At 45.8% G+C, this 142152-nt stretch overlaps 5 protein-coding genes across 9 annotated transcripts in view; 3 read left to right on the top strand and 2 right to left on the bottom strand.

Moving 5' to 3' along the window:
* Window positions 1-47493, top strand: part of PKD2L1 (polycystin 2 like 1, transient receptor potential cation channel) — a 47943-nt gene extending 450 nt beyond the window's left edge. Inside the window, exons 1-16 of one of the 2 annotated variants that reach the window (XR_014564036.1) lie at window positions 1-125; window positions 14797-14910; window positions 18877-19004; window positions 21022-21275; window positions 24470-24694; window positions 25858-26086; window positions 29102-29272; window positions 33128-33309; window positions 35681-35801; window positions 36172-36270; window positions 39106-39227; window positions 40661-40778; window positions 40898-41034; window positions 42523-42664; window positions 45025-45349; window positions 45472-47493. The exon at window positions 1-125 is cut by the window's left edge and continues 450 nt beyond it. Coding sequence is in view for 1 of the 2 variants with exons in the window: in XM_083738313.1 (XP_083594439.1) it covers window positions 1-125; window positions 14797-14910; window positions 18877-19004; window positions 21022-21275; window positions 24470-24694; window positions 25858-26086; window positions 29102-29272; window positions 33128-33309; window positions 35681-35801; window positions 36172-36270; window positions 39106-39227; window positions 40661-40778; window positions 40898-41034; window positions 42523-42664; window positions 45025-45222 (2365 nt within the window). In the remaining variant the exon portion in view is untranslated. Of the gene's footprint in view, window positions 126-14796; window positions 14911-18876; window positions 19005-21021; window positions 21276-24469; window positions 24695-25857; window positions 26087-29101; window positions 29273-33127; window positions 33310-35680; window positions 35802-36171; window positions 36271-39105; window positions 39228-40660; window positions 40779-40897; window positions 41035-42522; window positions 42665-45024 lie in introns of both variants that reach the window. The other variant, XM_083738313.1, reaches the window with a different exon arrangement.
* Window positions 47494-67471: 19978 nt separating this feature from the next.
* Window positions 67472-99972, top strand: LOC310844300 (broad substrate specificity ATP-binding cassette transporter ABCG2-like). 2 transcript variants are annotated; one of them, XM_083738345.1, is made up of 16 exons: window positions 67472-67771; window positions 70538-70837; window positions 73959-74018; window positions 75643-75757; window positions 77089-77241; window positions 78295-78452; window positions 79740-79891; window positions 85883-86011; window positions 86734-86999; window positions 88920-89002; window positions 89816-89905; window positions 94469-94593; window positions 95397-95551; window positions 96098-96187; window positions 97977-98080; window positions 99283-99972. In XM_083738345.1, the coding sequence occupies exons 2-16, from the start codon at window positions 70548-70550 to the stop codon at window positions 99428-99430; spliced, it is 2118 nt and encodes a 705-aa protein (XP_083594471.1). In that variant the 5' UTR covers window positions 67472-67771; window positions 70538-70547; the 3' UTR covers window positions 99431-99972. The 2 variants fall into 2 exon arrangements, 1 of the variants encoding a protein (XP_083594471.1); XR_014564038.1 differs by having other exon boundaries at window positions 67533-67771; window positions 96098-97641; window positions 97686-98080.
* A 9811-nt stretch (window positions 99973-109783) lies between these two features.
* BLOC1S2 (biogenesis of lysosomal organelles complex 1 subunit 2) lies at window positions 109784-117427 on the top strand. 2 transcript variants are annotated; one of them, XM_083738560.1, is made up of 5 exons: window positions 109784-109913; window positions 110903-111019; window positions 112727-112846; window positions 115766-115870; window positions 116939-117427. In XM_083738560.1, the coding sequence occupies exons 1-5, from the start codon at window positions 109844-109846 to the stop codon at window positions 116968-116970; spliced, it is 444 nt and encodes a 147-aa protein (XP_083594686.1). In that variant the 5' UTR covers window positions 109784-109843; the 3' UTR covers window positions 116971-117427. The 2 variants fall into 2 exon arrangements, with proteins under 2 accessions (XP_083594686.1, XP_083594685.1); XM_083738559.1 differs by lacking the exon at window positions 109784-109913 and adding an exon at window positions 109991-110075.
* Window positions 117428-120658: 3231 nt separating this feature from the next.
* LOC310844377 (uncharacterized protein) lies at window positions 120659-134628 on the bottom strand. 2 transcript variants are annotated; one of them, XM_083738564.1, is made up of 6 exons: window positions 133341-134625; window positions 130928-131070; window positions 130484-130510; window positions 128264-128382; window positions 123296-123402; window positions 120659-122850 (listed from the first exon to the last, which is right to left on the bottom strand). In XM_083738564.1, the coding sequence occupies exons 1-5, from the start codon at window positions 133399-133401 to the stop codon at window positions 123306-123308; spliced, it is 447 nt and encodes a 148-aa protein (XP_083594690.1). In that variant the 5' UTR covers window positions 133402-134625; the 3' UTR covers window positions 120659-122850; window positions 123296-123305. The 2 variants fall into 2 exon arrangements, with proteins under 2 accessions (XP_083594690.1, XP_083594691.1); XM_083738565.1 differs by lacking the exon at window positions 130484-130510 and having other exon boundaries at window positions 133341-134628.
* A 3914-nt stretch (window positions 134629-138542) lies between these two features.
* The window catches only part of LOC310844342 (uncharacterized protein), a 12263-nt gene continuing 8653 nt past the window's right edge, over window positions 138543-142152 (bottom strand). The window contains exon 3 of the mRNA XM_083738498.1: window positions 138543-138752. Coding sequence (XP_083594624.1) covers window positions 138558-138752 — 195 coding nt within the window. The 3' untranslated portion in view covers window positions 138543-138557. The remainder of the gene's footprint in view (window positions 138753-142152) is intronic.

Raw genomic sequence — 142152 nt, 5'->3', positions numbered from 1 at the left:
TGAGAATATTGAGAAGCTGACCGACTCCCTGCCCTACCAGAAGGAGAGAGAGAAAGATGAGATGAGAGTGGGCAGGAAGAAACCATTCTCTGCGTGCTGCTTCTATATCTGCAAAGGCATCCGAGGTAACAGGGTGGTTGGTGGAAGCGATGGTGAGGCTTGGTTTCTAGGCTCAGGAGAGGGCCAGCGATTCACGGCAACTCCACCTCCATGCAGGAGGGAAGCAGGAACAGTAACTTTTGCACAGCGATTGCTGCGGAAGTGGTTTGCAGCAAAACAGCTGCGCCTCTGTGCTGCATCGGCCGTGTTGTTTGATTAACAGGATGAAAAGCAGGGATAGAGAGACAGGAAAGGAGAAGAGGGGTTATCGGAAAGCCTTTTCCAGCTGGAGAGCTTGAACCTCAGAGTTCGCAACTGCTGAACTCGTAGAGGGGATGCAGTGCCAGTGCAATTTCCCTGAGCTCCAAACATATTATTATTACTACTAGTAATTAAATTTAATTAATTAAATTTTTATAACGCCCTTTATCCGAGGATCACAGGGCAGTTAGACTGAACATCGCGTGTAGAAAAATAGGATAATATCGAAGATGCTTACATGATCATGGATACAGCTTGGAGCTGGAGTGACCTTTATACATTTTTGCAATGACTTGAGAATGAATTATGTATTTATTGCTGCTGCTGCTTCTTTTTAATAGGTTGCTTGTGTTCTGTCCTGAATGTTGATAGAGGATTGTTACAATAACAGGAGAAGTTGGTTAAAAACTGGAAGGCAGGGGGGAACTTTTTGAAAGTTCAATGGAAGTGTTTCTTTGAAACTAAGAGGGATACCTATATCTCCCCCTCCTCCATAAACACAGCCATCACTCTGATCCCACGATCTGCTACATATGAGGTGGTCACAATGTTGTATTTGCTTTCTCTTTATAAAGTGTAGCTTGACTCACTTGTCTGAGCTTATACTCTCTTGGCACTTTTTTTTGGTGGGGAGGCCCTTTGTACGCACCGTACCTTTAAAGCATATTTGAAGCACATTACTTCCCCTCAAAGAATTCTGGGCACTGTGAGTGGTTAAGAGTTGCTGTGGATTTGAACTCGGTGAGAGGTAAATAGCAGTGCCCTAAATTCTTGGAGCGCAAGAATGTGTTTTGAAAGGGATTTAAAGCTGTGTACACAGCTTTTGGTGGGGCTGGGGTAATCCAGCCAGATGGGTGGGGTATAAATAATAACATTATTATTATTATTATTATAGGGCGGCTACTCTATGTTTGCTGCTCTGCCAAGTCTTGAACTAGCATTGTGGAATCCCTGGTTCATATCCCATGCAGCTATGAAGCTCTTTGGGTAAGCTAATCCTGGGGTCCCCACAGTGGCAGTCGTGGGCATTTGTGGTATGCCCAACAAGATTCCCTGATCCTCCCCATTTCTTTTATTATTTTTCGATCCATCTTGGGTTGCTTGGGTTTGGGGAGATCTCTGTTTCCCCTTTCTTCATGGGGTGGTTCGCAACACCACCAGTTTTTCGTCTGTTAAATGAGCATTGTGTGGTGACTTGGAGTTCCTTACATTTACATACATGCCCCTGTCTCTCCCCCCACCCCCAAGGTTAAATAGTGCTGTTTCTCAGCCTTTGCTATCTCACAGAAAGGTAACAGGGGAAGAGAGGTGTACAGTGGTACCTCGGGTTACATACACTTCAGGTTACATACGCTTCAGGTTACAGACTCCACTAACCCAGAAATAGTACCTCGGGTTAAGAACTTTGCTTCAGGATGAGAACAGAAAACGTGCTCCGGCGGCGTGGCAGCAGGAGGCCCCATTAGCTAAAGTGGTGCTTCAGGTTAAGAACGGACCTCCGGAACGAATTAAGTACTTAACCCGAGGTACCACTGTATATGCTGCCTTGCACTCCTGGAAGGATATAAATGTAATAAAATACATGATCTCTGGAGGGCTCTGCTGGTTTCCCACACTGCTAGGGAAATTGCTCGCTGTGTTGCAAGACTGAGGGGCCTGGGCGATAACACCCTTTGCAGTTACTAGGCAATTTAAAGGCACTCAGAAGCCAGTTTCAGATTTGCCATGGAACGTAGCAAAACAGGGCTGTCTCGTGAACCTAGCTAGCATGGGCGTAGTGATAAGTATCCTTGCCTGTCAGACAGGAGACCAGAGTTCGATTCCCCGATGGGGAGCCATGTGGTCTAAACCATTGAACCTTTTGGACTTGCCAATCAGAAGGTTGGCAGTTCGAATCTGCAGGACGGAGTGAGCTTCTGTTGCTCTGTCCTAGCTCCTCCCAACCTAGCATTTGAAAGCACACCAGTGCAAGTAGATAAATAGGTACCACTGTGCCACGAAGGTAAACGACGTTTCTGTGCACTCTGGTTTCCGTCATGGTGTCCCATTGCGCCAGAAACGGTTTAGTCCTGCTGGCCACATGACCCAGAATGCTGTCTGTGGACAAACACCGGCTCCCTCAACCTGAAAGCGAGATGTGCGCCGCAACCCCAGAATCGCCTTTGACTGGACTTAACCATCCAGGGGTCCTTTACCTTTACCTTTACCTAGAAGAGTTGGTCATGGAACCAGCAAGGGGTGGTGACGCTGAAGTTAGTTTTAAGCGCCACCCAAGACTAACTGGGAACCACAGTGCTGTCAAATTCAGAGGTACAGCATGGGGAGTACCGGGGGGCCGTGCCCCAGGCACACAATTTTTGAGGGGGTCCAAAGCAGGCACCCCCATGCAGGTGATCCCAGGCCTGGTGCTCCTCTCTGTCCGTCAAGGGCCATGTTGGGCACCTGGGCTCCTTCCTGCAAGAGCAGGCAGGGGGCTCAGCATGGCCCCACTTTGCTCCAGTGGAGTTGGGGCCACTCTGGTGGCAAAGGTTGGGCTGAGAGCCCCCATGCCAGGTGCACATGCATGCTCACCCCGAGCGCCAAAAATTGATGCTACGCCACTGATTAGATTCAATATATACAGTGGTACCTCTGGTTACGTACTTAATTCGTTCCGGAGGTCTGTTCTTAACCTGAAACTGTTCTTAACCTGAAGCACCACTTTAGCTAATGGGCAGCCTCCTGCTGCCGCCGCGCAATTTCTGTTCTCATCCTGAAGCAAAGTTCTTAACCCGAGGTACTATTTCTGGGTTAGCGGAGTCGGTAACCTGAGGCGTATATAACCCGAAGTACCACTGTATATAAAATGGACCCAACAGTCAAATTTGTCTTCAAAGATGAAACATCCCAAAAGTGGGGCGGGGGTGCACTGGCGGAGGAACCGGAGTGTGGAGGGAGCGGACCACAGCTGTCAACCTTCCTGTTTTTTGCGGGAAATTCCCTTACTCCAGCGCTGTTTCCCACTGCTTCCCGCTGCTATCCCGGATTGTTAGATATCCTGTAGATTGTCCCCGGGACAGGTGAGGCTGCTGAGCCCTTATTTTCAAGGCTGCTGATCCCTTATTTTCAAATCTGAAAGTTGACAGCTATGGAGCGGACCGCCCCTGGCACCACTATTCCAGTAGAGTGCCATTGTGGTGCCCCCCCAACACGCACTGCGTACCCCTCCCCCAGGCGTGCCAAGTGCCACGCCCCCACAGGCAGCGTGTCACACCCCCAGAATGCATACCATGCCCCTGGGATAAGCGCCATGCCCCCGGGGCATGCGTCATGCCCTTGGGGGCACCGGCCACGCCCCTGCCTGCTCTCCACCCCTGGTAGCAGAGCATGCAGCTTCGCCACTGGTGGGGGGGGGGTTAAAAAAAAAGGAAGCAGAAATGCAAAGGGAAGAGGGTCAAGTCTCCCTAAAGTGCTCAGGAGATTTTTTTTAAACCACAGTATCAAAAGCTTGAATGTACGCCAAAGATGAAGGAAGCTACCCGCAAGGCCAAGAGGCTACTAAAAATGAACTGGAGGAGCATGTTGCTCAAGACACAAATATCAGCATCATCAACAAACATTTAATATACTCATAGCAGGAGACTAGCAGGGCTCCCCCCCCCCCCAGTTCCAGCACCTCTCAGGTGGACGGCATTGCCATTATAAGAGAACAAGGGAGATGTTCATGGTGAGTTCCGGCACCTCTTTTTCTTGAAACTGGCTAGGAGGCAATTGGTCCTTTGAAGATGAGGGAGTCAAAGGTGTGCTCAAGGTGGATAAAGAGATTGCAGAGTGGCTGAGATGAGAAGCACAAGTTCAGGCTCTGCCCTGGGTCCATTGGCTCACCTGCGCAGCATCCAGTGAGATCAGCAAAAGGGCACGCAGTCTTGTCAAATGCACCTTGCGATATGATGCAGGCTCCCTTCTAGACCCAAAGCCCATTACCAATTCTGTGTCATCGCTATGTCAAATTCTGGTTAAATGGCAAATGTGCCGCTAAGGACTGTTTGGGCAGATTTTGTGTTTGCTTCCGATACAACAACTCTTACACGCCTGGTCCTGCCCAGAGATTTCAGCTGTTAAGCTGCTGGCTGGTTGGGTTGCGATGTGTCTTATCAGTGTAGCCAAATCCCCCTGCTCTGAATAGACATAGCTTAGATAAGAGAGATCACCTTGCCAACAAAGGTCCGTATACTAAAAGCTATGGTTTTCCCAGTAGTGATGTATGGAAGTGAGAGCTGGACCATAAAGAAGGCTGATCGCCGAAGAATTGATGCTTTTGAATTATGGTGCTGGAGGAGACTCTTGAGAGTCCCATGGACTGCAAGAAGATCAAACCTATCCATTCTGAAGGAAATCAGCCCTGAGTGCTCACTGGAAGGACAGATCGTGAAGCTGAAGCTCCAATACTTTGGCTACCTCATGAGAAGAGAAGACTCCCTGGAAAAGACCCTGATGTTGGGAAAGATGGTTGGCACAAGGAGAAGAGGACGACAGTGGACGAGATGGTTGGACAGTGTTCTCGAAGCTACGAACATGAGTTTGACCAAACTGCGGGAGGCAGTGGAAGACAGGAGTGCCTGGCATGCTCTGGTCCAGGGGGTCATGAAGAGTCAGACACGACTAAATGACTAAACAACAAAGATAAGAGAGGGCCAATGGTAGACCCTTGAGTTTAAATGCAGGAATCCAAATCATCATCATCATCATCAACAACAACATATTATTATTATTATTATTATTATTATTATTATTATTATTATTATTATTGTTGTTGTTGTTGTTGTTGTTGTTGTTGTTATTTATACCCCACCCATCTGGCTGGTTTTCCCCAGGCACTCTGGGCAGCTTCCAACAAAATATTAAAAATACAACAAAACACCAAACATTTAAAAATATCCCTAAACAGGGCTGCCTTCAGATGTCTTCTCAAAGTCAGATAGTTGCTTATTTCCTTGACATTTGACGGGAGGGCTTTCCACAGGCAGGCGCCGACGCTACTGAGAAGGCCCTCTGCCTGGTTCCCTGTAACTTCACTTCAAATGAAGCCATTAGAGGCCTGGGATTAACTAATTTGTGGATAAACTGAAGAGCCAGAAGAAAATATCCCCCAGCCCACACTGAACAGCTATTAAAAAAACACACCATTCTGTAACATTTCAAATTTAATTTCTGAGTGGAAAAGTTTGAGTTTTGAACATGGTTTTTGAATGTTACATCAACTATGCTGTAAAACTGGAGTGCTTTGTGTTTGTTGACTTAACAGTGCTGTTGTACTGTAAAAGAAAGAAAAGAGAAAAGAAACCAGTTAAAGTCCTTCCCATGGTGGTGGTTGTTTAGTAGTTTTGTCCTACTCTTCATGACCCCCTGGACCAGAGCATGCCAGGCACTCCCGTCTTCCACTGCCTCCCGCAGTTTGGTCAAACTCATGCTGGTAGCTTCGAGAGCACTGTCCAACCATCTCGTCCTCTGTCGTCCTCTTCTCCTTGTGCCCTCCATCTTTCCCAACATCAGGGTCTTTTCCAGGGAGCCTTCTCTTCTCATGAGGTGACCAAAGTACAGTGGTACCTCTGGTTAAGAAATTAATTTGTTCTGAAGGTCCGTTCTTAACCTGAAACTCTTCTTAACTTGAGGTATCACTTTAGCTAATGGGGACTCCCGCTGCTGCCACGAGATTTTTGTTCTCATCCTGAAGCAAAGTTCTTAACCTGAGGTACTATTTCTGGGTTAGTGGACTCTGTAACCTGATGTGTCTGTAACCTGAAGCATCTGTAACTTGGGGTACCACTGTACTACTATACTTGGTACTACACTTGATCTTAGCCAAAAGGCCAAGAAGCGATGTACCGCTGTATTGGAGCCTCAGCTTCAGGATCTGTCCTTCCAGTGAGTACTCAGGGCTGATTTCCTTCAGAATGGAGAGGTTTGATCTTCTTGCAGTCCATGGGACTCTCAAGAGTCTCCTCCAGCACCATAATTCAATCCTTCATGGATCACTGCCTTGCCATGGCAAAGAGGCTTGAATAACTCAGAGAACCTATGAGCTATGCTGTGCAGGGCCACCCAAGATGGTCAGGTCATAGTGGAGAGTTTTCACTAAACGTGATCCACCTGGAGAAGGAACCGGCCATCCACTCCCATATCCCTGCCAAGAAAACTCCTTTCCATGGAGAACAGCACAATTCCACAAGTTATTTACCAGTCATGAATAAGAAGTTCCTACTCAGACGCAAAGTCATCTGAAAAGTTTTCATAGCCTTTTGGCAGCCTGTACAGCTATTCCACTAACATATTTAGATGTAGTTTATTAATGCTTGGGCCAGAAGCCATTCACATATCAGATAAATAAATACAGTACAAATCCCAAGAGTATAGATACTGCATAAAACCACCTTGCCGCCTAGTAAAGGTAAAGGGACCCCTGACCATTAGGTCCAGTCGTGGCCAACTCTGGGGTTGCGGTGCTCATCTCGCTTTATTGGCCGAGGGAGCCGGCGTACAGCTTCCGGGGTCAATGTGGCCAGCATGACTAAGCCCTTCTGGCGAACCAGAGCAGCGCACGGAAGCGGTACCTATTGATCTACTTGCACTTTGACGTGCTTTTGAACTGCTAGATTGGCAGGAGCAGGGACCGAGCAACGGGAGCTCACCCCCTCGCGGGGATTCGAACCGCTTACCTTCTGATTGGCAAGTTCTAGGCTCTGTGGTTTAACCCACAACGCCACCTGCGTCCCTTACCTTGCCGCCTTGATTCATACATAAAACCTACATCTTTGTAATACTACACAAGTCACATGTAAGATCTATAAAATGTACAGATTGAAAGGGTAAAATTTAATACAGATAAAAAAGATTAATTATGAACAGATATTGAGGTTAAATAGGAGCTCCCCCAAAGCAGCTGACTGCAAACTCCTCGATAACTCTTGCCCAGATTTTTATTGCTGCTAGGGCAAAAAGAGAAACCTTGTGGGTTACCCTGCAATCGGTGTCTGACAGGAGGTAGGAAATCATTTCTGGAATGGTCTTGGAATATAGATGAGGTAGAACAGATCCCAGAAATTTGGTTCTTGGTTCAGAGTAAAGTGAACCAAAGAACAAATAGTGAGGCAGATCCTGAGAATATCTGCCATCGATCCTAGCTGTGGACATCATTTGGAAACAAAGGGCTGCAAATGCTTTGGAAATGTATGGCGGGGGTGGGGGTGGGCATCGTGCCTGGAAAAAGATGGGAGGACAATGCAGAAAAAGCCGAAAAAGTCAGCTAGATTCTCTGTAACCTTGAGAGAACAAGGGGTGACAATGGAAGCTACTGTAGCAGATGCTGTCAGCTCTATATTGTGACATGGCGCCACTATCACTGAGCAGTGTAAGATTTCAGGGTCCAGGGTTCGTGCTTCCTTTGGAAATAAGGCACAGCAGATACGATGGTGTCTTTACGATATGGGGTTTATTTCTACATATATACAACCTGGGCTTATGATGGAAGGGCTTCCAGCATTACACTCCAAGAAGGTCCTGTTTCTCCCGTAGCTGCCTTCAATTCAAACTATCAGCCCAAATGGTGTTCTGATCACCACCGCCTTCAGCTTGACGTGTTTAACAGGCTGAAACGATTTTCCCTCCTGCTCACAGCAAGCAAAAACTGCCAAACTGAAACACTGCTACTGGCCTTTGTTATTCTAGCTAGCCCAGAGCTCTGGGTCCAAGGGAGAGTCTTTTCCTTGTGGGTGACTTCCTTGATTTCCTTCTCAATTTTGCTAGGCTCTAAAATGCAACAAGCGAACCAAGCTACTTTACATGGTAAAGCATAGTAAGCATCAGAGAAAGCTGGCAATGTCCCCTGTCTTGGCCAGGAAGGGCAGGATTAAGACAGGCCCAATAAACAACCTTCAAGACATCTTGGAACAAATTGCTCAGTACTGAGCCAGGCACTAAGAAACAGGTCACAAGGCAGACTGTAAACTGCATGCCTCCGTTTCACAGAGCTAAGAAACTTCCAAAGCTTGACACAGGCTATGTCCTAGTCTTCATTAAGATGATAAATGAGCCGTTGCTAAAACCTTAGCCTAGCGCTGGTTGGAGCTGGAGTCCGATGGGACCAGGAGAGCACCTAGTGTAGTGTAGTGTAGTGTAGTGGTTAGAGTGCTTGCCTAGGACCTGGGAAGAGCAGGGTTCAAATCCCCGCTCAGCCATGAAATTCACTGGGTGGCCTTGGGCCAGTCACAGTCTCTGAGCCTAACCTGCCTCACACAGATCTTATGAGGATAAAATGGGAAGGAAGAAACTATGTATGCTATGTATGAGATGGATGTGATAGACAGATAATAATTGTATTGTTTCTATGGAACCCATCTGACTGGGTTGCCTCAACTACTCTGGGCGGCTCCCATTAGTCCTTGTGGCTTGAACGATACGATATCTTTATTGTCATTGTCCCTTGCGGAACAATGAAATTGAGGTTAGATGTGACTGATTATCAGTACAGATTATATTAGACTCAGAGCCATCTTTCCCATAGGGCTTAGTGGTGCGTCACACCAGGGTGCCAGCCTCTCAGGGGCGCCCCAGCGAGTTGGGTTCAAAGACATCCACCCTCCCTGGTCGTATTCAATATAAGGATGGAGACTCTCAGCTTGAATAGAACCATCGGTCTTTGGATTTCTCTTGGTCATCCCCAAAAGCAGAACTGAACTTGGTTTTCTAGGAAGGTGTCTGAGCCATTCCATTCCACTGCCCAGAAATGTTTTTCTTTCAAAGTAGGCTTCACCTGTAAATTACAAAGCAATTTCAGGGCATGACTCCAGCTCCCTTGGCTCGAGGAATGACCTCTGGCTGACACTTGTGCTCTTACTGAAACAGTGGTTGTGGATTCCCTGAAACACAGAGAGATGGCACGGAAAAAGTTGCTCCAACGTTCATCCTCTGGTTACTGGAGCGTTGTCCAACCTGGGGAAAAGTGGCAATTTGGGTGCCGCAGGGTTCTGTCCTGGGCCCATTGTTGTTCAGTGTCTTTGTAAAAAAACACTTCGAGGAAGGAACTCAGGGAATGCTCATCAAATTTCATCCGAATTATAGTCCTCCAATAGATCCAAAGTCTTCGGAACATTGCAAGTGTTATTCAAAGGCTGCCAAAGTGTTTACAGTATTCTTTTAAACACAATCTATATTTGTCTCATTCTCGATTGAAGTTTCGATTCTCTTGATTTCTGATTCTTCCAGTCAATCTGGCCATCTCTGTGTAGTCCAATAATTTCATCTGCCAGTCTGCCATTGTCGGCCTCTTGTCCTCTTTCCATCACTGAGCAAACAGCATCCTTGCAGCTGTAGCCGCATACATGAACAGTCTTCTCAAATCCTTCGATATCTACACCTGAAATTCCTAAAAGAAAGGCTTCTGGTCTTTTGGCAAAGGTTATTTTAAACTTTTTAAAAATTCATTGTATATCATTTCCGAGAATCCCTTTATCTTTTTACAGTTCCACCACATATGATAAAAGGTGCTCTTAAAGAGGACAATTTTCATTGGGTTGTGATGAACCCCTCACCCAGTTGCTGTTAGCATCACATTTTACTAATAAACACACACACACACACACACACACTGTTACCACAGTTTTTTCAGCATACCTCTGGCCACAGGGAAGACAAAAACTTTGAAACAAAATTAGGTCAGGGACTAAGGTAGAGGTAAAGCGACCCCTGATCATTAGGTCCAGTCGTGATCAACTCTGGGGTTGCGGTGCTCATCTTGCTTTACTGGCCAAGGGAGGTGGCGTACAGCTTCCGGGTCATGTGGCCAGCATGACTAAACCGCTTCTGGCGAACCAGAGCAATGCACAGAAACACTGTTTACCTTCCTGCCAGAGCCGTACCTATTTATCTACTTGCACTTTGACGTGCTTTCGAACTGCTAGGCTGGCAGGAGCAGGGACTGAGCAACAGGAGCTGACCCCGTCGCGGGGACCTTCTGATCGGCAAGTCCTAGGCTCTGTGGTTTAACCCACAGCTCCACCCACGTCCCTTTAAGGTCAGGGACTGTTCGGCTGCAAACCCCATCTATACATACACACTTTATTGGAAGTGAATGCTACTCTGCACAGCGAAACTTAACGTCTGACTAAACATGCACAAGGTCGGCCTGCATGCTATACTAATATCTCCTCCTTCATTTTGTAAAACCGAACAAGTTTAGTAACAACAAGCTAGTAGACTTGTTGTTTAGCTTTCGGAAACTGGAGCTCACTTTGCCTCAGACAGGTGATGTAATCTGGAATGTTTCCTAGAAATACAACCCTGGGCATAGGTGTGTAGAAAACGAAACTGTAACGTATTATTAACCTTTGTAGACCATTCCATGCATCTTGCTTTTATTTATAAGCCGCCCTGAGTCTCTGTCAAGGGAAATTAATATTATAGGTAAATGAATAAATAATACAGAATTGTCGAATTGTAGAGTTGGAGGGGACAACAAGGGTCATTCAGTCCTACCCCCTGCAATGCAGGAATCGTTTGCCTACGTGGAACTTGAACCCATGATCTTGATATTGTCTCTCTTTTTTAAAAATAATTTTTATTGGAATTTTATTTACAACATAACATAAAAACCGCACACCCCCCCAATACACAATCCACCCTCATTAAACGGGAACATAACATACAGTGAGCATAACAAACACAGTACAAACAATGAAATAAAAGACTTCCTTTATCCTGTATCTGGCCTCCTTATTTACTTCTTGTAAACTGTTTCCTTTATGAATAATTATTAAGATTTTTCGAATTGTAACTTAAATGCAGTGGTACCTTCAGGTTACAGACTCCGCTAACCCAGAAATAGTACCTCGGGTTAAGAACTTTGCTTCAGATGAGAACAGAAATCGTGTGGCGGCAGTGGAGGCCCCATTAGCTAAAGTGGTGCTTCAGGTTAAGAACAGTTTCAGGTTGAGAACGGACCTCCGGAACGAATTAAGTACTTAACCCGAGGTACCACTGTATCCACAAAGTCTCCTGCAGACATTAATCAAAACAAGTCCAGAGCACTGTTTTGTGAAGTGTTCTCTGCATTTTCCCCATGCTTTTTGAAACTCTTGTCTAGTGTGATCTCTAGTTGCCTCTGTTAATCTAGCCAGTTCAATATACTCTAACAGTTTGTCTCGCCATGCCTTTTTTGTTGGCACGGTTTCTTTTTTCCAGTTTTTAGCAATTAGGATCCTTACCGCTCCTGTGGCATAGAGGAATATTTTCTGATCTTCTCTTGCTATACCTTTGTCCGTTATCCCTGATATTAACAGTCTCATGCTCTACCAACAGAGACCACACATAATGGTCTCTTGCAGAGTGTATCTGCAAGGAAACTATTTTCAGGGTGGCTTATAATTACAGTCGTACCTTGGAAGTCAAACAGAATCAGTTCGACTTCCAAAATGTTCAGAAACCAAAGCACAGCTTCTGATTGGATGCAGGAAGCTCCTACAGCCAATCGGAAGCTGCAGAAGCCGTGTCGGATGTTCGGGTTCCAAAGAACATTCGCAAACCGGAACACTCCCGGGTTTGCGGCGTTTGGGAGCCAAAATATTTGGGACTCGCAAGGCGTTTCGGATCCAAGGTATGACTGTAAAGCGATAAAATGCAACCCAACTTTCTGATCAAATAGCACATGTGAAATCAAAAGGCAACAGATAAAAGAAAGTTGCATGGAAGTTGGTCTGATAAAACGGAGAGATGAAAGACCTGGAGAAATGAGAAGGGATATTTGTCTGGTGCCACCGTAGTCTCAGGCAGCAATCCTCACGAGAAGCGTGACCCTTCTTTCTTTCTTTCTTTCTTTCTTTCTTTCTTTCTTTCTTTCTTGGCACAATTGTTCAGGTGCAGTTTAAGACAGAAAGGAAAACAACAAGAACATAACCCCCCCATAAATTCTGCAAATAATAGACAACTGATACACTAACAAGGATGATCGTGAGAAATCATTATGTATTGAAAATAGACAGAAAAGTCAAGGTTAGGGGAAAATCCCACCACCACTTTTAAATACAATATCCCTAAGCCAGAAACCCATGAGCCCAACTAGTAGCCTTGCGGATACTAGTAGAGTTTTTAACACTGCACGATACGCAACACATTTTTTTATCGTACCAGACTGAATCCAGATGGGAATGTACATTCAGAAACATGTTTATTTGTTCATGTGGATCCACATAGCTGATGGAGGGTTATTACCTGCGAGTGAACCCAATGTCTTTCATATCTCACAGATACCAATAGATTGAATTAATGAATTAAAGACTCACTACCCTGTCCTTCCAGACAATGGACTAAAATCAGAAACCCTGCCTTAATTCTGATGGTGGCAGTGAGGAGAGGACTCCAGAGGCCATCTCAACACAGAGACAAACTTGTGTCGTGATAAGGAAGCTTTTGCAGCGCGAGTAGGAAGGAGGAAAAAGCTTCACTCGCACAATATATTTTGTTGTTGTTGTTTAGTCGTTTAGTCACGTCCAACTCTTCGTGACCCCATGGAACCAGAGCATGCCAGTCACTTCTGTCTTCGCACGATATATTAGCATTCCCTATTACAGCACACTTTGTTCTGTTCTTGTACTTAGTGCTTTTGAGTAGGGGTGTGGAGCAATATCCATCGCAGATCGCTGATAGCAGGTGTCCTTAGAGCTGAACCACTTGAGACTATATTAAAGGAATGGAAACCCTTAAGCTATTGATGTCGGTACACCTACTGGGCTTTTAAGTGGGGAATCACATGCGCACCAGATTAAAGTTTAAGTAGGAAGAAGAAGAAGAAGAAGGAGGAGGAGGAGGAGGCAACGAAGAAGCCATTAATGGTCTGAACTATCTCATCAGCTTGTTAGCTGATGAAACAGCGACTTGATGAAAGAAAACAATGTTCAAACAGATCCCAGCCCATGTTCTTAGGCTCAGGTTTGGCACCACTGGGAGCACGAAAGAGCATTTGATTTGAATCTGGAATGGCAGCCAAGTGCATGAGCTCCATCAGGCTGCCTCAGTGGAAGGGGTGGGGAGCAGAATGCGTCCCGTCAGCTCGGCCGAAATGACACTCACCTGGGCCCTGGTTAGTTGCATCACTGTGGCTTACCAGGATGTAGAACGGGAGGGATAATGTTAGACCAGCATGGTGCTAACACAGCAGCAGAGCCAATCGCTCCCGCTAGTGTCCTCGCATTGCACTGACCTCACCGTCAGGAGGAGTGGGGATGCTCTGCCATACTGACTGCTACTGGTTTCCACTCCAACTGGTCATTATAAGAACCGCTATTTAATTTATAAGAGCTAGTTCCTGTAGACTCTCACACACTGGTCAGCTTCCATTTTGACTTGAAATGTTCGTTTTGGGCTTCTCAGAAGTACGTAAAGGCAAGAAGCAGGCGGGGGGAGCACCACCCTTCAATGGCATTCTGCTTAGAGGTGCCGGAACTGTGCTCCGGCCCGCTCCGGCTGAAAAAAGCCTTGCTTCTGACTACAACACACCAAAGCCAAGTCATTGTGCTTTATTCTGTAAAGACAGCACCCTTGAAGAGTGAATGAGATACAAGGAAGGTGCTTAAACAAACCACTCCAGTATCCTCCTCTATTCAGCATTAGAATAGCAGTAACAAGAAGTTTCTCTTGGGAGGTTGCTGCTCTGGTAGGGGGCCCCTTTTCAAATCCCAGCATTCCTTCTTTGGATTGTTTGGCAACAGTGTTGAAGTGATTATGTGTCCTTAGCAAAGGTGCTGCCTGCTAAGTGCTGAAGCCTTAGAGTTGCCTCTGCATTTTGTTTTATAACTTTCTTTTGTTGTTGTTTAGTCGTCTTAGTCTGGTTCGACTCTCCGTGACCCCATGAACCAGAGCATGCCTTGGAAATGCTCACTTTCTTCTCAAAGCTTCTCCTTTTTTATGTCCACGGGGTTTTCTTGGCAAAATACTGGAGTGGTTTGCCAGTTCCCTCTCCAGGTGGATCACATTTAGTCTAAACTCTCGGCTATGACCTGTCCGTCTTGGGTGGCCCTGCACGGCATCAGAGCTCATAGCTTCTCTGAGTTATTCAAGCCCCTTCGCCACAACAAGGCAGTGATCCATGAAGGGGCTAACTTTCTTTAGAAGTGACTAATTAACTTACAAGAAAGAAAGAAAGAAAGAAAGAAAGAAAGAAAGAAAGAAAGAAAGAAAGAAAGAAAGAAAGCTAAGAATCTGGGGTCCTTGCTGGGCTGGGGCCTGTCATATATACACCCCAAGTATCTCCTGTGAGCAGCCCTGAAAGCTTTCACTCAGTTTTTCTGGGGTTGTACTGCTCACATCAGATGAAGCCCTCTGGGGCAATTGTGCTGTGGATTAGCACCTAAAATAGGTGAATACAGAAGCACGTTTAATCACTTATTTCCCTTTTCTCTCTCTTTGCAGGACTTTGGGGCACCACACTAACGGAAAACACCGCTGAGAACCGAGAGCTTTACGTAAAGACCACACTGCGCGAACTGTTGGTCTACATTGTATTCTTGGTGGATATCTGTTTATGTAAGTTTGCCTGGGCTGCTTTTCCTTTTTAGTATTGGTTCCAGCCCAATGAGGGGCAAATATTCTTTTAGATGGCTTGTGTTGGTTCATTACACTTGCACCCTGCATTTCAACATGGTGGCTTTTGAAAAGATGAGTTCTCCATGCAGCAGCAAACTGGGCCCCAGGGATAGGGAGGCAGAGATACTGTAGTCTACTGGGACCCTAGTTCCCTTGTTGTTGTTGTTTAGTCATTTTGTCATGTCCGACTCTTTGTGACCCCATGGACCAGAGCACGCCAGGCACTCCTGTCTTCCACTGCCTCCCACAGTTTGGTCAAACTCATGCTGGTAGCTTCGAGAACACTGTCCAACCATCTCATCCTCTGTCGTCCCCTTCTCCTTGTGCCCACCATCTTTCCCAACATCAGGGTCTTTTCCAGGGAGTCTTCTCTTCTCATGAGGTGGCCAAAGTATTGGAGCCTCAGCTTCACGATTTGTCCTTCCAGTGAGCATTCAGGGCTGATTTCCTTCAGAATGGAGAAGTTTGATCTTCTTGCAGTCCATGGGACTCTCAAGAGTCTCCTCCAGCACCATAATTCAAAAGCATTAATTCTTCGGCGATCAGCCTTCTTTATGGTCCAGCTCTCCCTTACCAGGTGTTTAAGTGTTCAGTTTCTAGTGCTTGTTTCTGAGGCTGGGTGTTTGGGACAGAACAGGAATCCGATTGGCATACTGTCCCCTTCATTGCCCCAAAGCAGTGAGACTTCCCACTGGGACACCCTTGTTGAGAGTAGCTCAGAACTTCATGACCTCCATGGTAACCATGGGGCTGTCTCAAATGATGCCAAACCCACAAGCTTTGAACTTGGCTTCCTGGATTGGATTGTGGTAAGAGAAAGCAATGGTGCCTTCTTGGTATCCCCTCCTTCCTCTCCTGCTCACAAATTCATTGGTTCTTCTAGGGTAAGGTTACCAGATGACCCCATTTCCTGGGGACAGTCCCTGGATTTACAAATCAGTCCCCATACAAAATCCTATCATTCCTACTGAAGTTGAAAAGTGTCCCCAGATTCATTGAAAAAAAATCTGGTAACCTTATGCTAGGACAGTGTTCCCCAAACTTGGGTCTCCAGCTGTTTTTGGACTACAATTCCCATCATTCCTAGCTAGCAGACCAGTGGTCAGGGATGATGGGAATTGTAGTCCAAAACCAGCTGGAGACCCAAGTTTGGGGGGCACTGTTGTAGTGGAAGGAACGACCCTTTCTCATTTCATAGGAACATCCATATTTTCTTGCATCAACTCAGAATTTGACATGCGTGGTTAGAACTTCCACAACACCCTGATGTTTCCCCCCTTTCCATCGCAAAGAACTATGCAGGAAGGATGGTCTGAACGATAACATAGATGGCCGTTCCTATTGTGCTCTCTGGGTAGATTGAATGCAGCTGTGTGCCAAATACTAAACCACTTTGTGTGGGCACAACAATGGCTGTTTGTTTTGGGAAGATTTATTGTTATCTCAAAGGTGCACCTGTGATGTCTCATAGGGCAACAGATTATATTTCATGCACTCCACGGCGGAACAGGTATGGCAATAATAGTTATCACTTGCAAACAGGGGGACAAAGCTCAAATCACTCTTCTCATACAGTAATGATGTTCTGACCTGGGCAAAAGAGGAGCTTTGAAAATGTGTTGTTTTTGTAGGATGCCTATCGAGTTTTCTCCCCACTGAGAATCCTGCCATTGACGTTACAGCTTAGGCAGCGCTTACGTGTCTCTGAGTGCATGCATGCATGTGATAAGTTTGATCCCTGTCTTAGTGGAGCAAGCACAACCTGACCCTTTGCTGAATGGATGAGGCATTTGTCCTAGCGCTAGGACTGGTTAAAATGGCCATGACAATCCCAAACGATGTTTATGGCCATAATTCCGGATGATTTCTTGTCACACAAGCCCTTATATCACTTCACGTGTGAAAGAAAAACTTTCACTGCTGCTATATGTTTGAGGGGACGTGGGTGGCGCTGTGGGTTAAACCACAGAGTCTAGGACTTGCCGATCAGAAGGTCGGTGGTTCGAATCCCCACGACAGGGTGAGCTCCCATTGCTCGGTCCCTGCTCCTGCCCACCTAGCAGTTCGAAAGCACGTCAAACTGCAAGTAGATAAATAGGTACCGCTCCTGCAGGAAGGTAAACAGCGTTTCCGTGCGCTGGTCTGGTTCGCCAGAAGCAGCTTAGTCATGCTGGCCACATGACCCGGAAGCTGTACGCCGGCTCCCTCAGCCAATAAAGCGAGATGAGCGCCAGAGTTGGTCACGACTGGACCTGATGGTCAGGGGTACCTTTACCTTTACTTATATGTTTAAGGGTGAAGCTTCTTACCTCCCGTTTTGGTGTAGATCAGAGCTTTCCAAACTGTGTGTTGTGGCACGTTAGTGTGTTGGCTGCAGTGTGTAGGGCATGGGTAGGCAAACTAAGGCCTGGCAGCCAGATCCGGCCCAATCGCCTTCTAAATCCGGCCCGCAGACGGTCCGGGAATCAGCGTGTTTTTACATGAGTAGAATGTGTCTTTTTATTTAAAATGCATCTCTGGGTTATTTGTGGGTCATAGAAATTCAATCATTCCCCCCCCCCCCAAAAAAAAAATATATAGCACCAACACTTTGAATTGTGCTCAGAAACATACTGGGAGCCAATGTAGGTCTTTCAGGACTGGTGTTATATGGTCTCGGTGTCCACTCCCAGTCACCATATGCTGATATGCCAAAGGATCTGTCCTAAATGCATCATTGCCCGTTAAATGGTCCCTTTAGGATCTATTGTATGTTGGAAACTGTAAAATGTGTTAAGGATATTTTATTTTATTTTTTGCAGAAAGGGAGGGCGCCAACCCTTGACTGCTGCAGTGCTGGCTAATCTGTAGATCAGGTGCTTTCGATAGCCTGCGATTTTAGCCTGAGCCACAGAGCTTACTAATGCTGTTTACTTCCTCTTGATATAAAAGTCGAAATCTTTCATATTTTTATTGATATAGGCGCCATCAAGATTTTGCCTTTGTTGTAAATTCTGTATCATCGATGCTACCTGAGAAAGATTTTCCTGTCACTCAAACCCCTTCCCCTTCCTGCCTCGAAATACTCTAATAAAAAATGCCAATTTAAAAAAATATTAATATTTTATTGAAAGAATTTCATTTTTTAAGAAATAAAATGATACAGAGGAAAAAAGTGGGGCGTGAGGAAAATGTGTGTGTATATCAGGTAAAAAGGTAAAGGTAAAGGACCCCTGGACGGTTAAGTCCAGTCAAAAGTGACTATGGGGTTGTGGCAGTCATCTTGCTTTCAGGCCGAGGGAGCCGGCGTTTGTCCGCAGACAGCTTTCTGTGTCATGTGGCCAGCATGACTAAACCACTTCTGGCGCAATGGAACACTGTGGCGGAAATCAGAGCGCATGGAAACGCCATTTACCTTCCCGCCACAATGGTACCTATTTATCTACTTGCGCTGGCATGCTTTTGAACTCCAAGATTGGCAGGAGCTGGGACAGAGCAATGGGAGCTCACCCCGTCGAGTGGATTCGAACCACCGACCTTCCGATCGGCAAGCCCAAGAGGCTCAGTGATTTAGACCACAGCCCCACCAGCAATATAATATACTCCCATGCATTCTTATATAGTGTTATTATCCTAATATGTATGTAGATATTAATTGCATACTTCGCCCTGTACGAACTCTTTCCAAATGTTGTAATATTTATCCGAACAAAATCTAAATCTTTAAGCAGTCTGTTCATACTTTATGAGTGTTGTCATACTGTCAATCCATTGATCAATGGGGAAGAATCTGCATTCTTCCAACTTATTGGTATAATAAAACTTACCTTCCAGCTCTAATATTGTGTACTTAAGCCAGTCAGGTGGAATGAATGTCTAAATCCTATTGAATTGTGTGCTGTTTTCCCCAACCTGATTTATCTCTAGTGACTTATGGGATGACAAGTTCAAATGCCTATTACTACACCAAAGTGATGTCCGAACTCTTCTTGGAAACTTCTACGGACAGTGGTATCTCTTTCCAGGAGATTGGAAGCATGGCTGACTTTTGGCGAGTGAGTACCCAACAAGCTCTGTGTTTCCTGTGTCAGATTTTTCCTAGCAAACTGAAAGTGGCTCTCGTAAATTGGCCTATCATAACTAACTGGCTTGAACTGGCCGTTACAAATCGGCACAGGTTCAGCTGAAAGCTGTTCATCCAACAGCTCAAAATGGATTAGCAGGAACAGGGGAGAATTTTCATTCGGTCCACATTTGAAAGCAAATTTGTGCCTCCAGGACACGTGGATCAAAATGCAACCATTCTTTGGACTTTGCACCTCTCCGAACTTTGCAAAACAGTTCTTAGCTCCAAAAATGTTTAAAAAAGAAGAAATGTGTGCATTTTAGGTTTAAATGTGCACTTTAAAATATTGCTATAAAATACATGTTTAAATATGTATTTTTGTGATAAAATGTGTATTTAAAAACAATCTTTGAAGAATCTTGTTTAAACATTCAAATGAAGGGAGAAAATGAATGGTATGGACTTACGAATGATAGAGACCCAGGCCGGAAATAGAACAACGTATTCATCCCAGCTGCTCAGGGTTCCTTTTCAATTTGTATTTTTTTTTAATGATATTTATTGAAGTTTTTTTTAAAAAAAACACATATAGACACAAAAAACAGTAAAAACATAAACAAACAAACAAAAAAATCAAAAACAGGTATAAGTTCAAACCATAATTTCTAATCCTAATTTCACCGACCTCCTCACACCTCCCCCTTCTGTATTCTAATCTCATTTATCTTATCAGCAAATCCATTCCCACATTTCCCATAATTTTTATTAATTCTGTTCTTTTTCCTTAAATCAATTCCCCTGTAAACCACTAATTTTTAAACCCATATCTTTTTAGCCTTCATTAATTTTATGGTATTTATTAAGATAGTCTTTAAACTTCTTCCAATCTTCTTCCACTGTCTCTTTGTCCTGATCTCGGATTCTGCCCGTCATCTCTGCCAGTCCCATATATTCCGTCATCTTCATCTGCCATTCTTCCAGAGTGGGTAGATCTGGTGTCTTCCAATACTTTGAGATAAGGATCCTTGCTGCTGTAGTGGCATACATAAAAAAAGTTCTGTCCTTCTTTGACACCACGTGGCTTACCATACCCAGGAGAAAGGCTTCTGGTTTCTTCAGGAAAGTATATTTAAATACCTTTTTCATTTCATTATATATCATTTCCCAGAAAGCCTTAATCCTTGGGCATGTCCACCAGAGGTGAAAGAATGTGCCTTCATTTTCTTTATATTTCCAACATTTGTTATCTGGTAAGTGGTAAATTTTTGCAAGCTTGACTGGGGTCATGTACCACCTATAGATCATTTTCATAATATTCTCTCTCAAGGCGTTACACGCCGTGAATTTCATGCCGGTGGTCCACAACCTTTCCCAGTCAGCAAACAAAATATTATGACCAATATCTTGAGCCCACTTAATCATAACTGATTTCACTGTTTCATCCTGCGTATTCCACTTCAACAGCAAGTTATACATTTTTGACAAATTCTTAGTATTGGGTTCTAGCAACTCTGTTTCCAGTTTTGATTTTTCCACCTGAAAGCCCATTTTCCTGTCCAGTTTATAGACCTCCATCCTTTTCAATTTGTATAGACATTAAGCCTGCCTGGACTTGGGAGTCAGTTGTGTTGGTGACTGCACAATGAGCTATGTGAGAAAATGTACACACAGCCCATGCCATCATGCGTTAGCAATTTGTGCACATATCAGCTAGTAGCCCGTTGGCAAAGATACTTCCCCCAGGACACAGAAAGGGACCCTCCCACCCTTGGGTGCTCAGAGTCATAACTCTTATCTGCTTGATTTCTTTTTTATAAAATGCTTTAAAAATCCAAGAAAAGCCCAAAAACTTGATGGGGGGGATGTTCCCCCCAAAAAGTTCCAACAACTTTGTGTGGATTTGGGGAATATGGCAACCCTAGTTTCCAGTCTCCGGCCATTCTGTGTGTTGTTGCTGTCTTAGATCTCATGTCCTTCTTCTTGCCCCTTTCTGCATATCTCCACAGTATACTCAAGGCCCTTTATTGGACAGCTTGTATTGGACCAAATGGTACAACAACGAATCTCTAGGCCACAACACTCAGTCGTACATCTATTACGAGAACTTGCTGCTGGGGGTCCCACGAATGCGTCAACTGAAGGTGCAGAACAACTCGTGTGTGGTGCATGAAGACTTCAAGGAAGACATTTTTGGCTGTTATGATGTCTACAGCGAGGAGAAGGAGGACAGGTCCCCCTTTGGGCTCCTCAATGGAACAGCGTGAGTAGATCATAACTTCTGCCTTTCTTGAGTTTCACAAACTAAGAGCTTGGTTATCCTCTCCACTGTTGGAAACAGGGACGGATTTAAGTTTGATGAGGCCCTAAGCTACTGAAGGTAATGGGGGCCTTTATATGTCCCGCTGCCCTTTGTCAACAACAAATTGGCGCTGTTTTTCGCGTTGAATATATGCTATATGGTAATTTATGGACATAATAGGTATCTAAAGCCATTTGCACATGTTGCCATGCAACCAGTCCATGCAGAATGTAGGCACCCTATATATAGAAATGAGCAAACCAGTGATATTTTAGGGAGCAGGCTAGCAGGCCAAGACTTACATCACAGGAGCCTACACAACACAAAACACTGTTACTGTATGTTGGTCTTATTTTATTTGTTTTTTATCTTATATTTTGGAAATGTACAGTGGTACCTCGGGTTACATACGCTTCAGGTTACATACGCTTCAGGTTACAGACTCCACTAACCCAGAAATAGTACCTCGGGTTAAGAACTTTGCTTCAGGATGAGAACAGAAATTGTGCTCCGGCGGCGCGGCGGCAGCAGGAGGCCCCATTAGCTAAAGTGGTGCTTCAGGTTAAGAACAGTTTCAGGTTAAGAACAGACCTCCGGAACGAATTTACTACTTAACCTGAGGTACCACTGTACATCCAGTTTTCCCCCCTTTATTTTTTGGGGTGGCTATAGCTTGTTTGGGACGCAGGTGGCGCTGTGGGTTAAAGCCTCAGCGCCTAGGACTTGCCGATTGAAAGGTTGGCGGTTCGAATCCCTGCAGCGGGGTGCGCTCCCGCTGCTCGGTCCCAGCGCCTGCCAACCTAGCAGTTCGAAAGCACCTCCGGGTGCAAGTAGATAAATAGGGACCGCTTACCAGCGGGAAGGTAAACGGCGTTTCCGTGTGCGGCTCTGGCTCGCCAGATGCAGCTTTGTCACGCTGGCCACGTGACCCGGAAGTGTCTCCGGACAGCGCTGGCCCCTGGCCTCTTAAGTGAGATGGGCGCACAACCCCAGAGTCTGTCAAGACTGGCCCATACGGGCAGGGGCACCTTTACCTTTACCTTTATAGCTTGTTTAGCTTGTAAATCAGGCACTGGTTGGAAAGCAAAAGTAATGTCTACACCTTCATATCCTCCAACCTTTTACTGATGAAAATAGGCATGTCCCACTCTATTTTTATTATATTTATTATTTTATTCTGTTTATACCCCACCTATCTGACTGTTGCCCCAGCTACTCTGGGCAGGTTTCAAAATACATGAAAACATAATAATACATTAACCCTTTTTTAAAACTTCCCTATACAGGGCTGCCTTGGTTGTATAGTTACTTATCTCCTTGGCTCGGAGGTCACATAACTCCATACCTTCCGACATTTCTCCAATGAAAATAAGGACGCCCTAGGGAAAAGCGGGACATTCCAGGATCAAATCAGAAACCAGGATGGCTTCTGTAAATCCAAGACTGCCCCTAGAAAATAGGCACTTTTGGAGGGTCTGCGGTTGGCATGGGAGGGGGAACCTCCGGTTTGGTAGCCGGTGGGATGTCAGGAAGGTTATTCTGAGACACGATCAGTGCAAGCAGGGACAGGTGATTCCCAGCCTGGTGGTGTTTCTTAGCCACCAGGAGCAGGTAACAGTGAAACCAAGGCCAGCTCAAGACATTTTGCAACTTGAGGCAAAACAGAAAATGGTACGCATGCGATTGCTATACACTCATGCTGCCTCTGCTGCCGCCTGAGGCGACTGGAGGTGGCCTGGGTTGGCCTTGACACGCTGAAGGTGGCAGGGAGAGAAAAGGAGGCCAGTAAAGAGCAGGCAGCAGCCCTGCTCTTCTGAAATGGCAGCTGTGTGTGACAAAGCCACTTCCGTACTAGAGAGGAGGTGGGGTTGCGGGCTTCACGCCCCTCCCCGCGATACTAGGGGAATCCTCGGTCGCGTCATCTCCTTGGCCAGCCAATTGGCTGGTCCAGGAGGCGTGGCCCGTCCTATTTAGGGCTGGCGCGGCCAAGGATTTCCCTCTTTCCTCGCTCCAGCTGCTTAGGTTTTCCCACCCTCCCACCCGTTAGGTTCAGATCTCTGACATTGCTATGGACTTCGGTTGGTCGCCATCAAGGGGCCTGGTAGGATTTTTTCCACTTGGCAAATTGGCACCAGCCATTTGGTTTTTCGCCTACCTCGTAGCAAATCGTCACAACCTCCTCGGCATTGGCGGTTAGGCATTGGTAGGGGTATTGTTATCAGATGAAAGGGTGGGAAGGGAGCACCATCACCTTCCCCCAAATTGAAGGGTAGTCCAATAAAGGATTCTGGGGGGCGTTGCTCTGTCCGAAGCCTATGGAGGTGTGGGCCTAAGGCACGCCCCCGACCGGTGACCCCGGGGGACTACCTAGTTGATGTACATCAGCAGGACTCCCCCTACTGGTGGTTAACCCTTGCCGGTCTTCAAGCTAGCAGGCTGAAGCTGGTTAGTTGATAGGACCAATGCCTAAGCCAATACCGCTCAATTCCTGTAATCAATAAAGTTGTGGCCTATTTTGCCCATTAACCTTAAACTCCAGTGTCTTGTGTCTTTATTTCTGAGGGGGGAGGCGGAAACTCACCACGCAAGTGCAGGAGGCTGCGAGTGGCATGACCCTCAGGCCCCCGGATCTGCCACCTCTCCCAGCTTTCCCCAGCCTGACTCCTGAGGCAACTGCCTCAAGGAGACTAATAGATGGGCCGGCCCACAGTAGAACCATTGAGTAATGAGCTGTTCCAAAGTTAATTTCAAGGTGATAGTTCTTAGCTTTAGAAAAACCATGAACCTGGGGTTCGGATAACATGCTAAGCCTAACCATGGAGCCAAACAGGAGGAACAGGACCTGTGGGGGGGCAAAGAGTCCACCCATAATCTCCGTTCTGAAAGCCTGCGCATTCGCTCCATGCCTTGTTTCGGCGCAGACTGAGCCAACGTCGCGTAAAGGGTTCCGAAAATATTTGATGTAAAGAATATTGGCCAGAGTCCCAAGAACTGTGTTCTGGTTGTGTGCACCTCTGGGGCATTAAGTTAAATCTTTTTTTGAGGTGGGGGGAATTCATGTGCAATATGCACATGGCATCCCGGGTCTGGAAGAGATAACATTTCGGCTTTGTCCGTCAGCCCCCTCTTTCTCTTGTTGCATCTTCTGTGTGCAGGTGGCAGTACCACACAGAGGAAGAGCTGGATGGTTCCTCTCACTGGGGCCGGCTGACAAGTTACAGCGGAGGAGGTTATTACATGGATCTCAAAATGACCCGTCGGGAAAGCGCTAGAGCTCTCCGAGTCCTGAAAGAAAACTTGTGGCTCAATCGGGGAACTCGCGTGGTTTTCATTGACTTTTCTGTGTACAATGCCAATATCAACCTTTTCTGCGTCCTGAGGTGAGTGACCATCTATTACCCATTTCATATGTCATTTAATGTGTCCATACAAAGGGAAGTTGCTAATATTGCAGTTGTTGTATAAGGAATTGTTATCTCGACTGGAGTGCGATTGAAATTAATAAGATTTTGGAACGCAGAAATAAAGAAAATCGTTAAACCATCAATTCTAGCACGCGGGGGGGGGGGTGTGTCATAGCTGTCAACGTTTCCCTTTTCTTGCGAGGAATCCTATTCGGAATAAGGGAATTTCCCTTAAAAAAAGGAAAACATTGACAGCTGGGGGGTCACCTAAATTACAGTGGTACCTCGGGTTACATATGCTTCAGGTTACAGACTCCACTAACCCAGAAATAGTACCTTGGGTTAAGAACTTTGCTAAAGGATGAGAACAGAAATCGTGCAGCGGCAGCAGGAGGCCCCATTAGCTAAAGTGGTGCTTCAGGTTAAGTACAGTTTCAGGTTAAGAACGGACCTACAAAACAAATTAACTTCTTAACCCGAGGTACCACTGTAGTTAGCTTCAACCAGAGCCAGGGCCTTTTCAACACTGGCTCCGGCCTGGTGGAACGCTCTGCCTCATGAGACCAGGGCTCTGCAGGATCTGATTTCTTTCTGCAGGGCCTGTAAGACAGAGTTGTTCCATCTGGCCTTTGGCTTGGAGCCAATTTGATTCCCTCCCCCTCTTTCTTTTTTCTTTTTCCTTTCTCCTGTGATGAGGCTGCATTTTAATATTTTAATACTTCAATATTTTAATGTTGTATTTTAATCTTGTTTTTAAGTTGTATTCGTTCATCTTGTTTTTATTATTGCTTGTTAGCTGCCCTGAGCCCGGCCTTGGCTGGGGAGGGCAGGGTATGAATAAAAATTATTATTATTATTATTTAATTTGGTATCAGGATGTATTAGTAATTGTATTAGTAATTGTATTATAATTTGGCATTGTTATAATGAGGCTATTGTTGGAATGAAATTGAAAACTAATAAGAATTATTACCAAAGACTGCAAAATAGTTACAAAACCAATATGCAGAGTGGGTGAGTTCATCTTTCAATCACGTTTTGTATATACGCCTATTGATCTGCCATTCTTCTTTGAGGCACGTCAATGGAAAATGCAGCATTGGTTTTTGCCCATACACATTCTCTTCCCTCCATATTAGGTTAGTGATTGAATTCCCAGCCACCGGTGGAGCCATCCCTTCGTGGCAGATCCGAACAGTAAAGCTCCTCCGCTACGTCAGCACCTGGGACTTCTTCATTGTCGCTTGCGAGATCGTCTTCTGCGTCTTCATCTTCTACTACGTGGTGGAAGAGATCTTGGAGCTGCGCATTCACAGGCTCAAGTACTTCACCAGCATCTGGAACATCTTGGACATCGTTGTCATATTGGTGAGATTACTTTCCATTCATATTGAACGAACCATTGAATGATTACACAGGAAAGACACATAGGTTGGGTCAAGAAGGCCACAACTTTTATTGATGACAGATGAAGGGCTTGACAAGTTATTGGAAAACTAATTTGACCATCAGCCTGCCTGCTGAGCTATACAGTGGTACCTCAGGTTAAGTACTTAATTTGTTCCGGAGGTCCGTTCTTAACCTGAAACTGTTCTTAACCTGAAGCACCACTTTAGCTAATGGGGCCTCCAGCTGCCACCGCACCGCCGGAGCACGATTTCTGTTCTCATCCTGAAGCAAAGTTCTTAACCCGAGGTACTATTTTTGGGTTAGCGGAGTCTGTAACCTGAAGAGTATGTAACCCGCGGTACCACTGTATACTGTTTGGGGTCAGCCCGAGGAGAAGAGGACCTAATGACACACATCAAGGAGGTCTCCCCTGTGAGATTGACACCTTGAAGCGTGGTATGGCCCCCGCCCCTCTCTGGGTGTCAGGAATGAGTCAGCTCCAAGCGAAAGGTTGCAGCTAAATGCAGAAACAGCCAGGAACAGAAAGGCTGCTTTGATGTTAGTCAGACAGAGGAAAACCAGCAGCTGCATACTCCGGCTCCTCCCGACCTTGATATGCAAGCTGATAAGACAGGAACGGAGAGCAGGCTAGAACACTGTCAAAGCTCACCGGAAGCACAAACAGGCAAGGAAGAGTGAAGAGACAGCCTCTCAGAGAATGGGGAAGAGGCGGGAGCTGACCCACTCAGTCCGAGATCTCGACGAATGAGAGTGCTGCAGGATAGGAAGCAAAACAAAAGACGTCAGAAGCGAAAGTTCAGTTGCTTCTGGTCACTCAGTCTTCAGAAGGGTCGTCTTGAATAATGGTGCCGCAGGCTTTGTTCAAGCCGCCCGGAGCTATCTGGTTTTTTTTTTTTTTTGCAATAAAGCCTCCTTTTTAATTAGCTCCGCTTACTATGTTATCAAGGGACGCGGGTGGCGCTGTGGGTAAAACCACAGTGCGTAGGACTTGCCAATCGTATGGTCGGCAGTTCAAATCCCCTCGGCGGGCTGAGCTCCCGTCTTCGGTCCCAGCTCCTGCCCACCTAGCAGTTCGAAAGCACCCTTAAAAAGTACAAGTAGATAAATAGGTACCGCGTTATAGCAGGAAGGTAAACGGCGTTCCGTGTGCTGTGCTGGTGCAGGCTCGCCAGAGCAGCGATGTCACACTGGCCACGTGACCCGGAAGTGTCTGCGGATGGCGCCAGCTCCCGGCCTCTAGAGTGAGATGAGCGCACAACCCTAGAGTCTGTCAAGACTGGCCCGTACGGGCAGGGGTACCTTTACCTTTACCTTTACTGTGTTATCAAGCTGAGAACCTGGACTCCTGACACTGGGTTTCCAGACAAAAGCAGCTCCTCCTGGATCCCTGGATCCCTCCTGGATACCTCTGCACTTTTAGAGGGGCAGGCAGAGGCTGCAACCGCCCCTCCACCAAAGACTAAGGTTGTCCGGGAGCTGACAAGGAGAGCAGTGCAGATCAGAGAAAGACAGGGAAACAACATACCCTCCGACATTCATCTGATGAAAATAGGGATGTCCTAAGGAAAAGCGGGACATTCTGGAGTAAAATCAGAAACCGGGACAGCTTCTGTAAATCTGGGACCGTCCCTGGAAAACAGGGACACTTGGATGGTATGCAGGGCCGGATTTAGGTTTCATGAGGCCCTAGGCTACTGAAGGTAATGGGGCCCTTTATATGTCCAGCTGTCCTTTGTCAACAACAGATTGTCACTGTTCTTTGTGTTGAATATATGCTATAGGATAATTGATGGACCTCATAGGTATCTAAAGCCATTTGCACATAACAAAATATGTATTTTAATATTAGGTAACAGGTACAACCTAAGGGACGCGACTGGCGCTGTGGGTTAAACCACAGAGCCTAGGGCTTGCCAATCAGAAGGTTAGCAGTTCGAATCCCCGCAATGGGGTGAGCTCCCATTGCTCAGTCCCTGCTCCTGCCAACCTAGCAGTTCGAAAGCATGTCAAAGTGCAAGTAGATAAACAGGTACCGCTCCGGCAGGAAGGTAAACGGCGTTTCTGTGCACTGCTCTGGTTCGCCAGAAGCAGCTTAGTCATGCTGGCCACATGCCGGCTCCCTCGGCCAATAAAGCGAGATGAGTGCCACAACCCCAGAGTCGGCCACGACTGGACCTAATGGTTAGGGGTCCCTTTACCTTTACCTTACAACAGCTTGGCCTACATTCAACTGTGCTGCCCTGCAGTCTGCAGCTGCATGCTACATGTTGCCCTGCAACCATTCCCTGCAGAATGTAGATACCCTATATATAGAAATCAGCAAACCAGTGATATTTTAGGGAGCAGGTTAGCAGGCGGGGCCCATGACTTACATCATAGGAGCCAACACAACACCAATACCTGCTGCATGTAGGTTTTATTTGTTTTTTATCTTATATTTTAGAAATGTACATCCAGGGTTTTTTTCTTTAATTTTTTGGGGGGCCCCAAGAGAGTGGTGCCCTAAGCTATAGCTTGTTTAGCTTATATGTAAATCCGGCACTGATGGTATGCAATATGCGAAGCAGCTGACTATGTTAAGAATGAGTGCAACCTCACCTTTGCAGAAATTACATTTGTTTCTCGACTAATTAGCAGGCGACAAGAGAAACTGCCTTGCCCCAATAGTCTTCATTCGAAAATGCACTTTCACCTAATGAACCTTCATTGGGAGGGTGTGATAGGGCGTGGTATCTTTCCTAGGCACCAAGCACAAGGCTGGCAAAACAATTTGTTCAGCAGTTCTAAAGCACCCGACACCCAGCAGTGCTGTCAAAGTCCTTTTGGGCCAAACCAACCTTTCTCACACCTGACGTCATATGTGACGTTCCCCACCCTGGTGTAGTCGAGCAATATGGCTACAGAAAGTCCGAAAGAATGATGAGGCTCCACTCTCTGTAGAATTTCCTTTACATCCCAGGGTTTTCCCCTCAGCTTTCTATTGTAGCCATCGGATTCCACATCTTTCGCACCATTGAGGTCAACAGGTTGATGGGACAGCTTCTGAGAAACCCCAGCATCTATGCGGACTTTGAATTCCTGGCTTTTTGGCAGACTCAGTACAACAACATGAACGCTGTGAACTTGTTCTTTGCCTGGATCAAGGTATCTGTCTGTCTGTCTGTCTGTCTGTCTATCATCTATTATCTATCTAACATCTATCTAACATCTATCATCTATCTATCTATCATCTATCTATCTATCTATCTATCTATCTATCTATCTATCATCTATCTATTTATCTATTTATCTATCTATCATCTATCTATCATCTGTCATCTATCATCTATCTATCATCTATCTATCATCTATCTATCTATCATCTATCTATCTATCTATCTATCTATCTATCTATCTATCATCTATCTATCTATCTATCTATCTATCTATCATCTATCTATCTATCTATCTATCTATCTATCTATCTATCTATCATCTATCATCTATCATCTATCATCTATCTATCTGTCATCTATCTATCATCTATCTATCTATCTATCTATCTATCTATCTATCTATCTATATCTATCATCTATCTATCATCTGTCATCTATCATCTATCATCTATCTATCATCTATCTATCATCTATCTATCATCTATCTATCATCTATCTATCTATCTATCTATCTATCTATCTATATCTATCTATATCTATCTATCATCTATCTATCTATCTATCTATCTATCTATCTATCTATCTATCTATCATCTATCTATCTGTCATCTATCTAGCTATCATCTATCTATCTATCATCTATCTATCTATCATCTATCTATCATCTATCTATCTATATCTATCTATATCTATCTATATCTATCTATCATCTATCTATCTATCTATCTATCTATCTATCTATCTATCTATCTATCATCTATCTATCATCTAACACCTATATATTTATCTATCTGATTATCTATCTGCCCTTCATCTGAGGATCACAGGGCGATTTACAAGATAAAAACTTGGCTTCCTGACTATGAATCCGTCTGTTGTCAGCCAAAGATTCCAGCACTCCTAGGATGGAGCATCTATATTATGCATAGAATCGTAGATTTGTAGAGTTGGAAGGGACCCCAAACGCCATCTGACCCAAGCCCTGCAGAAATCTCAACTGATGCATCTATGCTACCCAGCCTCTGCTTCTAAACCTCCAAGGAAGGAGAGTTCACAACCTCCCAAGGGAGACCGTTCCACTGTTGAACAACTCTTACTGTCAGGAAGTTCTTCCTGATGTTTAGTTGTGATCTCCTTTCTTGTAACTTGAAGCCATGGGTTCTGGTCCCACTCTCCGGGGCAGAAAAAAACCAGCTTGTTCCCTCCTCCATGTGACAGCCCTTCAGATACTTGAAGATGTCTATCATATCTCCGCTCAGTCTCCTTCACCCTCATCTTCTCCCCTGCCCTCCAAGGCTGCCATCTCTAGGGGGCCCTGGGTGCTCGAGCACCCACCTAAATTTTTGGGTGGGTGCCCAGCACCCACACCACATGGTCCCCAACTCAACTTCTGGTGCCTCGTGAAACACCAGAAGTCACATCCGAGGCACACAGCAGAGCAGAAGTACAGGGCAAACGACATGCTGCATTGAATGAATACAGAGTGTAGTATTTTATATTGAAATGCAGGATGATCCTGTATTATACAGGATGGGTGGCAACCGTACCACAGCAACTGGAAACCATAGCTGTCAAGCGTCCCTTATTTGGAGGGACAGTCCCTTATCCCAGCACTGCTGTCCCTTATTGATGGATGTCCCTTAAATTTCCCAGGTTTCAAAGCAAGCAGCTCCTCTCCCTCCCTCCCTCCCTGCCGGCCAGGGAGGAGGGAGGCTCGAACTGTGTTGCTTGGCTGCCTGGCCCGGCCCCTTCCAGCCTCTTCTCACCAGCCTGGGTCCCCAGGAACCCCTCCCCGCCGGGACTGGTGGGAGCCTCGGGCCCTTCTGCCACCATCCTCCTCGCGGCTGCCAAACTGAGTGTCTCTGCCTGGGGCCTCCCCTCTGCCTACTGCCACCGCTCCCGCTAGGCCGTACTGCGGCTGTGCTGCCGAAGGACCCGAATCAGATGGGCAGCCTAGCATGGTCTATGAATTTATGAGGAGCCTTGAGAGCAGAGCAAGGGCAACCATAGAGAAAGCAGTTCAGAAAGAGGAGGAAGAGGAGGAGGAGGAGGCGCGGGCAGGTGTTCCAAGGGCTACAAGGGAAGAACAGCAAGCGCTTCTCCCATAGATTTGTAGTGGTAGACTAGCATAGATGGTCTGATCTGCGGGTTTACTTTGGGCGCTATTCCCCCCCCCTTCCTCCCGCCCCACCTGATGGAATTGAGAGCTGCAGATGGAGCATGAGAGAAAAGATACAGAACTGCAGCAGCATCTTCATAACTTGAACTTCGTTTTGCACAAAAAGTGGTTGCTGCTTCTAGTTATTTAATTGCACTGTTTCATCGGCTGGTGTCTTGAGCAGCAACCTCTGGAAACGAAGGGCTAAAAACCGGCGCTGCTCTCCAAAATTATCTGGTCCCTTTTAACTCATTGACTAAAATCCCTTATTTTGGCTGCTGGTCCTTTATTTACAAATCTGTAAGTTGACAGCTATGCTGGAAACGTGCTGAAAATGGACCCCTCGACAATTTTAACTGCGGGTCTTTGCAAGGCATATCATTCTCCCCCTCTGGTTTTTGGCAAAAACTATTTATGTGCTGTACTCAAGCTGGCTGAGGACGGCATGCTTTCATTGGCTGGGTGAAGTCCTGAGTAGTTCAAAAGTCATTCAGGTTCCGCTGCTCCACTTAAGCCTAAGGCAACAGCTGCTGGCCAGACAATATGGGGTGCATGCGTTTTAAATGTTGAAATGAGAAATTTCCAGGGCGACAAAATTTGCAGAGGGAGCCACCTACCGGATGTTGTGTGCAATGTCTGCCCCTTTTGTCATGAATAAAACAGACCTGTTTGAAAAACTGAAGAACTGTCGCACAACCACAGTACAACCCCTTACAACCTGATACACATACAGACAACCCCATATTGGAGGGGACATTTCTGTTTTCAACAGAGGTATGTTGGAGAGTATGGAACAGACACACCCTGCTCCCTCAAACCATCAGCCACAGAAGACCTGCTTCTGAGGTACAGAGGTACCTCAGGTTAAGTACTTAATTCGTTCCATAGGTCCGTACTTAACCTGAAACTGTTCTTAACCTGAAGCACCACTTTAGCTAATGGGGCCTCCTGCTGCTGCCGCGCTGCTGGAGCACGATTTCTGTTCTCATCCTGAAGCAAAGTTCTTAACCTGAAGCACTATTTCTGGGTTAGCGGAGTCTGTAACCTGAAGCGTATGTAACCTGAAGCATATGTAACCTGAGGTACCACTGTATACCATTAGCGCCCTGTCAATCTTTGTCACTTGAGAGGAAGTCCATAAATTCCCCCAGGCTTTCTCCTCATCCCATCTCACTTTAACCTGTCCTTAAGCTGTCCTTCTCGGCAGATGAAGGTGATAGACCAAATGGGTTTGGCAGAGATGACGAGCAGAATCTGAAACCAGGGAAGAGAAACGGCGGAAGAAGATTGGAAAAAATTTAAGGACTATCTAAAGAAATATTGCAAAATTAATGAATGCTAAAATGACGTTGGATTAGAAAATATTTGGTTATTAGCGATAATGGTTAAGTTAAAGAAAAGGAGTAACATTAAAATTAAGCTAAAAGTAAGGGAAGGATTTGCTGAAAAAGTAATCAGAAATTGGAATACAGAAAGGGGAGGTACGAGGAAGTCGGGAAAGTAAGTTATAAGAAATTAAGGGTTGAACTTATATGTGTTTTTCTTTTTTATATTGTTTTTGTTCATTATTGTTCGTTATTGTTTTTGCTTTGTTTTGTTGTGATAAAAATTTGTTGAAACTTTAATAAAATTTTTATTAAAAAATAATAATAATAACCTGTCCTTCTCTTTTCCTTCCCGATCCAGATATTCAAATACATTAGCTTTAACAAAACGATGACACAGCTCTCCTCCACCTTAGCTCGCTGTGCGAAAGACATCCTAGGCTTTGCCATCATGTTCTTCATCGTCTTCTTTGCCTACGCCCAGCTAGGATACCTTCTCTTCGGGACCCAAGTGGAAAACTTCAGCACCTTTGTCAAATGCATGTGAGTGGGCCTCCCTTTCCTCCTCCTCCTCACCCTCCTTTAAGGTTTTTGGTCGCATGCCACCACATAGGTTGGTAAGCACTGAATTGTACCGCATCACACACCTTTTCTACGTTTTATAGGGTGTGCCTGATTGTGTAGACTAGCGTGTACGGGGTTTGTTTGTTCTCCTGTTTGCTTGTTTGTTCAGGACAAAAGTATAGACCGCTTAATCAGAAAACTCTCCAAGGTTGTTGGTAAGCGAATAACCTTTCTCTCAGGACTGGAGCTCAGCTTCCAGAGCATCTCGGAGCTGGGCAATATATCAATATATCATCCAAAACTGGTTTGAAGTCCATACAGTGGTACCTTGGTTCTCAAACTTAATCCGTTCCGGAAGTCCGTTCCAAAACCAAAGCGTTCCAAAACCAAGGCATGCTTTCCCATAAAAATGCAAAATGGATTAATCTGTTCCAGACTTTTAAAAACAACCCCTACAACAGCAATTTAACATGAATTTTACTATCTAACAAGACCATTGATCCTTAAAATGAAAGCAATAAACAGCGTACTGTTGTCAATCAATCAATCAAAACAAAATAAAAAAAATTCTTCCAGTAGCACCTTAGAGACCAACTTTTGTGTGCACGAAAGCTCATACCAGGAACAAACTTAGTTGGTCTCTAAGGTGCTACTGGAAGAATTTTTTTTATTTTGTTTCGACTACAGCAGACCTGTTGGGATTTTGACTACATGCAATTCTGTGCAGCTTCACACGGAATCAATTAAGAGCTGGCAGACAGCCAAGGATGACTGAGGAGTTATCTGCCTGGAAATATGGGACCCTGGAAACAGCTTTACCATTGGTTAAGGTCTCACACAGGCATGATGATTTATGACCTTACTGACTGGAATGTGTTGGTTGGCCAGTGTGGTATTCTGAGAGTCGTTTGGAGTTTGTTAAGAGAGAGCTAGTTAAGATCTGTGTATCTGTTCTGTTCTTGTATATAGTAACTTGAAGTCTGCTGCAAATAATAAACACCTCTAAGTAATCAAGTTACTGGTAGCAGCGTTTTGTTCCTGCTTCGTCCATCCTGCCTGCAACTGATTGCTTTTGAGAACTCTGCATATGCTCTGCTAAGGTCTGGCCAAGGTCCTGCAACAGGTCAAAGTTGCAAAACACCAATAAGACCAACACGGCTACCTACCTGTAATCAATCAAACAGTAGCTGAACTGGGTTCAGCTTCTTGGATAATGGCATTGTCCCAAGTGACTCTCCACCTCCTATCTCTCCCACCTCCTCATTCATCAATATCATCATCACCTCATCTACAGGTGTTGCTAAGTGCCCTCTGTCTTTGAGCTCTTTACTCTCCTACTTTTAAGGCTCGCCAGGTTCTGGGAGATGGAATGCTTTCTAATGACAACATGTCAGCTGGGTGTTGTTCCCGCTCTCCCATGTTTTCCCAGCTTTCCCCCTCGTCTGCCTCTGAGCTGCTACCTCCCTCAACTCCCTGCTGTAAATCTATACTGTCTTCCTCTTCCTTCTCCCTGGAAGGGTCAGGATGGGGAGGCGGTCTCCACCATTCCCCCTCTGCCCAGTCCCTGACACCTTCTGACCCTAATCTCTCTCATTAAAGATATTATAAGCTATTATGGAAGGGACGTGGGTGGCGCTGTGGGTTAAACCACAGAGCCTAGGGCTTGCCGATCAGAAGGTCGGCGCTTCGAATCCCCGCGATGGGGTGAGCTCCCATTGCTCAGTCCCTGCTCCTGCCAACCTAGCAGTTCGAAAGCACATCAAAGTGCAAGTAGATAAATAGGTACCGCTCCAGGCAGGAAGGTAAACGACATTTCCGTGCACTGCTCTGGTTCGCCAGAAGCGGCTTAGTCCTGCTGGCTACATGACCCAGAAGCTGTATGCTGGCTCCCTCGGCCAATAAAACGAGATGAGCGCCACAACCCCAGAGTCGGCCACGACTGGACCTAATGGTCAGGGGTCCCTTTACCTTTAAGCTATTATGGATGCAAGCAGCCCCCCGCTTTCCGCTTGAATTTGGCCCCACAGCTTGACCTGCCCTGCACCTGATGCCCAGTGATTTCAGGAAATGGACAGGTGGCTCTTGTTTGGTCCAAACTACTTCATGGACCAAATGGGGAGTCCTGGCGGGACGAAGAGGTTCCCCACTGAGGTTCTGTCATGGGAAGTAGGTGTCCTACAAGCCCAGCACAACACTACAAAGCTCTGATTCTAGACTGCTGAAGCCCTGAGCTCTTCCATTCAAGGTCTAGGGATAGACGGTGACATATTTACCGCTAGAACTTATTTTCTACACCCAGCGAGGCATTCTGCCATACATTGCTGACCCTCACCCTCTTCCTACCTTCCAGCTTCACCCAGTTTCGAATAATCCTCGGCGACTTTGACTACAACGCCATTGACAACGCTAACCGGGTCTTGGGGCCGATATATTTTGTCACCTACGTCTTCTTTGTCTTCTTTGTGCTGTTGGTAAGTTGTGCGTTATTGCTTTCTATTGCTCCTGCCAACCTAGCAGTTCGAAAGCACGCCAAAGTGCAAGTAGATAAATAGGTACCGCTCCGGCGGGAAGGTAATACAATGACTGTGCCCACCCCCCTCAGCACTGAACTAGGTGGCTTGTGGGATATTTTCTTCTTTTTGGCACTGCGCCTAAGTAGGTGGAGTGGGAAAGACTACGGTACATTATTTGTGACAGCAGTTGATCATATATATATATATATATTAAGATTCTTGAAGTGTTAAAGTTGGGAGGTATTTCATTTGCTCCATGGACCAAAGAGGGTGCTTTATGTGTCTAGTCCACATGGAGGAACCAACCCTTCTGTTTCTCTTCCCACAGAACATGTTCCTGGCTATTATCAACGACACGTATTCTGAAGTCAAAGAGGAGCTTTCAAACCAGAAGAATGAACTGCAGCTCACGGATATTCTGAAACAGGTTCCTTCATTAACTGAAATCCACATTTCCTCTCCTGTGAAATTTGGATTATGTTTCGGAGGGTTTGCGCATTGAGAAAACGCTCACCATTATAAGGCTTTTCTGGGAAACGATAGGTGATGGGGAGAGGGGAATTTGGGGTGTTTGTTTGAATCCCGTCAATGAATGGAGGGGGGGATAAACCTGATAGAGGATTAAGGTCGACTCTAGGCAAGATCCCCCACACCAGATTCAAAATCAGTTCACCTGCTACAGAAACACACACACCCCTTTTCATTTGAACCCCCACATCCTGAGACAACAAAGGCTCTGCTTCAGAAGCCATAAGGAGGGAAAAGAATGGCGGTCTCTTCCTCCTCCTGATTTCTGCAGCTTCTGATGCTACATGGCAGCACCCTGGCATGCAGAACCCCAGCAACCCTTGGGATGAATAATTTCCTCAAGGTCCGCAAAACTTTGAGTCCTTCTGCCCCACTGTTTTGCATCACGCTGGGTGCCAGGAAGAGAGAAGAGGGAGGAACAGCTTATCTCCCCCTTGGACTACTGCAATGCACTCTACATGGAGCTACCTGTTATGTACTGAAGTTCTTACCCTGGGCCAGCAGGGGGATACTGTAGATAGTTTTCACTCAGGTCCACATATGCAAATAAGGGATTGAAGGTGACGTTCAGTGATTGGATAGTTACAGAAAGTGGTTACTGTTGCGTTCTAGTGGAGCTCTATATGAGCAGGCTGGCTGAACCCTTCAGTTCAGTTCAGTTCTGGTCTGTGAATAAAGAAGAGCTGTTTGAAGAATCGCTGTGTCATCTGATATGTTCACCCACAACTTAACATTACCTTTGAAGGGGACTCAGAAAATACAACTAATCCAGAATGCGGCAGTTAGACTGGTGACTGGGAGCGGCTGCCAGGACCATGTAACACTGATCCTAAAGGATCTTCACTAGCTCCCAGTACATTTCCGAGCACAATTCACAGTGTTGGTGTTGACCTTTAAAGCCCTAAACGGCCTCAGCCCAGTATACCTGAAGGAGTGTCTCCACCCCCATCCATCAGCCTAAGGTAAAACTCCAAGGGCCTTCTTTCCTCACTGCAAGAAGCAAAGTTACAGGGAACCAGGCAGATGACCTTTTCAGTAGTGGTGCCCACCCTGTGGAACGCCCTCCCATCAGATGTCAAGGAGATAAAGAATTATATAACTTTTAGAAGAAGAAGAGTTTGGATTTGATATCCCGCTTTATCACTACCCGAAGGAGTCTCAAAGCGTCTAACAATCTCCTTTCCCTTCCTCCCCCACAACAAACTCTCTGTGAGGTGAGTGGGGCTGAGAGACTTCAAAGAAGTGTGACTGGCCCAAGGTCACCCAGCAGCTGCAGGTGGAGGAGCGGAGATGTGAACCCGGTTCCCCAGATTACAGTGGTGCCTCGCAAGACGAAATTAATTCGTTCCGCAAGTCTTTTCATCTTGCGAATTTTTCGTCTTGCGAAGCACGGTTTCCCATAGGAATGCATTGAAAATCAATCAATGCGTTCCTATGGAAACCGCCTTCAGACCAGGTCTGGGGACAGTCTGTCCCCTGACCTCTTCTGAAGGCCGACGGGGGGGCGAAAGTCTTTGCTTTCCCCCCCGCCTGCCTTCCCGGGACAGCGGAGAATTCCTCCGCTGTCCCGGGGCGATTTTAAAATGCTGGCGGGCGACTTCTCCGCTGTCCCGGGGTGATTTAAAAGCCCCCGGGAATGCAGGTAGGGTGGACAAAGACCTTTGCCCCCCTGCCCGCCTTCAGAAGAGTCTTTGCTCCCCCCCCCCCGCCTGCCTTCAAAAGCCGTCCGGGACAGCGGAGAAATGCTTCCCTGCTATCCCGGACTGCTTTTAAAATGCTGGCGGTGGGGAGCAAAGCCTTTCGGCCCCCGCCGGCCTTCCTGGACCTCTTCTGAAGGCCGGAGGGGGGGAAGGCTTTGCTCCCCACCGCCAGCATTTAAAAGAGGTCCCCGGAAGCGCCTCCAAAACGGAAAACCCTTTCGTCTAGCGGGTTTTTCGTCTTGCGAGGCGTTCGTCTTGCGGGGCACCACTGTACGAGACTACCGCTCTTAACCACTACACCACACTGGTTCCTTTAGAAGACATCTAAAGGCCGCCTTGTATCAGGAGGTTTTAATGCTTCATGGTTTTATTATGTTTTTAGATATGCTGTAAGATGCCCAATGGGTGAGGTATAAATAATAATAAATATATTTTTCAAAAAATAATTTTTATTCATTTTCCAAACAAATTTTATACAATCAACAAATTATTTTGCACTCATTCTTCAATTTTTGACTTCCCTCAGTTTCTCTGCCAATCTTTCGTAAAATTTCTATTTATTGACGCATTTCTAAACATGATATTACCTTTCCCAACTCCTTTTCCTCTTACTCTCTTTTTTTGCAATATTTCTTACTATCTCACAGAGTCTCTTCAAAACCAACAAGCGTTGTCTGTAGATCACATATATTTTTCAGATATTCTGTAAATTTCCCCCAGTCCTTGATAAACTTTTGGTCTTTCTGATATCGAATCTTCCCAGTCAATTTGTCCAATTCTGCATATTCAGTCAATTTCCTTCTCTATTAGTATTATTATTAAACTCTTCAGACACACTGCAGAGAGAACTGGAAGGTGTGCAGGGTGGGTGGGTGGGGGGACATGTGAACTCACTTTGATGTCTTGTGAAGAATTGTTCTGATTTCATTGTGACCGTATTCCAGACTGTTCATGTTGCTGCCATACCTCTTTCCTCTGCCTGCAGCTGGGTGAGGTGGCAAGGCTGAATTTTTCCATGCATCTTTTAACTCCAGGGCTATAATAGGACCCTAATGAAGCTGAAGCTGAAAAAAGACCGGATCTCTGATGTGCAAAAAGCTTTGCAGAAAGGGACCAAGGAGCTGGAATTTGAAGACTTTAAGAACAGCTTGAGAGAGTAAGTAGCTTCAGAGTTTGCAGAGAACCTTCTTGGAAGTCCCTCATACCACAGACTGGCATCGGCCAACAAACAATGTTTGATGCTAGACTTCCTCACATATCTTAGTCTCACTGTGGGAATGTTCAGGGAGGCAGGAGAGGATATATTGTTTATTAATATCCTTCCTAACTTGCGCTAGCAAGTTCCATAACTTAGCAGAGTTTTACATTCCCCTTTTAAACGCACAGCAGATAGCTGGTTGCAGGCTCCTTTAAGCCTCTCACAATAAAGTTCCTGGTAAGTCCCCTTATTATCCCTCTTAAAAGAATGAACACGCCACAATATTGTTTAAAGTACACAAGTTTACTCACATCATCAGTTCACAGTTGGATCCCTGAAGGCAGACTTAGTTACAAAGTATATACATTTGGACCTATCCCGTATGGGGGAATAATCCCAGTGGCTGCAGGCTAGCAGTCCTGCAGTTCACATGACGAAAGGAAGATGGAGAAGAGTCAAAAAGAAGAAAGTGTGTTGCGTTCCTTGCCCTTTTTGTTACCTGGGCAGGTAAGGTCACACCCACCTCTAGTCACATGCAAGAGGAAGGATGCTCCAGGCCAGGAGGAAACAGGAAGTTTTCGACTGGCTGGACCAAACATTCCTGTGCTGGTCCCATGGGTTTCCATGAGGTGTGGTCCGAGTTCAGTCCGAGGTCGAGGGTGCAGTATTGAGGCCGTCCGTCAAAGTTGAAACTGGGTCCAAAGCAGGGAGTCAGGCAAGGTCAAGAGATCCAGCAGGACAGGGTGCAGGCAGGAACAGGCTACCAACAATGTTGCTCCCGCAACTTGGGACTGGGCTGGCTGGCTTTTATCTGCCCCGAGACATAGGGCGGCCCCGGCCCACAGGTGACTCACTTCTCCTGGCCTGGAGGCGAGCACTCCTCCTGCGGGAACTTAGTTCCCTCCGCCCTGAGCCTCTGCAGCTCAGGAGAGGCTGGAGGGTTACCGGACCCAGAGGCAACCTCAGCTTCCCCTGATGGGGCTGAGAGTGGATCACCTGCAGTCAATGGGTCCTCCATCACCTCAGGAGCCAGAGCAGACTTAGCTGGTGCCTGCACCCGAGGATCCAGCACAGGTAAGGACCCTTCAGGCTCAATCCCCAGCCCCGGCTCAGCCGGTCCTGGAGGCGGGGACTCCTGTGCAGGCTGGGATTCCTCAGGTTCAGCCTCCAAGTCCGAATCCCAGGCCATCACAATTCCCCCGGATGTCTTCTCTAGGAAAAGAAGGAATGTTGTACTTGACTGCTCCTCGTGAATCACATCCCACACTCACAGCATATGCTGAAGGGGTGGCCAAAGTGTTTTGCCAAATTTTGGTCGATAATAAGAATGTTAGGTGTTCAGGCCCTGTGTTTCAGCTCCAGTCTCTCTCCTGCTGTCCTTCCTTCCTTAGGCTTGGCCATGCTGAGCACGAGATCACGGCAGCCTTTGCAAAGTTTGATAAAGATGGGAACCAGATTCTGGATGAGGAGGAGCAGAAGAGAATGCGGAACGACTTGGAGGAGAAGAGAGTAAGGATACATTCTCCCTCTGTGTCACAGGAGTGCCTTTGATTGTGGTCCTGAGTTTTAAAAGCACGATGGTCAAACCTGAACACGATAAAAATGACTGGCTGCTTCTTCTATCCTAGGTTGCGTTGAATGCAGAAATTGAGAATTTGGGGAAATCCTTCAGAGACAACAATTTGGACGGCCCATTTGCCATTGCAGATGCAAAGAACAATCAAGAAAACAAATCTAGCCTGGTGTCTGAGGAGGAGTTCCAAACGTCTGTATTATCATTTAACTTTATTAGTACCTGTCAAATACACTCATCAGAATATACAGACCCAAAAAGAGATCACTAAATTATATATTATGCGAAACATAGGTATGGCGCCTATACGCCATACCTTCCAATATTTCTCTGATGAAAATAGGGAAGTCCTATTCCATAATAATAATAATAATATTTATACCCCGCCCGCCTGACTGGGTTGCCCCAGCCACTCTTGGCAGCTTCCAATATATACTGTATAAAAACCATAATAAAACAGTACACATTAAAAAAACTTCCCTGTACAGGGTTGCCTTAGATGTCTTCTAATGGTTGTATACAGTGCTTCTTTTCTTTAAAAAATGTTCAGGGGTACTCTCATTTTGACTCAATAAAATCACCATTTTATAGTTCAAATCAGGGAAAATAAATACAGTAAATGGACAAAAGTACAAAGAACATGCATTACTCATTTTGAAATACTGCCCCTCAATGAGGCCAAACTTTTATCAGTAAAACACCACATGTCCACATTCCACACTGCTTCACACATTAAACACTCGCTTCTGTCTGAGATTCAGGAAACACCAGGAAAGGAAATGAGGCAGCCATTGGAGGTGGGGCGTTGGGGCGCGGGTGGCACTGTGGGTTAAACCACAGAGCCTAGGACTTGCCGATCAGAAGATCGGCGGTTCAAATCCCCGCGACAGGGTGAGCTCCCGTTGCTCGGTCCCTGCTCCTGCCAACCTAGCAGTTCGAAAGCACGTCAAAGTGCAAGTAGATATATAGGTACCGCTCCGGCGGGAAGGTAAACGGCATTTCCGTGCGATGCTCTGGTTCGCCAGAAGCGGCTTAGTCATGCTGGCCACATGACCCGGAAGCTGTACGCCGGCTCCCTCGGCCAATAAAGCGAGATGAGCGCCGCAACCCCAGAGTCGGTCACGACTGGACCTAATGGTCAGGGGTCCCTTTGCTTTACCTTACTTCACATGTTAAACACTCGCTTCTGTCTGAGACTGAGGAAAATACACTGTGACAGGAAATGAGGCCGCCATCGGGGGTAGCAATGGAACTGATGGTTCACCATGCTAGAAAAAAACCTTTAAAATTTAACATTTTTAGTTTCTTCTCCCGTTAGATTCACAAAATGTTTAGGGGTATGCATACCCCTGTGTACCCCCAGGAAAAAACACTGGTTGTATGGCTACTTATTCCTTGGCTCAGGGGTTACCTAACTCCATACTATCCAACATTTCTCCAATGAAAATAGGAGAAAAGCAGGGCATTTGGGGATGAAATCAGAAACCGGGATGGCTTCTGTAAATCCGGGACTGTCCCTGGAAAATAGGGACACTCAGAGGGTCTGATATTCCCCTCCTTATATCAAACAAATTGGGAAGAGTTGGGCTCAAAACTAGAAGCAGAGATTGGGAATAATCTCTCCTTTGCTGATTGATGCACAAAGGTCAGCACAGAAACAAACCGCACTTTCTTCCGCAGACTCCTGAGGCGGGTTCTGCAGCTGGAGCATTCCATTGGGGGTGTCATATCCAAGACAGAAGCCTTGGTGGTTAAGCTGGAGGGTCTGGAGAGAAGCAAATTCAAGGACTCCGCGAGCAAGCTTCTCAACAACATTAGCAAAGTAGGTATCTGTAGGTTCCAATTGCGCGTCGAGGTCCCCAAGACACCCCAAATAAAAACACAATAGCACTTAATTTTTGTTTAAGGTTTTTGGCATAATTTTGGCCACAACTTTATTAAAATTACAGCAATGTCAGTGGTTGCTTAGGCATTGGTAGCGACTAACTGACCCCGCACGGGGACAGCTCTGACATTCGCACACACACCCGAAGTCAGAAAGGGTAAGTCACCCGGGGAGAGAGAGGACTGGGAACCATGCCTCACCTCTCCCCAAATGCTCCCAGGGGCTTGTGTGGCCCTAGCCCCTTGCCAGGGGGTGTCAGACAAAAGCATGGGGGAGCCCCTGGGTTCCTTTAACGGAAAACCCTTGGAGCAGCAGCATTTTGGAGGGGCAGGCACAGCCAAATCCATACCCCTCCACCAACCAATTCCCAAACCAATGCTTAACTGCAACCTTACAAGTTGTGACGATTTGCTACGCAGTAGGCAAAAACCAAATGGCACCAGCCAATCAGCCAAATGGACTCCATTCCTACCAGGCCCCTGCCCCAAAGCAGATGACCCCATGACAGGCATAGCAAGGTCAAGCAAACAGCCTAAAATTAGGGAAGGGAGGGTGGGTGATCTAAAGTAAGCAGCGAAAAGAGGAAGTTCGTCGCTGTGTGGAACGTATTTAACCAATAGGGCTGTCAATCACTAAATGGCAACATATAACTTTCCCCAGTAACAGCCCATCCCTGCTTGATGGCCAAACCTTTTGCCTAGCAACAGTGAGGTGTCTTGTCAGCCCCCACCGCAACACCTGCTCCCCATGAGGGAGAACACACTTTGCAACATCCTATCTACTCAGGGTGCAGAATCCACACTGGGCAATCCTCCCCCCCCCAAAAAAAAATCTCAACAACTTTTCTGAATTTTTAGTCCCTCCCAAATAAGAGATTCCCAGGTGCAACAAAAGTTTATTTATGTATGCCACTACTGCGGCCCGTATTTTGTTAGCCCCAAAATGGAAAACAAGCAAGCTCCCAGCTAAAGAAGAATGGCAACTTAAGTTGATGGAATATGCACAGCATGCAGACCTAAAATATAGAATAAGAGAACAAGAAGAACATACCTTTCGAGAAGACTGGAAAACATTTTTTGAGTACCTGGGGGAAATTGTGTACATTTGAAAACACTGGCAGCATTAAGATGAATTCAACAGTGTAAATAGGTTGATGGATGGAATACTGAAAGGTTTAGTTTTTGTAAAATATGCAGGGATTTGTGATATGCAAAATGAACCATGGAAAGAGAAGAAGTGAAGTCACTGATATCTCAAGGATGTTTAAATTAGTACAGTGGTACCTCGGGTTACATACGCTTCAGGTTACATATGCTTCAGGTTACAGACTCCGCTAACCCAGAAACAGTGCTTCAGGTTAAGAACGTTGCTTCAGGATGAGAACAGAAATCGTGCTCTGGCACTGCGGCAGCTGGAGGCCCCATTAGCTAAAGTGGTGCTTCAGGTTAAGAACAGTTTCAGGTTAAGAACGGACCTCTGGAATGAATTAAGTACTTAACCCAAGGTACCACTGTATTTTAAATTGTAAAACTGAAAGTGTGTGTGTGTGTGGTGTGTGTGTGTTTTTCCAGAGCACTCCTCCCCTGCTGGTTTCTGGTTTCTTGCATCATCTGAACCCACCTTTACATCTCCCTGTGGACTGGTGGTTTAAAGTGAAAAGATTCCCATTGGAGTCTCCTCTCCACCTCAGTAACGCTTGATAATCTGCATAGTCAAACTTTGGAACTCCCTGCCACAGGAGGCAGTGATGCTTCTGAATACCAGCTTCAGGAACCCATGGAGTGGGGAGAGTGCTGCTGGTAATCCTATTGTTGCAGCAAGTCCTTCCCCATTTCTGTCCGAAACCTCTGAATGAGCAGCTGCCTTTCCCTTTGTTATGTACTGAGTTGAATAGGATCCAAAATGCAGCAGTCTGATTGGTCCTAGAACAATAGGATTCAGAATGCAGCAGTCTGATTGGTCCTAGAACAATAGGATTCAGAATGCAGCAGTCTGATCGGTCCTAGAACAATAGGATCCAAAATGCAGCAGTCTGATTGGTCCTAGAACAATGCAGCAGTAGGATTGGTCCGCAGGAGCCACCCTATCCAGCTCCAGGCGGAAGTGAATCCACAACCCGATTGGCCTACAGGAGAATCCCGGAATTAGCCAATCACATGCAGCCCATTGTGTAAATAATGTATATAAAGCAGATACTTTGGGGAAACTTTCATTCCTCCTCACCACTATGAGCTGAATAAAGAGCATGAAATCCACTCTCGTCTCTGAGTATATTTCACCCTTTTTTTTGCTCGCAGGAAGAACAGTTCAGCCAAGGAAGTCTGGTTCCTCAGAACGCCGAGTGGATCATCAAGGAAGAAGGTGGATCGGAGAGGCAGGAGAACGATGTCCGCTTAACCCCCCTGAGTGGCAGCAGCGCTTTCTACCCCAAGACAGAGCTCCCCGGCTCTCAGACACCCAAGAGTGCCCCACGACAATCCAATAAAAGCTTCTAACTCGTTTCTGAACAACCCCACTTCGCTAATAAAACACCACCACAATTTCCGCTATTTTACTACTTTTAGATTAGTCAGGGCTAAAAAACAAACACCTATGCGTGATTTTAGTTGTACTTTTAATCCCGTGGTTATAATATAATAATTTATAATAATAATTTATTATTTATACCCCGCCCATCTGGCTGGGCTTCCCCAGCCACTCTGGGCGGCTTTCAAAAAAACCCCTAAAATACTGTAATACATAAGACTCTCCATGTTTTGCTCTTTCCAAAATGGAACCTCAAGGGCCTCAGTCCAGATCAGAGCAGTGGGGTGAGAGAGAGTTTAACCTCGTCTCCTTTTCCTGCTGAAAACTGCCCCTGCCCCGCTGGATTTCTTTAAAAAGTATGCAATTTTCAGTCGTTAAAAATTGCAGCAAATCGGAGCTGGCAGGGAGGGTGATTTAGAGAGGATAAATGTCACGGGGACACAGAATAACCCTTCCTTTATTGGGGAAATCCGTAGCTACTTTTTTGTGGCATGGGATTCAAAAGTGCAATTAACATAGCTGTCAACTGTCCCTTATTTGGTGGGAAAGTCCCTTATCCTAGCGCTGTGTCCCGCTGCTGTCCCTTATTGATGATGTCCCTTAAATTTCCCGGGTTTCAAAGGAAGCAGCTCCTCTCCCTCCCTCCCTGCCGGCCAGGGAGGAGGGAGGCTCCAACTGTGTTGCTTGGCTGCGTTGCTCACCCAATAAGGAGTCTAAGAACAACTGGGGGGTGGAGCTTGCATGCCTTGTGCCGATCAAATCGGCCGTGTTGCCTGGGGACTCGCCTTAACTCACGCTTCCCAGCAGAGAGGTGACGGTGGTTTTCCTTGCTGCATCCCCTTTGCTGGGTTGCTGCGCTGTGGGAACCACCGCTTGAGGCTTCGTTTGGCTGCTGGCTGGGTTTTCTGCCTTTGGCTTGGAGGGGCTCAGAAGTTGAACATACCTGTGTCCAGAAAATCCCTTATTTTGGCTGCTGATCCCTTATTTTTGAGGCTGCTGGTCCCTTATTTTCAAATCTGTAAGTTGACAGCTATGGCAATTAAAGTCTCTTCTCATTTCGCCCCTGGAAGACAAAGAACACAGTCTTCACAACACAACCATGTTTGGCTACATGCGATGAACTGCAATGGAGAAGGATCAATATTTCCTCTGGGCATTGGAGTGGGGGGGGGCAGATTTCAGATCTGGATTCAAATTTTGCCGCTGGCTTCTGTATGTTTCAAATGGACCCCAGTCCTGCTCAGATAGATTGAAAGCCCTGAGGAAGTCTAAAAGTTGTTGTCTCTTTGCACAAAAATATTTTTCGACATGGATTTTAATTCAATGCAGGGAAATCATGCCCACACTATATATTATAATACATATAATTGAATGGTATGTATTCTGAGTGCTGTAAAAACTAATAATAATATGTGCAACATGTGCTTAAAATAAAACTAATAGGACAATTACGATAGACAAGGACGAACATAACATTTCAATCTGAGGCAGCAAATTCCCACCACCTGCACATAGCTGTCAACTTTCCCTTTTTCTTGTGAGGAATCCTATTCGGAATAAGGGAATTTCCCTTTAAAAAAGGGAAAAGTTGACAGCTATGCACCTGCATACATGGCTAAATAGAAACCTGTCTATTTATTGCATATGGACTGGTTCCAGACTGCCAGCTTGTTGAGCCTTCCTCCTAATTCGTTTGCACAAAGTTTGTGGGGAGCTTAGGCAAGGTTAGTCATTTATGGAACGTTTATTCTGATTTGTTTGCGAGGAAGTTACAAAACTGTGCGTCAGGCCATTACTATCCCACACTTCCCAGGACATTTAATTGTGCAGCCTAAATTTGCCAGCGTGTGACTGATTGCTATCCAGAAACAGCATCAATCTGGAAGGGCCTTAGCTGGTCTGGTGCAAATCCGCTGCCTCAGATGGAAGCTTCAAATGGCTTCCTTGTCTATTGTACACATGTTCTCCCTGACTCTTCCTTTAAATCATGGGTAGGCAAACCAAAGCCCGGGGGCCGGATCCGGCCCAATCGCCTTCTAAATCCGGCCTGCGGACTGTCAGGGAATCAGCGTGTTTTGACATGAGTAGAATGTGTCCTTTTATTTAAAATGCATCTCTGGGTTATTTGTGGGACCTGCCTGGTGTTTTTACATGAGTAGAATGTGTGCTTTTATTTAAATGCATCTCTCGGTTATTTGTGGGGCATCGGAATTTGTTCATTTCCCCCCTCAAAAAAAACAACACACTGTATTTTTTGCTCTATAGGATGCACCGGACCATAGGACACACCTAGTTTTAGTGGGGGAGAACAAGAAAAAAAATTCTCCCCCTCTCTGCTCATCGCCCCTTCAGCAAAGCGGCAGGAGAAACGGAGCCCCTTCCATTTCTCCTCCCACTTCTCTGAAGCGGCGCTGCACAGCTCTCCCTCTCTGCTGAAGCCAGGAGAGTCTTGCTCTCCCGGCTTCAGCAAAAGGAACCCGAAGCCTTTGGAGCGCAGTGCAAGTTCCCACTGTGCTCCAAAGGCTTCAGGGATAGCCACCTGAAGCCTTTGGAGCACAGCGGGAACTCGCGCTGCGCTCCAAAGGCTTCGGGTTCCTTTCACTGACCTGAAGCCTTTGGAGCGCAGCATGAGTTTCCGCTACGCTTCAAAGGCTTCAGGCGGCTATTTCTGAAGCCTGGAGAGTGAGAGGGGTCGGTGCGCACCGACCCCTCTCGCTCTCCAGGCTTCAGCGAAAGCAATGCGTAGCCTCCGGAGCACGGGGGGGGCGTTCCCTCTGCGCTTCGGAGGCTTCGCGTTGCTATCGCTGAAGCCAAGGAGCCTGCATTCGCTTCATAGGACGCACACACATTTCCCCTTAATTTTTGGAACGGAAAAAGTGTGTCCTATAGAGAGAAAAATACGGTATGTAGTTTGGCCCCCCACAAGATCTGAGGGACAGTGAACCGGCCCCCTGCTGAAAATGTTTGCTGGCCCCTGCTTTAAATAGCGGTTGCAGATATTATAACCTAAAATTCCACGTATCATTTTGTACCTCTCTCTCGGTAGAGCCCAAAGCCATATGCAGAGCCTGGACCATTGCACCCAGGGCTGGACTTATTGCTATCACCTGCCAGGTCTGCCCAACTCCTCCTCCGCCTCTGTGTGGCCCCTAATCCAGAGCCCACCCGCCTGGATCTCCTGCTGGCAGTGTTTTGCTTGGAAAGGCCAGCACCAGCCTTAAAATACTTCCTTGCGTTGTGTAGATTTGTTCTCTGCTCAGACCCCGCAAGCGCTCAGCCATGTGTTAGATCGACCTTCCATCATGCCTGTGAAGCAACACACACATCTCAGCACTGCTACTGATGCTTGATGACTAGATTAGGCACGGTAACCTGTCATGTGTTCCCATCCTCTTGTGTGATGCACAATGATTGTCACTCCGGTCTAGAGTTGGACTAGATGTCCATTGTGGTCCCTCGCATCTCTGCAAATCTACGATTCTATGGCTATTGCTATGCAGTGCCGTTACCTGCCGTATTGTCATTTGTGACTTCTTGTATTCTTGTAAAAAGAAAAAAAAAAGCCGCTTCTGGTTAAAAGTTCTAAATGTACCGTAACTTGAAAGGAGTAAAGGATTTTTCAGTGAACAATATGTACACAATGTGGGTGGCTTTATTTTCCTCCCCTCCTCCCCACACCCACACACCCCGTTTGAATGTTTGAAAGGAACAAGTTTCTTGCCACAGTCCTGGCTGAATAAATACCCATTGTTGTTGTTGTTGTTTAGTCATTTAGTCGTGTCCGACTCTTCGTGAGGGAGCTGCATTCGTCCACAGACACCTTCCCAGTTCATGTGGCCAGCAGGACTAAACCGCTTCTGGCGCACGGAACACCGTGACAGAAACCAGAGCACACGGAAATGCCATTTACCTTCCCGCCACAGTGGTACCTATTTATCTACTTGCACTGGTGTACTTTTAAACTGCTAGGTTGGCAGGAGCTGGGACAGAGCAATGGGAGCGAATTCCAGCTGAAAAAAAAGCCCTGGGTTTTAAGGTTATAGTCCCAATGTGGAGGCAGCCAAAAATACTTTTCTGTAGCGGCATTGCACATGGAAGGTGCAATCTTTGTGCTCCATGAATTGGGCATATTTGGCGCCTCCATGCCAACTCTAGGGAGTGCCACAGATGTGGTAATGCTGCTGTTCATCTCCAAATGAAGGGATTTAAAAACAGATCTATCCTACACAGAGCCCCACTCTGGGGAAGTGGTTTTCCTCGGACCTCAGCTTCCGCACCGGTGCCATCACACAAAAATTGTTCCACCGCTTTTGCACCCTTCTGTTAAGTTTATCAGACACTTCTCCAGCAGAACACTAGATGTCTCTAGCGCACAATCTAGCAGGCAACTGCATCGCTTATTTCTTTATATCTTGCACTTCACCAAATCAGTGAAACAGCGCCCTTCGTAAGCCAAGCGTACAAGACAGTTACAATATGTGAGCCCGTCTGCACTGCACTTGAAAACCCACACGGCTCTGCATGGATAGATGCAAGGACCACACCTTATTTTATATGACACATTTTGCTTCATATAGCACATTTTGCTTAGCCCACCTGTGGGCTGCCTGTAAAGGTAAAGGGACCCCTGACCATTAGGTCCAGTCGTGGCCGACTCTGGGGTTGCGGCGCTCATCTCGCTTTATTGACCAAGGGAGCCGGCGTAAAGCTTCCGGGTCATGTGGCCAGCATGACTAAGCCGCTTCTGGCAAACCAGAGCAGCACACGGAAACGCTGTTTACCTTCCCACCAGAGTGGTACCTATTTATCTACTTGCACTTTAACGTGCTTTCGAACTGCTAGGTTGGCAGGAGCAGGGACCGAGCAACGGGAACTCACTCCATTGCAGGGGTTCGAACCACCGGCCTTCTGATCAGCAAGCCCTAGGCTCTCTGGTTTAACCCACAGCACCACCCGCGTCCCTGTGGGCTGCCTGTGGACCACCCCTGAAACTACCCGCCCTTGCACACTTTCTGACACACTTGTATTCAGTGCCGGATTTAGGTATAAGCTAAACAAGCTATAGCTTAGGGCCCCACTCTCTTGGGGCCCCCAAAAAAATTTGAAGTAAAAAAACAACTGGATGTACATTTCCAAATTATAAGATAAAAAACAAATAAATTAAAACCTACATACAGCAGCAGTGTTTTGTGTTGTACAGGTTCCTATGATGTAAGTCATGGGCCCTGCCTGCTAGCCTGCTCCCTAAAATATCACTGGTTTGCTCATTTCTATCACTACTGGGAAAACCATAGTAAAAGCTTCCATGTATGGAAGTGAGAGCTGGACCATAAAGAAGGCTGATCGTCAAATAATTGATGCTTTTGAATTATGGTGCTGGAGGAGACTCTTGAGAGTCCCATGGACTGCAAGAAGATCAAACCTCTCCACCATTCTGAAGGAAATCAGCCCTGAGTGCTCACTGGAAGGACAGATCCTGAAGCTTAGGCTCCAATACTTTGGCCACCTCATGAGAAGAGAAGACTCCCTGGAAAAGACCCTGATGTTAGGAAAGATGGAGGGCACAAGGAGAAGGGGACGACAGAGGATGAGATGGTTGGATAGTGTTCTCGAAGCTACGAACATGAGTTTGACCAAACTGCGGGAGGCAGTGGAAGACAGGAGTGGCTGGCATGCTCTGGTCCATGGGGTCACGAAGAGTTGGACACAACTAAACGACTAAACAACAACAACAGCATATATAGGGTGCCTACATTCTGCACGTGCAAATGACTTTAGATACCTATTAGGTCCATAAATTACCATACAGCATATATTCAACACAAACACAGCGCCAATTTGTTGTTGACAAAGGGCAGCTGGACCTATAAAGGGCCCCATTACCTTCAGTAGCTTAGGACCTCATCAAACCTAAATCCGGCCCTGTGTGTATTAGTGGAAGAAAGGGCAAGGCACTGCAGCCTCTGTTTTCCATTCAGTCCTTCCCTGAACCTTATCCCAGCACTCCATTGATGGAAAACAGTAAAAGGGATGTATTCAACAGGGCATGGTGTGGGTCATTGACCCTTTACTATTTTGGCTGCGTGGTGGGGGCACAGAGGAGGAATTAAGACATAACCAAAGAAAAAATCGGAATACATGGCTGCATGTTGACCCACAAAAGCGCCAAGTAATAGGTTTTGATTAGCTTCTTATGTTTCTTCTCCCCGTTAGTGGAAAGGCGGAATTTCACTTAAGAAAAATCAGTATGTCACCCTTTCAGCAGGAACCGTTCTCCCCCCCCCCCAAAAAAAGGGGGAGAAATAAAAAAGAAAGAAAGGAGTAAGTGACCTACAAGTAATGGGGCAGATGAGATCTAAAGTTTTCACAACACTGGGAAAGCTTTCATACATTTTGGATTTGGGGGCCAATGCAAGGCCGGGCCCCTACCACCCCCTTCATGTTTGCTTTCTTTCCAGAATGTTTTCTGCTTTTGTTGTAAACAAAAATTGTCCTTTTCCCTTATGGGGTATCCAAGAGCCCACATAGAGTCCTTACATAGGTTCCCTATTGGTAGGAGAAAATAAACAGAGGCCAACCAGAGAATATTGAGAAGCAAAACAGCTAGTAAGCTTGATCTTTATTGATGTGTTGCAACAGGGTGCTCCCCTCACCTGTAAGCTTGATCTTTATTGATGTGTTGCAACAGGGTGCTCCCCTCACCTGTAGGAGGAGGAACCCAGAAAAATGGTGCGCAAGGCCTTATAAAGACTTTTGAAATTGCCACCCTGTAGATCAAGACCACCCCCAGAAACATCATACCTACATCACAGAAGGGGTGTAACCTAAGACCACCCCTCAGATACATCATACCTACATCACAGAAAAGGCGGTCTTAAAACAGAAATTTGAATGTTGTTTTTCTCCTGTCGTTGTTTATCTCCTGTCTGGCATGTTACTTGATTGGATCGCCTGGGGAGCCTGGCCATTCTTTTGTAATGATAAATACTTAGTTCCTGGTTCAGGTCACAGGCTCACACCCTATTCAAACAAAGACATACCCTTAAGACAGGATTTGTGAAGGAAAGGACAATGGGGAGGCTTTTCCATTTTCTTTTGACCTTGCAGAGAAAACATTTGGTCAGTTTGGGAATCAAAATGTGTGCTGATCTATGTATGTGCTTGGTTGGTACACTTATGAACATTTAACATATATCTAAGACCTCAAAATTCCTATCACACTTTCTAAAGCATTTCTCCTGGGAAGTAATAGTGCCACTGTATTCTGCTCTGGTTAGACCTCACCTGGAGTACTGTGTCCAGTTCTGGGCAACATAGTTCAAGAAGGACACTGACAAACTGGAACGTGTCCAGAGGAGGGCAACCAAAATGGTCAAAGGCCTGGAAACGATGCCTTATGAGAAACGGCTAAGGAAGCTGGGCATGTTTAGCCTGGAGAAGAGGAGGTTAAGGGGTGATATGATAGCCATGTTCAAATATATAAAAGGATGTCACATAGAGGAGGGAGAAAGGTTGTTTTCTGCTGCTCCAGAGAAGCGGACACGGAGCAATGGATCCAAACTACAAGAAAGAAGATTCCACCTAAACATTAGGAAGAACTTCCTGACAGTAAGAGGTGTTCGACAGTGGAATTTGCTGCCAAGGAGTGTGGTGGAGTCTCCTTCTTTGGAGGTCTTTAAGCAGAGGCTTGACAACCATATGTCAGGAGTGCTCTGATGGTGTTTCCTGCTTGGCAGGGGGTTGGACTCGATGGCCCTTGTGGTCTCTTCCAACTCTATGATTCTATGATTCTATCCTTTCAAAGTTTTCTAAACAATGCTATTGGCTATGACGAAAAACAAGAGAAGGAACACCAGCAAGTGTTTCTTAAGAGCTGAGCATTTCAATCAACCCTGGTCTTCTCAGGTCACCTGTAGCTCTACACGTTTTGTGGAGTAGACAAGGGCAGGGTTCGGAAACGTTGGTGTCAGCCTTATGCAAACATGCTTTAGAGCAAGCCTGTTGGCCTCAGTGGGACTTATTTCTAAATAAAGTGCGTAGGGCTGGACCGCATAATTTGCTTTAGATTGTTGAGATATACGACATGAAGCATTTCCATGCCAGTGAAACCATGTGTCGATACATTACTGAAGCAAAGGAACTGCCCTCAAAAACTTCTTTCCTCAATACGAACTTCATGCCCAGAAGGTTGCACACTGGGATATTTCTCATAGATACTTCAGTTGGGTGTTGCAACGCATTGTACATTGTCATACACCTCTGCACATGTGCGTGATGAAGTCTAGCGTGGCATGTGGGGTTGTGTACCCCCCCAACATTTGTATGATGAAAATTGGGACAGCCTTTTCTGCATCAGGAAGCTTCTCCCGCATTTGATCTCGCCACACACAGAGACATCATATGCACAACTGCCACCTTGAACCAAGTGCAACCTCTCAGCCTACCTCGCAGGATTGTTCTAAAGGGGAAAAAAATGTGTGCAGGAAGAGATCATGTACAACACCTTCAACAGATGAATGGAAAGAAATAAAATGTGAGCTGCCTTAAGTCTCTGTCACGGAAAATGTGGGTAATAATAATAATAATAATAATAACAACAACAACGGAAATTGTGAGGATGATCAGGAACATCGCAGAGAGTAAATCCTATTGAACTCAGTGAGATTTTAGTTCTGAGTAAAAATGCTTAGGATTGCAGTGAAAAGCTGCCCAGTCTTTACCCAGTTACCTATGAGTAAGCTCCATTGAATTCAGTGGGACTTAACTTCTCAGTAGACAGTGTAAGGCTCCATTTACAATAAAGGAATAAGCAATAAATGCATTTTCTAAAAAAAATGGCTGCCTGCAATTAAATAATTTAAATTTTAAAGTGGATGGGTGACATTTTCCTTCGAAATTATAAGAAGAGCTTCATAGGCCAGCTTCACTATTTCCTTCATTTGGTGCAGGAATTTTATTTTCAGCATAAACAGGACTCAGTTTTTGCACCTACACACACAAACCACTTTTAATTGTTCTCTGAGACATGGAGGGGAGCAGAAAGGAAACCCGGGACGTTCTGAGATCAAATCAGAAATCGGGTCCTCCCTTAAAGAGGGCATGTATTGCGGTGAGACCTGGACAACTGACACCCAGTGTTATGTACTGAAGTTCTCACCCTGGGCCAGCAGGGGGATGCTGTAGATAGTTTTCACTCAGATCCGCATATGCAAATAAGGAATTGAAAGTGACGTTCAGTGATTGGATAGTTACAGAAAGTTGTTACTGTTGCTTTGTAGGTGAGCTCTATATAAGCAGGCTGCCTGCACCCTTCAGTTCAGTTCTGTTCTGGCCTGTGAATAAACAAGAGCTGTCTGAAGAATCGCTGTGTTGTCTGATATGTTCACCCACAACTTAACACCCTGTGTTGTGGGTGGGTACATTTGGTCAGCCACAACAACCAATTGGTAGGTCCCTCAAAGCTGGGTACAATCTGGCCAATGGAATGCAGTCCAAACAGTTTGAGGAACCTATTTATGCCCATGCACGTGACCCAGAGCTTCCTCTTTCGGCGCGTGCATTCGGAACACCCGCCCACCTCTCCCTACTTTCAGAGTTTGTTGCGCCTGAGCTTGCTATGCCGTCGTGTGTCGTCTGTCATTGGGACAGGGGCATGGCAGGAATTTCCCCCACTTGGCTGATGCCATTTGGGTTTCGCCTGCCGCATAGCAAATTGTCACAACTTGTAAGGTTGCGGATAGGCTCTGGTTCAGGTGATAGGGATGGGAGAACACTCTCGCCATCCCTATGTGAAGGGTCTTCCGTTAAAGGAATCCAGGGACTCGATGGTTTGGTCAACCCCTGAGAGGGGGTTGTGCCCGTGCCTGAGTCCAGGGGGACATATGGGTGGCAGAGATAGCCAGTTCCTGGCTTTCCACTTATCCAGGTGTTCACCCTTGGCTGACCTGTGCTGGAACCCTGGGTCAGCGCTACCTGCAAGGCAGGGAGCTAGTCGAACCAGAGCCTATGCAACCACTCACTTTCTGTAATCAATAAAGTTGTGGCCTAAATTCTGCCAAAAACCAAACCAAAAAATTAAGTTGTGTGAATTTATTTAGGGGGGAGGTTTCTGGGTCTGAACACGCAAACCAGGACGGCTTCTGTAATTCCCTGGACTGTCCTTAGAAAACAGGGACACTTGGAGGCTCTGTGTTATGTACTGAGTTGAATAGGATCCAAAATGCAGCAGTCTGATTGGTCCTAGAACAATAGGATCCAGATTGCAGCAGAGCCACCCAATCCAACTCCAGGTGGAAGTGAATCCGCAACCTGATTGGCCGACAGGAGAATCCCAAAATTAGCCAATCACGTGTGTCCCATTGTGTAAATAATGTATATAAAGCAGACATTTCGGGGGAACTTCCATTCCTCACTACTATGAACTGAATAGAGAGCATGAAATCCACACTCGACCCCAAGTGTATTTCACTTTGCTTAGCCTCCCTACACTCAAAAAACATGTGTGCTCTTGAGCAAGCCACTGGAAGGTTTGAACCCTCAATATTTTCCCCTACTCCAGATCTTTCAAAATTAAGACAAGGGAGGGAAACGAACAGGTCTGGGGTTGACTCAATATGAGGCATTCCTTTTCAAGCAGGAAGAGTTCAGATTATGAGCAGCTCCCACAGGAACTTTGGCCTCCAAAGCCTATGGCAGCATGTTATGTAAAAATGAGAAATCAAATATAGTTATGAAAGACCAGGTTATGGTGACCTGCGCATGGATTCAGGGCATGTGTGGAGCAGGCCGAACTTTGCTCCCGAAGATTATGGCAGCTGCCACTATATAATCTCGCATGTTGTGCCAACTCACATCTTTCTGGGAGAGGCTCAGTGAAAAAGATAACATATTTAAACACAGAAAAAGGAGGCAGGTCTTTGTTATGAAATTCAATTCCCAGATAAATAAGAGCCATCAGGTTGATTCCTCTTCAAAGAAAGCTTTTTGGTGAAAATTTTCCAGGATTCTAGCGCTGAAAGGGAGCACTCGTTATTGCGTCTTATACAATGCTCATTTTCTGTATAAATCATGAGGGGGAAACCCCTCATTTAAAGACAATTTGTCGTGCTGAAATCTTGTTGAAATCAATGGGACAAGTTAGCAATGTTTGCAGTAGCTTCCAGGTTACCTGTTTGTCGAGCCTTCATAGACCCTCCAAGTGTCCCTATTTTCCAGGGACAGTCCCGGATTTGCAGAAGCCGTCCTGGTTTCTGTTTTGATCCTGAAACGAACCACTATTCCTTAGGATGTCCCAATTTTCATCAGAGAAATGTTGGAGGGTATGGAGTTATGTGACCCTTGAGCCAAAGAGATAAGTAGCTCTACAACCATTAGAAGAGATCTGAAGGCAAACCTCTATAGGGAAGTTCCTTTTTAATGTTTGACGTTATTAAGCATTCTTAAGCTATACAATTTCACGTGAAGCACTTGTCACCCCACATATCCTCACCACTTTCCTTTCCGCAAAAAGTCCGAAGTGGCTTTGTTGTGTAAGAGCACCAAATCCGCATTCACTGCCAGAATGCGACTGAATCTCACGTGCAAAATAACAGTCTGTGGAAGCACCCTAATACAACTGCCCATATGCAGCCTAATTACTGATTTTAACGGGATGTGCGGGTCTGATCCTTTGCGTGTCGAGACCCCTCAGCCACCCCCTCGTTGGGAAATAACTCACACCAGGACACAGATATTAAGTTTATGTTATTGGGCAAAGGGACACGGGTGGCGCTGTGGGTTAAACCACAGAGCCTAGGACTTGCTGATCAGAAGGTCGGCGGTTCGAATCCCCACGATGGGGTGAGCTCCCGTTGCTTGGTCTCTGCTCCTGCCAACCTAGCAGTTTGAAAGCACGTCAAAGTGCAAGTAGATAAATGGGTACCACTCCGGCGGGAAGGTAAACGGCGTTTCCGTGCGCTGCTCTGGTTTGCCAGAAGCGGCTTAGTCATACTGGCCACATGACCCAGAAGCTGTACGCCAGCTCCCTTGGCCAATAAAGCGAGATGAACGCCGCAACCCCAGAGTCGGCCACGACTGGACCTAATGGTCAGGGGTCCCTTTACCTTTACTATTGGGCAAATTGGGCCACAACTTTATTGAATTACAGAATGTGAGTGATATTGGCTTAGGCATTGATTGGACCCGACTATATCAGACTCCTGCCCGCTGTGCAGGAAGTCCGGTAAGGGTAAACCGCTGGTAGGGGCAGCCCTGTCGATGCAAACCAACTCAAGCTCTCCCTGGTGTTCCCATCGGGGTTGTGTCAAGGCCCTAGCCCCAGAACTGGGCTTCGGACAAGAGCAACACCCCTGGATTCCTTTAGCGGAGTACCCTTAAGCATGGAGGGGCAGGTGATGGCCACACCTCCCCTCCCCCACACAAGGTCAAACAATGCCTAACCACAACCCTAACAAAGTTGTGACGATTGCTACAAGGTAGGTGAAAAACCGTTTAAACTGCCCCGGCCACGCCCCACCCCCCGGCCAGCGGATTGGCCGGCAGGCACTCTGACGTGGCCGGGATCCCCCGCCCCCGGTGGGGAATGGGTGGCCACGCGGTCCATCGCAACTCCTCCCCACTGGGAAGTGGAGTAGATTTGTGAGCTACAGCTCCTTTAATGTTAGGCTTGGATGCCGTGAACCCAGTTGAAATCCTGGCTCAGCCACAAAAATCCTCACATGGCTTTGGGCAAGTCATTTCCCCTTAGCACAACCTACCCCACAAATATCTAATACAATGCAATGCAATGACCTTTGGGTTTTTTTTTAACTTAGAGCCCACCTTTCCACTAAATGGCGCCGACAGAAATAACACAGTAAAATGCAATGATTCACAAAAATACAGCAACGAAATAATAAAAAAGCAGATAAAACATCCATCAAAACAACCAATTAAACTCTGGGCGGCTCCCAACAGAATATTAAAAACACAGTACAACATCAAACATTAAAAACGTCCCTAAGCAGGGCTGCTTTCAGATGTCTTCTCAAAGTCAGATAGTTGTTCATTTCCTTGACATCTGATGGGAGGGCGTTCCACACAGTGGGTGCCAGTGCTGAGAAGGCCCTCTGCCTGGTTCTTGGCAACCTCACTTCTCGCAGGGAGGGAACCACCAGAAGACTCTCAGAGCTGGACCTCAGTGTCCGGGCTAAATGATGGGGGTGGATACGCTCCTTCAGGTATACTGGTGCAAGGACAGCACCAAGGTCAGCACCAAGACTTTGAATTGTCACTTGAGCAACGTTGATGGACTTGGAGGGAACAATCTGCTTTTAAGAGTTTTGACCCAGGTGTAAGGTAAAGGGACCCCTGACCATTAGGTCCAGTCGTGACCGACTCTGGGGTTGTGGCGCTCATCTCGCTTTATTGGCTGAGGGAGCCGGCGTACATCTTCCGGGTCATGTGGCCAGCATGACTAAACTGCTTCTGGCGAACCAGAGCAGCGCACGGAAACACCGTTTACCTTCCCGCCGGAGTGGTACCTATTTATCTACTTGCACTGGTGTGCTTTCGAACTGCTAGGTTGGCAGGAGCTGGGACCGAACAACGGGAGCTCACCCCGTCGCAGGGATTCGAACCGCCGACCTTTTGATCAGCAAGTCCTAGGCTCTCTGGTTTAACCCACAGCGCCACCCACGTCCCTGGGCCAGTCACAAATCAGCCACGTCCAATAGATGTATGGTTGGATAGCAATACTGTGTCTCTCACCAAGAGGTCAACAAGCTTTTGCAATCAAATGGGCCCTTCAAAGACAGAGAGCGCCTGTTTATGTAGGGCAGCCTTTCTCAACCTCGGGTCTCCCCCAGATGTGGTTGGACTACAACTCCCATCATCCCTGACTGCTGCCCCCCCTTTTCACTAGGGACGATGGGAGTCCAACCACATCAGAGGACCTAAAATTGGGAAAGGCTGGTTCAGAGGCTGGCTGGGACCATCAACAAACCCATGAATGGTTGAAGAAAATGACATTTCAGCCAGCAAAACATGGTGACTTTCCTTTGGCACGTCAACAATCCATTTGCCTACATAACCATTGGTCCCCAGTGGGCCTCTACCCATTCTATGTGATAAGGGTTACAGAAGTTCATCAGTGGTTACCATCACGTCCTTTCCCCCTCTCAACAGGAAAAATCTGCAGGAGCTTCCTGCAGCTATTTCCTCAGGAAGGAAGGGGTGGCAGAGGTCACTCCTGGCCTTCTTACACATAACAGAGCAAGTGAGTTTGTTTACCGCACCTTTGAAAATAATCTTTGCTCCTTGATCTCAAAGGGTTTCTCCTCCATTGTTAGAGAGCTCGGGTGGAGTGGAAATGGTCACTGATCTCCGCAGGCTACCGAGATACGCTGGCCCAAGATCAGCAAGGATATTCTTGCCCCCGCCGTCACTAGCCACACCACGGAAAGTCACTGCTTTCCTCCACACCTCCAAGAATCCCAACCTTCTCACGGAAAAATCCCTTATTATTCCATCTACTTTCAATTGTCCGTTGCCTCTTTTCTGACTCTCTTGCAAGGCTGGATCAAGGGAGTGAATTAAGCAACACATAAAATAAGATACCACAAAACGAGCCATGCCGCATGTTTAAGACTAACCAATTTATTATGGCTGAAATATACTCAGAGTCGAGAGTGGATTTCATGCTCTTTATTCAGCTCATAGTGGTGAGGAGGAATGGAAGTTCCCCCACAATATCTGCTTTATATACATTATTTACACAATGGGCTGCACGTGATTGGCTAATTCCGGGATTCTCCCGTAGGCCAATCAGGTTGTGGATTCACTTCCACCTGGAGCTGGATTGGGTGGCTCCTGTGGACCAATCAGACTGCTGCATTCCGAATCCTATTGTTCTAGGACCAATCAGACTGCTGCATTCTGGATCCTATTGTTCTAGGACCAATCAGACTGCTGCATTTTGAATCCTATTCAACTCAGGACATAACAATGCGTAATCTGTCATGGGCTACAAAAAAATACTCTGAGCACGTTCTGTTTCACGTTTTGAACTCACTTAGCTCATCGTATTTGCTCACTTCCTGCTTTTAAGCCAGTCACCAACTCTCATCCTAATCTATCTCAGAGACGGGGCAAGGCCACCTCAGATACAGAAGGAAGTGCAATATGGCTGCAAAGAGGAGGATTTCCTTTAGAGTCCCCATATTTCAATTTTAAAGTTGTTGAGCTTTTTTTTTGAAAAAAGTAAATTATTGTTAAGTAAATGATATTTTTTAGCTAATTTGGGGGGGAATTCGCCAAAATCAACACGTCCAAGATGGGCTGCCATACATCTAGGTTCTCCCGGACAATTTGCCCAATTTTTGAAAATTCTGCCCAGATGCCATTTTCAACAGAATCCCGGCTATTTTCAGGAAATATCCAGACGTATGGCAGCCCTAACTTCCTTTAACTTATAAATAATCAGTTTTTCTCCCCCAGCCAAATTAGTACAGTTCCGAGGGGGTATGATAGGAATTTTGAGGTCTTAGATATATGTTAAATGTTCATAAGTGTACCAACCAAGCACGGACATAGATCAGCACAGGAAGACCGACCTGGAACCATTTTGATTCCCAAACTGACCAAATGTTTTCTATGCAAGGTCAAAGCAGAAAAGCCTCCCCATTGTCTTTTCCTTCCCATTCCTGTCCTAAGGGTATGTCTTTGTTTGAATAGGGTGTGAGCCTGTGACCTGGCCCAGGAACTAAGTATTTATCACTACAAAAGACTGGCCAGGCTCGCCAGGCAATCCAATCAAGTAACCTGCCAGACAGGAGATAAACAACAACAGGAGAAAAACAAGATTCAAATTTCTGTTTTAGACCGCCTTTTCTGTGATATAGGTGTGATGTATCTGAGGGGTGGTCTTAGGTTACACCCCTTCTGTGATGTATGTATGATGTTTCTGGGGGTGGTCTTGATCTATAGGGTGGCAATTTCAAATGTCTTTATAAGGCCTTGTACACCATTTTTCTGGGTCCCTCCTCTCTCCTGCAGTACCACTGTATATGCTATATGGTAATTTATGGACCTAACAGGCATATAAAGCCATTTGCACATGTGGCCATGCAACCACTCCGTGCAGAATGTAGGCACCCTATATATAGAAATGAGCAAACCAGTGATATTTTAGGGAGCAGGCTAGCAGGCGGTGCCCATACCTTACACCGTAGGAGCCTACACAACACAAAACACTGTTGCTGTATGTAGGTTTTATTTTATTTTTCTTTTATCTTATATTTTGGAAATGTACATCCAGTTTTTCCCCCCTTTAATTTTTTGGGGAGCCCCAAGAGAATGGGGCCCTAAGCTATAGCTTGTTTAGCTTATACGTAAATCCGGCACAGGTGGTATGCAATACGCGAAGCAGCTGACTATGTTAAGTATGATTGCAACCTCACCTTTGCAGAAATTATATGTGTTTCTTGACTAATTAGCAGGCGACAAGAGAAACTGCCTTGCCCCAGTAGTCTTCCTTCCAAAATGCACTTCTACCTAGTGAACCTTATATTTTTATCTTATACCGTATTTTTCGCCCTATAGGACGCACTTTTCCCCCTCCAAAAATGAAGGGGAAATGTGTGTGCGTCCTATGGGGCGATCCCTCTCGCTCTCCAGGCTTCAGGAAGCTATCCGCAAGCCTTGCGAGCCCGGCAGGAGTTCCCGCCGGCTCACAAGGCTTAGGGCAGCAGCCTGCAGCCCAAAGCATGGGGCACCCTCCGGAGGGCGCCCCATGCTTCGTGCAGGTGTCCGCAAGCCTTGTGAGCCCGGCGGGAGTTGCCGCCGGGCTCGCAAGGCTTGCGGATAGCAGCCTGTTCTGGGGGCGGGGGAAGCTCGGGCTTCCCCCGCCCCAGCCCTGCGGCTGGGGGGGGGGATAATTTTTTTTTATTCATTTCCCCCCCCCCCACAAAAAGGAGGTGTGTCCTGTGGGCCAGTGCACCCTATAGGGCAAAAAATACGGTATTTTGGAAATGTACATCCAGTTTTTTTCCTTTAATTTTTTGGGGGGCCGTCAAGCGAGTGGGGTCCTAAGCTATAACTTGTATTATATATGTATATGCGGCACTGTCCAGCAATGACATACTTGAGGGTTCTGCAGGACGTTTCACCATGTGTCTGCTTTTGGTGGTTTTGCTCCAGTCCTGTGCTGCTCATGAGAGTTGTTATGTAGTGAAGTTCACTATCTACAGGGGAACTTCACTACATAACAAGAGTGCTGACAAGGTTTCAATGTCGTTGAGTCATGTTGTTATAAAAGGGTGCAGGCAGGTGTGGCTAGAAACATCCAGGAGGTCGCTGTGACCATTCCTTCAGAAACATCGGAGCAACGAACTCCGGAGCGAACCAGTTTCGGTGAAACAAGAATGTTAAGATGCAGATAGATGGAAAACATGGTCTCTGCAACATCAGCACCCTGCTCAGTATTTCTCCAAAGCCTGTGCATTTCCTGGCTTGTGTAACAGCATTAAACATCTGCAGTTACAGACTTCCACTTCTGCCGAGTCACAAAAGTCAGCAAAAAAAAAAAAAAAGTGCCATGTTCTTGCTTTTACTGGTCACACATTCTGCTTATTAGTATTTTCAACAGGGGTGGGGAACTGTAAGTCAAAGGGTTGAGTTAGAATTGTAGAGTAAAATAGCTGTTTTACCATGAAATATTAAAATGCAAGATTTAAATCCGTAGATACTAGAATGTTTGCTATCAGTGTTAGGAATGAGGGTTTTTTACTATAAAAAATACATTTACCCATTATGTTTTTTAATATTATTTCTGTATTTGGAGGTAACTTTCTGGAGTATACTGTATTTGAGATTTGAGTGTGTGGCTATTTTTCGTTATGAAAAAAAATGGAATGATTTAAATTTTCACCCTGTGAAATAACAACAGATTACACTTTTCCATCCTCATGCTTCTGATGTTGGAAAGTTTGATAAAGCAACTTCCATAAAAGGGTTTTAAGAAGCTGCCCAAACGTAAAATGGCAAACACAGGCACTGCAGTTTGTCCTGGAAGCAGAAAACAACATCCCGAACATCTCAGTTTTCCTTTTCGCAAAACCAAGTTTATAGCTTTTAGATTTGTTAAGACAGAGTTGAAATTGTAAAATCTAGGGAGTAGATGAGTTATAGAGAATGGACAGCTCAGTTGCTTAGAGCGTGGTGTTGATAATGCAAAGGTCCAGGTTTGATCCCCATATGGGGGATATTTCAGCTTTTCTTGGCACAGAATTTGGATTGCCAAAAGACAGCACATGTCTTCTGCTCTTCTGAGAAAGTTGGACTGCTAGCTAAGAAAAGACAGAAGAACCACAAGGAAAACATAGAATGATGACAACTGCAAGATGGCATCGTCTGGGCATCCTGTGAAAAGTTAGTAAACAAAGCAATTCCACTTTAAGGATCTCTGGAGAGCAAAGACTTGGCTCAAAGTCAGGAAGCCAAATCACCCACTACAGCTGTGTTGTCTACAGGAAATTGTCTTGTCAGTCCGGATGAGAATTGAAGAGTTCAGCTACAACTGTGTTGTGTTACAAGCAAGAGCAGTTGTCAAGGCTTCAGGGAATCCTATCCCACCCACGGTGGGATGCCAAGAAGCAGATAAAGAAGAAGAGTTCTTACCAAGTAGTTTGTTCAATATACACACAGAGAGACAAAGGAATGCAGTCTCTCTCAGATAATGGCGTTGCTCCAAGTAAAGTCCCACCCCCTCCGTCCCTCCTGTTCTATAATATCCCTGCGCTGGCTGATCTGTGCCTTCTGCCTCCAAGCTTTCTGTTCTACTGCTCTCAAGGCACTCCTGGTCCTGGGAGAGGGGGGTCAGGAAGGCTTTCTAGGGACACAGTCTGTTAGCTGTCTCTCCCCTGGTGATGTTTCTTCTTCCTGCTGCTCTCCCAATATTTCCCAGCTTCTCCGCTCTGCAGCCTCTGAACTATGACCTTCTACAAACCAGTGTTCTAAATCTATACTGTCCTCCTCTTCTCAGGAAGGTACATAAATGGTGGGGCGGTTCCCACCATTCCTCTTCAGTCCAGCCCCTGACAGCAGTAGAGTTTTCTCATAATAATAAATAATGACACATTTACTGCCGCATGTTTAGTGCATTATGGAACGGAGGGGGGGGGGATAACTTTTGTCAGTTGGAGGGTTTCATACTCCTTCCAAACCACCAATCTTAGCTGCGTTGTTAAAAAATGTGGACCTTGAAAGTACATCAGATATATGACAAAGGGGCATGTTGAAATTTCCTTGCCCTCTTGCAACATACACCATAAATTCGAGTCCATAGTGTCGTCCCATCTGTTCCATTTTTGCAAACACACAGGGAAGCAATTTCTGCTCATCTCCTGTTTTTTCATCTGTTTGTGCGGAGTTGACTTTACAGTGCAAAAGCCATATGCCAAAGGGAGGGGGGAGCCTGTTTGGGGGAGACGATCGGCTGTTTACTGACGCTCTGGCTCCTTCCAGATGGAAGAAGACAACATCTGCAGCAGTTCTGATTAGTCCTTGCGCCACATCACCAAAAAAAGAGGTTGAATCCTTACCATATGTGAAGAATAAAGCTAAAATATGTGGTGGGCCTATAGCAGACACACAGTTTTGTGGGAAATCACAATTTCAATAAATGTTACCGCTAGGGGAAGTGACCTATGCAATGAGCTTTCCTCCTATTCTGTTTGAGCAATGCTCACATGGAGCTTCATTCTGATTTGTTGACAGGGTGGTTATAGGACATCGAGGAATTCCCCCTAATTTACTCTGCTCGTCTCCTGTTAATCATTTGTTCACCCAACACTTTTCAGTGAATTGCCCACTGCAAGAAGGCCAGAGCAGGGGTAGGCAACCTAAGACCCATGGGCCGCAAGCGGGCCATGGGGGTTGTTTAACCGGCCCACAAGCCGCCCCCGAACTGAGCCACCCTTTCAGCAAGCCCCCATGCGCTGTGCTAAACCGGCACAGTGTGGCACGGGAACTTGCTTCCAAAAATCCAGAAATCGCATCTGTGCATGTGCAGACACTGAAAATTGCATCTGCACAGACACGGACACCAGAAATCACAGGCACACACACTCACACACACACACGTAATCCGGCCCATGGTGAGATCTCCGCTGGAGTGAACCGGCCCAGGCAAGGCAAACCTTGCTGACCCCTGCTCTAGAGGGCAACAGAGCTGCTTAGCTTATTTCATAGCTTACCCTCCAGGGGCCCCTGTTTCCCTGGGACAGTCCCGGAATTACAGAAGCCACCCCAGTTTCTGATTTGATCCTGAAATGTCCCGGTTTTCATTTTTCCTCCTCTCCACGTGTCAGAGAACAATTTAAAGTGGTGTGGGTGGGTGCAAAAACCTGTTTCTCCTAAAATAAAATCCCTGCACCAAATACGGTGGTACCTCAGGTTACATACGCTTCAGGTTACATACGCTTCACGTTACAGACTCCGCTAACCCAGAAATAGTACCTCAGGTTAAGAACTTTGCTTCAGGATGAGAACAGAAATCGCACGGCGGTGGCACGGTGGCAGCAGGAGGCCCCATTAGCTAAAGTGGTGCTTCAGGTTAAGAACAGTTTCAGGTTAAGGACAGACCTCCGGAACGAATTAAGTACTTAACCCGAGGTACCACTGTAAAGGAAATGGTGAAGCTGGCATACAAAGCACTTCCTATATTTTCGAAGGAAAAGATCACCAATGCGCTTTAAATTATTTCATTGCAGTGCTTCCGCAGCCAGCCATTTCTTAGGAAACATATGGCGTGTTTATTCCTTTATTGTAAATGGAGCTTGACACTGTCTACTCAGAAGTAAGCCGTTTCCAGGCAGGCGATGCAGAAAGGGGGCTGTGTTGTACAGCCATACCTCAGAAGTCAAACACCTTGCGAGTCAAACGTTTTGGCTCCTGAACGCCGCAAACCTGGAATTGAGTGTCCCAGTTTGTGAACGTTCTTTGGAACCCAAACGTCTGACACTGCTTTCGTGGCTTCTGATTGGCTGCAGGAGCTTTGGTTTCCAAACATTTTGGAAGTCGAACGGACTTCCGGAATGGATTCCATTCGACTTCCGAGGTACGACTTTACTTAAACTGCAGGACAGTATTCTGGAACCACATGCACAACAGCAAATAAAGGACAGTGAGATACATATGGTATAAAATACATTTAGGGTGGGAAAGTTTATTTTTCATTGTTTGTTTGATGTCTGTATTATAAGGTTACCAGACGTCCCTGTTTTCCGGGGACAGCCCCCGGATTTACAAATCAGCAGTGGCGTAGCGTGGGGGGTGCAGGGGGGGCCGGCCACACCGGGTGCAACATCTGGGGGGGGCGCGCTCACCGCCTCCAGAGTCGCCGAAGAGCCTCGGGCGCAGGCTGTAGCAGAGCCCCATGTCTCACGGAACCGACGAGCTGTGCGCGCGTGCGGGCTGCAGGCGTCCGGCAGGCAGCGGCTCTCAGTGCTCGCCGCAGTCCCCGCACATCAGGGCCGTGGAGGGAGCGCCAGGCAGCCCATCCTCACAGCCCCGCCGCTGTCGCTGCTGCTGCAGCTGCTGGGCCATGTTGCATTTTCCTCGCCTCTCTGCCCTCCTCCTCCTCTGGGCAAGCGGCGTCGTTTGGGTGGCAGCGCCAGCGGCAACTCGCCTCAGATCACCTGACACGGACCCGCCGCCACCTCCGTGGCTACCTTACCGTAAATACCCCAGCCCAGGCAGCAGCAAGAAGAAGCTGGCAGCGGTGGCAGGTTAGGGGTTAGGGGCGCAAATTACTTGCCTTGCCCCGGGTTAGGGGGTGCAAATTACTTGCCTTGCCCCGGGTGCTGACAACCAACGCTACGCCGCTGCAAATCAGTCCCCATACAAAATCCATTGAAGCTGAAAAGTGTCCCCGGATTCATTGAAAAAAATCTAGTAATGCAAAAAGAGATTGCAAGGGGGAAGGATTTTTTATTTCTGTCCAATTTTTTATTTGCACAGGTTCAAACAGCAACCTGGAGAAGCAGGAGGAATTCCGGCAGTCATGTTCGCAACCTGCATGCAGTTTCTTACACGGCTATTCAGGGATAAACGTGCAATCATCAGTGGGGGAAAGGGGAGGTCTCCAAATTCAAAACCGGAAGATTCTTTTTCCTACATCTCCGAAGATCTTCCGAAACCCCCCTATCTGCCAAAAGAAAAAGAGAAAAAGCCAACCACAACAAAAATACAGTTAAAATTCTCTTTATGAAGGCAACGCTGACTCTTTGCTTGTGACTTCTCCTCCAGTGACCTCAGGGGAGATTGCGTGACAGCAGTAATTTGACACTCCCATCAGCATATCAGCATTCAGAAGCTGCTAATGAGAGTTCCTCAAACAAAAGTTTATGTAAGTTGCCTTGAACTGAGTCAGCAGCAACCAGGGAATAGCGGTTTTCACCTTCAGTTCTGCTGAGGAGAGACCTGTAGGCAGCTGAGCTGAATCGGACCGGGAGCTTTTGGGCAGCAAGCAGAACCAAAGAGGTACTGAACCGCTTGGGCATTGGAAGTAGAGAGGATGCTATGTAATGGCTAGTTTGCCTGCCACTCTTTTCGCCTCACTGCTATCTGCAATTTGTGTTACTTACTTGGGGCTTAGTTTTCAGAGGACTGGGAGTCTGCCGGGCTGCTCTACGGAGAAGGCGGTACTCAACGCTAATGTCTCACAACAAATGTAAGAAAGACTGTACAACCTGAAAAAAGAGACAAGGCATGTGCTTTTGCAAACCAAGAAAATCTTTAATGGTTTTTTTAAAGCCCTTTTTGCCACCCCCCTTGGAATGGGCTAATTCAGAAGACACGGCTGATCATGAGTTCTTTGTTTGTAACTTGAATTTGCACTCGCATCAGTTTGCAGAGGATGATCCAGTTAAAGGTCTCCTTTTAATCATCTTGACTTCTGAAAGCCTGTCTGTGCTCCTCTCTGCTCTCTGAGTTTTCTTCATAAGTAAAGAAACAGAACGAGGGCAAAATAATATTCAGAATTAATAACAATTTGCAGATTTGTTGTAACGTTAGCTCAGTCAGTAGACCAGGAGACTTTTAATCTAAGGGTTGTGGGTTTGAGCAAAAGATTCCTGGTTTGGACGAGATAATCTTTTTGGTCCCTTCCAACTCTACAATTCTATAATTCCCCAGTTGCATCGGGCATCTTCATTGTCCAGCTTCCAGAAAATACTTAAGATGCTCCTAATTACCCTGGCTTTTGTTTTAGGACTCACCTTAATTTTGCGATTGTAAGTTTTCAGTATTGTGTTTTAATGCTGTAAAACCTGCCCTGGGACCTCAGGGTGAAAGGCAGGTAATAATAATAAGAATATAGTTCACCTGTATTTTAGGGCAAGGGCCATGGCTCAGTGCTAGAGCATCTTCTTTCAATATGTGAGCGTCCAGGTTCAATCCCTGCTGTTTCCAGGTAGAGCCAGGACAGAAAGAACTCCTGCCTAAAATTTTGGAGAGCTCCGGCCAGTTATAGTGTGTAGACCAGCCTTTGGTCCCCAGGTGTTGTTGTACTACAACTCCCATCGTTCCAAGCCAGCATGCCTAGTGGTCAGGGGTGGTGGGAGTTTTAGTTCAAGAACATGGGATGTGGCAAGGTTGAGAAAGGCTGCTGGAGGCAATATTCAGGTAGGTGGACCAATGAGCCAACTCAGTATCAGGCAGCTTCCAGTAAAGTAGGCTGATATTATCGCTAGATTGCGGTGTGGGATTGTGGCCACAGTGGCAGGATCTGAGGTGGATAGTGGCTTGTGTGAATTCGTATTGGAAGAATGAGTTGATCTGGGGATGCTCTGGCTTCCAGTGAAATTGTCTGCTCAAAGGAAAGTCTTTGAGTTCCGCAAACCTTATTCTGAATTCAGTGGGGCTTCTGGATAGACATATATGTTTATTATTATTATTATTATTACATAACAAATCTATTGAGCATGAAAATATCCCTAGTTAAATAGACAATTAAAAATGTGTAACAGTTAAAAGAGTGAAAAACAGCTGAAACAATAAAGTTCAGTTCAGGGGAATCCGTGCTTTAACAGGTATGTCTACAGGAACCCGCAGAATGCCAATACTGATGGGACTCTTGTATTTATCTTATAGGATTGCACTGTCAGAAATGTAAACACTGACCACCGTTGTATTTCTTCCATTGTCTATTGTCTGTTGTGCAATGAATGGGAACTGCACAGAGGACTGTGCCCGTTGTTTCATTCCTGTTTCAGTACTTTTAACAAGCTCTCAAATTGCTAAATGAACACCTAGCTCCTATTAGAATACTACATACTGAGCAAAAATGAGGCCAGCTGGTTTGCTTATACAGTGGAACGAAGCTTGATTAGAATTATTCATAAATTTATATCTATACAACCATATCATAAAATATAGATGGCTCAGGTCCAGTTGTCTAGGGCAAAGAATTAGCTCTTATCTTCATGATCCCTGGTCTGTGAAACAGGAAGTGTAATCTCAGTTACAAAACTGCTGTAAGAGAGTACAGGTAACTCAAACACATCTAACTTGAGCACATTCAGCTTTCCGCCATGCTCAACGCTCATGGGGCACTGCAGCTGCCACTGGGGCAGGTCGCCAAGCTATTGCCCCCTCATTCCAGCCTATAGGCAGGTGGTACTGAGGATACACGCCTTGCCCTGGGCACTGTCATCCCAAGCTATGCCACTAGTTTTACGTGCTTAGCAAAAAAGGGGGGGTTAAAAAAAGGAAGGCATCTGGGAAAAAAGACTTTGGCAATCGTACCCAACATTGAACCCAATGTATTTTGACTATACACAATTTTGGCTTTACACGCTTTCTCCAGAGCATAAACCCTTCGTAGGTTGAGAGTTGTCTGTTTCTCAGTGGGATAATGGGGCCCAATCCACCGGCAGAGAAAGAACCCAGCTGCCTTTTGACTCCTCTCCTCCCTGAATGGTCTCCATCCAAGCGATAATTATAATAACTATGTCACCTTAAGAAATTGTGCCTGTGCTTGTTTATTTTCTTCTTCCCTCCCAATCCCTTTTCCCTTTTGTGTTGTGTCTGTTATATTTGCAAGCCTGCAGAAAACCCTTAAGTAATTTTCCGTAAAGCCTGGTAGATTTTAGGCATGTTATTTTGGGGATGACGATAATTTGTGCCTTGAAAGTGCTGTAGAAATGACGGGATTCTTCATGTTTCTCGGAATCCTCAAAGGGAGTGCTTCAAATCCGCTGTAAGTGTTCTGTTCAAAAGCGAATTCAATGCATTTTAATATTTCAGGCAGTGACAGATGGGAACCTTGGAGAAAATCGAAGACTCTGTTAGCGTTGGGCCGATAGAGTTTGACACGTGCAGCAAAGGTTCAGAAACAACAGCTGTGTCCAACCCTAGGAATGCATCTGCTGGGAATGAAACAGAACGAGGGGGTCCGTTCCTGCGTTCAGTCCCAACCAGAGAATCTCTCCGATCCCCTCGGGGGTCAGTGGTGAGTTTCCACGGCATCCAGTATTCCATCAAGCAGTCCCAGGGACCCCCGTGCAAACGGAAAGTGGTGGAGAAGAAAATCCTTCATAACGTCTAGTAAGTGCTTGCAAATGTGCGTCTTAACATAGAATTTTGGGGGAAGTCTTAGTAGTAGTAGTAATAATAATAATAATAATAATAATAATAATAATAATTTTCCCCAGCCACTCTGGGCAGCTTTCAACACAATATTAAAATACAGTAACACATCAAACATTACTTAAGGAGCTCATCTTCCTAATTCATTGAGAGCTCAAGACAATACAGTGGTACCTCGGGTTACATACGCTTCAGGTTACATACACTTCAGGTTACAGACTCCACTAACCCAGAAATAGTACCTCAGGTTAAGAACTTTGTTTCAGGATGAGAACAGAAATTGTGAAGCAGTGGCGCGGCAGCAGTGGGAGGCCCCATTAGCCAAAGTGGTGCTTCAGGTTAAGAACAGTTTCAGGTTAAGAACGGACCTCCAGAACGAATTAAGTTCTTAACCCGAGGTACTACTGTAAATGTTTTCAGACAGTAAATTGAATGGGTGAGCTGAAGTTTTAGGTGTTGTTGTTGTTGTTTTTTTTGGGGGGGGAGTTTCCAATATCAATTGCTTAGTTAATGGCACAATTCTGAAAGGACCACTGCGAATATCTTTGCTGAGATTTTGTGTGTGGAGAGAAAAGCCCAGCTTTAAAGTGCTGGATGTGCCTTTGGGAGGTCCAGGTCTACAGCAAGCCAGCTGCGAAGGAAGGTGAAGAGACGATATGACATAAAGATGGGGAGAATACATGATTGAAGCAGGACCCTCATGTGTGACAGAAACAGGCACCTGGAATAGGTCAAAAAAGGAGCATCCAATCCCATTCTTCGGCTCTGCCTCAGTATGAGACACAAGCCCATCCCCCTCTGCCTATAAGCCTGCTGTGATTTAATTCTGTTGTTTTATTTGCTGGAGGAATGTGTACCACATGTTAGATGTGACATTTCCCTTGGGGAGACTTGAGCTTCCCATCAAGAGAATGGGTTTCTCCCTTCAGGATGCTTGTGCTGGTCCTGGGGGCTAACCAAGAGGCGAGGTCCGAGTCCAGTCCGAGTTCAATGGTGTGGTATGGAGGCTGTCCGTCAAAGCTGTAGCTGGGTCCAAGGCAGGGAGTCGGGTGAGGTCAGGAACTCTGGCAGAAGAGCAGGACAGGGTGCAGGCAGGAACGGGCTACCAACAATGTTGCTCCTGCAACCTGGGACTGGGGCTGGCTGGCTTTTATCTGCCCTGAGACATAGGGCGGCCCTGGTCCACAGGTGACTCGCCTCTTCTGGCCTGGAGGCAAGCACTCCTCCTGCGGGAACTTAGTTCCCGCCCCCTCTCTGCCCTGAGCCTCTGTAGCTCAGGAGAGGCTGGAGGGTTACTGGACCCAGAGGCAACCTCAGCTTCCCCTGACAGGGCTGAGAGTGGAGCACCGGCAGGCAATGGGTCCTCCATCACCTCAGGAGCCAGAGCAGACTCAGCTGGTGCCTGCACCCGAGGATCCAGCACAGGTGAGGACCCTTCAGGCTCAAGCCCCAGCCCTGGCTCAGCTGGTTCTGGAGGCGGGGACTCCTGCGCAGGCTGGGATTCCTCAGGTTCAGCTTCTGAGTCCGAATCCCAGGCCATCATAATGCTGCTGCTGCTGCTGCTCAGAGCCACTAAATTACTCTGCCAGGTCCACATTATGCAAGTGCCAATCTGATAGCTCAAACAATTATATGGGCAGGCACATGAAAGAGCATCCAAATCTGGAAAACAATAGAGTGTTATGTGCACAAACTTCCTCAAGCCTTGAGAAATTCTAGGGGGATAGCCTTTCTTTCATTTGACTTCCTTTTTAAAGTGAGAAGATTGGAAACCAATAATAATAATAATATTTTATTACTTATACCCCACCCATATGGCCAGGTTTCCCCAGCCACTCTGGGCGGCTCCCAACAGAGTATTAAAAACACAATAAAACATCAAACATTAAAAACTTCCCCAAACAGGGCTGCCTTCAGATGTCTTCTAAAAGTCAGATACTGTATTTTTCGCTCCATAAGACTCACTTTTTTCCTCCTAAAAAGTAAGGGGAAATGTCTGTATGTCTTATGGGGCAAGTGTGTGGTCCCTGGAGCCGAATTGCCCAGGGGTGAAAAGCAGATCGTGCTTTTTTTTTTTTTAGAAAGAGGGAAGGGGGTGTTGAAACAAAGCCACTGATCAGCTAATCAGCAAGCGATCGGGAGGGGAGATATGGGGCTCTAGAAATAAAGGAGGCTGCCTGGGAGGGGGGAGGTAAAGACAGCAAACTTGCAAGGAGAGGAGACAGGAAGATTAAAGCAACGAGGAGAGAAATTAGAAGAAGAGGAGGAGCAAAAAACTGCTCCAGCTAAGGAAAAGACGCTAAGGTAAACAAGAGGGAAGGGGGTGTTGAAAGGAAGCGATCAGGAGGGAGATAAGGGACGCTAGCGATAAAGGAGGCTGCCTGGGAGGGAGGAGGTAAAAGCACATGAATCCTCAGGATTTTTGCATTGAGTCACCCCAAATTTACCATCAGATCACTTAGCATGTCCATGGCTACAGCCTGCATGAAAAAATCACACATCCACTGTTTCGTGGGGCCGCAATGGCGCAAAACCGTGGTTACAAAGCACGGATCCACATGAATCCTCAGGATTTTTGCATTGGGCTACCCCAAACTCACCGTCAAATCACATATCATGTCTGTGGCCACAGCATGAACCACAAAAATCATACATCCACTGTTTCGTTCAGAATATTTTTTTCCTGCTTTTCCTCCTCTAAAAACTAGGTGTGTCTTATGGAGCGAAAAATTCGGTAAATTCAGCCGTGGGCAGGGCATAGGTTTCTTTGTATATTTCCATACATATGGGCCAGAAACTTGGTATTTTAAAATGGAAGAGGAGGTATTGAAGAATCCAGATTCAACGCCAAATATAGGATTTCACAAACACCTGCAGGCAGGTGGAAGAATAAAATTATGAGCAGAATAATAGCAGGTGAACCATTTATATCACCAACAATTCCAGAATGGAAATTTCTGTAACAAAACGTTGGTGTGGCAGAAGATGTGGGAAAAGGATCTGATGTCATTATGCCACATAGATCACGCAAAAAACTATTGATAAACTGAACCTCCTTTTTATTCATTTTTACTTCTAGTGGCATCATGAGGCCAGGCATGAATGCTATCCTGGGACCAACAGGAAGCGGCAAATCTTCGTGAGTATGTCTTAAGGCCAAATTCCAAGTGGTGTGGGAAATTTGTTATCAGAAAGCTTTGATTTTTGGAATTATTGTTATTTAATTAGAGGCTAGTAGCACATGCTTTAGGGGACGCGGGTGGCGCTGTGGTCTAAACCATAGAGCCTAGGGCTTGCCGATCAGAAGGTCAGCGGTTCGAATCCCTGTGACGGGGTGAGCTCCCATTGCTCGGTCCCTGCTCCTGCCAACCTAGCAGTTCGAAAGCACGTCAGAGTGCAAGTAGATAAATAGGTACCACTCCGGCAGGAAGGTAAACGGTGTTTCCGTGTGCTGCTCTGGTTCGCCAGAAGCGGCTTAGTCATGCTGGCCACATGACCCGGAAGCTGTATGCTGGCCAGTAAAGCAAGATGAGCGCCACAACCCCAGAGTCGGCCACGACTGGACCTAATGGTCAGGTGTCCCTTTACCTTAAGGAAAAGTGGAACATTCCAGGATCAAATCAGAAACTGGGACGGCTTCTGTAAATCCAGGACTGTCCCTGAAAAATAGGGACAATGGACAAAAAAGAAAATGAGGCTTTTCTCAGCCTGCAGATACAGTGATGGCAGCACCAACACAGCTCCTGAATTTCTTCTTATCGTGCAGTAATGGCGCAAAAGGAGCCCTGCTAGACCAAAGGATTGGTACCACTACTTATTCATAGCAACAATCCACTACAGTGGTACCTTGGTTTACAATCATAATCTGTCCAGGAGGTCTGTTTGTAATCCAAAACAGGTTGCAACCCAAGGCAGGCTTTCTCCAATGGGGCCTCCAAAAAAAATTGTTCGTAATCAGAAAAAATGGGTTGGAATGCAAAAAAAGGTTGCAAACCAGGGCACGCGCTTCCGGGTTTGACGTGTTTGTAATCCAAAACATATGTAAACCAAGATGTATGCAAACCAAGGTACCACTGTAATAACCTGTTTCTCCAATGTTCCATTTAAAAGCATCATTTGCTTGCTTTCCAATGGGCTTCCTTAGTACAAGATTTGAATTCCTCATTGGTTCGTTTTATATGAATATTTTTTTTGCTTATCAGTGTTTTTACAGTGAGAATGTCTCTTCCAGAGATGGTTAGGAATAACACAGTCCCCAGTGTTTGGGTCCAGAAAAAGACCTCGCTGTGTTGTTTATTGTTATTCCTGTTGGAAATCATAGTCTCAAAAGCAGGAGGACTTGACAGAACATTTTACCATTTCTAGCCTCCTAGAGACGCGGGTGGCGCTGTGGTCTAAACCACTGAGCCTTGGGCTTCCCGATCAGAAGGTTGGCGGTTCGAATCCCCGCAATGGGGTGAGCTCCCATTGCTCAGTCCCAGCTCCTGCCAACCTAGCAGTTCGAAAACACACCAGTGCAAGTAGATAAATAGGTACCACTGTAGCGGGAAGGTAAACGGCGTTTCCGTGCGCTGCACTGGTTTCGGTGTTCCGTTGTGCCAGAAGCGGCTTAGTCATGCTGGCCACATGACCTGGAAAAACTGTCTGTGGACAAACGCTGGCTCCCTTGGCCTGTAAAGCGATATGAGCATTGCAACCCCAGAGTCGTCCACGACTGAACAACTGTCGGGGTCCTTTACCTTTACCTTTGCCTTTACCTTTAGCCTCCTAGATGTTTTGGCTGCTCGAAAAGATCCTGCTGGCTTGTCAGGGGATGTTCTTATAGATGGTGTCCCACAACCTCCCAATTTCAAGTGCATCTCAGGATATGTAGTTCAGGTGAGTGTCTCAGCCTTTTGAATTTTGATTCTGCTATATCTGTTTTCCCCGCCACCCCAGTTCTTGGGGTGATAAGCACCCATCCGCACAACACAGTCAAAGCACTATCATACCACTTCAGATAGCTGTGGCTTCCCCCCAAAGAATCCTGCGAACTAGAGTTGCTGAGAGCTCTGAGACTCCTCTTCCGCCTCACGGAACTACAATTCCCAGAGTTCCCTTGGAAGAAGGACTGACTGTTAAACCACTTTGAGAACTGTAGCTCTGTGAGGGGAATAAGGGCCTCCTAACTGTGATGACTAAAGTCTTTGTAGACAGAAACTGGAAAGTGCTAGAAAATCCTGGAAGATTCTAGAAGGTTCATTTCCGATGCAAATATTGTTTTGACTATCTCAAGGTCACACTGAGCCGGGAGAGAGAAATTCCTGCACTCAGCGAGTTGCTCTCTATCACTCTCTTACTTTCATTTGTACCTTGTGTGTCTGAAGTTTTTTTGTAACAAACCTTTGCCTTTTAGGACAGTGGTACCTTGGTTCTCAAGATTAATCTGTTCTGGAAGTCCATTCCAAAACCAAAGCGTTCCAAAACCAAGGCATGCTTTCCCATAGAAAGTAATGCAAAATGGATTAATCCATTCCAGACTTTTAAAAACCACCCCTAAAACAGCAATTTAACATGGATTTTACTATCTAATGAGACCATTGATCCATAAAATGAAAGCAATAAACAATGTACTGCAGTCACACAATCAGTCAGTAGCTGAACTGGGTCCCACACAGTCACCAAAACAAAACAAAATGAGTCGCAAAAACACAAAGTAAATAGCAAAAACAGACAGACCTCAGCGTAACACTGAAAACGGAAGTGTGGCACTCAAAACAGAGCATGTTCAGCTTTCGAAAAAAGTTTGCAAACCGGAACACTTACTTCCGGGTTTGCAGTGTTTGGGTTCCAAGTTGTTTGAGTACCAAGGCGTTTGAGAGCCAAGGTACCACTGTAAAAGTTTTTTCTTTTGGACCTTTGACTTTGCATGGTCTTTTTTATTTACTGCAAGACTCTGTCTGTCAATAACAACTCTCAGCATCCTTAACAAACAGCTCCCAGGATTCTGAGGGGGAAGCCATGGCTGTTTAACATGGTATGATGCTGCTTTGAATTTATAGGGCAGATGGGGCCTAAACAGAGAGTAGACCCATTAAAATTAAGGGGCTTTCTTGAAGTAAGAGTCAGCTGCTAGTCCATTCAGTTTCTGCACCTGGAATGGCAGGACGGAGGGAAGGAGGATATTCCTTTGCATGTGCTTTCTTACAGTCAAAATATTCTGCTTTCAGGATGATGTTGTCATGGGAACAATGACAGTGAGGGAGAATCTCCTCTTCTCAGCAGCCTTGCGGCTTCCGAACTCTATCAGCTTTCAGGAGAAGGAAGAGCGTGTAGTCCAGATTATCAATGAGCTGGGGCTGAGCAAAGTGGCTGATACTAAGGTGAGCACATCTTGGGGGTAATTTAAAAGACTTTGCTGATATCCCCATAGCTGTTAGCACAAACGTAGTGTTAATAGTGTGACCCTACCCACCCCATGGGACGTGGGTGGCGCTGTGGGTTAAACCACAGAGCCTAGGACTTGCCGATCAGAAGGTCGGCGGTTCGAATCCCCATGACGGGGTGAGCTCCCGTTGCTCGGTCCCTGCTCCTGCCAACCTAGTAGTTCGAAAGCACATCAAAGTGCAAGTAGATAAATAGGTACCGCTCCGGAGGGAAGGTAAATGGTGTTTCCGTGTGCTGCTCTGGTTCGCCAGAAGCGGCTTAGTCATGCTGGCCACATGACCCAGAAGCTGTACACCAGCTCCCTCGGCCAATAAAGCGAGATGAGCGTCGCAACCCCAGAGTCGGTCACGACTGGACCTAATGGTCAGGGGTCCCTTTACCTTTACCTTTACCCACCCCATGTTAGAGAGAGAGGTTTGGAAGAAATATCTTTACTCCCTTGTAGCAGAGTTAGCACAGTGGCGATTGCTCAATGCACCTTAAAACTTGGTTAGATTTACTTATGCCTTCATCTACCTTTAAACAACTGCTACCCACAAAATACTTAAGCTAGATTAAATCAAAGACACTTCGTTTTCTAAATAAGTGAAGCTTTATATCCACAGAGTTTTTGCAGAAGTTACAGCAAACAAGTCTCTATCTGCTGGTAGCGAAACAAAGATGAACAAATAACTTAAAAAAGAAAATGATTTGGTTTCCTTACCAAAAGGATAATGCAATCTTTGGGTTGGAAAAGATGCAGGCTGTAAAATCTCCCTTTTAGAGAGATTTTATACACTTGAGCTGGGAACCATTCCACAGGGCTTCTTGCTTGTTCCAGGAAGCACAAAGAAAAAGGGGTTGGGACAGAAGCTGCTTTCATGCACACAGGTGTCAGTCAGTAACTGTATAGCTTTCTAACTTCTCAGCTTGAATACCATAACACCACTTAGAGGTGTTTTTCCAGTGTCTGATGCACGCTTGGTATGCCTAAATTATTTTTTTTGCAGGTAGGAACTGAACTGATTCGAGGCGTGTCTGGGGGAGAACGGAAGAGGACTAATATAGCAATGGAACTGATCACTGAACCACCAGTGCTGTTCCTAGATGAACCCACCACAGGCCTCGATGCCAGCACTGCCAATGCTGTTCTCCTCCTGCTGAAGAGGTAAGACGCCCTATCCCTTCTAGAAACCCTTGAAAGTACTTAAGGATAATAATAATAATACAGTGGTACCTCGGGTTAAGTACTTAATGCGTTCCGGAGGTCCGTACTTAACCTGAAACTGTTCTTAACCTTAACCTAAGTTAGGCATCGCCAAACTCAACCTTCAAGATGTTTTGGGAAAACAATTCCCACCATCCCTGACCACTGGTTCTGTAGTAATAGTAATAGTAATAGTAATAGTAATAGTAATAATAATAATAATAATAATAATAATAATAATTTATTATTTATTTACATCTGATGGGAGGGCGTTCCACAGGGCGGACATCGCTACCGAGAAGGCCCTCTGCCTGGTTCCCTGTAGCTTTGCTTCTCGCAGTGAGGGAACCGCCAGAAGGCCCTAGACACTGGACCTCAGCGTCCGGGCAGAACGATGGGGGTGGAGACGCTCCTTCAGGTATACTGGGCCAAGGCCGTTTAGGGCTTTAAAGGTCAGCACCAACACTTTGAATTGTGCTTGGAAACATACTGGGAGCCAATCCAGATCTCTCAGGACCGGTGTTATGTGGTCCCGGCGGCCACTCCCAGTCACCAGTCTAGCTGCCGCATTCTGGATTAATTGCAGTCACCTTCAAAGGTAGCCCCACACAGAGCGCATTGCAGTAGTCAAAGCAGGAAATAACTAGAGCATGCACCACTCTGGCGAGACAGTCTGCGGGCAGGTAGGGTCTTAGCCTGCGTACCAGGTGGAGCTGGTAGACAGCCACCCTGGACACAGATTTGACCTGTGCCTCCATGGACAGCTGTGAGTCCAAAATGACTCCCAGGCTGCGCACCTGGTCCTTCAGGGGCACAGTTACCCCATTCAGAACCAGGGAATCCCCCACATCCGCCCGCCCCCTGTCCCCCAAAAACAGTACTTCAGTCTTGTCAGGATTCAACCTCAATCCATTAGCCGCCATCCATCCTCCAACCGCCTCCAGGCACTCACACAGGACCTTCACCGCCTTCACTGGTTCTGATTTAAAAGAGAGGTAGAGCTGGGTATCTAGGGATGATGGGAGTTGTAGTCCCAAAACATCTGGAGGGTTGAGTTTGGGGATGTTGCCCTAGGTGGTCGGCCATCCAGGCATTGAGAAACCCAACCTTGCTTAGCTTCAGAAAGGCGGCAGCATCCTGTTTGTAAATTTAAGGCCGGGGGGCAGACTTGCACGTTTTTTGCATTTTTGCCATCGTCCTACCTCATCAAGAGAACTAAAACTTAAAAGGTGCGGCTTTTCATCCTAGGCTCTCCAGAAGAGGTAGAACCATCATTTTCTCCATCCACCAACCTCGCTATTCCATCTTCAAGCTGTTCGATAGCTTGACGTTACTGGCTTTGGGGATGGTACTCTATCATGGACCTGCAAAGGAAGCCCTTGGATATTTCCAGTCTATTGGTAAGTTTGCTCTTGTTATTGTTAGTTTCTGTTTCTCACTAGGCAGCTGCGTGGAGTCACAGGACTCTGTTTACATTCCAGAGACCTTGCAGTCTCACAGGAAAGGGAGACGGGATGTGACGTTAGTGGTTTCCTGTTTCCTTTTTTCCTTTGTTCAGTTGCTCTCTGCTTTCGAAGAGAGAGGATGTATATTTCTTAGCTGTCTGCATAGTAAGAAATAAAACTCTATACAATGTAGCCAAACCTCTCGTCTCTTCCCTGTGCTGGGAACCCTGCTGGATAGAATGTGCTTGAGGCCTTATCAAAGCCTCAGGCCATTAAACATGTCGGAGGCGATTTCAAAGGCTCAGCTCGGAGGAAGATGAGGCCTTATCGGCTTGGCCGAGTGGAGATTCCGACAGTTATTATAAGAGTTTGTAGGCGCGGGAATGTCAGCAAAACTCACCAGAGCAGGGATTAGAAAACTCAAGGGGTTCACTGAAGCTTTTGTAGACAACTGAGAGCTGCCAATGGCACGCAGATTTCATGTCAAGATCAAGATTCGCCTCGGAGACACTAGCAGAGAGACTTCTGGGACTGTCTCTGTCTCTCTCTTTTTTAAAATAATTTTTATTGATTTTAACATATAAATTATAAAATGTACCACAAAACTTATCAATTATACAATCTTTTTGGACTTCCATCAGCACCTCTGATGATCCACCGTTTTAACCACTTCTTATGCATTTCTTAACTTTATATTGCCTTTACCTCACTTAACAAATCATCCTTCCCCTTCTCCATTTTTGCAATACTTCCAATAATACTCCTCACCAAACTTCTTGCAAATCTACAAACGTCGTCTGATCTTCGCAAATACTTTTCAAATAGTCCGTAAATTTACTCCAGTCTTCCGTGAATTTCTAGTCCCGCCGGTTTCAAATCCTTCCTGTTAGTTTATCTAGTTCTGCATAGTCCATTAACTTCATCCTCCATTCTTCAATCGTCGGTAATTCTTCTTGCTTCCATTTTTGGGCCAGTAATATTCTTGCTGCTGTTATTGCATATAAAAAGAGTTTACATTCCTTTCAATTTATATCACTCCCCACAATGCCCAGTAAAAATGCTTCTGGTTTCTTTATAAATGTATATTTCAACATTTTTTCCATCACATTATATATCAGGGACTGTCTCTGTCTCAGCTGCTTGGGCTGACAGTGGGCGCTTCCAGACAAGCCTTTTAATGGCCAATTGCCATGTCTCCTTTACATAATTGTATGGGGATTCCAGGAAACAGCACGAGCCAGTTGGGATTCTTCCATTCTCTCCCTCCCCCCACTGCTTCCTCCATCTTTCTTCTTGCCACAAAAAACCCCTGAAGGAGGGAAAGAGCACGATAGCAGTGACATCTCTCTGCAGGTGTGAACAAGATAAATTATGATGAAGGCATAGTGAGATTTGCCCCTAGGGAAGAAGGCTGTCGTGTTGGGGATTGCCCTCTCTGTTGTTAGTACAGTGGTACCTCAGGTTAAGTACCGTATTTTTTGCACCATAACACTCACTTTTTTCCAACTAGAAAGTAAGGGGAAATGTGCGTGTTATGGAGGGAATGCCTACGGGTGGAATGCCTACGGATTTTCCTCCTCTAAAAACTATGTGCGTGTTATGGTCGGGTGCGTGTTATAGAGCGAAAAATACGGTACTTAATTCGTTCCGGAGGTCTGTTCTAAACCTGAAACTGTTCTTAACCTGAAGCACCACTTTAGCTAATGGGGCCTCCTGCTGCCACCGCGCCGCCAGAGCACGATTTCTGTTCTTATCCTGAAGCAAAGTTCTTAACCTGAAGCACTATTTCTGGATTAGGGGAGTCTGTAACCTGAAGCATATGTAACCTGAAGCATATGTAACCTGAGGTACCACTGTACAGTCATACCTTGGGTTACAGATGCTTCAGGTTGTGTTTTTTCGAGTTATGGACCGCCAAAACCCGGAAGAATTGGAACGGGTTACTTCCGGGTTTTGGTGGTCGCGCATGCGCTGAAGCGCTAAATTGGGCTTTGTGCATGCGCAGACATGCCGAATCACAACCCACATGTGCGCAGACGCGCGGCTGTGAGTTGCGAACACTGTGGGTTGCGAACGTGCATCCCACACGGATCACGTTCACAACCCAAGCATCCACTGTAGCGCTGAACACACACACATGCACACACACTTTGAATCCAAATATACAGGATTACTTCACCTTGCTTTTGTTCCTCTGGGGTCAAAATTCAGCATAGAGTCATAGAGTTGTAGAGTTGGAAGGGACCCCTAAGGCAGTGATGGCGAAGCTTTTAGGGACCGAGTGTCCAAATTGCAACCCAAAACCCACTTATTTATCGCAAAGTGCCAATTTTACCTGAATTGGGGCATAATCTGCAGTAGCTTCTACTACTCTTACTCCTATTTAGCCCTTAAGAAAGAAGGACCTGGTTACCATATTGCATTGTTTCTGGAGAATTTGTGGGAAGGTCTAGGCAAGCTCTCTGCATTGAAAGGGAAGATGCATATACAGTGGTGCCTCGCAAGACGAAAAGAATCCGTTCCACAAGTCTCTTCGTCTTGCGGTTTTTTCGTCTTGCGAAGCAAGCCTATTAGCGGATTAGCACTATTAGCAGCTTAGCGGGCTTAGCGGATCAACTGATAAGCGGCTTAGCGGCTTAGCGGATCAGCTGATAAGCGGCTTAGCGGATCAGCTGATAAGCGGCTTAGCGGATCAGCTGTTAAGCGGCTTAGCGGATCAGCTGTTAAACGGCTTAGCGGCTTGGGGAAAGGGGGGGGGGGAGGAAAAAACCCCGCAGGAACTCGCAAGACTTTTCGTCTTGCGAAGCAAGCCCATAGGAAATTCGTTTTGCGAAGCGCCTCCAAAACGGAAAACCCTTTCGTCTAGCGGATTTTCCATCTTGCGAGACATTCATCTTGCTGGGCACCACTGTAGATCTTTTTGCCGTTCATTAACCCAACAATTAGAGAGGCACAGGTGGCGCTGTGGGGTATCCAAGAGCCCGTATAGAGTCCTTACCTAGCTTCCCTAGGAGAAAATAACAGAGGCCCACCAGAGAATATTGAGAAGGAAAACAGCTAGTAAGCTTGATCTTTATTGATCTGTTGCAACAGGGTCCTCACATACCACGTGCAGGAGGGAGGAGGAACCCCGAACAAAGGTGTGCCTGCCCTTATATAGACATTTTTAATTCCCTGCCCTGGAGCTCAAGAACACCCCTCCATACATCATACCTACATCACAGAAAGAAATCTGTTTATCTACAGCAGAAATCTGTTTATCTTGTCTGACAGGTTACCTGTTTAATGGTCAATTGATTGGATTGCCTGGGGAGCCTGGCCAGTCTTTTGTCATGATAAATACTTAGTTCCTTAGCCAGGTCACAGGGTCACACCCTACAGTGGTGCCCCGCAAGACGAATGCCTCGCAAGACGGAAAACCCGCTAGACGAAAGGGTTTTCTGTTTTGGAGGTGCTTCGCAAAACGAATTTCCTATGGACTTGCTTCGCAAGACGAAAATGTCTTGCGAGTTCCTGCGTTTCCCCCCCCCCTTTTCCTAAGCCGCTAAGCCGCTTATCAGCTGATCCACTAAGCCACTTATCAGCTGATCGGCTAAGCCGCTTAACAGCTGATCCGCTAAGCCGCTAAGCTGCTAATGGGCTTGCTTCGCAAGACGAAAAAAACACAAGACGAAGAGACTCACGGAACGGATTCTTTTCGTCTTGCGAGGCACCACTGTATTCATATCTTAAATGTGCCCTTGAGGCAGTATTTGTGAAGGAAAAGACAATGGGGAGCCTTTTCCATTTTCCTTTGACCTTGCATAGAAAACATCTGGTCAGTTTGGGAATAAAAAATGGTTTCAGGTCGGTCTTCCTGTGCTGATCTATGTACGTGCTTGGTTGGTACACTTATGAACATTTAACATATATCTAAGACCTCAAAATTCCTATCACAGGATAAATAATCATAGAAAAAGAGGCACACACACGCCAGCTTCCATAGCACACTTAGATATCGAGCCTCCCTTGTGTGTTAAGGTGTGGTTTATATGGTTTGAAGACAACTCCCTATTCCATTCTTAAGTAAAGAAGTTGGGTTTCCAGGATACAAGTCTGGGGCTTAAGAGTTGTGGCATTGTTTCTCAGCTCTGAGTAACAGTTTTTATTTATTCATTCATTATTAGAACTACAATTTATTACCTGTTGTTTACTCCAAGGTTCCGGGGCAGGTGACAAGGGAAACATTTGGTGTTAGTCTCGTTCATACCTGTGTTTAAAACCAATTTGCTTAGAAGTCTCATTTGTTACATAAATGTGCTCTGGAACGCAGCTGTGGTGACTCACGTCATCACCTGTGTTGTTGGGGAAAGACCACTCCCATTGAGGTAAAATACCGTATTTTTCGCTCTATAAGATGCACCAGACCACAAGTCGCACCTAGTTTTTGGAGGAGGAAAACAAGAAAAAAAATATTCTGAATCTTAGAAGCCAGAACAGCAAGAGGGATCACTGCACAGTGAAAGCAGCAATCCCTCTTGCTGTTCTGGCTTCTGGGATAGCTGCGCAGCCTGCATTCGCTCCATAAGACGCACAGACATTTTCCCTTACTTTTTAGGAGGGTGAGTCTTATAGAGCAAAAATACGGTAGGTGCTAGCAGTGGGGAAGTACAACTTCCACAAAAGTTTTTATTTGACATAACTTACTTGATTGATTGATTGATTGATCGATTGATTGACTTCTTGTTTTTCACTGCTGCTTTTCCTTCAAATGAATCTCAAAGCAGCTTACCAACAATAAATAACAATATAATAGGTAGAGCATGAGACTCTTAATCTCAGGATCCTGGGTTCGAATCCCATGTTGGGTGAAGGATTCCTGCATTACAGAGGGTTGGGCTAGATCAGGGGTCAGCAAACCTTCCCTGTCCCTCAGACCTTGTAGGGGGGCAGACTATATTTTGAAGAAGAAGAAAATGAACAAATTCCTATGCCCCACAAATAACCCAGAGATGCATTTTAAATAAAAGCACACCTTCTACTCATGGAAAAACACCAGGCAGGCCTGACAAATAACCCAGAGACGCATTTTAAATAAAAGGACACATTCTACTCTCATAAAAACACGCTGATTCCCAGACCGTCCGCGGGCCGGATTTAGAAGGCGATTGGGCCAGATCCAGCCCCCGGGCCTTAGTTTGCCTACCCATGGACTAGATGATCCTTGTGGTCCCATCCAACTCCATTATTCTATGATTCCATGATCACAAATGCAGGATAAATCATATAAAATAATTAGCAAATGAACACAATTTTCCTCCCTCTATTCACTAAACATTTTCCTTTAAACGTAAGTTGTTCTTGTTCTCTTATTCTATATGTTAGGTCCGCAAGCTGCGCATATTCCATCAATTTAAGTTGCCAATCTTCCTTAGTTGGGACTTTGCTCATTTTCCATTTTGGGGCTAACAAAACATGAGCCCATAGAGTGGCATACATAAATAACCTTTTCCAGCTCCTGGGAATTTCCATCTGAGTTATTCCGAACAAAAGGAACTCTGGTTTGATTCTATTTTAAAGTACTTAAAACCATTTTTTCCCATTCATTATGAATTATTTCCCAATATAGTCATACCTTGGTTTTCGAACAGCTTAGTTCTTGAACGTTTTGGCTCCCGATCGCCGCAAACACGGAAGTCTCTGTTCCCGTTTGCGAACTGTTTTTGGAAGCCGTACGTCTGACGGGCCTTCTGCGGCTTCCGATTGGCTGCAGGAGTTTCCTGCACCCAATCAGAATCCACACTTTGGTTTCCAAACGTTTTGGAAGTCGAACAGACTTCCGGAACAGACTCCGTTCAACTTGCGAGGTACGACTGTACTCTTTTACCCTTTTACAGGTCCACCACATATGAAAGAACCCTCAGTCTCATTACATCTCCAACGCTTACTCTCTTTCTCTCTTTACAGGGTATGAGTGTGAACCTTTCAATAACCCAGCTGACTTCTTCCTGGACGTGATCAATGGCGACTCCACGGCTGTAGCTGCAAGCAAATGTGGTCAGAAACTGAAGAAGACTGACGATCAGGAGCACGTGGGTAAGAAGCTGACATCGGGGGAGGTTCTTGATCACCACTGGGGATCTAGTACAGTGGTACCTCCAGTTCTGAAAGAGATCCGTTCCGGAGGTCCGGCCACATCTCAAGGAATTCACAACCAGAGGACCGTTTCTGTGCATGCGCGCGCGCATACAGCACTTCTGTGCATGTGCGGGAGGTGAAACCCAGAAAAATACTTCTGAGTTTGCTGCTTTCACAACCCGAGGTTTACGTTACCCAAGGCTAACATAAGCAGAGGGTCCGCTGTACTATATTTCTGAAAAGCATTCAATGATATAGTCCTAAAAATCGAGGGAGACGCAGGTGGCGCTGTGGTCTAAACCACAGAGCCTAGGGCTTGCTGATCAGAAGGTCGGCAGCTCGAATCTCCACGATGGGGTGAGCTCTTGTTGTTCAATCCCAGCTCCTGCCAACCTAGCAGTTCGAAAGCACGTCAAAGTGCAAGTAGATAAATAGATACCACTGTGGCGGGGAGGTAAACGGCATTTCCGTGCACTGCTCTGGTTCATCAGAAATGGCTTAGTCATGCTAGCCACATGACCCGGAAGCTGTCTGCAGACAAATGCCGGCTCCCTTGGCCTATAGAGCGAGATGAGTGTGCAGCCCCAGAATCGTCCGCAACTGGACCTAATGGTCAGGGGTCCCTTTACCTTTACCTTTAAAAAAATGGAGGGTGGGGTACCTTTTTTGTTTTCCCCCAGAAACCTGTAATGAAGATGGAATGGAAGAGGAAGGTGTGGAGAAGACACTGGTGGACTCCTTGCACGAGAAATACCTCAGCTCCTCCCAGTACGAGAGCATGATGGAGCAGCTGAAGAAATACGAAAATCTCCACGGAATCCCTCAGAAGAAGCCGAGGCACATGAATCAAGTGACCTATGCAAACGGCTTCCTCACTCAGCTCTACTGGGTGTCTCAGCGCTCCCTCAAAAACCTCATCCGAAACCCCCAAGCTTCTGTGGCGCAAGTAAGGAGCAGAACCGTCTGCTGTTGTGGACCCTCAAGTGAGAACGTCTGGTGCATCCGGAAGCGTGTCATAGCAGGGTGCTTGTGGCTGGAGGTCCTAATCTAAAAACCATAAATTTCACCGGGGTCTCCTGGCTTCCCAGTCCCTCCAAGTGTCCCTATTTTCCAGGGACAGTCCCAGATTTGCAGAAGCCCTCCTGGTTTCTGATTTGATCCCGGAATGTCCCGCTTTTCCTTAGGACGTCCCTGTTTTCATCAGAGAAATGTTCGAGGGTATGGTAGGACGTTCTTATTTTCATTGGAGGGTATGGAGTTATGTGACCCCCAAGCCAAGGAGATAAGTAACTCTACAACCTTTAGAAGACATCTGAAGGCAGCCCTGTAGAGAGAAGTTTTTTTGTAGAGTAGAACGTAACACGCGACTGCACGTCCGCACGTACGTGGGTCGTGTTTTGCCACTTCTGCGCATTCGTGTGATGTCATTTTGAGCATCTGCGCATGTGCGAGTGGCGAAACCCGGAAGTAACACGCTCCATTACTTCTGGGTCACCATGGAGTGTACCTTGAAAACGCTCAACCTGAAGTACATTTAACCCCGAGGTATGACTGTATGTTGGAAGCTGCTCAGAATGGCTGGGGAAGCCAGCCAGATAATAATAATAATAACAATAATAACAATAATAGATGTCTTTATTTTCATTGGAGAAATATTGGAGGGTATGGCTTCAGTGGCACTGAACTGACCTTAAACAGAAATATTCTAACTCAGCTGGTTGGTTTTAACTGTTTTTAGAGTGGGATTCAAACATACTCAGTAAGCCCACAATTTATACGCATTTGACATGTGCGCATTCAGCTGTACACACATGGGGGAAAATCACAAAAATATTTAACGGGGACGGGGTTCCAGAAAAAATGACTTTGGCAATCCTATCCACCATTATGTCTTGATTGTGCACGATTTTGGCTTTTGGCACAATCCCCAAAATGTAACACCTGTGTAAGATCACTGTATTGGCAAAGCTGGCTAAATTATAGCAGGTTGGGAGGTCTTGCACAACTAACCCCTTTCCTCAAAGGACTGGACTGTTTGCAGCAAGGAAAGTGATGGGCAAAATGCACTGGAAAGGGGAGATAGGATTGCCATATGGCGGAAGTGACATGCGGGGGGGGGGGGGAGATTTTCTGGATTTTCACATTTTTCCCAGAAAAAGCTCAACAACCTTGATGTTTTTCTAGACAAGTCCAACAATTTTGGGGATTTTCTTTTACAAAAGGACAACAAATTTGTTTGTGCTAGATTTTCACTTCTTGAAACATGGCAACCCTAGCTTGTGTTGATGTAGCAACATCTCATTTCCCTTCAAGCAAATCAAAATGCATGCTCAATAAGCAGGCAGTGGTGTCGCAACAGTGGGGGGATGGAGGGGGCGTGGTGCGCCTTGGGTGCCATGTCTGGAGGGTGACAAGAAGGCAACCCGCGGGGGCTCGCCCTGCCGTGGCGGCGCAAGCAGCCACCACGCCACCACAGCCGCATATGGAATATCTTCCATTCGCAGCTGCAGCCGCAAGCAGTGGATCCCAGCACTGTCCGTACAGCGCAAGAGCGCCAGCAGTGGCAAACCACTATGTACAGCACATGTGCTGCGCCACTACATACAGCACATGCGTCGTACGTAGCGACGCCACACATGCTCCCTACATAGCAACGCCTCGCCCCCAGTGTTACGACGCCTTTGTTCGCCCCTGTAAACCTGTTATCTGAAAGCACCCTGAACTAATTCCGAGCCTGTGGATATCTTTGCCTTCCTTGTTTGTTTTGTTCAGGATGCTCAGATACCCTTTGACCATTGCATTCTGTTGCTGTGCCAGTGAGCGGGTGCAGAATTAATCTCTTTCTTTTTCCTTTCCCACATTCCAGGTCCTTGTGACAGTTGTCCTGGCACTGATCGTGGGGGCCATTTTCTTTGGTGTAAAACTTGATCAAAGCGGCATTCAAAACCGGTAATCCCTGATGCTTTTCTCAAGGTTTATTTTCCATGATGGCATTATTATTTTTTAAATAACTTTTGTTAGTTTTACATATAATCACATTGGCTCATATATACCGTATTTTTTGCTCTGTAAGACTCACTTTTTCCCTCCTAAAAAGTAAGGGGAAATGTGTGTGCGTCTTATGGAGTAAATGCAGGCTGCGCAGCTATCACAGAAGCCAGAACAGCAAGAGGGATTGCTGCTTTCATTGCGCAGCGATACCTCTTGCTGTTCTGGCTTCTGAGATTCAAAATATTTTTTTTCTTGTTTTCCTTCTCCAAAAACTAGGTGCGTCTTGTGGTCTGGTGCGCCTTATAGAATGAAAAATATGGTAATTGGCTCATATATAATTGGCTCATATATAATTGGCTCATATATAATCACTTTGGCTCAACTGAGCCATTTTAGGTAATGGCATAACAAGAATAGGAAAGGAAGTAAAATACAAAGATGCAAAAATTAATTTTGTAAACCTTTAGCCGGGAGAGAGGCAAGTTGTTCCCTCCCTCCCGGCTAATGGTTTGCAAAATTAATTTCCTTTTTTTAATTTTTGGAGTTGAAACAAACACAGCCATATGACCTATGAGAAGTTCTTGAAAAATGCTTTAACGTACCCTACTCTAAGGTCAAGATCCATCTCAGTTTAACAGCAGAAAACCATGGTATCTTGCCTGCATAAGAAACAATATGTGTTCCCACCATAGACAGGGTTCAATGATTCTACAGAAAACTTCTGAAGCAGTTAATCAAAGTAGTTGCCTTACTTTTGGTTGCTTCTTTCAGAGTTGGATCTTTGTTTTTCGTAACCACAAACCAGTGCTTCTCCAGTGTGTCGGCAATCGAGCTGTTTATCAGGGATAAGAAGTTGTTTGTGTAAGTATCAAACCTCCTCTAAGGAAAAGAGGAGGCAGGGAAGGGCAGATGGATTTGTTAGTGGAAAAGAGGGGCCGGTTGATACGATACAATAATCTTTATTGTCATTGTCCCATACAGAACAACGAAATTGAAAAAAATCTACATCAGACATTCCAAAACCAACAAGCCTGCTATCCCACCCTGGTTAGCCCCCTAAAAACTCTGATACCCAATAATTAAATACAATATACTCCCACAAAGACTACCTTAAACTGCGTTTAAAACCAAAATCGCATTTGGATAAAAACTGTTTCTCAGACAGCTAGTCCTAGTCTTTATAAACCTGTACCTTCTTCCAGAAGGCAGAAGCTGAAAGAGATCATTTCCGGGGTGCCTACTATCTCTGCAGCTTTCTTGTGACACCTGGAAGCCTAGATTTGATAGAATTGTAACGTTGGAAGGGACCCTGGTGATCTTCTAGTCTGACCCCCCTGAATCCAGCTGTCCCATACGGGGATTGAACCTGCAGCTTTCGCACTATCAGCACCGTGCTCTAACCAACTGAGCTATTCCATTTCCTTGAAATAAGTTCCTTTTTTTATTTCTAGCGTCTGGGATAATGCAAAACCCTAGGCCAGGAGTCGGCAAAGTTTTTGTGGCTTGGGGCAGTTCATGGTCTCGCAGACGCCTCTGTGGGCAGTAGTGTGTGTGTGCGTGCGCAAACGCTATTTCTGGCGCTCCATCCAGCACGGAGGAGGCGTGTGCAGCTTCCCATTGGCTGCAGGAGCTTCCTGCAGCCAATGGGAAGCCCGCCAGCGTCGCGGAAGGCGGTCCCCACTCTGCTCCGTGCCGGTTTAGCACGACACACGGGAGCCGGCCAAGTGGGAGGCGGGGGTCCATGGGCCAGTTAAACGACCCCCACGGGCCACTTGTGGCCCATGGGCCTTGGGTTGCTGACCCCTGCCCTGGGCCTAGTTTGCAATGAGGTGGTAAATTTGTGGGCTGCATGCCTTCAGAGTGTGGTCCTTCCCAGTGCTTTTTTTCTTTAAAAACTGTTTAGGGGTACAGTCGACGCTCGGGTTGCGAACATGATCTGTGCGGGATGCACGTTTGCAACCCGCAGCGTCCACAACCCGCAGCAGCACATCTGCGCACATGTGGGTTGCGATTCGGCGCTTCCGAAACCCAGAAGTAACCCATTCCAGCACTTCCAGGTTTCGGCGGGTGCATAACCCAAAAAAACGCAACCTGAAGCAGCTGTAAACCAAGGTATGACTGTACAGTGGTACCTCGGGTTACATACGCTTCAGGTTACATACGCTTCAGGTTACAGACTCCACTAACCCAGAAATAGTGCTTCAGGTTAAGAACTTTGCTTCAGGATGAGAACAGAAATCGAGCAGTGGCAGCAGGAGGCCCCATTAGCTAAAGTGGTACCTCAGGTTAAGAACAGCCTCAGGTTAAGAACGGACCTCTGGAACGAATTAAGTACTTAACCCGTGGTACCACTGTACTACACTCTGTATTCATTCAATACAGCATGTCGTTTGCCCTGTATTTCCGCTCTGCTGTGTGCCTCGGATGTGACGTCTGGTGTTTCACGAGGCACCAGAAGTTGCGTTGGGGACTATGCAGTGTGGGTGCAGGGCACCCACCCAAAAAATTTGGTAGGTGCTCAAGCACCCAGGGCCCCCTAGAGATGGCAGCCTTGGAGGGCAGGGGAGAAGATGAGGGTGAAGGAGACTGAGCGGAGATATGATAGACATCTTCAAGTATCTGAAGGGCTGTCACATGGAGGAGGGAACAAGCTGGTTTTCTTCTGCCCTGGAGAGTGGGACCAGAACCCATGGCTTCAAGTTACAAGAAAGGAGATCCCAACTAAACATCAGGAAGAACTTCCTGGCAATAAGAGTTGTTCAACAGTGGAACGGTCTCTCCCCCTTGGGAGGTTGTGAACTCTCCTTCCTTGGAGGTTTAGAAGCAAAGATAGATGCATGCTGTACGAGGTATGACTGTACTCTCATTTTGTCTGAGACTCAGGAAACACCAGGACAGGAAATAAGGCTGCGGTTGGGGGTAGCAACGGAAGTGACAATTCGCCGTGGTATTCAATAAAACTGATGATTCACCCCTTTCCCTGACATCTAATGCTTTATGTTGAGGTGCCTGACTTTGCAGGGGCTTGAATGAGATAACCCTCAGGGTCCCTTTCAACTCTCTTTTACTCTCACAAGATTGAATGTAATAATAATATAATAATAATAATACTTTATTATTTAAACCCGCCCATCTGGCTGGGCTTCCCCAGCCACTCCGTATTGCTCTCGGCTGTACTTGAGGGACAACTCCAACAGATTCCACACGAAAAACACTTATGTCCCTGTGGAGATGGCAGCACCGAATCGGTGGCGCATTCCCTTCTGGCTTGCACTCTTTATAAAGACTTGAGGAATGAGAGTATCACCCTTCTTTTATTTTCCATTCCGGGTCGCCCAACCACTGCCACAGCGTCCTTTCTCTTGGCAGATCAAGATGAGCGGGTGACAGCAAAGGTTGCAAGGTTTTTTAGCTGGGGCAATCAGAATAAGGTCCACTATTTGACTGTTGATTCAGGACCCTAAAGTGTATAATTGACTTTATAATTTCTATTCTTTATATATCGTATTGTTGTTTTATTGCTATGGCCGATGGCTGAAGCAAATAAAGGTTCATTCGTTCCTTCTTTCATTTCCTCCCAACTCTATGATTCTATGAGTTAGTAGGAAGTTTCAAAGCACAGGGGTGGCTAACCTCATTTGGGCTGAGGGCTGCACTCACCCATGGCCAATCCTCCAGGAATTGCATATAAAAATGGGTGTGGTTTATAAGTTTATAAGCAGGCATGACAAATTTTTTATTTAAAAAGGGGGGGTGTAAAAAAAACAACCTTTTGGGAGTACAGTACAGTGATACCTCGGGTTAAGAACTTAATTCGTTCCGGAGATTCATTCTTAACCTGAAACTGTTCTTAACCTGAGGTACCACTTTAGCTAATGGGGCCTCCTGCTGCCACTGTGCTGCCGCCACGAGATTTCTGTTCTCATCCTGAAGTAAAGTTCTTAACCCGAGGTGCTATTTTTGGGTTAGCGGAGTCTGTAACCTGAAGCGTCTGTAACCCGAGGTACCACTGTACAGTGGTACCTTGGTTGTCAAACTTAACCCATTCCAGGAGTTGTTCGACTCCCAGAACAGTTCGAAAACCAAGACGCGGCTTCCGATTGGCTGCAAGAGCTTTCTGCACTCGATCAGAAGCCGCGTCAGACGTTCGGCTTCCAAAAAAACGTTCGCAAACCGGAACACTCACTTTTGGGTTTGTGGCGTTCAGGAACCGATTTGTTCAGGAGCCAACAACCAAAGTACCACTGTATTGCAGCTGGAAACATATGGGAGCAGTGAACAGTTCTCAGTATGTTAACTACATACTGTCAGTTCACATCCCATGTGGACCACTGTAGTGTGAGAACAGTGCAAGTAGAATACCCTTCACTGATAAAGCATGGAAATCCATCAAAGAGCCGAGCCGAGTCTGGTAAAGCCTGATGTGATAATTGGCCCTTGACTTCTTGGAAGCAAATCCCATTAGCTCATGAAAATGGAATTTCTGTAGCTCTGGGCAGTATTTCAACACTAGCGTGAGTTTGAGAAAACTGTCTGGAGGATCAGAACGCAAACGTACCAAAGCTGAGCAGGTCTAGTGGTGATGTTTCCATGAGGGAGATTGCTTGGGAATGCTGAGAATGTCTCCTTGAGCTCCATGTCAGGAATGAAAACTTAGATGTGATTGAGTCCCATCCGTGTATTTATAAACATGAGCATTTTGTAATCAATATTGCTAGAGGGATTGCAACTCCAGCTGAAGAGAAGAGAATCGTTTATTTGTTAGAAGTGAGCCGGAGATATATTTCATTAAGCAAGACAGAGCATCAGTGGTAGATGTGAAACTCTGAATCTGATAAAATTTCGACAGTGGAACAGACTCCCTTCATTGGAGGTTTTTAAGTAGATGTTGGACATCCATCTTTAGTTGAGATTCCCGCAGTGCAGGCAGTTGGACTAAATGACTCTCGGTTGGACTCAATGATCCAACTCTGTTGGAACTCCGTTCCAACTTCTATGATCCTATGAAATGGTTCCTTTCTCTTCTCCTAATTTTGCTGTTGTTTAGTCGTTTAGTCGCAGGGGAGTTGTTCCCCACAAGTCTGTACTGCCAAGCATTGTTGTTGTTGTTGTTGTTTAGTCGTTTAGTCGTGTCCGGCTCTTCGTGACCCCATGGACCAGAGCACGCCAGGCACTCCTGTCTTCCACTGCCTCCCACAGTTTGGTCAAACTCATGTTGGTAGCTTCGAGAACACTGTCCAACCATCTTGTCCTCTGTCTTCCCCTTCTCCTTGTGCCCTCAATCTTTCCCAACAGCAGGGACTTTCCAGGGAGTCTTCTCTTCTCATGAGGTGGCCAAAATATTTTCCTAAAAAACAAGTCCTTAAATTTCTCTTATCGTGTGCGTACCTTTCCAGTAAGCCATGTTCTTTCCTGCCCTCACAGCCACCAGTATACCAGCGGTTATTACAGAGTCTCTGCATATTTCCTTGCCCTGATGCTTGGAGACCTGCTACCCATGAGGACCATGCCTGCAATCATATTTTCATGTATAAGCTACTGGATGATTGGTAAATAATAATCTGTATTTTTGTACGCTGTCATACCAACGAACAGGTCAACCTCATCCTTCCTTGGTGGGACTCTTCATATGCACAGAGGCCTCAGCAGAGGAAAATATCTCTGTGTAGCCATGCCTCTGGCCTGCGCTATTAACCATTTCCATTCTTTTATAAAAAGTTTGTTATCTTGATTTCTTATTTTTCCGGTAACTTCCACCATTTCCCCATATTCCATCAGTTTTCATATTCATTCTTTTTTTGCTGGGACTACTTCTTTCCATTTTGGGGCAAGTAACATTCTTGCCGCTGTAATAAAAAAGGTAAAGGGACCCCTGACCCAGGTCCTTCCCAGGTCCCAGGTCCAGTCGTGGCCAACTCTGGGGTTGCAGTGCTCATCTCGCTTTATTGGCCGAGGGAGCTTCTGGCAAAACCAGAGCAGCGCATGGAAACGCTGTTTACTTTCCCGCCGGAGCAGTACCTATTTATCTACTTGCACTTTGAGGTGCTTTCGAACTGCTAGGTTGGCAGGAGCAGGGACCGAGCAACAGGTACTCACCCTGTCACTGGGATTCAAACCACCAACCTTCTGATCGGCAAGTCCTAGGCTCTGTGGTTTAACCCACAGCGCCAACCACATCCCACTGGCCACTGTAGTAGCATACATTAATAAGTTTCTGTACAGTTTGGGTAGTTCTGTCCCTATAATTCCCAAAATGAAAGCTTCTGGGTTTGTTTGTTTTTAGAAATGTCCTTTCCAGTCTTCTACTTTGTGATTTGATTGTTCATTGCACCTATCTTCTTCCTGTTTTCAGGCTACCAGGCTGATGCAGGCCGATTCTTCTTCTTCATGCTGACTCTTGTGCTGTTGTGCTACACATCAACCTCAATGGCCCTCGCAATCTCTGCAGGGATGGACGTAGTAGCTATTGCCAACTTACTTATCACCATCTGCTTTGTCTTCATGCTGGTGAGTCTTGCATGTGTCACACTGAAGGAATGGGTTTCCCAAACCCAAAACTGACTGTGCAGGCAGTTTGAAACTGCACCAAAATCCCTATTTTTCCTTAGCTAAAATGCTTTAACTTGAGCTCTTGAGCCAAAACCCAGCTGTATAAACAAGTGCTCAGAGCCCTCTCCTTTATCAGTTTGTGACGGCAAAGATGGCCTTGACTGTACCAGTAGAACAGGGAAGACACGTCTGTGCCTTATCTTATATCCTGACCACAAACACGCAGAGACCTAGTCCGGGAACAGCGCCAGAGTGTGTTCCTGGAGTTGGTGACCTCTTGCTCCAATTAGATCAGCTCTACTACAACCATGGCTGCCTTTTCTGCAGTTCCATATTTTGGAAAGTTCAATCCCAAATCCTGACCTCCCGCAATCCCGAGGCAGTTCATGCGATAAAAGGAGTTGTTGCCGAATGGGCGGAGGTGTTACGATGGGTAGTTGCCTCGGGGCCTAATTCTTTAAAATGTGAATTTATTCGTACCGTTTCTCTCTCTCCACATTCCAGATATTTTCTGGCTTACTGGTGAACCTTCCCACCGTCATGGGTTGGCTTAACTGGCTGAAATACTTCAGCATTCCCAGATACGGCCTCACGGTGAGTATGCTGCAGTTAACATAGATTGGGGAGGACCCCTCTAAACCCTAGAAATTAATAAATGGTAAGATTTTGATTGGTTGGGATATTGATGGAAGTACAAGCTGTAGAACTGCGCCAGACAAGGAATCCTTAGGCTGGCTTATACAAACCAGCCTGGCTTGTCTTCTGTTAACATGACAAAAGGGGTTGCTGGGGAGACAGATGTTGGCAAGGTGATGGGGTATGTGTTTTAAGTGACAGGAAGAGAGAGTTTTTAGCAGGGCGTTCAGGGAAGAAGAAGGAAGAAGAAAGACTGGGATCCATCTTGGGCAGGCTGGCTGAAGGCTGGCTGGGTGTGCTGGTCCCATGGGCTAACCGAGAGGCGAGGTCCGAGTCCAGTCCGAGGTCGAAGGTGCAGTATGGAGGCAGTCTGTAAAAGTTGAAGCTGGATGCAGGGCAGGTAGTTGGGTGAGGTCAGGAGCTCCGGCAGGATAGCAGGACAGGGTTCAGGCAGGAACTGACAACCAACGAAGTTGCTCCTGCAACTTGAGACTGAGGTTGGCTGGCTTTTATCTGCCCTGAGGCACAGGGCGGCCCCGATCCTCAGGTGACTCGCCTCTCCTGGCCTGGAGGCGAGCACTTCTCCTGCGGGAATTTAGTTCCCTCCGCCTCTCTGCCCTGAGCCTCTGCAGCTCAGGAGAAGCTGGAGGGTTACCGGACCCAGAGGCAACCTCACCTTCCCCTGATGGGGCTGAGAGTGGATCACCTGCAGGCAATGGGTCCTCCATGACCTCTGGAGCCAGAGCAGACTCAGCTGGTGCCTGCACCTGAGGATCCAGCACAGGTGAGGACCCTTCAGGCTCATGCCCCAGCCCCGGCTCAGTTGGTTCTGGAGGCGGGGAATCCTGTGCAGGCTGAGATTCCTCAGGTTCAGCATCCAAATCCGAATCCCAGGCCATCACACTGGGAGAAATGCCTTAGACTCTAGGGATGCATGGCTACATTGGGCAGCTTCTATGCATCAGATGAGCCTCAAGTTAAATATCAGGTGCACTTAAATATAAACAGTTGTTGAGAAAGCCACTCCTTCTTAAGCAGGATTTTCAGAAGGGAATCGTGATTGTTACGGCCCTTGATTAAAAGCATGGTTTTTTTCCACAAAATAAGGACACGGCTGTTTTTAAAGCTGTTTCCAATGGAGCAACAGGAACAATAAATAAAATATTGATACTTGTAAGCTGGTGAAGTCATGAAACTCTTTTGTAGGCATATTTGCTGTTGACAAAGTTGCACAGATTATGAAGTTAATGGACTATGCAGAACTAGATAAACTAACAGGAAGGATTTGAAACCGGAGGGACCAGAAATTCACGGATGACTGGAGTAAATTTACGAACTATTTGAAAAGTATTTGTGAAGATCAGACGGTGTTTGTAGGTTTGCAAGAAGTTTTGTGAGGAGTATTATTGGGAGTATTGCAAAAATGGAGAAGGGGGAGGATGATTTGTTAAGTGAGGTAAAGGCAATATAAAGTTAAGAAATGCATAAGAAGTGGTTAAAATGGTGGATCATCAGAGGTGCTGATGGAAGTCTAAAAAGATTGTATTAGTGATAAGTTTTGTGGTACATTTTATAATTTATATGTTAAAATCAATAAAAAATATTTTTTTTAAAAAAGACAAAGTTGCACAGATTGACCATAGCTGTATTAAAATCAGCAAATATTCAGTTGATACAACAGGCTGGTTTGGAGATTCTATTTTTGGTATTATTGCGGCTCTATTTTGCTCTCTGGCTTCCTACACAGGCCCTTGAAGTCAACGAGTTTAGAGACCTGCGTTTCTGTGCAAACGCCACAGAATCCTTTCCATTGCAAAGCTGTCCCCCAAATTCTCCTCAGACCAGAGAAATGTGAGTATCCCAGCTGGAGGTGGGTGGAGCGCATACATTCTCTTCCAGAAGAATTACTATCCTCATCAGTTTGAGGTTGCTACCTAAGATAAACTCTTCCTAAATCATATCATATGCATGTCATGGTGCGTTCTTCACAATTCTATTGAAAACTAGTCATTTATTTCCAGTAATGGAAGAACAGTCCCTCTCATCAAGGTCCCATATAAAGAACCCAGAAACCAAACTCACAAAGAGTATTGATAAAGACTTCCTGCTGATTTAAAGAAATAGTACTTGATTAAGGCTGCAGCCCTATATCACTTGCCAGGGAGTAAGATCTATTGTGTTGAACTGGACTTATTTTTGAGAAGACATTAAATTGTTTAAAACTCATAGGATTAATGGATCAGTTAAACCCCTTGGAAGATGGAGGTTGCCATCTGTTTGAGTCAAAAGCCCTGGGTTTCTGGGAAATACCCATCCATACCTACCACCTGGACTGTGCCCCACTCAAGAATTTCCCTCCTAAAGCCATTGTGTGCTTGTAAAAAATATCTCAGTTCCCCTAAACCACATCCTTGTGTGTCGATTACTACATTTTGGCTACAGAAAGCTCCTCAACATTCAACCTGCGGGTGGCGCTATGGTCTAAACCACAGAGGCTAGGGCTTGCCGATCAGAAGGTCGGCAGTTCGAATCCCCGGACGGAGTGGGCTCCCATTGTTCGGTCCCAGCTCCTGCCAACCTAGCAGTTTGAAAGCACGTCAGAGTGCAAGTAGATAAATAGATACCACTCTGGTGGGAAGGTAAATGGCGTTTCTGTGCGCTGCTCTGGTTCGCCAGAAGCAGTTAATCTTAATACATAACAATACAGAACTGCAGCTAATCTTAACACATAACACTATGTTTCTATGAATTCAAGGGAAAAGGGTCTAACTCTTCTCCCGGTGCTCATTTCCCACAAATTATTTGCAGAGGGCATTGTCAGAGCTGCATAAAGGGGTAGGAAAATACCCAGTAAAAATGAAATGAAGAATGCAGCAAGAGTTGGCCTTTGGGGGAAATTGTGTGTATTCACAATGGCCAACCTTGGTAGCCTTGGATCAGCAAGCATTTGTTTTCCGTGCTTGGGAATAGTGAAAGGGTTATCTTTCTAGCGCTGCAGCATTGCTTCAGTTAATGAATAACATTCTGAATGTTTGTACTATCCTTTTTGACAGGTGCTATGGCGAACAATACCTCTGTGGACAGGGAACAGAGCCTACCAACTGGGCAATGTGGGAGAACATTGTGGCTCTTAGCTGTATGACAGTCATCTTCCTCCTGATAGCATATGCCAAACTGCGGTTCATGAAGAAGTTCACCTAATGCAGAAAAGATGACCTACAAGACGGACATTTAAGTCTTCCTGGGTCCAACCGGAAAAAGTCATTGTTCCAATTAACTGGGAGGACCATACTGCACCAACCACATTTTTTTACATTGCTGATATTTAATCTTTTTTGTAAAGGAAGCAATTTGTTTTAACTCATTCATTTTTTTATACAGAATTCTGTCATTCACTTTGACGTTGCGATTAGCCTTGTATATTTCTCAGGAAATTTGTTTAGATCTGTAATTAGTTTTCTTTGGGGAAGGGGGAGCACTTTGTAAACTGAGTCTGGGGACTCAGCTGCAATGAAAACGTTTTAAGTGTGTGGTAAAGTGCATTATGCAAAGGTGACACTAGATGGCGATCATGAGCTATGGCAAAATCTGTATATTTTTCAAAATGTGAGGGTTTTTTAAAGCATTTTCACAGCATTTTAAAAATATTTGTCTAGATTCCACCTGGGTAAAAAGGGTAGCAGCAGTTAAATCTAAAGAAAACAGAGGGCAAGGGGAAATCAATAAAGGAGGTGAACCTAAAACGGTGCTTAAGAAAAAGTTTGTTTTTATTTGAGAAAGCACTCCCAGTTGAAAGTCCTAGTGTTTTTCAAGTGTAAGCTGCCTTCCTCAGGAGCGCTGTGGGAAGTGACTTCCCAAAAGGTGAAGGACAAGATTCAAGCACCCTGTTCTGCTCGTGGGAAGACTCCTTCTATTGCAATGGGGCTTCCTCGCTCCCCTCAGGCACCCCATCAATCTGCTTTGGAGGGTCAGGAGGAAACACCCCCCCCCTCCGCCCCGAACAGAACACAGACGGAGCAGAGGGAAGACTGTTCCATCAGGCCAGCAGAAATACTTATGCTGACAGAATGATCTCCTTAGCGCTGTGCTGAATTCCACCTAAAGAAACTTATCGTTCGAATACCAGTACTTATGCTGACAGAATGATCTCCTTAGCGCTGTGCTGAATTCCCCCTAAATAAACTTATCGTTCAAAAATTATTGTATGTCCACCTGGCAGGTGGATAACTGGAAGCTATCCCTTTTTCTTTTTATTCTATGATTATTTCCTTTAATATTCTCTCTCTCTCTCTCTCTCTCTCTCTAATATTCTCACTTACTGTATTTTGGCAAGAATGGAGGCAGGTGAAGATGTTGAGCAGTAGGTGAAAGACACTGTGTGCTAGGCACATTCTCCGTATGGGATAAAAGTTAGGATATATCGTTGAGAGAGGATTCTTCCACAGTGGTACCTTGGTTCTCAAATGCCTTGGTACTTGAACAACTTGGAACCAGAACGCTGCAAACCCAGAAGTAAGTGTCCAGGTTTGCGAACTTTTATTGGAAGCTGAACATGCTCCGTTTTGAATGTTGCGCTTCCGATTTGAGTGTGACGCTGAGGTCTGTCTGTTTTTGCTATTTATTTTGTGTTTTTGCAGCTTTTTCGTTTTGTTTTTGTGACTGTGTGGAACCCAGTTCAGCTACTGATTGATGGATTGATTGATTGATTGATTGTGGGACTGCAGTACATTGTTTATTGCTTTCATTTTATGGATCAATGGTCTCGTTAGATAGTAAAATTAATGTTAAATGGCTGTTTTAGGGGTTGTTTTTAAAAGTCTAGAACAGATTAATCCATTTTGCATTATTTTCTATGGGAAAGCGTGTCTTGGTTTTGGAATGCTTTGGTTTTGGAATGGACTTCTGTAACGAATTAAGTTTGAGAACCAAGGTACCACTGAAGTTATTTTCTCTTTCTTTCTTTCTTTCTTTCTTTCTTTCTTTCTTTCTTTCTTTCTTTCACTCTCTCCTTTAATTATTCCTTATTTAGATTAGTTTTTTATTTTTACTGTATTGTGAAAAATAAAACTTTATTTTAAAAAAAGAAATGCATCATTCAGTGAATAAATTGGGGACTATATTGTCTCAGAGGCCCTAAACTTGAGGTTCTAAACTACTGAAGGTAATGGGGCCCTTTATATGTCCAGCTGTCCTTTGTCAACAACAAATTGTCACTGTTTTGTGTGCTGAATATATGCGATATGGTAATTTATGGACCTAATAGGTATCTAAAGCCATTTGCACATGCAGAATGTAGGCACCCTATATACTGTATAGAAATGAGCAAACCAGTGATATTTTAGGGAGCAGGTTAGCAGGCAGGGCCCATTACCTACACAACACAAAACACTGTTGCTGTATGTAGGTTTTATTTTATTTGTTTTTTATCTTATATTTTGGAAATGTACATCCAGGTTTTTTCCCTTTAAATCCTCCCCCCCCCCCCCCGCCGCCCAAGAGAATGGGGCCCTAAGTTATAGCTTGTTTAGCTTATACGTAAATCTGACACTGCTAGTACCCACTATAATTCACCAGAACAATGGAAATTCTTAATGGCTGTATTGTGATAGGAATTTTGAGGTCTTAGATATATGGCAATGTTCATAACGGCACGTACATAGATCAGCACAGGAAGACCGACCTGAAGCCATTTTGATTCCTAAATTGAGCAAATGTTTTCTCTGCAAGGTCAAAGTAGAAAAGCCTCCCCATTGTCTTTTCCTTCACAAATCCTGTCTTAAGGGTATGTCTGTGTTTGAATAGGATGTGAGCCTGTGACATGGCCCAGGAACTAAGTATTTATCACTACAAAAGAATGGCCAGGCTCCCCAGGCAATCCAATCAAGTAACCTGCCAGACAGGAGATAAACAACAACAGGAGAAAAACAATATTAAAAATTCTGTTTTAGACCGCCTTTTCTGTGATGTAGGTGTGATGCATCTGAGGGGTGGTCTTAGGTTACACCCCATCTGTGATGTATGTATGATGTTTCTGGGGGTGGTCTTGATCTACAGGGTGGCAATTTCAAAAGTCTTTATAAGGCCTTGCACACCATTTTTCTGGGTCCCTCCTCTCTCCTGCGGGTGAGGGGAGCACCTTGTTGCAATAGATCAATAAAGATCAAGCTTACTAGCTGCTTTGCTTCTCAATATTCTCTGGTTCCAAGGGACACAGGTGGCGCTGTGGGTTAAACCACAGAGCCTAGGACTTGCTGATCAGAAGGTCGGCGGTTCGAATCCCTGCAACGGCGTGAGCTCCAGTTGCTCGGTCCCTGCTCCTGCCAACCTAGCAGTTCGAAAGCATGTCAAAGTGCAAGTAGATAAATAGGTACCGCTCCAGCAGGAAGGTAAACAGCGTATCCGTGCGCTGTTCTGGTTCGCCAGAAGCGGCTTAGTCATGCTGGCCACATGACCCGGAAGCTGTACGCCGGCTCCCTCGGCCAATAAAGCGAGATGAGCGCCGCAACCCCAGAGTTGATCACGACTGGACCTAATGGTCAGGGGTCTCTTTACCTTTACCTATTCTCTGGCTGGCCTCTGTTATTTTCTCCTACCAATAGGGAACCTATGTAAGGACTCTATATGGGCTCTTGGATACCCCAGAAGGAAAAAGGGCATTTTTTGTTTACAACAAAGCCCTACCAGACAGTGAGAGCAACACCAACCTAAACGGGCCAGTGATCTGACTCTCTGTAGGCCAGCTTCCCGTGTGCTTGTTGACAAAGGCATTGGTGTGTGAGATAAGCCCAGGAGATCATTAACCTGTGTGTTTACTGAGGGCTTATCCACACTTAACCTTTCCTACACTCCTCCCAGACACCATCTCATGCCCTTCAACATTTCCCTAGTGAAAACAGAGACGTTCTACTCCATCCCCTCCAACATTTCTCCCATGGAAATAGGGACATCCTAAGGGAAAACGGAACGGCGTTTCCGTGCGCTGCTCTGGTTCGCGAGAAGTGGCTTAGTCATGCTGGCCACATGACCCGGAAGCTGTACGCTGGCTCCCTCGGCCAATAAAGTGAGATGAGCGCCGCAACCCCAGAGTCGGCCACGACTGGACCTAATGGTCAGGGGTCCCTTTACCTTTTAAGAGAAAACGGGGCATTCCAGGATCAAATCAGAAACCAGGACGGCTTCTGTAAATCCAGAATCATCCCTGGAAAATAGGGACGCTTGGAGGGTTTCAAAGCTTCATATCTGAGCACCCTCCCCCCACCCCCCGCTCCAAACTTTCCCATAAAGCTATGGTTTTCCCAGTAGTGATGTATGGAAGTGAGAGCTGGTCGCCGAAGAATGGATGCTTTTGAATTCTGGTGCTGGAGGAGAATCTTGAGAGTTCCATGGACTGCAAGAAGATCAAACTTCTCCATTCTGAAGGAAATCAGCCCTGAGTGCTCACTGGAAGGACAGATCCTGAAGCTGAGGCTCCAATCCTTTGGCCACCTCATGAGAAGAGAAGACTCCCTGGGAAAGTCCCTGATGTTGGGAAAGATTGAGGGCACAAGAAGAAGGGGACGACAGAGGACGAGATGGTTGGACAGGGTTCTCGAAGCTACCAGCATGAGTTTGACCAAACTGCGGGAGGCAGTGGAAGACAGGAGTGCTTGGCGTGCTCTGGTCCATGGGGTTATGAAGAGTCACACAGGGGCGCCGACTTATAAAAAATATTGGGGGGGCCCATACCGGGGTCCTGCCCCGGGAAGTTTTCTAAATTTTAGATGAAAATTAGTGAGTTTTAAAGTTTTTTAAAAGTATTTTAGAGTCATATGATCAACATTAGAACCCCGAAAACTCGACTCTCTATAACTTCACACTCCGGGAAACTCGACAAGCCTGAAACACTTTTTGGCTTTGAAAAAAGAAACAAAACATAAACACGCACGGTATTTTCGTAAAAAGCTAATTTAATTTACAGTAACAATTATGCTTATAGACTATTACAGAGCAGTGAATATATAGCTCTGAAAAGACTGAAATGATATTTAAATAAATCCTAAACTATCATTAAAAGAATAAAACATAAAATATTGCTGTCACACAGTAATAGCACTTTGATTAATAAGTGAAATAGCTAATTTAAGCTTACTTTGAATAAGGTTGAGGGTTCATTAAATAAAAATAATATCTCAAAGTTAATGCTTTAATACAGTTAATAAAGTTAATACAGTATGCCTAATACTGTATGTAAATAACGGGCTTTAATTGGGTCTTACACCCTAAAAATATTTAAGTATTTGAAAATAACTAATACAGTACTATAGTAATATAGAAATACAGTACTAAACTAGTACTAATATTTCAAAACTGAAAAATTAACATTCTGTATGTATTTAATTCTCTATTTTATAAAGATTTTAAATATCTGACAGTGAGTTTGGAGTAGCCCAATGCAAAAATCCTGAGGATCCATGTGGATCCATGCTTTGTAACCACGTTTTTGCACCACTGTGACCCTAGGCAACAGTGGGTGCGTGATTTTTTTGGTGCAAGATGTAGCCATGGACATGCTATGTGATCTGATGGTGAATTTGGGGTGACCCAATGCAAAGATCCTGAGGATCCACGTGGATCCGTGCTTTGTAACCACGTTTTTGCACCACTGTGACCCTAGGCAACAGTGGGTGCGTGATTTTTTTGGTGCAATATGTAGCCATGGACATGCTATGTGATCTGATGGTGAATTTGGGGTGACCCAATGCAAAAATCCTGAGGATCCATGCTTTGTAACCACGTTTTTGCACCATTGTGGCCCCAGGCCACAGTGGGTGCGTGATTTTTTTGGTGCAGGCTGTAGCCATGGACATGCTATGTTATCTGATGGTGAATTTGGGGTGACCCAGTGCAAAGATCCTGAGGATCCATGCTTTGTAACCACGTTTTTGCACCATTGCAGCCCCAGGCAACAGTGGGTGCGTGATTTTTTTGGTACAGACTGTAGCCATGGACATGTAATGTGATCTGATGGTGAATTTGGGGTGACCCAATGCAAAAATCCTGAGGATCCATGTGGATCCGTGCTTTGTCACCACGTTTTAAATAGGGAGGGAAGGAAAAACACAGAAGGGACAAGAGGGGTGTGCAGAGAAGCAGCTGGCTAAGAATGCAGGGGAGGAGTTTAACGGGGTGGGGGGGAGGAAAGGAAGGCAAAAGTCCCCCCCCCAAGCCAGCCCTCTCTCTCTCTCCCACCTGTTTTTCGGCTGCCTGCGAGTCCCTAGAGCACGGAGAGGAGGAGGTGGTGGGCTGGAGCCTGCACGCAGTGTGACTAGGAAAGAATTAGAAGGAAGGACTCGATCCTTTCCTTAGCCCTCTGCTTGCCAGGAGGGCAGGGGATTCCCTGCTCTTTGTTGAGTTTGAGCAAACGCAGCAACAGAAGCGGGTGGGCAGTAAGACCCTGAGGCAGAATGCAGGAAAGCAGCAGCTTCCGCCTTCTCTCCGCCCGCCGCCCGATCTGATTTTTGACTTATTTTTGCCTATTTTTGCTCCTGTGCTCCGGCGAGTCAGCTCCAGGGACCACACATTCACTCAATAACACGCACAGACATTTCCCCTTACTTTTTAGGAGAAAAAATCTGCGTGTTATAGAGCGAAATTTACGGTAATAATTTTCTTAAATTATTGGGGGGGCAGAGCCCCCCCAAACGAATTTTTGAGGGGGCTCGGGCCCCCTCAGGCCCCATGGAGTCGGCGCCTATGGAGTCAGACATGACTAAACAACAACAACAACAAGCTTTCCCCTCAAAAATTCACTCTTTAAAACTCATTTGAAGCAAATGTCAACACACGTAAAACCCAAATTGACATTTGCTCCAATTCAGCTTTAAAGAGCAGCTTTCGTTGGGCGAAGCTTGGGACAAAACAAAACAACAATGCTTGGACAGTGAGTGTTAAGGTGCAGATTTCTGTCTGGAAAGAGTGGGGCAAAATTTAAGTGTGGATAATCCCTTTATGCGTGTGGTTAATATAAGTTTACTTAACCCAAAGGTTAGGTTTTATTATTTAAAACACACAGGTGAGAGACAGTTGTCATGAAAAAAAGGCAACTGAGATATACTCAGAGTCCTGTAGTGATTTCATGCTCTTTATTGCAGCTTATAAAACAGTGATTGAATTGCCCCCCCCCAAACCTCAGGCTTTTATATACATTATTTACACAATGAGTCCCATCTGATTGGCTGATTCTGCTTCCCTCCTGAAGCCTGATTGGTCTTCTCCTGCAAGCCAATCAGTTGTTGCATTCTAGGATCCTACTAGCCTAATAGGCTGATTAACTTCCTCCTGGAGCCTGATTGGTCTTTTCCTGCCAGCCAATCAGTTGTTGCATTCTAGGATCCTACTTGCCTATTGTTATAGGATCCTAGCTTAGTACAGTGGTACCTCGGGTTACATACGTTTCAGGTTACAGACTCTGCGAACCCAGAAACAGTACCTCGGGTTAAGAACTTTGCTTCAGGATGAGAACAGAAATCATGCTCTGGCAGTGCAGCAGCAGCAGGAGGAGGCTCCATTAGCTAAGGTGGTGCTTCAGGTTAAGAACAGCTTTAGGTTAAGAGGTACTGTACATAACAGCAACAGATTACCAAAGTGGGTGTGCACCCTAGACGACATTATAGGTAAGTAGTTGCTTAGTTCAGAGAATCATAGAGATGGAAGGGACCCTAAGGTTTCCTCTAGTCCAGTGACATACAACTCCCAAGAGACTGCGATCTACTCCGGGGGGGTGGGGGTGGGGGTGGCAGTGATTAGGGGTGGGGGGCAGACCAAAGTTCTTGAGCTTTCTTTAGGGAAGCAGGTCTTTATAGGTTCAGCTAAAACTCCTGAAGTAGAAATCAAATCAAAGGCCCTCTCCTTTTGTTGGAAGTGCAGTGTGAAAATCATTTTACTACCTGCCAAGTGAGGACAGCGTACAATAGCCTAAGTTGTATCCTTGCAAGAAAAACTTGTAGAAAAACTAGCCCCAGGGCACAACATTACGCAGGAAGACTAACTGGCACGCTATTCTACATAAGGACCTCCCATAATAGCTTACCTTAATATGGGTTATGGTTTAAACCAAAAGAAAGGATGAAACAACTCATTCTTAAGCTGAGCAGTTCCCCCGAGGAATATGTAACACTTATAACATAGTCTTCGCTTGTTCTAGCATGCTGAGACACACGTGAGATGATTAGGAATCTGAGCAAACATGCAGTAAGAGAGGACTAGAGGAAGACTGAGAGACACATCCACAAACCGAACTGAGGATCATATTTAGCTCTGATAACTAAATGCAGTGTATTTCTGACTTTTATGGGACACCATTGCACAGCCAATTTTCACAAATCCAAACCATATGAGGTTCCTAGCGCCGTGCTGAAATCTTCAGATTCTCAATGGTTTTCTTCTCTTGCAAATGAGCCTCCCATTTTTTCCCCGCCTCATTCTTGGGGGCACTCGAGAATATCCTCAATCATTTTCCCGTGCGTTTTCTTTCTCGTGAATTCACGAACGACGATCAGAAATCATCTGGGATCCATTTTAAGCCACAGCACTAGAAGATCGCTGAGAAAGAGGGGAGGCAGGAAGGATTTTAGAGAGCATGTAGAGTGGTACCTCGAGTTAAGTATGTTAAGTTCTTTTAAACCCAACATGTTTTGGTTAGATTTTTGTTGCCTCGTGTGATGTACTTTTAATGTATGATATGCTTTTAATTTGAAATACAGTGGTACCTCGGGTTAAGTACTTAATTCGTTCCGGAGGTCCGTTCTTAACCTGAAACTGTTCTTAACTTGAAGCAAAATTTAGCTAATGGGGCCTCTCACTGCTGCCGCGCCGCCACCGCACGATTTCTGTTCTCATCCTGAAGCAAAGTTCTTAACCCGAGGTACTATTTCTGGGTTAGCGGAGTCTGTAACCTGAAGCGTATGTAACCCGAGGTACCACTGTAAAATGAAACCCTACAGTCAACCTCTGGTTACAGGAGCTCAGGTAGCAGTTAGGTTTCAAAGGACTAAACCAGGCTTCTTTAACCTCGGCCCTCCAGATGTTTTTGGCCTACAACTCCCATGATCCCTAGCTAGCAGGACCAGTGGTCAGGGATCATGAGAACTGTAGTCTCAAAACATCTGGAGGGCCGAGGTTGAGGAAGCCTGAACTAAACAGACCATTTGTCTGTCTGTATCAGGTTCACTGAGAGATGTGCATAAAAGGAGCCTTCTGGGGCACATGGGAAATAGATACAGATGTAAATCTAGATACACATCTGTCATCATGATGCTCCTCCAACCTCCACTGAGCTGGCTGGTTAGGATTAAACACCCTCATCTGAGACCACTAGTTATTATACAGGACTAGGTATAGGCATATAGGATTGGATCATAGTCTGTGTCTTTAAACCAACATTTCATAATGTTGGATTGCGATCCAGGGTTCAATATTTTAGTGGATTAAAAATTAAGTCTTTTTCCGATTGGTGGAATGTAAATAAGATCATTTTTATTCCAGGGTTAACCCCACATGCACATTTGTGTTGCTGGTGTAAATATTCTTTCATTATGTTGTGTTTCAAAACTCAGGGAAGTATCTATTGATTCATAATGTGCAATGTTTGTCTATTGTTTTGACGTTGAAAAACAAATATGTACTTTATCAAAGTAACTGTTGAACTGAAATACAATTAAGAAGCTTAGTAATAGTGAAATAATTAAGCTCTAACTTAAAATGATTTTTTATTCATAACAAACCTAATGCAAACACATTGACATTTGGCAATAACAAAGTTCCTTTCGAAACACAATTTACAAAGATTCATAATCTAGTCTCTAGAAACATGAAATCATAATAGCAAACCAGTGATATTTTAGGGAGCAGGCTAGCAGGTGGGGCCCATGACTTACATGACAGGAGCCTACACAACACAAAACACTGTTGCTGTATGTAGGTTTTATTTTATTTGGTTTTTTTTAATTTTGGAAATGTATATATTCAGGGGGGTTTTTTCCTTTATTTTTTTTCGGGGGGCCCCAAGAAAGTGGGGGGCCCCTAAGGTATAGCTTGTTTAGCTTATACAGTATGTAAATCTTGCACTGGTTCCGAGGGTCATCTAGTCCAACCCCATTTTTTTTTGCCTAAGGTAGGACTCGAACCCACGTCCCTTAGGTGAAGAGTCTCTCCCTCGAGGGCCGGCGGGAGATTCGCGTGCAAACCCCGTTTCCCCTTTCAAAACTCAAAAGCTGAGATGACGCCCCTCATTTGAGAACTTCTTCACCCCGCTTCAGGTGATGGGGAGGGAAATGGCACCAAGCGTACCCGGAAGCCCGCTCCGAACATAAAAGGAGCTCCCTCTACACAAATAACCATTATGTCGTCTGCGGACGAAACCTCACCCAATCCGTGGACAGGGAAGAGACCACATGACGCACGCACGCGCGCACACTCACCCCTTTTCCCGAACCGCCCGGCACGCCTGTTCCTGACGCATGCGCAGCGAGAGCCGGAAGCGGTGCATAAGGAGATAGCGCCTGGCGGAAACCGGAAGTAACCTGTGGTGTGTTTTTCCCAAGCGGCGGAAGTGGGGGGGGGGGAGGTCGGTTTGGAATGGCTGCCGCCGCCGCCGCCGCTGTTCCGCCTGAGGAGGCCTCGGAGGCCAGGCGACAAGGCCCCAAGCGTAAGATGGAGTGGGTGGGGCCACTGGTCATGTGGTTCCAAGGGGGGAGAGGGCTTTCCCAACCGTCACCCCAGCAAGGGGTGTATGAGGGGACTCCATGGACCGAGACGGACCCATTGGGCCCACTTACCTCAGTACTGCCTGCACGGGCTGGCAGCAGAGGTGCTGATGACGCCCAGGTTCAGTCCTATGCCCTTTTGAAATGTGTTTGGGGGGGACTATTGGGTTGTTTTTCTTTTTATTATGAATTTTGTGGTTTTATATACAACAAAATCTTGATTTTATTCTGTCAACTGCCTTGAGACCCCCTGGTATAGGGCGGTATATAAATTCAGTTAATAATAATCCCCACAAATTCCTGCATTGCAAGGAGTTGGACTAGATGATCCTTAGGGGGCTATTGGGTTGTTTTAATTTATATTATGAATTTTGTGGTTTTATATACAACAAAATCTTGATTTTATTCTGTCAATTGCCTTGAGACCCCCTAGTATAGGGTGGTATATAAATTCAATTAATAATAATAATAATCCCCGCAAATTCCTGTGTTGCAAGGAGTTGGACTAGATGATCCTAAGGATCCCTTCCAACATCACAACACACACACACAGAGAGAGAGAGAGAGAGGGGGGGGGGAATATCTTCCAGCCTTGCCTGGATCATGCAATATGTTTTTTTAAAAATGCATTTGTTTGTTCTCTCGACACTTCATTTAACCCCCCCCCCCAACAACCACCCTGTGAGGAGTAGCCTGGGCAGTGTATTGTCACATCGGCCAGGACTGGTTTGAGGGCGTGATGTCGCCTTCCCCCAGTGGTATATTCTGTGCAGCTTTCAGGCTGTTGCCCAAATGGAGGCTGCAAACTAAACAAGTCTGCTTGATGTTGTTGGTATTGTGCTACATGTCAAGGATTTTGTGTCAGCGGATACAGCTGGTAAGCAGCTAACCTCTTGTTTCCCTGTTTTCTTTTATTAAAAAATCTGAACAGAGGATCCTGCTGTCGAAACAGCAGAAGAAGCAACAGAACCAGCCGAGGCAGATATCAATGAACTTTGCAAGGATATGTTCAACAAAATGGCCATTTACCTAACAGGTGAACTGACAGGTGAGTTTATATTAAATATAACACATTGTGATATCATTGGGGAGTTTCCATGCCAGAGAGGCATGGCCTGCTGAGTTCTTTGGGGCTTGCTTCCAAGTGAGAATGTACAGAGCATGGGTAGGCAAACTAAAGCCCGGGGGCCGGATGCGGCCCAATCACCTTCTAAATCCGGCCCTCAGATGGTCTGAGAATCAACATGTTTTTACATGAGTAGAATGTGTCCTGTTATTTAAAATGCACCTCTGGGTTATTTGTGAGGCCTGCCTGGTGTTTTTACATGAGCAGAATGTGTGCTTTTATTTAAAATGCATCTCTGGGTTATTTGTGGGGCATAGGAATTCGTTCACCCCCCCCCCCCAAATATAGTCCGGTCCCCCACAAGGTCTGAGGGACAGTGGACCGGCCCCCTGCTGAAAACGTTTTCTGAGCCCTGCTCCAGAGTCTTGTGTCTTCTACCTCCCCCAAGTAGAATCAGTGTTTCTTAAGAAAATTCTCAAAACCAAGCCACATATACCAGCTCAGCTCTAGGATTCCCACGTTTTCCAGGAATGTCACTATATCACACAAAGGAGCAGAGTTGATCCATGTAGCATGGCTTTGCTAGGAAACTCCCAGAGGAAGTTGCTGTTCTGCTTGTGCAACAGACTTCTGCTTGCACAATGGAACTTTCCTCCTCTCCCCTAAGGCCCCTCATACCCTCAAAATACGTTCCAGAGGTTGAGAGTCCTTTCCTTGAGCAGATTGGGGATGTGCAGAGAGAGGAGCAAAAGGTGAAGTCCCATTGCATGAGCAGAATACTAGTTGCACAGTGCTGGATGCAACACACTTAATTTTCTTCTGGCTCCCCATGAATCATGAATGCATGTGGGATTGCAGTTCCTAAATCATAAATATGCTGAAATATGCATGGGTCCCAGGCATCCGTATAGAGTTCTTTTCCTCATACCTTTGCTTGCGTGGTGAAACAAGATAGGCAGCCACGGTTTACCAGGCATCTGGTTACATTTCAGCCGAGAACCTTTACTTAATGGCTTCCAAACAAGCAAGCCAGAAAATAAAACCAATTGGTTTCTCGATTTTGTCTTGTTTGGAATCCATTCACTATAAGCGGAAGCTGTAATTAACTGTGGCTTCCTGTTCTCTCAATTGCACAAAGGGAGGGATGAAGCAGAAGCAAAGGGAGCATAAAGCTTGTTATCATCGTGGTTTATTAAGCTGAAATTTGATTGAGCATGGTTGTAGAGTAGGAATCCAGCTCCCTGCTGATGCTACCCTTGCGCTGGACAGTTCCTTGATAGAGGCAGAGGTTAGATAACCACCAGACAAAGGAGTATTCACCTTCTTTTGAGGCAGTCTGTTAACAGCTGGTGCCACCAAGAAGCTCTTCTTGGTGTTTAATCTAAACCCCCTTTCTCGTAATTTGAATCCACTGTTTTAGGTCCTGCTGTTCCAAGCAACAGACAACAAATTTGCTCAATCAAATTTGATCAAATTTGATCAATCAGATTTGATCTGAGGTTTAAATTCCATGTTTAAAATAGTCAGAGGAGTAGTCAACTTGAGAGAGGGGTGAGCCTACTGTGCTACTCCATTGAATTTTAACTGAGGTTAAAATGGCATCTTGTAAATAATTTACATTTTTAAAGCTGTGTCTCTCTCCCCCCCCCCACCCCCCGCTCCTTTCTCTTTCTCTCCTTCATTTTAAAGCCACTAGTGAAGATTACAAACTCCTGGAAAACATGAACAAACTGACTAGTTTGAAGTACCTGGAAATGAAAGATATTGCAATAAACATAAGTCGAAACCTGAAAGATTTGAATCAGAAATGTAAGTAGAGAGATACTTTCATTTGTGTCTTGTAACATATTTGGATTATAGGTTGGACTGTGGGTTAAAGCCTCAGCGCCTAGGACTTGCCGATTGAAAGGTCGGCGGTTCGAATCCCTGCGGCGGGGTGCGCTCCCGCTGCTCGGTCCCAGCGCCTGCCAACCTAGCAGTTCGAAAGCACCTCCGGGTGCAAGTAGATAAATAGGGACCGCTTACCAGCGGGAAGGTAAACGGCGTTTCCGTGTGCAGCTCTGGCTCGCCAGAGCAGCTTCGTCACGCTGGCCACGTGACCCGGAAGTGTCTCCGGACAGCGCTGGCCCCTGGCCTCTTGAGTGAGATGGGCGCACAACCCCAGAGTCTGGCAAGACTGGCCCGTACAGGCAGGGGTACCTTTACCTTTACCTATGTCCAGTCACAGGGCGTGGTATAGAAATATAATAAATAATAATAATTCAGATAAAATTGTGCGCCACCAGAGAACTTTTGCAGAGGGGAAACTTGCAGCAATTAATTAGTGAAATGTTTGCACAGAGGCTCCTCTCCGTGCAAACGTGCAGTGAAGTTGCTAAGTATTGTCCTGAATGGGTGGGCACAATGGATGTTGAAGTCATACTGGGGTGGGAAGCAAGTAAGAGTTTTATTTAAAAGTCTTTTGCCAGAAGCAAAAGTTAAGAGTGGGCTTAGGTGTTAGAGGCATGTAAGAGTTATGAGGGAGGGGACTGTTCTTGGCAATAACATCCCAATAATCCCAATGTTATTAGGATGGTTGGTGAGTCTAGGAAGCTGGAGCAATATCAGAAAGGGTCTGTTGAGAAGGGGAGGTATTTGGGGATTAAACCTCCTTTCTTGAACTTGTGCTTTCCAAAAAAAATCCTTTTTTTATTTTAAACCCAACATGTTTGGGTTAGATTTTTGTTGCCTTGTGTGATGTACTTGTAATGTATGATATGCTTTTAATTTAAGGTACAGTGGTACCTTGGGTTAAGTACCGTATTTTTCACCCTATAGGACACACTTTCCCCCTCCAAAAATGAAGGGGAAATGTGTGTGCATCCTATGGGGTGAATGCAGGCTTTCGCTGAAGCCTGGAGAGCAAGAGGCGTCGGTGCGCACCCACCCCTCTCGCTCTCCAGGCTTCAGGAAGCTATCCGCAAGCCTTGCGAGCCCGGCAGGAGTGCCCGCCAGGCTCACAAGGCTTGCGGGCAGCAGCCTGCAGCCCGAAGCAGGATAGCAGCTTGCGAATAGCAGCCTGTTCTGGGGTCGGGGGAAGCTCAGGCTTCCCCCGCCCCAGCCCTGCGCCTGGGGGGGAATAAATTTTTTTATTCCCCCCCCCCAAAAAAACAACGAGGTGCGCCCTATAGGGTGAAAAATACGGTACTTAATTCGTTCCGGAGGTCCGTTCTTAACCTGAAACTTAACCTGAAGCACCACTTTAGCTAATGGGGCCTCCTGCTGCCATGCCGCCAGAGCACAATTTCTGTTCTCATCCTGAAGCAAAGTTCTTACCCCGAGGTACTATTTCTGGGTTAGCAGAGTCTGTAACCTGAAACATATATAACCTGAAGCGTATGTAACCCGAGGTACCACTGTATACTAGACGGCAGTGGCTTGCAAGGGCAATGTGGGGGGCTTCCTTGGCTTTGGGAAGGAGGTGGCAGACCCTGTTTCCTCCTTCCCAAAGTCTGCTTGCCTTTTGGGAAGGCAGAAGGGACTTGGACCCGTCAGAGCATCCTCCCTCCCTAAGCTGGCCAGCTTCTTCCGAAAACCTGGCAGACTTTGGTTAGTTTATGGTGGTTTAAGTAGGGCATTTTAATGTGTTATCTACTTCAGACTCTTACAGGGGCGCTTAAAATCTAAACATATTTTGTAGTGGGATCATTGAGTAACAGGTTGTTTAGACCTGTATTATGCGTTAGTTGTTGTGCTGTAAAATTATATGTAATATGAAGGAAAGGAGTTACTGTGGTGCCTTGCAAGACGAAAATAATCCGTTCCACTAGTCTCTTCGTCTAGTGGTTTTTTCGTCCTGCGAAGCAACCCTATTAGTGGATTAGCGCTATTAGCGGCTTAGCGGCTATTAAAGGCTTAGCAGCTTAGCGGCTAAAAGGCTATTAGCGGCTTAGAAAAAGGGGGGGGGGGAGCAAAAAAAATCGCAAGATTTGCAAGATGTTTTCATCTTGTGAAGCAAGCCCATAGGGAAATTCGTCTTGCGAAGCGCATCGAAAAACGGAAAACCCTTTCGTCTAGTGGGTTTTTTGTCTTGCGAGGCATTCGTCTTGCGGGGCACCACTGTACAGGGAGAATCCAGAGCTTGTCTGCAGAGTGGAAGGAAAGGAGTACCTATCTCTGCTTCCCACTTCCAGCCACTCTGAAGACTGGAGAATAGGCCCACAGAAGAATATTAGGAGGGCGGGCACGGGAACCATGGCTTAATTTTTTTTCAGTCTTCTGAAGAGGATGAGACCATATGAAAAATGAACATAAGATTTCAGCTGCAGTTCATTCATTTTCAACTTTGTAATCTTGTTGTAAAGAGTCCAAATTGTTACAATGAATGCACTTTTTGCCGATGAGCATTGCATTCAGTGCCAGCAAATACTTTTTGTTTGTTTGTTTCAAGGTTTTGAAAATTGAGGTGTGCATTAGATTTGGTTGCACATTAGACTCTACATACGGCATTGGAAAGGATTTTGGGTGACCACACTGAGGAGGCCAGGAGAGCCTTCTCCCATCAGAGTAGACAATACTCAGCTACCTGGGCTCAGCTGCGTAATCGTTCCATTCTTATTTTTATTTTGCAGTTTGAGTGTTTTGAAAATATGCCAACTTCTGGCCACAAATCTAGTGACCAAAGAGGTGACACAAGTGGTACACCTTCAGTGAGTCAGCAACTAATCCTTATTGTTTTCTTCCTCCAAGATGCCGGACTTCAGCCGTATCTGGAACAAATCAATCTGATTGAAGAGCAGGTGGCCGCATTGGAACAGGCCGCATACAAGCTAGATGCATATTCAAAGAAACTTGGTAAGTACTTGTGACATTGCTAGAAAGTGTACAGAAATGGTGCCTATTTTACCCCTTTTCCACAAGGAGGGAGGTTGCATCCCCTCCATGAACCTTTTACCCTTTTGGAATATGACATATCTGTGGAGGTTGTTGTTGTGCACTAATGGATTTCCAGGGCACCCCACTCAGGTTTCTTAAAGAAATACAGGGCATGACTGACACTACAAAGTGGTAAAATGTACCCTGAATCATATTATCACAATAGCCAGAATACTCCCATCTGTGGAGAACTTTTTGAAATTGAAAAAGGTGAGTGAACCCAGGAAAAGTGCTAGCCACTGAAAACAGCTTTTGGATGCTCAGTCTTTATGTCAAAGTAATTATTATTATTATTATTATTATTATTATTATTATTATTATTAATTTGTACCCCGCCCATTTGCCTGGGTTTCACCAGCCACTCTGGGCTGCTTCCATAGAAACCAAAAATACACTAAAATATCACACATTAAAAACTTCCCTGAATAGGGCTGCCTTAAGATGTCGTAGAATGTCAGGTAGTTGTTTATCGCTTTGACATCTGATGGGAGGGCGTTCCACAGGGCGGGCGCCACTGCCGAGAAGGCCCTCTGCCTGGTTCCCTGTAGCTTTGCTTCTCGCAATGAGGGAACCGCCAGAAGGCCCTTGGCGCTGGACTTCAGCGTCCGGGCAGAACGATGGGGGTGGAGACGCTCTTTCAGGTATACTGGACCGAGTCTGTTTAGGGCTTTAAAGGTCAACACCAGCACTTTGAATTGTGCTGGGAAACGTACTGGGAGCCAATGTAGGTCTTTCAAGACCGGTGTTATGTGGTCTCAGCAGCCGCCCCCAGTCACCAGTCTGGCTGCCGCATTCTGGATTAGTTGTAGTTTCCGAGTCACCTTCAAAGGTAGCCCCACGTAGAGCGCATTGCAGTAGTCCAAGCGGGAGATAACTAGAGCATGCACCACTCTTAAGTGGCACTACATGAGGCTGTGACATAGGTCCTGGGTTCATAACTGAAAGGGAGTTTGCTCTCCCTAATGGCTGTGTGTTTGTCTTCCGCAGAAGCAAAGTACAAAAAGCTGGAGAAACGGTGAAAGAAGTGCATTGAGTAACAGGACTTTTCTTCGAGAATACATGACTTTCTCCTCCGAAGAAAACTGAACTTTACATAACTTGTGCTACAAAGCTACCACTGGAGAGAGTCACGTGGGCACTCTGAGGAACGGTGGAGGCCCCCCCTTTGTTTGAGGCTGAGACATCTCCCCCTTCTTGTAGAATCTGTTGCTTTTTACTATTTTTGTCACTCGTTTTACAGAAAACTATCAGTTGAAGCTACTGTTAATGGCTTCAGCCAGGGCCCTGCAGTAGCTTAACTGAGCAGTTCTGTACCTCCTTCCCTACTGAGCAAGTCCCTTCTGTGCTCTGAAAATTGCTTCGTTTGTGAACATGGAAGTTTCCAGTATGCCGTGTTGGCAGGTGATGTGGTGTGGCCTTGCAGCAAAGCATCTCCTCTCGCCATGCTTTTTTGAGAAATAAACACCTGGAAATTAAGGCAGCCCTTTTCTTTCTTTCTCGGGGGGACAGAATTATCTTCCACTTCATCCACTGTGGCATGAGAGCTGACGCTCAGAACTACGCATGCGGCTCCTCCAGACTGCTGTTTCTTTGGGGCCTGGTTAGATACAGTTTGCATGGAGAGAACTGGCTGTATCTTGAGTCTGCCTGACTCAACAGTTTTTCAACATGGACAACTGGGACAGGAGTAGGTTGGAATCTGTAGCTTCCGCATGTGGGTACCAGCTTGATACAGAAGTGGAGAATATGTTACGAAGAACTGGATGGGAAGATGGGGCAATGGATCAGTAGGGGTCTTGTGATCAGGAGAGGAGAGAGCGATGACATGAATTAATTAAATTAACACTATGCTACTGTTGTGCCAAGGCTATATATGTCTAGAATTTTGTGATTGAAATTTACATTGGTACGCTCAACATAACTCTAGATTTTGTCATCATACTTCGAGACTAGTATCCTAGCGTGATTTCTCAGGTCTGGATACAATCTAGTAATATGAGCCCCTCGCCTCGTTCACAGTCCCATGCTTGCTTTGGAAAATTGTAGTTTTTTTCTAATCATGTCTCGTAGCTTCCTCTGTGGTTGCCACAGCTATGTTTATTGGCAGATGTGGCACTGTGGCATCAATGGATGCTAATTATAAAGAAAGGCACTGGCAAATACCTTCCCTGGAATCTCAATTGCCAGTTCTTCTACAAAGGCTGGAGTCTAGAAATCTAACTCGAGGTCTTCCCCTATATCAGGGATGTCCAACAGGTTGATCGCGATCTACTGGTAGATCCCCATGAGGTTTTGGTAGATCACGGTCGATCTTCGGCTCCCTTTTCTTAGCGTCACTAAAACTGACTCCTACCATGCCCCCTCGGCCCACTTGTATGATCTCTGGAAGGGAAGACGAAGCTTTCTCTGTGCTGCTGTTGTGATCCACAGCGATCTTTTAGTGAGTGACTTGACCTCTCTGTCCTCTCCCCCCAAAACGGTAAAGGTAAAGGTAAAGGTACCCCTGCCCGTACGGGCCAGTCTTGACAGACTCTGGGGTTGTGCGCCCATCTCACTCAAGAGGCCAGGGGCCAGCGCTGTCCAGAGACACTTCCGGGTCACGTGGCCAACGTGACATCGCTGCTCTGGTGAGCCAGAGCCGCACACAGAAACGCCGTTTACCTTCCCGCTGGTAAGCGGTCCCTATTTATCTACTTGCACCTGGGGGTGCTTTCGAACTGCTAGGTTGGCAGGCGCTGGGACCGAGCAGCGGGAGCGCACCCCGCCGCAGGGATTTGAACCGCCGACCTTTCGATCGGCAAGTCCTAAGCACTGAGGCTTTAACCCACAGCGCCACCTGCGTCCCCCCCCCAAAACGGACCTCCCCTCAAAAAGGTTCTTTTCAAACCCCTAAAAAAATAGGGCTTCTCTCCCCCCTAAAAAAAACTCAACAACCTTGAGCTGAACCCCGCCAAAATGGGGCTTTCCTACCCAAAAATAGCTTAACAACTTTGAGCTACCCCCCCCCAAAAAACGGGGGTAGATCACTGCCAGTTTTTAAGTAGATCTCAAGAGAGTTGGCCACGCTGGCCCTATATGTTCTGCAAATCCTATCAGCAGCGCTGCCTCCTACAGTTCCTTGGATGAGTCTCAATTACGGCACTTGTCTCTCCTGAGAATATGCCAAGCCTGTGCAACAGATATTTTGAGGGAGATGTTGAATAATTGGCGTGGCTAATTGGAATGGACCCCAATTAGGCGCAGCTACTTGAATGGCAGCCCGGCACTCTTCCGTCTGCGGCCTCTCTGCTGGTCCTCCTCCGGCAGCCACAAGTGCAGAGAATTTCACGCAGCGTGCTGTTGCTCCCCGGTGTTAAACAGATCAAACACCTAGGCGTCAGTGTGTTTAAAACTCAATGTTTATTCAAGCAGTTAAAAAATTACGGAGCTTTCCTGGACTCAGCTCACACATTTTGCTTCCATCTCTTTCGGACGCAGAGACAGAACAGACAGCCAGTGGAATAAAGCCACTCCCTCTAGTCACGCCTCAGGAATGGAGAGACGTCACTCAGAACTCCTTAACCCTGTGAGTTCTGAAACCAGTAACAGGAGAGACATGGTTGATGACTATCTAGTTTGAGAGGGCTTCTTGCTATGAAGATGCAGCTATACATAATTACTCACAAGTAGCCTCATTACCTTAATGAGGGCTGTGAGGGTTTTTCAGCTGGTCTACAAATTTCCAGTGGTTAAAGATTTCTATCTGCAACATGCAGCTAAAAGATTCTGAGACTCTCTGCTGCTAAGCTCCTGCATTAACAATCTCAACAATTTGGGAGTGGACGGCTCTTAAGAACAGTTTGGGGGGAGGATTTGCTGCCTCGACTAGTTTCCGACCCAGTTGTTGTTTAGTTGTGTCCGACTCTTCGTGACCCCATGGACCAGAGCACGCCAGGCACTCCTGTCTTCCACTGCTTCCCCGCAGTTTGGTCAAACTCATGCTGGTAGCTTCAAGAACACTGTCCAACCATCTCCTCCTCTTCGTCCCCTTCTCCTTGTGCCCTCCATCTTTCTCAACATCAGGGTCTTTTCCAGGGAGTCTTCTCTTCTCATGAGGTGGCCAAAGTATTGGAGCCTCAGCTTCATGATCTGTCCTTCCAGTGAGCACTCAGGGCTGATTTCCTTCAGAATGGAGAGGTTTGATCTTGCAGTTCATGGGACTCTCAAGATTCTCCTCCAGCACCATAATTCAAAATCATAAATTCTTTGGCGACCAGCCTTCTTTATGGTCCAGCTCTCACTTCCATACATCACTACTGGGGAAATCATAGTAATTATTATTATTATTATTATTATTATTATTAAAAGTCCGTATAGTTAAAGCTATTATTATAGCTTTAACTATACAGACTTTTGTCCGACCCAGTTAGCATAAAGCAATTTCCTGTTTTCCTAATCATTGGTCCACCTGGCTCTGCAATGCTGACGTTCCGTGGCACCAGCTTTCCTTTGTTTCAGACAGGATTCACCCACCCACTCACAAGGTACCAGGAACTGAATGCAAATGAAAGGTTCTTACTACTTCATGCCAGTCTGCCTCAGGGTAGCATCCGACTTCTCCATTTTTTGTATTAATTTTGCTCAACAACAACGTAAGAATTCGGTATAATGTGAAAATTCTGGTGATACAATAATTTCCCATAGTAAGTGAAATAATGCACAAGGATCTTTAATTTTTAAACAACTCTTTATATAAAAGCCAAAACTTGATATTTCCAGTATTACAGTCATTGTTCCACAAGATACAAAAATGTTAAATGGAGGAACACTCCCAGAAATGTTATTTTTTTTAAAAAAACAAATCCTAATTTTTAAATGGTGGTGACTCAAATGTACACTGGTGAATTTCAGCTTAGCCCCTTAGCAATACTGAATAGTGATGTGATTCAGACTGAGCTTTCCTTTGAAGTGTACTTCCAATTGTCCCCCAATTCTTATAGACATTTTCTTATACCCACCCAGGGCTGTCTGGGTGGCTTTCTGATATATGAGCCCCACAGAATTTCAGCTTTGTGAGTTATTTATATCGACAACCTATCTTGATGCTATGGGTGGTAATGTTTGTCACTAGCTAGGACCACTTGTAGAAATAATTCAGTTAACCCTGCTCTATGGTAGCCTGTTACTACAAGGTAACATTTGTGGATCACAGAGATTGTTGACAAAGTGCCCGTGATTCGGACGTTCCTCGCAGTCAGGGTGTCATGTTTTATTTGTGCGCCGATTTTCAGCTTTCTGGACAATATCTTAACAGCCATTTCCCTAATTCAAATACCTGCCTTTTTATCCCTTGGAGGTTAATCTCAACTTTTTCCAGGGAGTGAAGATTCAGTTAGAATAAATGGTGCAATTGGAGAACAGTAATCTTTCTCCTCTGAGCACCATTCCAAACTGCTGTGGCTCCTTTAAAGCAGATTAAAAGATGTTGGAATCTTAGCGTGAATGTGCAGTCTGCATATGTGAAAACACATCTTGTGACTCCCGAGGAATGGCGAACCTCGAAGGCAGAACTTGGGTCAAGAAAGGTTAGCTGCCCCCGATATATAGCTTGGCCAACTGCACATTATATAGTCTAGCTTAGCAATTTCTCTACAGGCTTTTCTGTACATGCAGTCAACGTCAATCTTTTACAGGGAAATCTTTCCCTGATTTTTTGGTGAAGCACCTTGTATTACAGGGTGTGGAATATAGGCTAGGCACCTTTTCACTCCTCAAGTCGCATCTAGTTTGATCCTCAAAATTAAACATACTATATATCATTCTTTAAATATATTTATGAAAATGTATCATCTTCCATACAACATAAAAAGAAGAGGAGGCTGGATTGTTTTATTTTTTAAAAAATCTGCATATAAAAGCTAAGGACTGTTTTACCATCTGAGGACATTTTTACAAGTCAAATGGTGACGCCCAATGCAACATGCAATCTTAATCGTTCCAGGTTGTGCTACCACTGCTGAAACCCCCCGTCCCATCCTGGCCACTGGTGAAATGGGATTCCCTGCTTGCTGTGAGCCTCTGCGCTGTTGAGCTCTTGCATGTAACATGGCTTCATCGACTCTCAATGGGCACCACCTAGATACTGCTTTTCATTTCACCCTGTTGTCAAATACCCATGCAGGTTTTAGCCTTTAAAGGGGGGGGGGGACCTTCCTAGAACACTTCTCCACTCTCCTGCATAACCCTTACTTCTCATTTAGGTGGGTTTGTCTTTTAGCAGCGATATCGGGCAAAGCCACATTTTCTCCTGTAACAATGCCCACCGTTTCATGACGTTCTCTTGCCACTTTCCCTCTCTCTTAATCACAGCCAAAAAAACCGAGCACAGTTTTGCTTAAAGGAATAAACCGGCTCCTGCTTCCTTGCAAAATTCCTCTTCCCACCATTACTTTTAAACTACTCTTACGCTGTTGCTGCGTGATTTGACCAATGCAAAGGTAGAACTAAGATGGAACCCACTTTCCTTGCTCCTAAAAAACGAACGAGTCTGAAGAAGTTAACGCCAGAGAACTGGCAGCCATTGGCTGCATTGCTTAGAACAAATGATATACCAAGTCCAGGTATTAAAAGTACATATGTAGGATGAAATTGGCTCTATTCCACAGCACGTAGTACATTTGTTTTCTTTGTTTGATTTTGGTACAACAGTCTAATGCAGGCTACCCCTCTGGAATTCCCCAGAAAGTAACCTAATACAGTTACTGCGGCCAACTATTCTGGATACGTAAGTTTAAATTACACAGGAACCAACTTGCTTCTCAGAAAGAATCCGTTTACCCAGTCATTCTGGAGGGTTATAAACCAAGCAATTTCTGACAAGTCTCAGCATTGCAACCTCTGGAGCTCAAACGTTTTTCTTTCTGAAACAAAGACGCAATAAGCAAAAGTAAGTGTAATTCGTCGGTAGAATCAAGTGTTGTCACCTCCAGCATTTTTACCAAATCGCAGAAGACAATGCTATGCCTGCATAACCAACCATGCTACTTATTATCTGACAAATAACTACAAAATAACTTGTATTTAAAGTTGGGGGCCTGCGGCAGAGTTAATAACCTTTTGAGAAGCAATTGCTTCCTTCCTTTTTCCTCACTGCTCTCTCCCTCCTTCACCCGATCATTTAGATTGGTTTCCCTAACTTCTCCTTGAAAGATCAGGTCTTGCACTTGAACTTTGACAGCAGGGTCTGCTAGCGCGAGCTCCCTTCCTTCATTTTGGACCTTGAAAATGGCCACAAAGGGTTGGTTATATATTATCACTGTGTCATGGTGGGGGGAAGTCTTCTCAGCCACTTTCTGGCTCTCTTACCTCTGTCCAGTCACAAAGGCCAGAGGCTTTCATTCCTTGAACTTTGTCCCAAGGCAATCATCGAGTTCCTCTCTGTTTTCCTCAAATCCAAACACGCAGAATCTGGCCTGAACAGACAGGTAAAAGTTACCGTTAATACAAAGCACTGGGAATAACGGCTGTAATTTTCCACATGTTGTTGGATGATAAAATAGACACACCTGGCACCAGATATTTTCCAGCCATACTCCAAAACAGCTGCTCTTCAAAACATTTGTGTAAGCTTTCAAAAAATAGTTATCGACGGTAAAAACAACCTACTGCCCAACCTCGCTGCACCGTTGTTTTTGTTGTTGTTTAGTCATTTAGCCGTGTCCGACTCTTCGTGACCCCATGGACCAGAGCACGCCAGGCACTTCTGTCTTCCACTGCCTCCCACAGTTTGGTCAAACTCATGCTGGTAGCTTCGAGAACACCGTCCAACCATCTCGTCCCCTGTCGTCTCCTTCTCCTTGTGCCCTCCATCTTTCCCAACATCAGGGTCTTAAACCATAGCTTTAACTATATAGACCTTCGTTGGCAAGGTGATGTCTCTGCTTTTTAAGATGCTGTCTAGGTTTGTCATTGCTTTTCTCCCAAGAAGCAGGCGTCTTTTAATTTCACGGCTGCTGTCGCCATCTGCAGTGATCATGGAGCCCAAGAAAGTAAAATCTCTCACTGTTTCTCACTCTTCCCCTTCTATTTGCCAGGAGGTGATGGGACCAGTGGCCATGATCTTCGTTTTTTGATGTTGTTTCAAACCATATTTTGTGCTCTCCTTTTTCACCCTCATTAAAAGGTTATTTAATTCCTCCTCACTTTCTGCCATCAATGTTGTGTCATCTGCATATCTGAGGTTGTTGATATTTCTTCCGGCAATCTTAATTCCGGCTAGGGATTCATCCAGCCCAGCCTTTCGCATGATGAATCCCTAGCCGGAATTAAGGTAACAAGCAAACCGGCATGGGAGAAACAAATAAACACGAACATTACATCCATCCTTTGCTGCTGGCCAACTCTTCTTGCCAGTCTCTCCACACACCCCCCCCCCCCCCCATTTTACAAGTGAAACACTTGGAGAAGGCAAAGGGCTTCTTGACATCTCTTTGGAAACTATGTTCCTGAGTATGTCAAGAGGTATATAAAAAGAATAAATATTTTCTACAGTGGATCATGGGAGTTCTAGGGTTTTTTTTATCAGGGCTACGAGGGAGTTAAGGCAGGCTATTTCAATGTACAACTCCAACCCTGCAGTCCACTGTAATATTATTTTAGTTGGACTTTTGTAACTAAGCTCTTAAGGCAGCAAGCAACATGAATCTTATACAACGTGATGAGATCCAGCGCCAAGGGCCTTCTGGCGGTTCCCTCACTGCAAGAAGTGAGGTTACAGGGAACCAGGCAGAGGGCCTTCTTGGTAGGGGCGCACGCCCTGTGGAACACCCTCCCATCAGATGTCAAGGAAATGAGCAACTATCCTACTTTTAAAAGACATTTGAAGGCAGCCGTGTTTAGGGAAGTTTTTAATGTTTAATGCTGTATTGTGTTTTTAATATTCGATTGGGAGCTGCCCAGAGTGGCTGGGGAAACTCAGCCAGATGGGGGCGGGTATAAATAATAAATTATTATTATTATGAAAGCAAACAAATATTGTCAAAATTGCAAATCTCAGCATGGGAGAGCTAAGGATTTTTGCCACTCAGTTCTGCTGAACGTATAATACGGTTCTTCCACTGAGGTGAAGGGATAATGTATAGCAGCAGATGTTTAGGCACTCTGCTCTTATTTTGCTGATGATCAACAATATTTTCTGTTGCATGTGGTACACAAGTGAGAGCAGTTTGGGGCGCAGAAAGTGAAACTGCTGTTCATAAATGAAATTAGGAGCTGCCCTTTCTCCAAAGGAAGGTAAGCTGGGCTTCCAGTCCATATTTCAATAAATGTCCACATCTGCTCATTTGATCCCCAGCTGTTTTTGCTCACAGCACCCATTTTGATCTCTTCCGCCTCTGTAGTTGTTTCAGCTGCTCAAACAATAGCAGGACGCCTGTCTGTCCCAACCCAGTTTTCTGTTCCAGCTGTGAAGCTGCTCTGGGGGTGGGGTGGGGGCTAATAAAGGACTACACAGCTGCAACTGGAGTCCGGAGTGTAAATACCAGGTGCATTTGATATTCAAGTGCACACGACAGGAGAATCCCAGGCAGAATGATTAGACAGCTGCTCATCCCACTGGAAATCAAAAGACACCGACAGTCATTTCAGGAAAGACCCTGGGCTCTGGCAGAATCCCCAGCTAAAGAGACATGGGGGGTTTGCAGCGTTGCATAACACATCTGTGTACGCAAACAAGATAATCTGTTTCCTCTGTCCATGGCCAAAAAACCCCAAGAAAGCGAAAAACAAACAAGAACTTGGAAAATTTGGGTGGTTGCAGCTCCCGGCTTATATGGACCAGCATAAACTCAGATGTATGCTACAGGCAAAAGTATTGTCAACCTCATCATTGCCATTGCTATGGTTCATATTGATTTAAAGTATTCCTAGGACACCATTCAGGTCTGTGCCTTTGCAAAATAGAGGAGATACATAGCTTAATAGACACCTCAAACGACAGCAGAAAGCCTGTCAAGATAGATAACAGCAAATCAATGTAATTTATTAGAAGAAATCAGTGCATGGATAGCTCAGCTGGTTAGAGCGTGGTGCTGATAATGGCAAGGTGGCAGGTTCAATCCTCATATGGGATAAAGGTAAAGGGACCCCTGACTATTAGGTCCAGTCATGGCCGACTCTGGGGTTGCGGCGCTCATCTCGCTTTATTGGCCGAGGGAGCCGGCGTACAGCTTCTGGGTCATGTGGCCAGCATGACTAAGCCGCTTCTGGCGAACCAGAGCGGCACACGGAAATGCCGTTTACCTTCCCGCCAGAGTGGTACCTATTTATCTACTTGCACTCTGACGTGCTTTCGAACTGCTAGGTGGGCAGGACCAGGGACCGAGCAAGGGAGCTCACCCTGTCGCATGGATTCAAACCGCTGACCTTCTGATCAGCAAGTCCTAGGCTCTCTGGTTTAACCCACAATGCCACAGCTGCATGTTATTGCATTGCAGCGATTGGACCAGATGAGCCTCGAGGTCCATCCGGTTCTGTAATTCTATGAAAACACTTATGCATTGTAAACTTTGGCAAAACCACAGGATTTCAGTATTGGAGGGAGGGAAGAAGTAGCTCACAGTCACGTAGTCAATAACACATTAAGGAAGTCGGCCTGGAAAAGGTAACATTTAAGGCCCATTTGAAACCCTGCACTGAAGCAGCCAAATGCAATTCCACCGGAGAAGAGTTCAGTGGCCTCTTCCTCATCTCAGCCAGCCTGATGAGAATGGCAAGGAGGGCTCCAAACCTGACCTTCATCTTCAGGAAGGAAGCTTAATAACCCTCATCTTTTATTGGTGAGCTGCCGAGTGCAGAACTACAGCAGCTTTTCCAGGCTCTGCCCCGTTGTATTTCAGGGGGGACTGTGTGTGGAGAGAGTCTCCTCCTTTAAATTCCTGGGAGTTTACCTTAGTGAGGACCTCACTTGAAAAGCCAACATAACTCAGGTGGTCAGAAAGGCCCAACAGAGACTCCATTTCCTCCGGGTCTTGCGAAAGAATAATGTTAAACAACAACTGATGAACGCCTTTTACCAGTCCACAATAGAAAGTGTACTTTGATATTGTATCACAGTGTGGTAGGCTGCCCTGACAGCCACAGACAGAAAGTCTCAACAGAGGGTGGGGAATACAGCACATGATATCATGGGCTGTCCCTCGAGTCCGCTAGGTGACATTGCAAGGGATCTTTGCCTTAGGAGAGCGAGGAAAATTCTCAGGGATGGCTCACACCCCGGCCATCACCTCTTTAATCTTCTACCCTCGGGCAGGAGATCTAGAAGTATAATCAGCCATAAAGGTAAATGGAACCCTGACCATTAGGTCCAGTCGTGACCAACTCTGGGGTTGCGGCGCTCATCTCGCTTTATTGGCCGAGGGAGCCGGCGTACAGCTTCTGGGTCATGTGGCCAGCAAGACTAAGCCGCTTCAAGATGGGTGACACCTGGTTTGAGAGCAGTACATGTGAAAAGGATCTAGGAGTCTTGGTTGACCACAAACTTGACATGAGCCAACAGTGTGACGCGGCAGCTAAAAAAGCCAATGCAATTCTGGGCTGCATCAATAGGAGTATAGCATCTAGATCAAGGGAAGTAATAGTGCCACTGTATTCTGCTCTGGTCAGACCTCACCTGGAGTACTGTGTCCAGTTCTGGGCACCACAGTTCAAGAAGGACACTGACAAACTGGAACGTGTCCAGAGGAGGGCAACCAAAATGGTCAAAGGCCTGGAAACGATGCCTTATGAGGAATGGCTAAGGGAGCTGGGCATGTTTAGCCTGGAGAAGAGGAGGTTAAGGGGTGATATGATAGCCATGTTCAAATATATAAAAGGATGTCACATAGAGGAGGGAGAAAGGTTGTTTTCTGCTGCTCCAGAGAAGCGGACATGGAGCAATGGATCCAAACTACAAGAAAGAAGATTCCACCTAAACATTAGGAAGAACTTCCTGACAGTAAGAGCTGTTTGACAGTGGAATTTGCTGCCAAGGAGTGTGGTGGAGTCTCCTTCTTTGGAGGTCTTTAAGCAGAGGCTTGACAACCATATGTCAGGAGTGCTCTGATGGTGTTTCCTGCTTGGCAGGGGGTTGGACTCGATGGCCCTTGTGGTCTCTTCCAACTCTATGATTCTATGATCCTAGTGGCAACCACACTTTCTCAAGCGCAGGAAACACCAAGATAGATATCGGAGGCCTTAAACTGCGAGTATTCGTGAGAGTGTGGATGAAAGTTCGCAAACATGAAAACAGTGACCCGTTAACCACAACAAGTATAGCCACAACCCTAGGAAGCTTACCTATAGAGCTGAGGGCATGACCTTTTCAAGGCAGCTGATGACAAGCCCAGCTTGCTCTGGTTCCTTCCCCTACTCTTTCTCAGGAGGTCTCTCATTCTTCCCCAGGTCAGATTGTCACTCTGCGGAATATGCAAAGCCATTTTAGCACAAGGCGAGTGAACATGGAAACAGTTCCTAAGCTTGCACATGGTCCCCACGTAACTGGTAAACACAAGGCGCATGCTTGAAAGGTGAAATCTCTTTTTCTCAAAAAAGGTTCAGAGTAGCCTCTTTACGGTCAGTTATTTTGAGACGTAAGATATAATTTGCAACGGCAGCAGCTTCCGGTATACTGTAAAAGGATGATCCGTGATAATATGTTGGCGTCGTGAGAAACAGCCCAGGAAAAAAGCATGCAATAGCTGCAGGTGCCTCTGGGCTGTCAGCATTTAACAGGTGGAATCGGCTCACATAGTGGAACTTTAGATTTGTGCGATTAAAGCACAATGTCACCCTAGCGCAGCAGTCACACCTTCTTCTTTTTTTAAAGCAGGCTTTTGTGGTTTTTGTGGTATATTTCATGATATGTTGTATTTATGCTGTTGTATTTTATGTTGTAGGGACACGGGTGGTGCTGTGGGTTAAACCACAGAGCCTAGGACTTGCCGATCAGAAGGTCGGCGGTTCAAATCCTGGCGACGGGGTGAGCTCCCGTTGCTTGGTCCCAGCTCTTGCCAACCTAGCAGTTCGAAAGCATGTCAAGGTGCAAGTAGATAAATAGGTACCACTTCGGCAGGAAGGTAAACGGCGTTTCCGTGCGCTGCTCTGGTTCGCCAGAAGCGGCTTTGTCATGCTGGCCACATGACCTGGAAGCTGTACTCCGGCTCCCTTGGCCAGTAAAGCGAGATGAGCACTGCAACCCCAGAGTCGTCCGCGACTGGACCTAATGGTGAGGGGTCCCTTTACCTTTTACCTATTTTATGTTGTATTTATCTATGTTGTATTTTATGCTGTTTTTAAGTCACATTTTTAATCAATGTTTTATATTTGCTGTTAGCCGCCCTGAGCCCGGTTTTTAAACTGGGAAGGGCAGGGTATAAATAAAAAATTGTTGTTGTTGTTGTTGTTGTTGTTATATTATATTATATTATTAGAAGAAGAGAAGAAGAGTTTGGATTTGATATCCCGCCTTTCACTCCCCTTCAGGAGTCTCAAAGCGGCTAACAACCTCCTTTCCCTTCCTCCCCCACAACAAACACTCTGTGAGGTGAGTGGGGCTGAGAGACTTCAGAGAAGTGTGACTGGCCCAAGGTCACCCAGCAGCTGCATGTGGAGGAGCGGAGACACGAACCCGGTTCCCCAGATTATGTGACTGCCGCTCTTAACCACTACACCACACTGGTTATTAATTATTATTATTATTATTATTCCCTATCTGAGAAATGGAGTGGTCTCATACATGAGTTCCATTCTGCCTTCAGAAGCAAGAGCCACTTGCCTGATGGCATAATCCCCATGCCAGCAGCACCACCACACAGCAGGAATATGCAGTGTTTTTTGTGTGATCCACAAGGAATTTGCCCTCCTACTCTATTTAACAGGATATTCAGTATGCTATTAGTGCATAATTAATATCAGTGCATAATTGCATGTGGCTCTCTAAAGTTGTGTGTGTGTGTGTGTATGTGTGTGTGTGTGTGTAAGGTAAAGGGATCCCTGATCATTAGGTCCAGTCGTGACCAACTCTGGGGTTGCGGTGCTCATCTCACTTTATTGGCCGAGGGAGCCGGTGTACAGCTTCCGGATCATGTAGCCAGAATGACTAAGCTGCTTCTGGCGAACCAGAGCAGCGCACGGAAACACCGTTTACCTTCCCGCCGGGGTGGTACCTATTTATCTACTTACACTTTGTGCTTTCGAACTGCTAGATTGGCAGGAGCAGGGACCGAGCAACGGAAGCTCACCCCGTCACTGGGATTTGAACCACCGACCTTCTGATTGGCAAGTCCTAGGCTCTGTGGTTTAACCCACAGCGCCACCCGCATCCATATATATATATATATATATCTATCTATCTATATCTATATCTATATCTATATCTATATATATGACAAAGGAACGCTCCTGCTCTGAGCCAGGCGCAATCTTCATTTCAGCAGAGGGAGGAGAAATTAGGGAAACACGGGATGGTAGCAGCAGCTACCATTTGGTATGAATTGCTTTCCCAAAGTGATTACTTACCGAGGCATTTCTCCTAATGTCAAAGCCCTAGAAATAAAAAGAAGAGAGCATAGAATTAATATTGGGAGTACGCCTTATAATCCGCTCTAAAGCCTTCCAGCCACCGTATGAACAGCGCAAAGCTGTTTAAGGGAAGCAGGTCGAGGGTTGTTTTTGTGGTAGGGATGTGGGTGGCGCTGTGGGTTAAACCACAGAGCCTAGGACCCCACCCTACCCACCCCACCCAGCACAAAGCTTTGCATTGCCCGGTTAGGATGTAATCGAAATTTATCTTGATATCAGCCAGTATTATTATGAGAGCTGTTCCTCTGCAGACAGCATGAGAAGATGGGTAGGAATGTGCAATAGCAGCTGCTGCAGAACCAGCTTCCACTGTAAAAGTGCGTCCGACAAAGTGGGGTCCAGTCCACAAAAACCTATGCCACGTGAACATATATCGCTCACCGTTTTCATGGCTGACTCCTTTAGGAGCTGAGCTTGGCCGTCAGTCGCACAGTATCCATCCCTGCACTCATTCTGTCCACTTTCCTTTCCATTCGACAGCATTATCAGCTGGTTATTTTCCGGATCCAGGCGCACATCTCTCCCTGCAGTCAGAAGATTGACTGATGTAAACAGGTAGCTTATGTCGTCTTGCTTTTTACCAGCTGTTACAACTGTTCAGAGTTAGAAAAGCGAGCCCCTTGTGTACGTTTGTGAGAGATTTTACTTTCTTGGGCTCCATGATCACTGCAGATGGTGACAGCAGCCACGAAATTAAAAGACGCCTGCTCCTTGGGAGAAAGCAACGACAAACCTAGACAGCATCTTAAAAAGCAGAGACATCACCTTGCCAACAAAGGTCCGTATAGTTAAAGCTGTGGTTTTCCCAGTAGTGATGTATGGAAGTGAGAGCTGGACCATAAAGAAGGCTGATCGCTGAAGAATTGATGCTTTTGAATTATGGTGCTGGAGGAGACTCTTGAGAATCCCATGGACTGCAAGAAGATCTAACCTCTCCATTCTTAAGGAAATCAGCCCCGGGTGCTCACTGGAAGGATAGATCCTGAAGCTGAGGCTCCAATACTTTGGCCACCTCATGAGAAGAGAAGACTCCCTGGAAAAGACCCTGATGTTTGGAAAGATGGAGGGCAGAAGGAGAAGGAGACGACAGAAGACGAAATGGTTGGACAGTGTTCTTGAAGCTACCAGCATGAGTTTGACTAAATTGTGGGAGGCAGTGGAAGACAGGAGTGCCTGGCGTGCTCTGGTCCATGGGGTCACGAAGAGTCGGACACAACTAAACGACTAAACAACAAAGTGCACATTTGCTGCCATTGTCTTCTTGTGCAATGGCGAAGGGAGATTTGGAATGGTTCAAGACATCTCACCGTCTGAGGCAAAGGATAAGATGGTGTCTCTCCCCCCCCCCCCCGCTTTCCACTCCATGCGCAAATGCCAACCAGACTTGAAGTATTGAATCTTACTTCAGTCCTTGTGATGAGAAAGCACTCTCTGCTGCAATTGAGAGCAGCAGGATAGTTTAGGGCAGTGATGGCCAAACTTGGCCCTCCAGCTGTTTTGGGACTACGACTCCCATCATCCCTAGCTAACAAGACCCATGGTCAGGGATGATGGGAATTGTAGTCCCCAAACAGCAAGAGGGCCAAATTTGGCCATCACTGGTTTAGGGAGCACAGGACAGGCCTCCTGGCACATTCAGCTCTGTGCTGTTAATCCCTTGCTGCCACTTCCTAGCCAACTCATTCTGTCTAATGGCAGGGCCGGCCCTGAAGGAGATACACAGCATATGCAAAGACTAAGCTAGAGAATGCCATGATGTATTGGTCACTCAGAGATCCAGGCCAAAGTTACTGCCTCCCCTCCGACCTTTCTCTGATGAAAACAGGGACATGAATAATAATAATAATAATAGTTATAATTCATACCCTGCCCATCTGACTGGATTGCTTCAACCACTCTTGGCAGCTTCCAACACATATAAAATATAATGAAAGAGTAATCGTTTTTTTAAAAAACGTTCCCTATACAGGGTTCCCTTCAGATGATTTCTAAAGGTTGTACAGTTACTTATCTCCTTGGCTCGGGGGTTGCAGAACTCCATACCCTCCAACATTTTTCCGATGAAAATAGGGATGTCCTAAGGAAAAGTGGAGGGACGCGGGTGGCGCTGTGGGTTAAACCACAGAGCCTAGGACTTGCCAATCAGAAGGTCGGCGGTTCAAATCCCCGCAACGGGGTGAGCTCCCGTTGCTCAGTCCCAGCTCCTGCCAACCTAGCAGTTCAAAAGCGTACCAGTGCAAGTAGATAAATAGGTACCGCTGTGGCGGAAAGGTAAACGGCATTTCCATGTGCTGCTCTGGTTTGCCAGCAGCGGCTTAGTCATTCTGGCCACATGACCTGGAAGCTGTACGCCGGCTCCCTCGGCCAATAAAGCGAGATGAGCGCCGTAACCCCAGAGTCGGTCACGACAGGACCTAATGGTCAGGGGTCCCTTTACCTTTACCATAGTCTCCAACATTTCTCTGATGAAAATAGGGACGTCCTAAGGAAAAGCGGAACATTCTGGGATCAAACCAGAAACTGAGACAGCTTCTGTAAATCTGGGACTGTCCCTGAAGAACAGGGACACTTGGAGGGTCTGTTACTGCCCCTGTTAAAGTGATGGCTGTGTTAGAAAGAAATTATCTGGGAGCAGATCTGGTGAAAAGCATGTGCTTTGTTTAATGTTGCCCATGTCTACTCAATAATGTCCTATTGCGTTCACCCACTGAATGACTGTGGTCGCCGATTAAGACCTATTCCATAACAAGTGCATTATACATTAAGGTCAGTGGGCCAGAAGACAGAAACCTACCTTTGCTTGTTTTGTCACTGCTTCCTCCTCCTCCTTCTGGAATGATTGAGAGGTCGGACATGTTTCCGTTCTGCACCAATAGGCTGTGCGGTCGGCTCTTCCCAGGAAAAAAAATCTTCCCTTCTTGGTGTGAGCTCAACAAAATCCTGGCAGCTCCGCAGGAGCAATGCTGTAGAAAACACTCCTACGCCAGGTGAAAGAGGAGATATGCCTGAGTTTAATTTGCAGCTAGTCAGGAGTATGCAACTTGGCGCCACAAGATAGCACAAACAAATTGCTGGAATTCCATGGGAGAGATGGCCAGCTTTTTCCCTAGGAACTGTCTGGCCAAAATAAACGTGCCTAACATAATCTAGGAATACTGTATAGTGAAACTTCACCCCAGAACACCGAGACCCTTTGGAGACCCTTCTTGCAGTTCTTCAGTTGTATGTTCCATTCTACAAACATAAAATGCGATTTTGACATTCCTAAGTAACTAATTTCTGCTCCAGATACCAGTTTCTTTGTGAAGTTATCCATAATAAGCATTTCAGAGCGGTAAAATCCCTTCAATATTTTCATATGCACTGTTATGCATATGTTATACCACTTACAATACGGAACATTATACAGTGGTACCTCGGGTTACAGACGCTTCAGGTTACAGACTCCACTAACCCAGAAATATTACCTCATGTTAAGAACTTTGCTTCAGGATAAGAACAGAAATCGTGCGGCAGTGGTGTGGTGGCCCCATTAGCTAAAGTGGTGCTTCAGGTTAAGAACAGTTTCAGGTTAAGAACGGACCTCTGGAACGAATTAAGTACGTAACCAGAGGTACCACTGTATGTCTGGTTTAACAAGAAGCTCAACAAATGGAAAGTAAGATGACAATAAACCGATTAATATCACATTTTAAATTAATAACAATCTATCTTCGTATGTAATGTCTGGATACTGATGGAATATAGAATTCTAGTTGCTTCCAGCATATAAGAAACCAATCCTTTATGCTCCCACCTCACTGAACCTTCCACATAACTTAAAATACTTTTTTGGTTGACTTTTTATTTCCCCCCAATATTTCTTTAGCATATGCCATATGACATTCCCATCACGTGTGGAAAAAAGTCCCCTCTCTTTTTCCGACACTTCCAACAAGTGTCCGGGTTGTTTTTATTGACTGTGTGTATCTTTACTGGGGCAGTACAGTGGTACCTCAGGTTAAGTACTTAATTCATTCCGGAGGTCTGTTCTTAACCTGAAACTGTTCTTAACCTGAAGCATCACTTTAGCTAATGGGGCCTCCTGCTGTTGCTGTGCCGCCGGAGCCCGATTTCTGTTCTCATCCTGAAGCAAAGTTCTTAACCTGAAGCACTATTTCTGGGTTAGTGAAGTCTGTAACCTGGAGCATATGTAACCTGAAGCGTATGTAACCCGAGGTACCACTGTATACTATTTGCTCATTGTTTTAAAACAGTTTTCTCTTGTTGCCGTTTTAAAACAAAATCTGTATGTGCTTTTGCTATATATATATATATATATATATATATATATATATATATATATCCCCAGATATCCACTGGGACATTGTCCTGAGCCCTTTCTCACCATGTATTACATTCCTTAACTTGTTCTGACTCTGTATCATATTTACAAATTAGTGCGTAGATTTTATTTTTCTTTATTTACGGCTAATACATGCCTGTTGGTCAGTGGCGTAGCGTGGGGGGTGCAGGGGGGCCGGCCGCACCGGGCGCAACATCTGGGGGTTAGGGTTAGGGGGCGCAAATCCACGGGTTAGGGGGCGCAAATTACTTGCCTTGCCCCGGGTGCTTACAACCCACGCTATGCCACTGCTGTTGGTCTTGGCTTTTGCCTCTCTTATCTCACACACAAAGAGAGATACCTTGATGACAACAGAGAGAGGTGCAGCTGATTCTCAAAGGGCTCTCACATTCCAGGAGAGCCCTTCCACAGAGAGGCATCTCCTTCAGAGAAGCAAACTCCTTGGCCACTCAGCCAGAGCCATCAAGATAATCTCCAGATGCCCTGCTTCTTTCATTAACCTTCTCCTGGCCAAACCTCAGGCTTACAACCAAGAATTTTTAGCACAATTTAGCAATTGCTAAAAATTGGAAAAAAGAAATTGCACCAACAAAAAAGGAATGGCAAGACAAACTGATAGAGTACATTGAAGTGGAATACATGTTCACGTTTAATGAGGGTGGATTTCTGTATGGGGGGGGGGTTATGTTATGTTGTAAATAAAATTTCCAATAAATAAAATACTAAAATAAATAAGAATTGCACGGCTGTAAGGGAACCATCTTAAAAAGTAGACAGCATCTTAAATAGTAGAGACATCACCTTGCCAACAAAGGTCCGTATAGTTAAAGCTATGGTTTTCCCAGTAGTGATGTATGGAAGTGAGAGCTGGACCATAAAGGCGGCTGATCGCTGAAGAATTGATGCTTTTGAATTATGGTGCTGGAGGAGACTCTTGAGAGTCCCATGGACTGCAAGAAGATCAAACCAATCCATTCTTAAGGAAATCAGCCCCCAGTGCTCACTGGAAGGACAGATCCTGAAGCTGAGGCTCCAATACTTTGGCCCCCTCATGAGAAGAGAAGGCTCCCTGGAAAAGACCCTGATGTTGGGAAAGATGGAGGGCACAAGGAAAAGGGGACGACAGAAGACGAAATGACAGAGGACGAGATGGTTGGACAGTGTTCTTGAAGCTATGAGTCTGACCAAACTGCGGGAGGCAGTGGAGGACAGAAGTGCCTGGCGTGCTCTGGTCCATGGGGTCACGAAGAGTCGGACACGACTAAATGACTAAACAACAACAAGGAAGCCATACTTATAACAATAAGCAGTGCTATTTTTCTAGAAAAATAGGTGCCAGAGCTCACCATGAACTTCTCCCTTGTTCTCTTAGAATGGCAATGGCACCCACCTCAGACGTCGGCTGAAAAAAAGCCCTGACAATAAGATATCTGGAACTAACAAGTACAGAGAGATCCTGTCTTTTAGGCCTAAGCAAAGAGGCTAGTGTGTACAGCCATGAGATAAAAGGCAAAATCTGTCCATTTCAGTTTCTCTCCTGTTTCCATCCTTCTGTTCAGTTTGCCCATCAGTAGTGCATTAATTTGCAAATTTTTATTTTAAAAAATCAGCAGGTAAAAATCTGCATGCATTTTCATGTGTGTTTCTCCTAATACATGCAATTTTTTCATGCAATATCTCATCTAATGCATATATTATTTTAATTAATATGTGCTTTTTTCTGCACATGTTTGGGTCAAAGAACTGTGTCATAAAACTGAGAGAAGTGATCACGTCAAAGCTCTGTTACATTCAGTTACTGGTTTGGGTGAGAATTAGGTAGGTTTGCACCTTGTGAACAATATAGAGGTAAAAGGTACCTTTTTACCTTTACAATGTACCGTATTTTTTGCTCTATAAGACTCACTTTTTCCCTCCTAAAAAGTAAGGGGAAATATGTGTGCGTCTTATGGAGCGAATGCAGGCTGCACAGCTATCCCAGAAGCCAGAATAGCAAGAGGGATTGCTGCTTTCACTGCGCAGCGATCCCTCTTGCTGTTCTGGCTTCTGAGATTCAGAATATTTTTTTCCTTGTTTTCCTCCTCCAAAAACTAGGTGCGTCTTGTGGTCTGGTGCGTCTTATAGAGCGAAAAATACGGTAGATCATTCAGGTCATGCACTTGGTCAGAGAAGTTCAAGAACTACGCAACTCTTTTGTACCTCTGCCCTCCCTACCTTTGGCTCCAGAGATTCCCTGGGCTTGCCTCATAGCTTGCAGGGGCATTTAAATCAGTGTTTAAAGATGTTTGCTTAACTCAGTCTGAGCTGTGATTAGTGTATTGCGCAAAAAGTACTTCAGCTAAGAGCACGTTCTGTTCATTTTGCAGAATTCTGTTTTGCATTTTTCTAAGTGGAAAAGAACTTCTGTATGATTCATAATGCTTGCATGCATTATGAGCTGGACAAAATCATGTTCTAAACCAGGTAATTATGGACTTTGGTAATGCCGCTCAAATTAATCAACATAATGCTATACTCTCTGCAGAACAAAATCGCTATAGGCACTATGCACAACATCATGCCATCTGAAAACTTGTGAGAATAGCCGTGACCCTAAAACCAAGTCCCATGTGGGGAGCACAGGTAAAAATTGCTGGATTTTGCAGCTGAAAACGACATCAGAAGGATGAGAAAAAGAATAGATTAGATACAGAGGTGTCCATATTTGATGAAGTGAACATGCATGAGGGCCGACCAAAGTTGTTGACCTTTTTTAGGATTGAAGTTGTTGAGCTTAACCCAAAAGTTGTTTTTTTTTAGGATTTTAACCCAGAAAATAAACTGCCACAGAGGCCGGATTAAACCAACCGGCGGGCTGGATTGGGCCCCCTGGCTGGACTTTGGACATGCCTGGATTAGAACAATATCAAAGAGATGATTTGGGAAATGGCAGGAGACAATCTGAGCACAAAGCCAGCTGCATGGACATCAAAAGGACAAAACTGAGGAAGGAGATAATGATATGACTAATCAAGAGGAAGCTGAGAGATTACATTCTTTTCTCAGCTCCAAGACTGTCCTGATCTGTGACCTTGACAGAGACACATAATCTCGCTTGTGTAGACTGAGCTGGTGAACTGCGGGATGACTCTGCGTGACAGCAGGAACCTTCCAACTTGATTCTATGGTAACTTTCCAATACTACAAAACAGCAGAAAGCAGCAAACTGATTCGATGCTCAGATTAAATTTGGGAGTCAAGCTTGCAGAGATTTGCTGGCTGAGAGACATTTAGAAAGCGATGGAAGTGCCACCCATGCCAGAGGATCTTGAGATCCATCCCAGGCGTAATAGAGCTGTTCTGCTGGCAGAATTATTGTGGCAGAACAGGACAAAAAAGGGTTGAATAGTGGCTGGGAGGAGGGCATACACTGACATCAAATCCTGAACTCATTTAGGCAAAGACCCGGTGGACTACAGAAGTTTACATCACTCCCAGATGCGAAGTAAAGAACTTCTCTCCCGCTGAGGGGAAAAACCACACCCAAACACTAGTACCATCTCTGATTTATGGTCTGTGGTGGGGCCTTCTGTCTTTTTTTCCTGCCATGTTTGCTTTTGAGCAGAGAGTTTCAACCCTCTGGCTGGGTGGGCACAGGGAGAAGCTGGCATAGCAGGGGAGCCATATCTACAACCTGGCGAAAAGGAGTCCTGTGCCCTTTCTTCTTACCTGGTTTGCTTTCTGCTCCTTCTGCAAGCTGCTGACTTGCTTCTGTAACCTCAGGTTGTGCTCCTGTAGCTGCCCGATTTTTTCAATAAGTTGGCAGATGTGTTCCAGGTAACCCAGGCCTGAGCCGTGGGCCTTGGCATTTCCTTGGTTCACCTACAATGAGGAAGAAAGCACCCCACAAATGTTAGGTATTTTTTGTTCAAACACACACAATGTTTCCAGAAAACGTTGCAACCTAGCTACTGCTCCTATACTGGCATCCGCAAGGAATCCTCAACCCTAACCAGCTTGACTGTGGCTTGGTTAAGACTAGAGGAAACCCAGCCAGATAGGGGGGTATAAATAATAAATTATTATTATAAAATATTATACAGTCCTTGGGAGATGCTCCACTGAAACAGAATTTTTCTGCTCCCGTTGATGCAGTTAAGTAAAGGTAAAGGGACCCCTGACCATTAGGTCCAGTCGTGGCCGACTCTGGCGTTGCGGCGCTCATCTTGCTTTATTGGCTGAGGGAACAGCCGTACAGCTTCCGGGTCATGTGGCCAGCATGACTAAGCCGCTTCTGGCGAACCAGAGCAATGCACAGAAATGCCGTTTACCTTCCCACCAGAGCAGTACCTATTGATCTACTTGCACTTTGATGTGCTTTTGAACTGCTAGGTTGGCAGGAGCAGGGACTAAGCAACGGGAGCTCACCCCGTCACGGGGATTCGAACTGCCAACCCACTGATCGGCAAGTCCTAGGCTCTGTGGTTTAACCCACAGCACCAGCCGTGTCCCTGTTGTTGCAGTTAAGTCCATGCAAAAGATGTTGCCCATGTAGGCGAAGAGGTTCAACATCTACATAATATCTAGACTTGGAACAGCAAGAGACTGGCTTGGGTGCAGAGAAGACGCAAGCCCAGTATATTTCCCCATCATTCTCTGAATTTGATACTGTGCTTCAGTTATTCAAAATAGGCAAGGTAATACGTAAGGTAAAGGTAAAGGAACCCCTGAACGTTAGGTCCAGTCGTGGCCGACTCTGGGGTTGTGGCGCTCACCTCGCTTTATTGGCCGAGGGAGCCAGTGTATAGCTTCCGGGTCATGTGGCCAGCATGACTAAGCCGCTTCTGGTGAACCAGAGCAGCACACGGAAACACCATTTACCTTCCCACCAGAGTGGTACCTATTTATCTACTTGCACTTTGACGTGCTTTCGAACTACTAGGTTGGCAGGAGCAGGGACCGAGCAAAGGGAGCTCACCCCGTCACGGGGATTCGAACCGCTGACCTTCTGATTGGCAAGTCCTAGGCTCTGTGGTTTAACCCACAGTGCCACCCGTGTCCCTTTTAAGGTAATATGTAGGGCTTTTCAAAAGAAAAAAATGGAAATTGCACCATGGTAGGTGACTGTAATTTGCATGTGTAGCCTGTGCTGCTACAACAAGGGGCAGACTTTGGTAATATGCCACCCTGAGCAAGGCAAAAATTTGGCACCCCCAAATGGGTCTTCTCAGTTTTGCACCCCCTTGGATCAGCGCCCTAAATCCAGCACTGGCTACAATCTGGGGACTTTAAAGACTCAGGGCACAAGCCCACAGCACAAATGTGTATATGGTAATGTATGTGTATGGATGCATATTAAAAAGGCTAGTTTGCTGTGGTCTCTCCAGCACTGTGATTTGCAGCATGCCCAGCAGGGCTGCAAGCAAATTTAGAGAGAGAGAGAGAGAGAGAGAGAGAGAGAGAGAGAGGTTAAAAATGAGGGAAGGAGAGGAGATCTGAAGGCCCCTAGGGCCACCCTAAAACATTGGCCTGACTATCACACAGCTATGCATTTTGTGTGTGTGTGCAGCTTTGAGTCACATTTTTTTACATCAAGAAACATGTTTAGAACTGGAAATTTGCCAGCAGTGATACTGGAGTGCTGCACTGAAACTTCACAGTGCTGTGAATTCAAACTGGGAAGCTGGAAGTGCCAGAACGGAAAAGCAACGGCCCCTTTATAAATAAAACTTGTTTCAAAAACAGCGAGATGGGTTGTGCCACAGAGCACGCCTGCAGGAAATCACAAAGATCACTCAAAATCGGAGTCGATTCTTTAGAAGGAAGAACACGATCGTCACAGGCTGGGCTGAGCATCTAATGAGCACCGGCGGCGCATCCGCAGTAGCTCTTCTCCCATGAATCAGTTGCTGAGTCTGAAAGTCCCTGCTTCCCCACAGCTGTCTGAGCCCCCTCCTGTCCAGTGCTTTATCCAAGCAATTTAAGACTGCACCTTCATGAAGCCCAAATCTCCTCCACCCCTTTTCATGCCCCTTCTGGTTCTGGGAAACCCGTGACTCTTCAGCAGCCTGACTCATCTCGGCCTCTGATTCTGGCTTCTCTTTGCCACAGACTCTCCCAACTGAGCCCTGTTATCTCTTCAGCTTCCAACACCTCCTTCTCCCAAAGTCCTCTCCCTCTTCTCCCTTTGACTCATCCTTGTCCCACCACCACTCCCCTGGATCTGAGTCTTCTTCCCATTTGGACACAATATTTTACACCCAAAACCCTTCTTTTATTAACCACTTCACACCCAGAACCAAACAGCCCAGAGTGCCAACTTCTGAGCTAGCAAAACCAACCAGATTCATGCCATACCTGAGTAGTTGAAACTGACTTCCATGGAAACAAAACGTCCGTGGAAATCAAATCTAGCCAACTTAAGTTTTATTCAGAGCAGACCCACTGAAATTCATGAGCCAAACTCTATGAATTTCAACAAGTCTACTCTGAGTAAACGTTGCACGAATACCACCCAGTGTTCCAAAACCCATTCTATGCAGTAGACTGTATTTAAGGAAAATGGCCTGGGACAACTAACTTCTGTGCTAAATAAACCAGCCAAATCCACTACTCATATATAACTGGGACTCATGATGTAAGCCACAAAATGTCTACAAATACTGTTCTGATATCCATTCCAGGCAATAAACCCATATTTTTTTTTTGGGGGGGGGAATAGTCCAGGATAGCAACTTAACTTGATGGGATTGACGCATGAATCCATAAAACATCCACAGAAACTACTTTACAATACCAATTCTGGCCAATAAGCAAGTATTGCAGAAAAGTTAAGCAAGAGCCAACTTTGTGGTAAAGTGCACATTACTTTAGAGCCACATGTTAAAGGACCCCTGGACGGTTAAGTCCAGTCAAAGGTGACTATGAGGTTGTGGCGCTCATTTCGCTTTCAGGCTGAGGGAGCCAGCGTTTGTCCACAGACAGCTTTTTGGGTCATGTGGCCAGCAGGACTAAACCGCTTCTGGCACAACGGAACACTGTGACAGAAACCAAAGCACACAGAAATGCTGTTTACAGCGGTACCTATTTATCTACTTGCACTGGCATGCTTTCGGACTGCTAGGTTGGCAGGAGCTGGGACAGAGCAACAGGAGCTCACCCCATCGCAGGCATTCAAACCGCCGACCTTCAGATCGGCAAGCCCAAGAGGCTCAGTGGTTTAGACCACAGCGTCACCCGCATCCCAGAAGCCACATGTAATAAAATGCCGACACCCTTTTCT

The sequence above is a fragment of the Podarcis gaigeae genome (genome assembly GCF_964106915.1).
Source record: "Podarcis gaigeae genome assembly, chromosome: 5".
Lineage (NCBI taxonomy): Eukaryota > Metazoa > Chordata > Lepidosauria > Squamata > Lacertidae > Podarcis > Podarcis gaigeae.
The sequence above is the reverse complement of the archived record's forward strand: the minus strand, read 5'-3'. Positions and strand labels throughout refer to the sequence as shown.

What these genes read in the sequence shown, in the direction of transcription:
- LOC310844300 (XM_083738345.1), top strand. Translation starts at nt 70,548, where the DNA reads ATGGGAACCTTGGAGAAAATCGAAGACTCTGTTAGCGTTGGGCCGATA. An exon ending in GCAAAGTGGCTGATACTAAG is followed by an intron (nt 77,242 to 78,294) that starts GTGAGCACATCT and finishes TTTTTTTTGCAG; the next exon opens with GTAGGAACTGAACTGATTCG. An exon ending in AGGGATAAGAAGTTGTTTGT is followed by an intron (nt 89,906 to 94,468) that starts GTAAGTATCAAA and finishes CTGCCCTCACAG; the next exon opens with CCACCAGTATACCAGCGGTT.
- BLOC1S2 (XM_083738560.1), top strand. Translation starts at nt 109,844, where the DNA reads ATGGCTGCCGCCGCCGCCGCCGCTGTTCCGCCTGAGGAGGCCTCGGAG. An exon ending in CCTAACAGGTGAACTGACAG is followed by an intron (nt 111,020 to 112,726) that starts GTGAGTTTATAT and finishes TTCATTTTAAAG; the next exon opens with CCACTAGTGAAGATTACAAA. An exon ending in GAAAGATTTGAATCAGAAAT is followed by an intron (nt 112,847 to 115,765) that starts GTAAGTAGAGAG and finishes TCTTCCTCCAAG; the next exon opens with ATGCCGGACTTCAGCCGTAT.
- LOC310844377 (XM_083738564.1), bottom strand. Translation starts at nt 133,401, where the DNA reads ATGTCCGACCTCTCAATCATTCCAGAAGGAGGAGGAGGAAGCAGTGAC. An exon ending in CAGTGACAAAACAAGCAAAG is followed by an intron (nt 131,071 to 133,340) that starts GTAGGTTTCTGT and finishes TTCTGACTGCAG; the next exon opens with GGAGAGATGTGCGCCTGGAT. An exon ending in AGGAGTCAGCCATGAAAACG is followed by an intron (nt 130,511 to 130,927) that starts GTGAGCGATATA and finishes TTTTATTTCTAG; the next exon opens with GGCTTTGACATTAGGAGAAA.